Raw genomic sequence first — 138,799 nt, forward strand, 5'->3', positions numbered from 1 at the left:
GGCTCACCCATCCGCCTCCACTCCCTGAGCTGGCCGAGCCCCTCAGGGTGCCCAACCATGGTAGGAGCCCTGAGCCAGAGGCTGGGCAGGGACGGTGGCAACTGGCAACTAGGGTGAGTTGGGGGGGGGTTGCACCAGGGACCAGGGAGACCAAGCCCTAAACAGCCCCAACCCCCCTTCTGCCCAGGGTGCCTACCTTGTGGTTCCACCTTGAGGCCAAGGGGCTGGACACCCAGAGGCCCCTGAAGAGGAGCCTGCCAGTAAAGGGGGGACCAGTGGCTCCCCAGGGCTGCTAGAGGGTCTTGAGGACTGAGCCCAATGACCAGTGGAGCCAGGGGGGCTGTTCAGCCTGAAGGCCGAGGCTGGGAGGGAAGGAAGCAGGGAAGAGAAGATAGAGAGTAGGTGTTGGCGGGGTAGGAAGGAGGCAGGGAGATGCCTGCATGTGATAATGTTGCAGCTTGGAAGACAAGGAGGAAGCCAGTTGGAGGGACCGGAAAGCTCTCAAGTTTCTGAGGTCAACCCCCCACCTCCACTATCCCTACCTCCCCCACCCTGCAGGATGGGCCTGAGGAACTTGCCAGGCTCCACACCCAGGCCTGAATGCCCTCAGATGCTCAGGCCTGGAGCTCCTCCCTCGCTCTCCCCCATGTTCCTGCCTGCACAGCCCGATAGACATGAGGGAAGGGGCCCATGGACTAGGTAGGGCAGGCAGAACAGAGTGGCCACCTCCTGGCTCTTGTCCCATCTCACAGAAGGCGAGGCCCACAGCAGGCCCAGGACTCAAGACTCCTGGGGCCTGGCTGCTGCCCTTCCCCCTCCCCCCCGGGAAAGGAGAGGCACCACTCAGACGCAGGCAGGCCAAAACCCTAGTTTATTTCAGCATCAGCAGTATCTTAGCCATCAAAAAAATAAACTCTACCAAGGGTGACGGAAGTCTCTACAGCAAGGCTAAGGGCTCGCCAGACGGCGAACATCAGGGGTGCATGGTGGGCACTGCCCAGGCAATAAGTTAGGAAGCAGCAGGGCTGGTGTCGGGTGTGGGCCGGGCTTCATTTCTGGGCAGGCATGAGGTCGTCGATGGCCTGGCCCTGCTCCAGCCGCTGCTCCATCTCGATGAGCAGCTTCACTCCGTCCACCACCATCTGCACCAGCTCCACCTCTGAGAAGCCCAGGCGGTCAGCGTTGGAGACGTCGAAGACCCCGCCCACCGCAGCCGTGTCCACACCGCCTGGGGAGACAGCAAGTCAGGGCGGAGGAAACAGGGCTGCCCAAAGGCCAACGGGAAGCCCGCAGCACCTGCCCTGCTCACCTGTGCCTCGCTTCTGAAGTCGCAGCCGCTTAAGCACCTCCGAGAACTTCTCATGCTTGCCCAGGTTGGGCAGCTTGATATGCACACCTGCCCGCAGCCCGGTGCCCAGGTTGGACGGGCAGGTGAGGATGTAGCCCAGGTGAGGGTTCCACATGAACTCATAGTCCTTAGACTTGAAGAGAGTTTCAATCTGCAGACGGAGAAGAGGGTATGAGGGAGAAGGCCTGCCTGAAACCCCTACAGGCCCTGAGACTCCCAAGTCCGGGAAATCCCCCGAGGGGACTGATGGGGCACCCACATCCCTGCTGGGGCCCTGGGGTCTGGGCCTGCCCCGTCCCTGGCACCTGGGTGAGGCCGGTGCAGAAGCGGGTGAACACCTCCTTCATGTTGCCCCCCTTCTGCATGGAGATGACCCGCAGGTGGTCCTCCTCGTTGACCCACACCAGGAAGGTCTTATTGTCATTGTGCCTGCGGGAGGGCTGGTCTCAGGGCATACCCAGAAAAAAGCCCCAGGCCGCCCCCAGACCAAAGGAACTTCCCAAGTCCCTGAGGTGCTGCTCCCTGCCATGCCCAGGAGTGGGGGCTGCTGCCAAGACTCCACCCGCCAACACGGGGCAGGCGGGGGAACCGGGACGCCTCACAGCAGGAGAACCCCAGCTGCCATCATGTGCTGTGGCCTGAGGTGGGGCGGGGCCAGGGACCGCCAGGGCAGCCCGACCCGCCCCCCACAGTGGGGGTAGGAGCCCTGCCCCTGGAGAAGCTTTGGCGTCACCAGCCCCTAGTAGAATCCCAGCGGCGGAGGAGTGAGAAAAGAAAACAAAGAGCTCCAGCTCCCAGGGGCGTCGGGGAGAGGCGCCAGAGAGCCCCGCCCCCACCTCACGTCTCGGGGTGGGGAGGCGTTGCTGAGTCCTGAGCCCCGACGGGCCGGGGCCCAGTCCCTTAACGCACCTGCTCGGCCAAGGTCACCGGCGCAGGAGGAGGCGCGGCCGGCCCCTCCCTCCTCCTCCTCCTCGCCGCGAGGGGCCCCACCCCCGCCAGGGAGGCGAGAAGGAAAGCGGAGGCAGCGGGGAGGGAGGACGCCGCGAGAGGGCGCAGAGGGACACGCACCAGATACCGCGGGCGTCGGGCCAGTCGCGGGCCATGCCCGAGGCCAGCAGCAGGGGCGACACGGGCTTGTCGAAGAGGAAGTGGTCGTCGATGAGCTGCTGCTGCTCTGCCTCCGTCATACTCTTGAGCGCGTAGTACCGGCCCGCCAGGTCGCCGTCCAGGCTGGACAGGGCTGCGGGGGGTGCGCTCAGGACGCTCGGCTCCCGCGCCCGCCCCTCCAGCCCGCAGCGCGGACCCGCCCGCCCCCGTGCCCCACCTCGGGGGACGTCAGAGGGCCCCACCCGCCCGGATTTGTGGGCGTCCAGTCCTCACGGCCCGGGCGACGGTCCCAGGCGGTGACCCCGCGCCAGGACCCGCCCTCCCTGGGCCCCAGGCCGCTGTGGGCGCGGGGCTGGGCCTCCGTCCCTCGGTCCCTCCGGGAAACTGAACCCGGGCGCACGCAGATAAGAGCGCGACGGCGGCTGCCGCTCCCGGGCGACGTAAACAAAAGCGGGCGGGGACCGCGCCGGGAGGGGGACGCGGCCGCCGCCGCCCCTCGGCCCGCCCGGCCCCTACCTTCCACCGCGAGCTTCTCGATGGCGCGGCGCTCCCCGCGGCTGCAGTGCGGGGGGAGGCAGAAGCCACGGATGCTGCGGCCCGTGCGCACCCGCGAGCTCAGCACGTAGTTGGGGTCCAGGTCGTCGCCGCCCTGGGGGGCGAGACGGGAGTGAGCGCCCGAAGACCCCGGCACCGCCCGCCCGGCCCGCCCGCCGCCCCGCACCTGCAGGTTGTCGGGGTTGAGGTCGGTCTTGTGCTCATCGCTGGGCTTGTAGCCGCCGTGCCGGTCCTCGATGATGGGGTCGAAGAGATCCTTGAACACTTCGTAGGACTCCTCGTCGCCCGCCACGCAGCCCACGGTCATGATGTACGGGTGGCCTGGGGGAGGGGGCGCGGGACGGGGACAGTGACGTCACTGCCGGGCCCGAGCGCGCTGCTGAGGACCCTGCGGCTGCGCGCGGGGAGGGGGGGCCGGGACCCTGGCCCCGAGGGGTCGCGTACCCGGGTTGTCCACGCCTGTCTGGATGACGTCGTCCAGCGTGAAGCCGCTCGGCGTGCTCTTGGCGCGCAGCTCCGCGTACAGCTCGGGGGTCAGCACCTTGGCCATGTGGTTGTTGTGGGCGCTCAGGTCGGGGAACTCGTCCTCGGCCGGGAAGCGCAGCTTCAGTGCGTTGTGGCTGTTGGAGAAGGGCATGGCGGCGGCGGGCTGCGGGGAGACGCGGGGTCAGAGGGGACCGGCACGCCGGGGTTCCTGGGCTCCCGCGTACCGCTCAGGCCCCCGCCGCCGGGCCCCCCGGCGCCCCCCGGGACGCGGCCAAGGTCAGCGGGGTCCGCAACGCGCGCGGGGAGCGCCATCATCGCCGGGGACCCCCGGCCGGTCCGGCGCGCGCTCCAGGCGACGCGCCCCCTTTGCACGCAGCGCCCCTAGCCCGGGCGCGGACGCCCCCGGTCCCCGGGCCCACTCACCGGGCGGCCGGGCGGGGGCGGGGGCGCTCCGTCCGTCGGCAGCTCCCGGAGCGACGCAGGCGAACAGCGGCCGCTCCGCGCTCCCGCGGCTCTTAAGGGGCACAACGCGGGCCGCCCATTGGCGGCTATTTATAGCCCATTCATTCCATTGGCCCGCGCCGCGGGGTGGTGCCGCCGCTTTGTCCGCCGCCCGCAGCCCCCAACACCCTGGCCGCCCACCCGAGCTGTCCCCTCGCTGGGACCCCGCGCAGCCTGCCCAGTCCCCCGCCCAAGACCTCGAGGCCGAAACCTCAGGTCCTTGGATATCTGGATCCCCTCGCACGCCCTTGCCTCCGGGCGGGAAACTGAGGCGGAGAGCCTCCGGGCACTCGAGGACGCTTGGGTTCATCCGCATCCTCGAGCCTGCCCGCCTAGTCCAGCCAGCCCCCGCGGCGGCGGCGAGGGGCCGGGCGAAAGCTTTCGGGGCTTCCGCAGCAGGTACGGCCCCCGCCCCACCCCCGGCCAGTGCGAGCTGGCCCGGAGCCGCCGACCTTCCTCAAGGTGCCCGCAGGTATTTCCTGGGCGATCCTGGTGCAAAGCGAAGGCGCGCGGGAGGCGCAGTCTGGCTGCGGCCCAGCCCGGGGGCACCCGCGGTGCCCTGACCTTGGACAAGTCCTGGGTCTCGGGGGGCTGCGAGCCAGAAACCACGGGGACGCTGTGGCCTTAAGAGGCCGCTGGCAAGTGCAGCCTCGGAGTTTCCAGACCCCAACCCTGGGCCCTCTTCGCAGGGGACAAGTTTACCCGACCCCCAAAGGCAGTCCCCGGAGACTTCAGGCAAAGATGGGAGGAAACGCTAATAAACAATAAGCATAAGTGCGATTAAAAAAAAAAAAAAAACTCATCTCACGAATAACCAGAATCATGCAAATTAAGCAGTGACTCCACCTGCCCCTACCCCCAACACTCCCAGATCGACCCCAGCCATTGCTGGCTTTGAGCTGGAATGCGGGAAGACAGGCGTCCACACGCTGCCTGCAACTTAAATTGCGGCATGCTTTTTGCAAGATAATTTGGCAGAATCTATTAACATTAACAATGTTCGAACTCCGTGACCCAGCAATCTCCCCTTCTAGGAATGCAGCCCTTAGAAAGGATGTCTCAGTTCTCTCCACTAATGGACCAAGAGATCTGCGGAGGGAAAAACAAACATAACTGGATACAACCCGATGCCCCATCAGGCGGGAGTGGCCAAGGGTAGGGAGGCATCTGCTTGCTGTGGAATATTATGCAGCTGTTAAGAGGGGGAAGTGGAGGGTGTGGGGTTAATATCCATCAGGGACCCTCATCCGTTGCTCTGTGAATAAAGCAAAGAAGGGGGGAACCCTTATCTGTGGGTATATTTGATACAAATCCCTCCAGCAGTGGCACAATGAGCACCTAACAGGTGCCAGCCGCTGGGGATACAGCAGGCAGCGAGGTACACAGCGCCTGCTGCTGGAGGAAGACTGGCCATGAGCCAGCAGCCCAACAAACCAGATGACATCAGATCAGTGCTGCTGGGGCCAGGGGGACACAGAGCAGTGGCGTTCCAGGTATAAGGGACCCCGAATAGGTGCCTCAGAGGAGAAGGCACCAGAGCCAAGGCCCAAAGGCAGGGGAAGCCTGTTCGCCTCTGCCTATGTGAGCATCGGTGTGGGGGCCTTTTCTCCTGTCTCATCCCCATGGTCACTGCAGAGGAGACACATGCCTCTTTGCTCCTTGGCATGCTTCGTCCTGTTCCAAGCCAGCATTCTTTAGACTTAATAAAACCAACCCACGTAAAAAGGCAAACGGCCCCTCTGGGCTGGCCAGACAGCAGGTGTCCCTTAAGCCTGGAATTCCTGCACTCTGTGCCCCGTGCAGCCTCTTCGCCCAGTTTTAGAAATTTCTGCAGCTGCCCACCTGCTACCCCACAAAACCTGAAGGGCTTAAGTTTCTGTTTCTGGAAGGGATAGCTGCAGCCCCTGGAGGCAGACTTGGGGGGAGGGAGAGACTTGGGGGCCACACTCAGGACTTCCTCTGTCTTCAGCAACTGCAGCTTCTCAGAAGGCCAACCCTCCCCTCTCTCACCCTCCTGGCTGAGAGCCTAACCTGCTTCCCAGGTCCCCCATGGGAAAGGACCCCCTTTCCCCTTTCCTGAAGGGGGCAGCCCTCCCCCCAACACCTGTGATTATTTCTCGTCAGGTGGGATGAGACTGAGAAAAGAAATAAGACACAGAGACAAAGTATAGAGAAAGAACAGTGGGCCCAGGGGACCGGTGCTCAGCATATGGAGGACCTGCGCCGGCACTGGTCTCTGAGTTCCTTCAGTATTTATTGATTACTATTTCTACTATTTCACTGAGGGGGATGTGGCAGGACTATAGGGTAATGCTGGGGAGAGGGTCAGCAGGAAAACATGTGAGCAAAGGTCTCTGTCATAAATAAGTTTAAGGAAAGGTGCTGTGCCTGGATGTGCACGTAGGCCAGATTTATGTCTGACTTTACACAAACATCTCAGTGCAGTAAAGAGCGGTATTGCCGCCAGCATGTCTCACCTCCAGCCATAAGGCAGTTCTCTCGTATCTCAGTAAATAGAATGTACAATCGGGTTTTACACCGAGACATTCCATTCCCAGGGAGGAGCAGGAGATAGATGCTTTCCTCCTATCTCAACTGCAAAGAGGCCTTCCTGTTTCACTAATCCTCCTCAGCACAGACCCTTTACGGGTGTTGGGCTGGGGGATGGTCAGGTTTTTCCCTTGTCACGAGGCCATATCTCAGGCTGTCTCAGTGGGGGGAAACCTTGGACAACACCCAGGCTTTCTTGGGCAGAGGTCCCTGCGGCCTTCCGCAATGCATTGTGTCCCTGGGTACTCGAGACTGGAGAATGGCGATGGCTTTCACCAAGCACACTGCCTGCAAACACATTTTAACACAGCACGTCCTGCACAGCCCTAAACCCATTAAACCTTGAGTCAACACAGCACATGTTTCTGCGAGCACAGGGTTGGGGCTAGGGTTACAGATTAACAGCATCTCAAGGCAGAAAAATTTTTCTTAGTACAGAACAAAATGGAGTTTCTTATGTCCACTTCTTTCTACATAGACACAGCAGCAGTCTGATCTCTTTCTTTCCCCTACACTTTCCCTCCACAGGCAAGGTCAGAACTGCAGATATGAGATCCAGAGGGCAGGGTTGCCTATGGCAAGCAGTGAGCCTGGCACTGGGGCGGCTCCGGCCTGGGGCCGCTGGTAACCCTCAGCTTTCTGAGGTGGGTGTTTTTGTCCCCAGTGTGCAGACAGAAGATCATTTTATTTTTGTTTTTATTCTGTTGAGACAGGGATCTTGCTGTGTTGGCCAGGCTGGTCTTAATGTGCAGATAGATCAGAAGTTGGGTGACAGAGGTGTCCAGTCATGGGCCCAGCAATCCTTCCACCCTCCCAGAGCGCCAGCCCTGTGCGAGCCTGCCTGGGGCAAAACGACAGTGTAGGGGGGCCAGGCAGCTGTGACGGGGACAGCAGCAGCAGATAACAGTGGGGAGGTGGCCCTCAAAGCCTTCAGACCTAAATGTCAGGGTGAGACCCCCCAGGCAGGGGCTGATTGGGAGCCTTAGTGGCCCCCAGAGCAGGTGCACAAGGAGAGGGGCTTGGAAGGTGCCAGCCTCCCCTCCAGCTGACCTCCCCTGTCCACAGCCCCTGCTCTCCCTGGGGCCCACAGGGGCTGCTTTGGCAGCATCCAGGCAGGAGGCTGCATGACGTTACCAGGCCAGTGTTTGGTCCAGGTTCCTCAGAAATCACACCTGGTTACACGTGAACCACTGGGCCTGGAGGGGGCTTCAAAGGAGGCCCAGGTCTTTTATCCACAGAACATGACCCGGCTCAGCAGGTCAGGCACAGGGCAGACTCCAGGCAGGGCACTGGACTCTATCCTTGTAGTCTGCTCCTCTGCAGAGTGCAGCCGGAGGCAGCATTGCTTCCTCCCAGTGCCCTGCATCTGAGTTCTGCAGAGCCCGAAGAGGAAGCGGGCTGAGGTCAGGAGAGGGACAGGGGCTGACTGGGGATCACAGAGCACAGTGGGGTAGGAGGCTGTGCTGCTCAGAGGGGAGGGACTGCAGTCACGTGGTCCCTGCCAGGGATTTGGGCACAGCAGCCTCCCCAGTGGGCATCCTTCCTGCCTGTTCCCACCTTTCTTCACATCAGCCATTGGTTCTCTGAAGCCGGTTTACTTTTAATTCTTAATTAAGAGATAGGGTCTTGCTATGTTGTCCAGGCAGAACTCCAACTCCTGGCCTCAAGCAGTCCTCCCTCTTCAGCCTCCTCAGTGCTGAGCTTTGGGGGTTTATTGGCTTTAAATCCTAATCCCACTTTGACCTCATTGGCTGTGACCTCAGGCAAGTTATTTAACCTCTCTGAGTTTCAGTTTCCCCATCTGTAAAGTGTTCCCTCCCTCCTAGGATCCTGGGGAGAAGTCAATGAGATGGCACAGCTGGGCATATACAGCATCAGCTCTTGTTAGGGGAGCCCCAATACAAACTCTGCACAGGGAATCATCAGCTGAGGTAGGGGGGGTTGGTTCTGCTTGAGGACTCAGGCTGAGGACTGGGGCAGGCTCAGATGGAGCAGGTGGGCAGGGCTGAGGAGGCTGCCTGGAGGAAGGGGCACTGGAGGAGTTGACCAGCCAGTAATAGACAGAGAGGCAAGAGGGAAGTCAGAACCAAGGGAAACCACCGCCGAGTCACCAAGTCCTACCTTAGGCCCTTATAGGCACCCGGCCCTGACTCCACACCAACCACAGCTGAGAGGCTGGGGAAGAGAAACCCAAGAGAAGTGGAAAGTCAGAATCCCCCAGGGCAGAAATTAGGGGGTGACTCAGGCGGGTGCATCATCAAGGGAGAGAAGCATCCGCTGGAACACAGGTTCGGGAGCTGTGGATGGGGCTGTTTCAACGTTGAGAGCAGGAGGCAGGGAGGCCGTAAGGCAGAAGTAGAGGCAGCTGGTGGCCAGCGTGGTGGCCCCACAGGGACAGGAGCCCACAGAGAGTGGGAGGCCATGGAAGGCCTCTCACCAGCTTACTCCTGGGGGCTCCCAGCCGCAGCTAGGGCAGGGACACAGAGGGGCTGAGGTTGGACCCCTAGGTTTCCATGATGGACCCTGAGAAGCCAATGCAAGGGCCACAGACAGCCTGGCCTGGCCTGCCCCAGAGGCGAGAGAGTTGAGAGTGCTCTACAGGCTGCCAGGGCTCCAGAGGGGAGCTCGCTCTGCAGGAGCCTGGCCACCTCATTTTACCAGGCCGGAGTGGCTGAGTGACTGGGGAGGGTGCCCTAGGGTCATTGCTAACTGGCTTGGGTTCGGGCGCAGGCTAAACCCTAGGCTGGGTCGGGGGGTCTCTGTTCCTCTGCAAGCTCTGGTCCTGAGAGCTAAGAGCTGGAGGGAGAAAATCCGTGTCCCCTGCCCCCGCTCCCCTGCACACACACTCCGCAGAGGAGCCAGCTGGGAACGGTGTTGCTGAGACAGAACGCCACTCCCGCTCCCCTGTTCTGCCCATCCTCCAGCAGCACCTCCTCCAGGCTCCTGCCCAGGCTCCTCACCAGACCCAAAAGTGGGCCCAAGTCATCCAGTTCTCATTATGCCTTGGTTCGCAGGAGGGGACACAGGACCCCCACTCCCTCCTAGAAGCAGCTCTGCACTCAGGACAACGTGCCCCCGTCGGGGGAGGCAGGGCCTGGGCGGAAGGCCACTTCTGCAGACTTTTCCAGGCCCCCATCTGCTGCACAGAGCTCTGGCTGACCCTAGCCCAAGCCTTTTAGAACCGCCCCTTGACCTGCGATTCCTTTTCTGGAATTCATTTTAGGGCCCAGTCAGGGGTGTTCCCAGAGCAGTCTGCAATAACAAAATGTCTATGGCAAAGTGTCCTCATAGAGGACTGGGCAGTGAGCCACGGGCCAGCCCTCTGGTGAACCCCCAGGGGCTGTCAAAGGGGTCCGGGACAGCAGTGACAGCCAGGCCTTGGCTCCTGCCGCCCTTCAAATGTGCCTGGGTGCGACGGCAACCCTCGGCCGGCGGGGCGGGGGGACCTTTTGTTTGTTTGTTATTATTTGTAGAGATGGTGGGGGGGTCTCACTACGTTTCCCGGGCTGGTCTCGAACTCTTCAGCTCAGAAGAACCTCCCGCCTCGGCCTCCCAAAGCGCGGGATCAAAGGCGAGAGCCACCGCGCCGGCCGGCCGCCATATGGATTTTGTCCAGTCTTTCGATCTTCCAGTGACCAGCAAATGTAAACAGAGCAGCTCACATGAGGGAAGAAGTCGCCCAGGAAACGTCCTCTGGGAGGGGCGGGAAGGGCAGCCTGGCGCTCCCAGGATCCCGTGCGCGGGGAGGGGGAGGGGGAGGGGGGAGGCGGGGCGCGACGTCATCAGCGGGCGCGGAGCCGGAAGTGTTGTGGCCGCCGCCGCCGCGCGTCGCGGAGGCACGTGTGGAGCCCCGGCAGCAGGAGCGTCGCAGGTGAGACTCCGCGGGGTACAGGGTGGCAGGGCGCGGGTGAGGGTGACCCGGGCCGGGCACGGCGCGCAGGGCCTGTTCCTCCAGCCTCGCATGGGCGGCCCCCGCCGGCCCGGCCTGGCTCCTTGCTGCCTCTGCATCGGCTGGGCGGTGTTTGCGTGGACGGCCAGCTCCGCGTCCCCAGCCCCTTACTGGGGAGCCCTGACTCCTCTGTCATACCCTGCCACCTAGCCCCCGTGGGGGAGACTGGGGCGAGGAATCAAGCCTGGCTTGGAGGTGACCTCATTGACCATTTGCCTCTCCCCCGCCGGTGGACACCTCGCAAAGGCGCTTCCTCATCTCACATCTTGGGAATGGGATTCAAGCTCCTGGAGAAGGGTGATGGGAGGGTCGGGTCCTCACTCCGGGAATCCTTGGGACCGACCTCCGCCATTGCCAAGCCTCAGTCTTTTCATCTCTGATTTAGGCTCATAGTCCCTGTCTCTTGTCCTAGACCAAGAAAGGCTTCAGAGGCCAGGCCAGAGTGCAGCGCTATTGGGCTCCCTGTCAGGCAGTGGCAGAGACTGAGGCTGAGCTAGCCACACCCCGCCCATGCCCACTGCTGGGATGTAGGCCTCGAAGCCTTCTACCTAGACGCCAGGCCCTCATCCTGCCTCCTGACTTGCTCATGCCTACACACACCCCTCCCCAGGTCCTTGGCCCTTGCCAGACATTAGCACCATGAGCTTCGTGGCATACGAGGAGCTGATCAAGGAGGGTGACACAGCCATCCTGTCACTGGGCCATGGTGCAATGGTGGCAGTGCGTGTGCAGCGTGGGGCACAGACCCAGACCCGGCATGGTGTCCTGCGGCACTCAGTTGACCTTATCGGCCGCCCCTTCGGCTCCAAGGTGACGTGCGGCCGAGGTGGCTGGGTGTATGTGCTGCACCCCACGCCCGAGCTCTGGACGCTGAACCTGCCGCACCGCACGCAGATCCTCTACTCCACAGACATCGCCCTCATCACCATGATGTTGGAGCTTCGGCCCGGCTCTGTGGTCTGTGAGTCTGGTGAGTTCCTCAGGCTGCCTCAGTTTAACTCAGAAATTGACACAAAGGTGGAGGTCAGAGCCTCCAGCCTGCCCTTCCTACAGACGGATGTGGCTCCTCAGTTTCTATTTTCACATCTTTCCGGGATGCTGACAGCAGGGAGTGAAGGTGGAGGCAGGGAAGCCCGTTAGGAGGCTGGCGCTGTAACTGGAGTGAGAGGTGGTGGGAAATGGACCAGGAGGAGCTGGGGAGGACTGGTGCTCTAGTGAGGGTCCTGCTTGCCTTGGTGGGGCGTGGCCAGCTTGATGCTTGGCGCTGTCCTAGGTACTGACCGTCAACCTTTAGTCCTCTGTGCTGATGGTGAAGCAGAGAGAGTTGCCCCTTCTGGAAAGAGGCCAGGGCTACCCCGAGGAGCTCACTGTAGGTGGGGAGCCTTCCCCATCCTCATCCATGATCAGATCCTCACCTGCTACCAATGAATGTGAGCACCATTGTTGAGTCCAGGGCCTGGGCTGTGGGAACCCCTGCACACATACAGGTGCTGGGGCCGCCCAGTGTGGCGATTGAAGCCAAGATTGGCCCCAGGCACTGATGCATCTAGGCTGTTGGTGGCATGTTCCTCACGGGCAGGAGAGCTAGGGTCCAGGTTCACGAAGAGTGCTTAGCACTGCCATGCTGGCTTTCTGAGGGCTGCAGGTCACCGTGTCCCTCCCTGGGGTGTCTGGGTGGGAGGGGTGGAGAGCAGGACTTAGCCACCCCCATCAGCTGCTGCTCCTGCGCATCCTGTGGCGGGTGCTGGTCTCTCCGCCCCTGCCCCACCCTCGCGAGAGAGCTCAATCAAGCAGCACCTTCTCCTGGCCTCCTCAGATATGCCAGGTCCCCTCCTAGGAACCGTGAACAAGAGAGACCAGGTTCCTGCCCTCGAGGAGGGGGACACAGCCTAGGTGAGCATCTCAGTGCCGCTGGTTGCTGTGAAGCTTGTGAGACGGGGCTGCGTGTCTGAGGGGGACCCAGAGTGGGGTCTCTCCAGCTAGGCCAGGCAGGGAAGACCTCTCTGAGGAGGGGACATTTGAGTTGAACATGATGAGGAGGGACCTACGAAGAGCCAAGGGACAGCTCTGCACCAAGGAGGAGCTGTGCCGAGGCCCTGCAGTTGGAGCATGCTGCCGAGTCAGGCTCAGTGGGGGAGGCAGAGAGGCTGGGAGTGAGGTTGGAGGGGAAACGAGCTCCACCCCGGAGGCCAACAAGTCTGACTTGCCCCTTAGTGGGAAGGGGGCATGGCCAGGCTTTGCAGAGGGGCGAGGCAGCAGGCTGGGGGCACCCAGGGGAGGGGCTGGACAGGTGGGGAGAGGGGCTGGCCCCTGAAAGGAATGTGGGAGGTGGCAGGACGTGGGACGGGATAGAGGGAGTGGAGGCACCTCCATGGGTCTGGCCCAAGCACTTGCGATGCTCAGCGCTATTTGGGTTCCAGGGATGGGTGGCAAGTGTGCAGTGGCTGCTCTAGCAGGAGTCTCCAGTGGAGGGGCCTGGGGATGGGAGTGGCATCAGGTAGATGGCCCCTGAAGCTGGAGCGGGAGGAGGGATGCAAGCCTTGACCCTCTCCATAAGACAGGAAGTCAAGCAGAGGGGCCATCTTGAGGGAAGCTGGGGAGGGAAGCTGGGGGCAGGTGCGCTGGGGAGGACTGGGGCCGTGTGGCTGGTGGCCAGGCCCTGCGTCCTGAGTCCGGCCAGGCCCTGCGTCCTGAGTCCAACCAGGCCAGGGCAGAGCCCCAGCCCCTGTGTGGTGGGGCCAGGTTTGGGCAGGCTTGTTGGGGGTGGGCTGTCTCAAGGGGACCAAGGAGCTTCTGGGGAGAGGTGGGCATGAGGACCGGCAGGGTGGGCCACTGTTGACGGGGATTGAGGAAGTGATTGGCCATGCATGGAATAAGACAGGGCTGAGTGATGGGATGGCCTCCCTGTCCCCCTTGCACAGATTTCCCTGGAGGCTCCAGGCAGCTGGGCTGCTCTCATTCCCTATACCTGCGCTAGGCAGGATAGGGCAGGGTTGCCACTGGCCTCGCCTGTGCCCACAACAGACAGCACGGCATACACAGCCTGTCAACCCCAGCTCACCCCTAGACGGGGTGCCCAACCCAGGGCTAGCCTGGGGCTTTAGGCAGCCAGGACCACACAGCCCTGGAATGACGCCCACCTGTAGCCTGGGGTCCTCCCAAGCCCTGTGTGGGTCTCCAGGGTGAGGTGGGGGTTGTTTCCTGGGAGGCTGTGGGTCCCGAGCAGTCCCAGCTGATGCCTTGCCCATCCCTTCTTGTCCTGCCAGGCACCGGCAGTGGCTCTGTGTCCCACGCCATCATCCGCACCATCGCACCCACGGGTCACCTGCACACGGTGGAGTTCCACCAGCAGCGGGCAGAGAAGGCCCGGGAGGAGTTCCAGGAGCACCGTGTGGGCCGCTGGGTGACTGTGCGCACCCAGGACGTGTGCCGCAGTGGCTTTGGCGTGAGCCACGTGGCCGACGCCGTCTTCCTGGACATCCCGTCACCCTGGGAGGCCGTGGGCCACGCCTGGGACGCCCTCAAGGTCGAAGGTGCATCAGGGGTTCCGGGAGAGGTACAGCCTGGGTGGGGGTGGGGCAAGGGTGCAGGACTGAGCTCCTGGGATCTCAGAGGGGTCCAGAGACCAAGCCACACCATGGCAGTGGCCAGGCCAGGGCCCCACTTTGGCCTGAGGTGAGGAGTGGGTCAGGCTGGCCAGGGGAGGCAGAGCTGGGGAGGATGGTCCCTGGCTGGGCCCTGCTCCTGGTCTCTGGCCTCTCCCAACCCCCCGATGGAGGAAGGTGGCAGCACCACCCAAGTGCAGGGCAGGCCCTGCCGGAGGGGTCTGGAGTCCCCTCCATGCTGTTTCCCAAAGTCTCTCCTCTCCCAGGCTCTGGAGCCCAGGGAGCTGGCCCCTTTTAGGGAAGATGCTGGGTACGGAGGCGGGGCAGCCCTGGGGAAGGTCGGGCCTCAAGCCAGGGAGGTGGCTGGGAGGCCCAGGGTTTTTCCCTTTTCTGGAGAAGGAGCAGCTCAGGCAGCAGGGGCCCCTTCCTTCTTCCCAGCTGAGAGTTGCATTCTGAGAGGGTTGGAGGGTGGAGGTGCTGGGCGCCCCACCCCACCTCAAAGATGAGCCGAGGCCTGGTGCGAACAGCAAGGCTGTGGCCGGGGGTCCCCTGCTGGCTCCAGCCCAGCCCTGACTCCTGGGTCCTGGTCTCTGCTGAGGCGGGTAGCTGTGGGGATCTCCACACCCTGCCTCCTAGGCTTCCTGCTCTGGGGACACTTCTGGGCCTGGACCATAGTCCCAGGGAGGCTGAACCCGGCAGAGCCTCCCCTGGGGCCCCCCTGCTGCCTTTGTGACTCCTTCCTCCAGCGTGGCTCGGGGAACCCGCGCCTGCCTCTGGGACCTGTCCCTTTCCCTGAGAGCTCTCCCTTCTGGGTCCAAAGGCTCCTGGCTCATTCATGGGCCCGGCATCTCCTGCCGGCCACGGGAGCCCGCTGGGGAGGGTGCAGCATGCTCAGCCTCTGTGCCCTCTCTAGGCTGTTGTCACACAGAAGGTGCCTCCTCTAACCCCGAACCTCCTGGCGGCCCCGTGTTAGGGTACAGCTGAGGAGACCAAGCCTCAGGGACGTTTGAGGACACTTGCCTGGGCCACGTACCTCTACCCGGCCCTGGCTTCCCCAGGTCCTCCCTGCCAGGACAGGGACCCGGGCTGGGTTTTCATTCACTTCGGGCCAGGCCGAGTGAAGCCCGTGGCTGCCCTGGTGGGAGGCGGCAGGGAGGGGCTGTCATGCTCGGGCTCTGCTTCGAGTAGGCGCCTCCTGTTCCCGGGAGCAGCGACAGCCTCTAATTTCCTGTGACAGCAGCGGCCCCCGCACCGCCCCACGCTGCCGTGCTGTCAGAGCTGCTCCGGGCCCAGAGCTCCAGCAGCCCTGTGGAAGGCAGGAGAGCAGTGCCCGCTGTGGGCCAAGTGAGACGATGGCAGCGCGGGCTTGACCCGGTGCCTGGCACATGGGAGGGCCTGGCATGGCTAAGCTGGGTGACATGAACAGTGGCGCCAGGCCCCATGGGGGGCTGTCAGTTGAGGGCCAGGCCCCTCTGCCCTGCAGTCCCAGCTCTCTGGAGAGCTTGCAGTCTGTGTTGGGGCTGTCTTAGGCTGGCCTCAGACCCTAGGGTGGGAGTCCAGGGATGCTAGGGCCAGACGGGCCAGGCTCTGCCACCCCTGCCCTCTGACCCTCGGGTCCTGTTTCCCACAGGCGGGCGCTTCTGCTCCTTCTCGCCGTGCATCGAGCAGGTGCAACGCACATGCCAGGCGCTGGCAGCGCGCGGCTTCTCAGAGCTGAGCACCCTGGAGGTGCTGCCACAGGTCTACAACGTGCGCACTGTCAGCCTGCCACCGCCCGACCTGGGCACAGGCACAGATGGCCCTGCCGGCTCCGACACCAGCCCCTTCCGCAGCGGCACGCCCATGAAGGAGGCCGTGGGCCACACCGGCTACCTGACCTTCGCCACCAAGACCCCAGGCTAGGGGGCCGCCTCCCAGGGCACCAGGGAGCTGGGAGCACCGAAGGGCTGGGCAGGGAGGCCAGAGGCACCTTATATGGTCAGCAATGCCTGCCAGACACAGACGGTGGGGTGGGGCTTGGGGGCCTCCTGGGTGGCCAGAGTGGGACAGCAGGAAGGGCGGCTGTGACGGAGGAGCAGAGCTGGGGCTGGTCCTCAGCCATTCCTGTCCAGCCCTGTGGCCCATCCCAGCTGCTGTTTGTTGCCAATATGAAGTATCCACTGCCACAGGCTCCCCTGGGTGTTGAAGCCAAAGGGTGCAGGTGGGGGAGTCTGACCCCCTCCCAGGTGGGCCTAAGCAGGAAGGGGGTGGAGGAGGGAGGGGGCATTGTCCCTGAGGCCACGCTGCATCTGACCCCTGGGCCCCCACGGCCCTGGCTGCCCCACGGGGCCTGAGACCATCTCGTGCTTCTCCAGTCCCCGGGCCGAGGCTCCAGCCTTGGCCAGAGGCTGGGGTGAGCTGACCCAGAATCCCTGCCCTGCTCTCCCCAGCGCTAGGAGACCAGGCCAGCCCAGGAACCAGGGAGGTGACCCTGCTCTCTGGCCTCCAGGCTGATGTCACAGCACTGAGCTCAGCCCAGGCCTGCGTCCACTCATGTCCAAGAGGCGGGGCATCCCCCACCCAGCCAGAGCCCCTGACACGGGCTGCACGGGCTGAGGCCAGGCAGCGCTGCGGAGAGGAGCGGCAGAGTGGGTTGTCTGCCGCAGGCAACCAGGCAAGTGTGTCGGGGCTGGGGTGTGAATGCCAGCCTGTGAGTCCCGGAACTATGTGGGTACCCCTACCCCTCACAGAAGCCAAGGGCATGGAGGAGGTCCCTCCACGGCGACAACGGTGTGGGGTAGGGGAGGTGCATCCAGGACACCACCCAGGGACAGTGCCTATGTGATCACCTCTTAAAGGCTAAGCTTAGGGGCATTTCCCAAAGTGGGGACAGAGGGCAGGACGCCCAGGCTGGGGGCTCTCCTCGCCCGCCCTGGTGTCTGACAGCCTCAAGGAAGGAGCAGTGCCTATGTCAGCCATGGGGCCCTTGGAGCTGCCGCTGGTGCCTAGGGGGCCTGGGTTTCTGCCCAGGCAGCCAGTGGCTGTTGGGAGCCTCTGTTTCCCCTGTGCTGGGGGCCTTAAGTGCTGTGCTAGCAGGGGCCTGGCCCCAAGTGTGAGTGATGAGCAATAAACGTGCCGTCCCCCTCTGTTCTGAGTGATCCCTAGCAGCCAAGGCCACCCCCAGCTGCTGTCTAGGCCAGGCCTACCTGCGCTCTGCCCCTGGTCCCTGCTCCTCCCTGTCCTGGTTTGGCATGATAGGCACTCCAGTCTCCAGGACAAAGGGGCAAATGTGTGGCCACCCCCATCTGGCTGCAGAAAAGGCCACTCCTTCCTGGGGTTGGGGTGGTCCAGGAGTGCTGGCCCTTCTTCCACAGCCCTGGGCTGGAATTCAGTGTGGCTGCCTGGGTTACTTGTATGCACCCCTGAAGGAAGGGTCCACTCCAGGCCGCCTGGTCCCTGCGAAGTGTCACACTGTGGGTCACCGGGGGCTGTGGCTAATGTGGTCCGGGAGGCCTGTGTCCCTGAGAGTTGCTCAGCCCTGCTCCGAGGGCTTGTCCTCTCCTTCCAGGACCCAGCTTCCCTTCTAACCTTGTTACTCACCTGGGGCACAGAGGAGGGGCCCCCAGTCAGCTTCAACATGGAAGTGGGTGACCCTAATGCCAGGAGCTTTGGGGTCAGGCTGTCCCTGGGGTGTCATGAACTGGGTGACACACACCCCTGAGATCTCAGTTCCCCCAAGCCTGCCCTGCCCCTCCTGGCCACAGCAAAGGCCTGCATGGTGTCTGATGGGTGGACACCGGGAGGTGTTTCTTTGAGGCGCAGCTCCATGGTTTATAGGACACATAGGCCTCAGGCACTGTAGGGTCCAGGTTGTGCCCATTTTCCAGCCGGGGCTGGTTGCCCAGGTGGCAGCCCTGGGTGAGTCACCAGGGTCCGCACATGGAGAGCGGGAGGTCCCAGCCCACCCTTAGTTGTCACATGGGACAGAGTTGCTGTGTCAATCCCCTCGGCCCTGCTGCTCTGCCCTGCACACAGGCCCCCATGATGACCTTGAGCCTCCAGGCATCCACCCCCACCGTATGGCCCTCTAGACCCAGCTGGGCCTCACCCCACTCCCTCAGCTTGGATCTTCACCTGGCCTGGAGCCAGCATTAAACTCCTGTATGTCCTTCAAGATCCCTTCAAATGTCCTTTTCTCAGCATGCTTCCCCAGACATCTAATGCCCAGGCGGGAGAGTCCTGCACGCCATGTCCCGAAGGAGTCCCCATAGCAGAGGAGCAGAAGGCAAGCAGCGCCCCAGTTCTGTGATGGGGAGCCTGACTTTCAGAGGTAGAGCTGGGCCCATGGCCGTGAGTGACCGATGAGCAGGCCCGGATGGTCAGCTCGAGTCAGCAGCACGGGCTCATCATGGGGCAAGGATTCACCAGAAACGCCCTGCCTGGCCCAGTGTGTACTCGCCTGCGGCCCTCAGATTTTCCCTGGAAATTCCTCCCCGCTCACCCTGCTGTCCTGCACTGAGACAGTGGCACATGACTCCCAGCTGCCCAAGCCCTGGAAGGTCCCAGACCCTGGCCCTGACTCAACTGCTTGGAGGGTCCCAGTCCTGGGTACTTCCCTAGAGCCGAAATTAGAGTACCCCTCCCTCAGGAAGCCCCGGGGTGTCAGCTGCTCCTGGGCCTCACTCTGCCCCACCCATGCCTGCCTCAGGGCCCAGCCCCTCACCCAAGAGCCCCAGAGGCCTGGGCCCAACCTGGGCTGCACGGGTGGGGACCAGGGCAGGGTTTCTGGGTGGGTGGAGGGCAGCAGGCCGGTGGGGGCACACCCTGTCTAGTAGAATGTGATGAGGCAGGGTTGCCCCTGAGGGCCCAAGAGGCCCTCACCCCTGCAGTCTAGGTCTGGGGCTGTCCCCTCCACTCCCTCTTCTCTGCCTCCATTGCGGCTTTGCTCTCTCCACCCACCACCTCTGGGCCAGAAGATGGAGGATAGGTGGGCTGCCAGGGGACCCGAGTCCCCCAACAGTCCACTGCACAGGTAGGGAAACTGAGGCACAGAGCTGCAACTCTGGAATCCTGGCCATAAGTGGTTCCCCAATGCATGACCCTAGAGGGCAGAGAGTTTTCAGGCAGAGTCCTGGAAGGTTCCTCAGAAAAGGAGACACCTGTGCAGGTGGACATTGGAGAAGGGTGAGCAAGTCATGCAGGGGGGTGGGAGGTGCCCCAGAAGCAGTGGGTGGAGAGGGTGCACCTCCAGCCTCTGGGCTGGCAAGTGCCATTTCCAAAGCTGCTCTAAGCAGGGTGGACACTGGACTCAGTGCCCCCACAGCCCCGGGGCTGTTGGGCTCACACGCCAGCCTGGAGGGGCCTTGAGCAAGAGGGTCCCCAGAGAGGGGCCTGGCTCCTGATGCCCTCAGGAGGGAGTGAGCAACTGCCGGGCCTTGCGCCCTGTCCTCACCAGCCACAGAGGGTGGGCGCTGTCATCAGTATGCGTGGGTTGAGTGCCTCCCACGTGCCAGCCCCTGCCCATTCAGGACGCCCAGGCCTGCCCTTCGGGCCTCCCAGGAACCAGACCCAGATCTGGGCACACAGTGCAGAGTGAGCTGTGGCTGCAGGAGCGGTGGTGGCCTGGACCCTGTGTGGCAGGTGTGGGTCGGTGTGGAGTGGGGGAGTGGACGGGCCTTTCTGTCTCAGGAGCTCTGCGCACTGCCCGCTCCTGGACACTGGAACTTAGCCTCGAGAGAAGTCGCTTCCCGAGGTGGCCAGCGGGTTGGCAGCAGACAGGCTGGGTGCCGGGTGTGTGGACCCCGGAGCCAGCGGGTTGGGCCCTGCCCCCGGTGGGTCATCAGTGAACAAGGAGGGGCACAGTGGGACCAGCCTGCTGCCCTGCCCCAGCAGTGGCCTTGCCAGCCCATGGGCCCTCCCCACCCGGAGCCTCTGTGCCCAGGGGAGCCTGCGTGGCCCAGCCCGGTAGCCAGGACGAGGGCGTTTCAAAGTCAGGCCGCCTCCAAAGCAGTGGCGTTGGTGGGAGGGAATAACTTGCTCCCACCAGGCTGAGAATAGCTCAGAATTGGGTCACGCTCACCGAGATCTCCGGTCACAGCCTCCAGCCTTTGACAATAATCAGCTTTCTCCCCGACATCTGTCCCTTCAAAGAGGGGGCAGGCCAGTGCAGGCACTTCTAGAAGCAGCAAAGCAGAGGGGACGGGAGTGGGGAGGGGCGTCCTCACCTCCTGGCCCCCCATGGCAGGCCCCCTCCCTCCCTCACACCCACCCCATGCTCCCTTCCGTGCCTCAGGTCCCACCAGCTTCCCGCGCAGGGCCAGGTAGGGGAGCAAAGCACGGCAGTGCCCCCTGACAGATAAGGACACCAGCTAGGGGCTGCGGGGAGGGTGGCGCCTGTGCCTGGCCCTCCGGTGCTCTGCCACCCATGCCCCTCAGCTCCTGAGACTTAGGGGCCTGCATGCCACTGCCCCAAGCCGCCCTCCTCTCGCCCCTCCCGGTCTGTCCTGGGCTCTTCTAACGTGGTTGAAGGGCATGGGTCAGAGCAGGCTGTCCTGCTCCGCCAGGCTTTTGGGGGCTTGTTTCCCCCAGCCCAGGACTTCACCCCGTGTCTTGTTTCCTATCCATTTTCCCGTGTCGGGCCCTCCTCATCCCAGAGCAGCCTTGAGAGGGCTGAGGTGGATGGTGTCACAGGCCCTCAGAGCCTGCATCTGTGCTGTCACCTGCGTATGCTGCCACCAGGTGGGTGCTGAAGCCATCCTCGTAGCAGCATAGTAGGTGCCTCCTGCACAGAGAGATAGATATGCCTACCACATGCCAGGCACGCTGATTTTGGTTCTTTAATCTTTTTTTTGGAGACCGTCTTGCTTTGTCGCCCAGGCTGGAGTGCAGTAGCGCGATCTTGGCTCACTGCAAGCTCCGCCTCACGGGTTCACGCCATTCTCCTGCCTCAGCCTCCCGAGTAGCTGGGACTACAGGTATCCGCCACCTCGCCTGGCTAATTTTTTTTTTTTTTTTTTTTGTATTTTTAGTAGAGACGGGGTTTCACCGTGTTAGCCAGGATGGTCTTGATCTCCTGACCTCAAGATCCACCCACCTCGGCCTCCCAAAGTGCTGGGATTACAGGCATGAGCCACCGCGCCTGGCTGGTTCGTTAATCTTCAAAAACCCACAAGGCAGTTCTTCTCGTGTTCTAGGTGACGACACCATTGCCAAACTTTAGCCACAGGTATGTTCCTGAAGTGCCCGTGACACTAAGCATCTCAAGATGTGGCCCCTGGACCGGCTGGTCAGCGTCGTCCCCACCCCACCCCTGCTGAGCCGAAACTCCAAGGCAGGGCCCAGGGGGCCCCCTTTCCCCAAGCCTCCAGGTGCTCTGGTACTCAAATTTGAGAATCACTGCTGGAAGACCCGGGAGTCTCGCATAAAGACGCGGTATTTATTTCTTAAATAAAAACCCCCTTTATTAACTGAAGCGGCAGCTCTCTGGCAGCTTCCTGCAAGCAGCTGGTTGATCCTCTGAGGCTGCACTGTCAGTTGCAGCTCAGTTTCACCCGGTGTGGCTGGACTGTCTGCTTCTGAGCCCCAGACCGTTTCGCTCCCTGCTGCTCCCCTGTGAATGCCCTCGTGCTCCCAGAGAGAAACTGAGGCAGCAACAGCAGGTAGCTGTGCGCAGACCCCGCTGGGCCCCAGTTTGAATAAACCAAATGTCTTTACAAAATAGGACAGTTGGGAAGTTTGAAGCTTGAGTGGCCGTTTTGTGAGTTTAAGGAGTGGCCACATTTGCGGGCATGCTGACAAAGTGCTGGGGAATGACAGGGTGGCTGAGATCCAACTCTGAATAACAGGGTTGGGGAGGAAGGGGAGTAGACTTCAAACCAGGCTGGCCACAGACTCCTGGGAGCTGCGTACAGGATTCTTCACACGATTCTGCTGGTGCATTTCTTTGACAATTTCCAAAAGTTTTTATTTTTAAAAAAAGGAGACTGGGTGTGGTGGCTCATGCCTGAGGCCAGGATGGGAGGATCGCTTGAGCCCAGCCTGGGCAGCACAGGGAAACCCTGTCTCTACAAATAATTAAAAAATAAAAAAAGGAAAGATGCCCCAGGCCAGTGGCTGGCACTGGTAGCTGGCAGGACCCAGCCTGTCACCCAGGGTGCTGGCATGGCACACGCAGGCTGAATGCGGTCCGGGGCCTGGCCCCTGCCTGGAAGCCCTGGGCCTGCAGAGACACGGGCCCTGCGGAGGAATGCCGGGCCAGCTGTGGGTGGGGGGCTGGCCATGGATGGGGTGGGGACAGTGGGGGCGACAGGCTTGTTGCTAAGCAACAGGCACAATAGACATTCTGGGTGCCAGGCAACAGGGAAGCAGACGCTTCTTGGCGGGGAAACCCTGAGGGGCCCAGGCCACACTCGTCCCTCAGCAATGTGGCGTGCACCCCCACCCTCAGGCCATTGAGGCTCACTGGCTGCCTGGCCCCTCAGGGTGAAGGGCAGCCACCCTCCTGGTGGGGCTTCAACACTCCCTGATGCCAGCCCCCACCCAGCTGAGGACCTGGTCGGAGGGTGCCTCGATGGCTCCTGCAGCCCCGAGCCCTGGCCTGCTCACCTCTTCGTGGCCTCTGTCTCGGGGCCGCCTGCACTCCCCGCCTCTCCTGCCTCTGACTGTGCCTGCCTGGCTGGTGCCCCCAGGTGTAGGCGGGCCCTCATGGGGTTCAGAACAGGGCTTGGAGTTCTGGTGGAGCCTCCATCCCCTGCCACCCCTCTCCTGGCCCCAGACTCAGTAGCCCCCAGCCCTGCCAGCCAGGCTCTGCCAGAGCCACACTGCAGGGCCCCTGGCCCCTGTGGCTGTCCCTGTCCAGTGGCCTCTGGAGGGTGTGTGCCACTCCCTTCAGGCTCCACATCCTCCCCCTCCGTGGATGGCCCTGCTAAGGAGCTCTGGGCCCAGCTGGTGGCCAGGAGGAGGGAGGCTAGGAGGTCGCCGTGCCTGGTGGCCTTCCCCACCTCACAGACAGTTCCTGAGCTTCTGGGCACATGGGCCAGCCCTCGCCCTCCCCCAACGCATGCCCTCCGTCCCTCTGCCTCAGCCCCTGCCTCTTGCCCCAGCCCTGAGGGTAGAGGTCGGACCCCAGCTGCTGTCTGCAGTGGCACCCAGGGTCCTGGCTAAAGCACACATTCCGTGTGGGCCAAGAGTGTACACGGTTCCTTTCCGTCCTGGGTGGGCCAGGCGTACAGTAGGCGCTCCGTGAACACACAGTGGAACCCGCCGGGCAGTGCCGCCACCCTCCCGTGGTCTCGGCCCCCCCGCTGCTCTGTTCGCATGGCTTCTGCCACTCTGGTCTCTGCCACCCGTTCCTCGCTGGCCTCACTGGGCCCTTTGCCCCACACCAGGAGGCATCCAGTGCCCTCCATGGGGAGGGACGCCTCCTTTGTGCTCTGCCTGGGGAAGGCAGGGAGGCCGGGGCAGGGGCGGGTCCCAGCCCTACCACCCTGGGCGGGACTTTGGCCAAAGGCCTTGCCCTCTCTGAGCCTCAGTCCCCTGCCCGTCCCAGGGGTACCCTCAGGAGCTCCCGAACTGGGCTCGTGGGAGTCTCCTTGAGGCTGGCATTGGAAGTGCCCAGGAGTGCCCCAGGCCTGCCAACCCCTCATTCCACCGCGTGCACGCCAGGGAGGCGTGGTTTTAGCGGCTGGTCCGCACGTCTGGATGGTTGCCCCAGAGCCCCCATCCCCAGGGTCACACTGCCCAGGCAGCTCCTAACACCTCAGGTTCCCCACCCCTTCCTGCAGCTGCCGTCCCCACCCCCAGAAGCTTGCCTGCCTCTCCTGGGGACCCAGGCAGACAGCTGGACACAGCCCCTCCCCCTCTGGAGGGGCTGCCCCTCAACAGGTGTTGCCACTTGATCAGGAGCAAAGTCAGGGTTGGGGTTGCTCCTGCTGCTCCCCCGCTCTGTGCCCCCCCTGGGATGGAAGCCCAGGCTCCTCCAAGGCTGAGCTGGGGCCCCTCAGCGTCTCTCCTGGGGACAAAGAGGCAGCTGCCAGCAGGGCGGGGCAGGGAGGGCGGCCTTTGTGTGCGCCAGGCCCCTCCTGGTGACCTCACCACCGGCCAGAGAAGGGCCCTTTCTTCCCAAAGGCAGCCGTTGGGAATCCGCCTGGGGACAAAGCCGCTGCCAGGCAGGGGACCAGCGAGTGTCTGGCTCCCCTCGTAGCATAAATTAGGGGGGGCCAAGGTGGGGGAGGGGACGGCAACTACTCTGACCCTGGGAGAGGGTCACTTGGTGCAAACAGATAACCAAGCCCCCAACTTACACATGGGGTGCATGGGGCCGCCCCTTCATCTTCATTCATTCATTCGGCCCATTCCTTCATTCTGCAGATGGCTGCTGGGCGCTGGCCCAGGCAGGCCCTGTGAGGGCCCTGGGGACACAGAGGGGATGCATCTGATGGATGAGGGAGCAGTGGGTGAGGGGCGGGGGTGCCCAGTCTGGAGGGGGAACTAGGACAGACGAGTCAGAGCTGCCCAGAAGCCCCAGGGCCTGGGTTGGGGCAGGCGGGAAGATCCCTGCTGAGCACGGTCACCTAGCAGGTCACCCAGCAGGGCAGCGGCCACAGCCGCCAAGCCCAAGTGCACGCAGCAGGCCACCCCAGGCCTCCAGGAGAGCTCAGGAAAATATTTGATTTTCAATGCGTGGTGTTGAGTGACACCCACCCCCCATGTGTGGCCAAGGGCTTCCCGTCCCCAGGGTCCAGGTGACCCACAAAGTGTCCTCACAGCCTTGTTGGCCCTCGGCCTGGCTTCCCGGCCCCCCGCAGGACACTGTTCCCCCCCCCACCTCCCTGTACCCTGTCTTGAGACAGGTGGCCCAGGGTGGCCAATGCAGAGAGCAGTGTGGCCAGCACAGAGAGACAGGTGGCCTGAGAGTCCCACAGATGTCCACTGCTACTCAGGCCCAGCTCCCAAGGCCTGTTCCTCTGCCTCCCGGGCACTGGGCACGTGGTCCATCCCCAAGGCACTGAGCACATCAGGCCAGACCAGGTGGGCTTCCTGCAGGAGGAGGCAGCAGGCCCAGGTCAGGCTGGGTCTGGGAGGCAGGCACGGGGTGTGCTGGTCAGCAGGGCTCACTGCCAGGCCCAGAGGTGTCCTGGCCATGCGGATGACAGAAGGCCAAGTGGGTAGGGCAGAGGGTGTGAAGGGCCTCGTCCTGTGAGCAGGGCATGCGAGCAGCTCCTGGCCTGACCTCCAGCCCCGACACCTGAGGCCTGAGCTTGCCTTGCAGTCATCAGCAGAGCCAAGACTCCCAGATTTCCGGGGCTGGGAAACCGTCAATGCCTTACAGAGCCACTAGGTCCACAGCTGCCCAGGGCGGGGGGCACCTGCTGGGTGCTGGACCTCCCTGCACCCCGTCTTTACCTCCGTGTGTGGATGGGCAGGAGTGTCTGCAGGCCTGGCCCAGGCCAGGAGGAGGCCTGAGGCTTCTGGGGCACCGAGCGACCACAGGCCGGGGTGCGTGGCTCCCCCAGGAGCTCCAGAGGCCCTACGCCCCCTCCCCCGGGAGCCCCAGAGGCCCTATGCCCCCTCCCCTGCAGCGAAGCGAGATGGGCGGGGGCGGGTGTAAGTAGGACAGCGCTTTGTGCGCGTTGCTATGGCGCCGCCGCCGCCCGTGCAGGCTTCCTCTGGGCGCGTTCCCAGGACGCAGAGCCTGCCAGTTGGCCCTCCCAGCCCCTGGCCAGGCCCCATCCCAGTCGGGGGGCCTCAGAGCCTTCTCCACCCACAGGCTGCTGGGGGGCAGACTAATTGTACCACTTCGTTACACCCTCAAACCCACAGCACACATGTGCTCACAGCCACGCAGCACACACACACACAGGAATGTGCACATGCTCACACATACATGTACACGTGCCACACACATGCATACACCCCACAGCCACAGGCAGGCGCTCAGTCCTTAGCGTGCCCTGGGGCTGCAGCCTCCAGGTTCACACCCAGGCCCCAGGGGCCCCAGGCCAGTGCGCGGCCTCCGAGCAGAGCACACGTGGTGGTGGGCATGAACGTGCAAGGCCAGGGGCTGCCCCATCTCAGCCACCTGCTGAGACTGAGAGGTCATTGCTGACCTTGAGGAGGAGGCTGGGGGCCTAGAATTCAGGGGACAAGCTAACCTGAACCCTACTCCCCACCGCTGGGCCTGTGGGACAGACTCAAGGCCCTGTGCTGGGAGGACTGGGACTTCTGATGCCAGCGAGCTGAGGCTGGGCCCTTCCTGCTGGGCCAGCGCCTCGCCGGCCACTGGATACCAAGCGTCCCATTGGATGCTCACAGCCCCACAGTGGGGTGGGCACCACCAGCCCTACACGCAGGACAAAGTGGCCTAGAGATGGCACAGAGGGGGCCGGGCGGTGACGCTTTGACGGGGTGTGGCAGGAGGGTATCCGTCTCTTGAGGCACAAGAGGCCTTGGGTGGCCCAGCCTGGCTCCTGTTGTCAGCTGATGTCACAGGGTGGAGAACCTGGGTGTCCGGGGAGACAGATGGCCCCGGGTTCCCTGGCTGCCCTGAAACCTGCTGATGACGACCCCACCAAGGGGCGGGACGGCTTCCTTGCAGTTGGCGTCCTGGAGAGGTGACGGGCTATAGGCTGCAGGGTGGGAACGCAGGGAACACCCAGGCCCTCTCTGAAGGCCACAGCTGGGCCCTCTGACCCATGCCTCAGCCTCCAGCCCAATGGCACAGAGCTGGCCGAGGTCCTTGCCCCACGCATGCCGCCACCGGCTCCTGAGGGGCCAGCTGGTGGACAGGGACGCGGCGGTCCCTTTACCAACAGGAGGCCCATGGCTCTTGGCACTGCCGCAGAGGCTGTGGCTTCCCCAGGAGTGCGTCTGTCCTTTGGGGTAAACGCTGCTGCCTCTTAGAATCTGAGGCCCCTGGGACAGGCTGGAGCTGAGGCTGACAGGCAGGGCCCTCGTCACAAAGCCGCTGAGTCCCCCCGCAGCCCTCCTGAGCGCGGCGCTGTATGAGAGGTGCCCAGAGGTGCTCTCAGAAGGCAGGGCTGGGCTTGGGGCAGGGCAGGAGTGGGTACCGAGAAGCCCCAAACAGCTTCCTGAGGGAGAGGGGGCTTCACAGAGGCAGCTGCCTCAGTGACCCTGTGGCAGGTGTGTCTGCTGGCACCGAGGTCTTTTAGGGCAATGAAGGAGAAAGGGCAAGGCAGGGAGAACTCGGGGGCATAAAGGCCAGGGTGCGGGGGCCTGGCTTGTTCCTGCAGCTGCAGCGACATGCGTCAAGGCTCGCTGTGGGCAGAGGTCTCCACCACCAAGAAGCGAGGCCGGAGGGCAGGCACTGATTCTCCATCACCACACCCAGAGCCCCCACTGGGACCAGCGAAGCACAAGGCAGCCAGTGCCACAGCCCCACACCCCGCCCACCAGCTGCCCTGTGTGGTGTGGAGGCGGCTCCGGGGGCGGCTGTTCACAGCAGTGACCCCTGCCTGCTGCATGGCCACCTGAGCTGTCCTGGCTGCTGCCAATGCCACTGTGCAGTATGGTGACCCCATTGGCTAGGGATGGGGTCAGCACCCACGGACGTGGTCGGGGAGGTCACCAAAGCCTTCTTGCCGGAAGTGGCATTTGGCTTGGGGTGTGGAAGAGGAGCACAAATTACCCAGGAGGGCCGGGCCAGGGTCCAAGGAAGGGCCACCTGTGCAGAGACGCAGGGCTGATGGCACAGGCCTTGCCCACAGGCCTTGCCCACAGGCCCTGCCACGGGGAAGGACAAGCCCCTGCCAGCCGGCTGTGAGCCACCACCATCCTGATGACAGACCCACACCGGCAGGCAGGGCAGGCTGCCTGTGGCAGAGTTAGGGGGGTTGGGGGGGGTAGGTTAGAGACTGCCAGATCTGCTGGGGCTCCATACCAACCCATGATGGTAGCAGGTGGTCACTGGATGCCCCGTGCAAGCGCCATCCATCCCCAGAACAGAAGCGCAGCTCAGGCAATGCCATGGCCACCTGTCCATCATTGGCCAGGGCAGGTGCACCTGGCATGGCCCAGGCAGGACAGCTGCGCCGGCCGGCTGGCCCCAGACCACTTCTGGTGTTCTGGGCTCGGCAAAACCTGGCCTTGGGCGCCACCTGGTGACCACACATGGGAGAACCAAGCAGGCAAGTGGGAGCCTGGAGGGGCAGGCACGTGGCCTTTGGGGTACCTCCAAGGTCAGGGAGCCACGTGCCGTGCAGGTGAGCCACCCTGCAGGCCAGGGGCTGTGCGGAGGGCGGCAGGTAGCAGGGTCTGTCTGGAGTCCTCCCTCCACCCAGCCTGGCCAGTGCGGATGCTGAGCTGTGTGGGGCCCATGTGCACTGGGACTGGATGAGGGAACAGGCCAGCCATGGTCCCCACCGCAGCAGGGACAGGCCTCGCACGTTCAGCTAGAGGCACCCCCTGGGGCAGGCTATCGGGTCTGCCCTGGCACAGACCTACTGCCGGTGTGGGGTCCATGGCAGTCACTGGGCCAGACTTGGTGGACTGCTGTGGGGCAGGCCTTGGGGGGCTCCCCCAAGAGAACCCAGCCCAGGGGAAGCCTGGGACTGGTGCTGTGCTCTCTGTGGGAGCCACTGATCTCCAGGATGCAGTCCTGCCCCTGTAGGGGCCCCCTGCCCCAAGGCTCTGTGGGATCTGGCCCTGCAGACTCTCACCTGCCTGCCCGGCTCCAACCTGGGGGTCCTTGCTCCAGCCGTCCAGCCTGCACACTCTTCCCCAGGCCCCCATGGCCTGCTCCACAGGACCACCTGCATAGCCACATTGGTGCTGGGATGCCTGCTTTTCCTTTCAGGGGCTGGGTCAGGATTAAGGGCTGGAAGATGCCCTTTCCTGGGAGATGAAACCAGGATGCAAGAGGAAGGGGCACACACGCCCAGGAGCCCCAGGCTGCCAAGAGCACCCCGGGCCTGCTGTGGCCATCTGCAGGCAGTGCCCAGACCAGACCACAGCCCAAGAAGGCAGCTGGGTGCCTCGCTGCCCCACGCCTGCACCTTGACATCCCCAGCACGTTTTTTAATTTTTTTTTTCCATTTTTTATTTTTTGCGTGTGATAGTCTTGCTCTGTCGCCCGGGCTGGAGTGCAGCGGCACGATCTCGGCTCACTGCAACCTCTGCCTCCTGAGTTCAAGCGATTCTCGTGCTTCAGCCTCCCGAGCAGCTGGGACTACAGGCGCCCGCCACCACGCCCAGCTAAGTTTTGTACCCCGGCACCTTTAATAAGCAGCTATCGGCGAGCCCAGTGAGTTCTGCTGCCCATGCTTCTGTGACCCTGCCCCCCATGGCTCACCCCTCCTCCTGCCAGCCAGGCCAGAACCCTGGGTGCCCGCATCCCCTGGTGCCGTCCTCACTGCCCCCAAATCCTTTCCCAACCCCCTCCCCCAACCCCACTGCTGCCCCCAGGGGCACTCAGCAAAGCCTCCAAACCTCCCTTGGCTTGTGGGGCCCAGGAAGCCCTGGCAGTCCTGGCGCTGTCCCCTACCCGCTGCCTGAAGTTCTTCCAGGGCCTCCAGTGTGCCTGGCCCTGGCTCTGGGCTCTGCTTTTGAAAAGTCTTCATTTTCCTTTACATCCCCACGTGCAGAGAAATGCCGGCTGCGCCCGAGGAGCAGAGTCGGAGGGGCCCCCGGGAGAATCTGAACATCCCAGTTTCCTGATCTCTTTCTGGGTCTCACTTTCATCTCTGGCCATCAGCAAGGGCGTGCCCCTCCACCCGAAGGCCCTGCCTCTGTGCCAGGCTCTATGTAAAGGGTACACCCAGCGGGGCCCTGACTCCCCCATCACGGGTGATCCTGGTGGCACACGCACAGAGCTCATGCACACCCAGCCACACCTGAGGGCGCCGGTTCCTGCTGACCCCCCGTGCCCCACAAGACAGGTGCCCACAGAGCTTTGCAGCATGTTCCCCGACTCAGGAGGCAAAACCGTCCCCCTCGGCTCTGCTCCTGCCGCCCCCGGGGCCCACGCCACCTGCAGAGTGCACCCACAGGTGTCAGCGTGTTGAGCCAGGTGCTGCTCTAGGTACTGGGGATACAAGCAGGAACGGAACAAGTTTGACGTCTTCAGGGTCTCAGGTGGCGGGGCCCCTGGCATCGTGCTAAGTCCTCTGAGGACGATGAGGCAGGGTGGGGCAGAGCGCAGGCACTGTGGTTGGAGACTGACTGCAGCTGACATCTGGCATGTGGTGCCCGCTGGGGTCCACGTGGCCCACTGGGCTCTCTGGCTTCTCTGAAGCCAGGTGTGGCTGCTGGTGGTCAGAGGATGGCTTGGTCATGCCAGAGCTGGGACACAGCACAGAAGCCAGTCCTTCCTGTGGGAATGGCCATCAGGTGGCCTGGCCATGAGGCTGTTTCTGCCCGTGACCCAGCACCAGACAGCGGCCATTCCACTCTCACCCTCTCTGGGTGACTGGTACACCCAGAGACAGCAGAAGGGAGAGGGACCTCAAGGAACCCGGCTGGCCCTCCGCATCCATTTCTGTCCCTGTCAGCAGGGCCCTGGTGCCTCTCTAGGCCCAGCCTGCCCAACCTAGGAAGGGCTGGCCTGGGACCCAGGGGCGGGAAGATGGCTCTGTCCTGGCTCCCAGCCACACTGAGCCTCGGGCACCATGCCCTTCTGTCAGCCTGCAGACGCTTGCTGGGCACCCTCCCTGCCCCAGGCCTGGCAGGAAAATGAGGTGACAGAGGCGGCCCTGGGGAGCTCCTTCTGCTTCTCACCTGGCCACCCCTCACCTAGGCCAGAGCCAGATCCCGGCCCCGCCCGACCTTGCCCCACAGCGGCCTCTGCAGGCGCAGGGCCTCCGAGCTGCCAGGACACGGCTTCTGGTCTTCCTCCCTCCTGGTCCACGCAGCAGTCCTGGGTGCCCCACCCCACACAGCTGTGGCCCTCTGTGGGTCTGCCCTTCCCAGCCCTCACCAGTCTGTGAAAGCACTGGGGATGCGGCGAGTTCACGTGCCCGTGGGGAAGGGGCCAGCAAAGACACCAAAGTGGTAAACCGCAGGAACATGAAGCTGTGAGGGCTGGTGACGCCGGGCGGGAAGCCAGGTGGGGAGGCAGGATGGTGCGTGGCCTGACCCCACCTCGCAGCCGGGAAACTGAGGCACACAGAGATGTCTTGCACATGTCAGGGCCCCAGGTAGGTGGTGACAGGAGTCTGGGACCTCGGGTGGGTCTCACCAGTCACACAGCCTTGGCTGACCTGTCTGTCCTCCCGTCCAGCCAGAGGGACACAAAGACCTCTTTGTCTCTCCACCCTTCCGCCCAGAGCCTCCCCAGCCAGTGCAGCTCTGAGCGTGTCCCCCAGGGAGGGAGACAGCCCCCGGTGGGGCCTGGCAGTCCTGGAAGCTGCCCTGAGGCACAGACCCTGGGGGACTCGGTGCTTTGAGGGCAGGGCCAGGTGATGGAGGTGGGCTGGGGAAAGGGAGGCCGAGAAGGCAGCAGTGTGGAGCGTGTGAATTTGTTCATGAACTTAGCTACAAAAATGTCTTTTCCAGTGTCACAGCTCTTCTAGAATTTGACTAGCAGGTTTTCCGATTTTTACTGGAAAGCCCTTTAAATAAAGAAAGAAAAAGAAAAAAAAAAGTCTTCCTCAATCAAATCCGAGGTGGTTCCTTCCCCCACCAGGCTGGCTGGGTGGGGAGAGAGGGCTTGAAGCCCAGGCTCCTAGGGAAAGGCTCTGCTCCCCACCCCAGGGCTGGGCTGGGCTGGGACACCGGCCCTTCCTGGCAGGGGTGTCCTACTCCACAGAGGAGCCTTGGGAGGTGGCCACCACTGGGCCACTGCCCCTCACCAGGCCCAGAGGCCCAGTTCTCAGCCTGAAAAGAAAACCTGCCCCGGACCCCTCATGACCAGGGTGAGGCTTGGTGGGCACAGAGGGCGTGTGGGGAGCACTGGAACCCAGCGGCCTGGGAGGGGCCCAGGTCTGACGCCTCATCCTGCCCCAGGCTGGCTGCAGGCCTCCAGCTCCAGAACTGTGTTCTCAAAATCCTGTTGATGCTGCCACAAGTGGGCTGTCTCCTCCCCCATTCCGGGAAGGTTCTGGGTGAGTGGCTTAGCCATCCCTCCCACTGGGAGCTCCAGTATCTGAACTGCCAGCCACCTGCAGCCGCCACCTCACCCCAGGCGGTGCTGCACCCTGGGCTGGCGGGACCAGCCTGGAGGGCCCTCCTGGGGCTCATGGACAGCCTCCCACAGAGTGTCTCTGCTGGTCTCATTTCTGTCTGGGAGGGAGTTGGGTGAGCACCAGGGAGAGGCTGAGTGGATGCCCGCCCACCTGGAACACTGCTAGGTGGGGATGGGGGGGGGCATCACGGGGCACACACAAGCTGTCGGAAGGGCCGATGTCCACGGGGGACGAGAGTCAGGGGCGCGGCTGTGGGGGTGGAGGCGGCCTGGAAGAGCAGGCATGGCACAGCGGCCGCTGGCTCATGTGGACTGGCGGGGCACTGTCCTGCTGGGGCCGTCCCAAAGGGAAGCATGGCCCGTCACTCCCCAGGCTAAAAACCATCCACGGCTGCCCCTCCTCATGGCTGAAGCACAGTTCCTAGGCCCTACCCCGACGCTCTCAGGTCCCCTTCTCTCCCTCGCCCTGTGGAGAGCGGACCTGCCTCCTGTCCCTCGGAGGACTCTCAGGCCCCAGCCCTGCCGCAGCAGCTCGTGGTCCAGCTTGGCTGGCCCTGCCTGGCCCTCCGGGCTCCAGCAGCAGTGGTGGCTGTCAGCACAGCCGGGCTGCCAGCACTCTCACTCTGATGAAGCTCCCAGCCCGCCGACTGGAACGGTGTGTTCACCACTACGGTCTTGCCTGGGAAGGGACGAACTCCTGCACTTCCTGTCACGTTCCACTTCTTGTCCGTGACCAGCTAACCTCCCACCTCCGCCAGGAAGCCTCCCTGGGCTTCTCAACCACCCCATCACATCCGGCCAATGCTCCTTGCGATGGATCCCTCAGAAAGCCAGGTGGCCTCTGCAGGGGCCCTTGCCCCGGGTCCACGCCTTTGCCCCCAGCACCTCACAGGCACTCGGCAGATGCTAGTTAAATGGAGACTCCACTCCAAGGCTCAGCTACCCTCCCTCAGTCCTCCTCACCCCCGCGGGTTAGTGGGTTTCCTTCAAGTACCTCACCCAGCAACCAGGAAGATTCCTCTTCATCTCAAATCGGTCTGAAGGGCACACTAGGCACGCGCTGGCCCTGACACTGCCCCTCCCTGGTCCTTTCCAACAGCACCGAGGACATGGAGGTTGGCCCAGGCTCAGGAATCACAGAGCTAACTGCTCATTTCAGCATCACAAGCACGAGCAGACGAATTTCAGAGACAGAAGCCAACATCCCCACCCCTCATCTTCAGAGGCTCCAGCCTGCCTGGCCTCTGTGGCTGGGTGGCCAGCCAAGGGCTCTGGAATTGGAGAGGCCTTGCTTCTCCACGGCACGGTGTGACCCGCTCTGGCCTGCTGGCCCTCCTGCCCCAGGGACTGAGTGGGAGGCACTTCTGATTCCACCCGGGCTCTCAGGGGGATGAGGTGGCCTCAGGTGAGAGATCCTGATTGGCCACCCCAGAGCCCCGGTGGAAGGTGCAGCAGAGAGGAGGTCCTTTGGATCCGATAAGCAGGAGGATTTTAAACACTCTCTGAAGCCGTCTGCAGATCTGAGATTTTTCCACTCATTTATTCAGCAAGTATTCGCCGAATGCCTATTACATGCCAGGAGCTAAGGACACTATTTCCAAAGAACAGCTCATCCAAAAGGCATGTGAGTGCCCATTACTGCCAGGACCTGAGGCTGCATGGATGAAGAGACAGATCTTGCCTTGAAAGGCACTGTGGCCTGGCATGGGAGAGACAGGTGAGCCACTGTGTTAGAGCTATTAATAGGGTACAGGAACAGAAGATAGGCTCCACGGCCCAAGGGATGGGCAGGGAGGGCTTCGGATGAGAGCACCAGAACCCAGGGCCATGAACAGCAAAGTCATCTGATGACCTTGCTCTCCGCTCAGCACTCAGAACCATCCAGCTCCATGTCCCAATACCCACAGAGGACTGAGGTGGGGCAGACACCAGCGTGAGAGGGAGACAGAAGGTGGGGAACTGGCAAGATTCATCTGAAAATGCGGCCACAGGGAAACAGCTTGAGAACTGAAAGGGTTCTAACACACACTGAAAACCTACCATTCGCTGTGACCGCAGCGGGGACCAGAGATGGAGAGGCAGCATGCCGCACTGAGTCCTTACCAAATGGGGTCACAGACCCCTGGCAGCTCCGGAAAGACCAAAGAATCCTAAGCGGGGAAACAGCTTCACTTCACTTCAACCTTACTGTAGAAAGATACATTTCTGCAGTTGTAATTCACAAGTGGAAGACGTACGGACAGAATAAAGCACTCGTTTAAGACAGTCTTTCCACGATGAGGGATGCCGGTTCACTGACACAGTGACTTTGAGACATAATACTGGAGCTGAATGTTTCACATTAACCAGCTGAATCCTTTAAACCTAAGTGCTAAGTACTGCCCACCTTTCAGAAGAAACTGAGGCTCAGGGGCTCAGCTTTGAAAGTGGCACAGCTCGCTGGGCACGGTGGCTCACACCTGTAATCCTGGCACTTTGGGAGGCTGAGGCGGGCGGATCACGAGGTCAAGAGATGGAGACCCTCCTGGCCAACATGGTGAAACCGTGTCTCCACTAAAAATACAAAAATCAGCTGGGCGTGGTGGCGCATGCCTGTAGTCCCAGCTACTTGGGAGACTGAGGCAGGAGAATCGCTTGAACCCAAGAGGCAGAGGTTGCAGTGAGCCGAGATTGTGCCATTGCACTCCAGCTTGGGCGACAGAAAAAAAAAAAAGAGAGAGAGAGAAAGTGGCACAGCTGAGATGTGAACCTAGCAGTCTGGGCCCCAGCCTGCTTTTAGCCACTTGGCCAGCATTCCCTGAGGTGGGAGCTTTCAGAAATCCTGATGTCCAGACTGTACCCCATCCCGATGAAACCAGAATCCCTGGGGTGGGCCCCAAGCACCAGCCATTTCTTCAACTCTCCAGGTAAGTCCATGACTCATGAACTGTAACCAAATTGTCCTTCCCTCCTTTGCCAAGTGACTCTGGGCAGTTCCCTGGGCAAGGGACCACCTGAATCTCAGAATCACCTATGAAACAGATAGTATGAAAAACCTGCCTCAAGGGGTGCTGAGAGCTTAAAATGTACATAGAACACTTTGCACAGATGGCTGGGCAGTGGAGATGGGGCTGCTGGGGCAGCCTGGACCACACCACTCAGGGCTTCGCAGGTACGTGACCGGGTGAAATAGTGGAGGCCACTGAAGGTTTTCATTCAGAAAAACCATATGAGCAGAGCTGTGCTTTTAGAAAGACCAAGAGGGCAAATAGGTGAAATAGCCTGAAATAGCCTGCTGGTGACTGGCATAAAAAAGGGCACAAGCTGAAGAGACCTAGAACTAGGGACAGAGTCCTAAGGCTGCCTGGTGACCCCCACCCCCACCCCAAAATCTGTGCAATGATAACTACACAAAATGGAAAAGCAAGGCCAAGTGCAGTAGCTCATGTCTGTCATCCCAGCACTTTGGGAGGCTGAGGCAGGAGGATCGCTTGAGCCCAGGAGTTCGAGACCAGCCTGGGCAACATATTAAGACCCTGTTTCAATAAAAAAACAAAAGAACCCAAAACATTTTGTACGATGCCCTCAGACATGTCCTGACCAGCAGGGGCGACCCCAGACCTGTATATAAGAGGCCTTCAATTAGGGCTCAGCTTGTACCCAGAATCAAGAGCCAAGCTTGCCAGGGCACTGCCCCTCAGCCCCTGCCACCTCGTTCCAGCTCAGCCCACTCCAGGGTTTCTTCTTTAAAAATATATATATATATTAATTTTTTTGTAGAGATGGGGTCTGTGTTGCCCAGGCTGGTCTTGAACTCCTGGGCTCAAGCAGTCCTCTCACCTTAGCCTCCCAAAATGCCATGATTACCGGTGCCACACCCACCGTCTCCCGTCCTACTTCTAACCAGCCTTGAAGGGCCAGTGAGGCCCCTCCCTAAGCCACTGGTCTTTTTCCGGCTTGCACTTGACACCTGACCTGACACCAGACATTCACACCTGAGACAGACCAGGCGCAGCCGACTCCCCTCGTCCCTTCTCTGACTAGACTGGAATTTCTCCATGGCCACTGGTGGCATGATGGATTCTTCAATCCTCAGCGCAACACGAGGATACACTAGGAGCCTGGTTAATGCTGTTGCCAGTATAAGTGATAAGAATCCTCACGTGTGGCCAAGGATTTATTCAAAAGCTCACATTTCCCCCAGAGTGTTTCTCTTCAACCTATACACATCGTTGCTCTTGGCTCTGGGCCTATCATGCGTTTGCGAGGCTTGCAAAGGCTGCCCCTGTTTGGATCACCTGGAAGATAAAAGCAGGCAGAGAAGACAACAAAAATACAATGGAAGGCCGGGCGCGGTGGCTCACGCCTGTAATCCCAGCACTTTGGGAAGCTGAGGCAGGTGGATCACGAGGTCAGGAGATCAAGACCACAGTGAAACCCCGTCTCTACTAAAAATACAAAAAATTAGCCGGGCGTGGTGGCGGGCGCCTGTAGTCCCAGCTACTCGGGAGGCTGAGGCAGGAGAATGGCGTGAACCCGGGAGGCAGAGCTTGCAGTGAGCCGAGATCGCGCCACTGCACTCCAGCCTGGGTGACAGAGAGAGACTCCGCCTCAAAAAAACAAACAAACAAACCCCCCCCCAAAAAAAACAAAAAACAAAACAAAACAAAAAATACAATAGGAAAGGGCTAAAAATAGGAAAACTTAGTGCTGTCACATAGCGGACTTAAAATAGACAAACAACTGCCCAAAGTGAGCCAGGCACGTCCGCAGTCCAAGCACACGGGCTTCACTAGACTTAGGGCTGGGAGAGGGCCGGAGGCCGGAGTCAGAACACCTCACACACCCGGGAAGGGCCGAATAGACAGACTCCCACACCTCCGTCACAAAGCAGTGAAGATGGTTTCATAGCACACTATCACAACTCTCCTCTGGAGAGTGGATCTTTCCAGAACTGTCCCAGAGGTTCTTCTTCTTTCTACAAATAAAGTCAGTTCTTATTTGAGACCCGGGCATCCTCCTGAGGGAGCAGAGCATGAGGCCCCCACCCCCATCACACACATACTTCCTAGGCTGTCTCAACAAGAGCACAGTGACCTGGTCACCTGGGCCTGGGTCCCGGCCCACACACAGCCACCCTCACCTCCTTACAGCATGGCCACCAACTGCAGCCACGGAGGCCACCTGCCCCCAGGCCTGCCTGCTCTGGGCTCCATTAAGGAAGGACTCCTCAGCTGGCACGGTGGCTCACACCTGTGTCCCAACACTTTGGGAGGCTGAGGCGGGTGGATCACCTGAGGTCAGGAGTTCGAGACCATCCTGGCCAACATGGTGAAACCCTGTCTCTACTAAAAATACAAAAAATTAACCAGGCGTTGTGGCAGGCACCTGTAATCCCAGCTACTCGGGAGGTTGAGGCAGAATTGCTTGAACCTGGGAGGCGGAGGTTGCAGTGAGCCGAGATCGCGCTATTGCACTCCAGCCTGGGTGACAGAGCCAGACTCCGTCTCAAAAAAAAAAAAAAAAAAGGGCTCCGCACCCAGGTCAGACAGTTCATGAAGGTGATAATATATAGAGAACACACACCTCAGACTCACAGCCTTTCTCCACTGCAAGCTTAAGAGACTGGTTTTATTTCAAGAATAACTAAGGGTATATTAACACGTGTATCTCAAAGTAACATTGAATTATTGAAGACATACTGTTCCAATAGTCAAACAGTTGACAGAGAGGGGACAGGAACCAATGTACTGGAAAAACACACTTGTATTATATGTAAAAATCGATGGCCAATATTTCTCTTATTAAGAGAAAAATACCCAACAAATTAAAAGTTGAAAAGCTGTGCTCAAAAAAAAAAAAAAAAACCCAAAACCTTGCATGCACAAGCTAAGCTCAGACCCTTAAAAACCAGATAGAAATTGACAAAGTCAAACAAAGGAGAAAAACTGGCTGAACTTCTCAAACTAAATTATATCAAATATATGTGCATTTTAGCAAAATAAACCACTAAACTATACTTTGTAGACATATTCATTACATTTATTTTAATAACTACTTCATTATAGGCTGACTGGCTTTCCTGTGTGGATAAAGTGTGATCTGAAAGCAGCGCTGACCGAATGTAAATAAAGCAAACGTTCCCAGCCATTTTCGGCATGAACATGGACTCCAGCGTTTAATGCAGACCCAAAGCCACACATTTTTGGGGAGTAGGTTTTACTTGCAGTAGATTCTTTTCATTAAAGATCACAAAAATACAATACAATGTGACAAGCCCAGTTTAAGAATTACATGCAGTAGCTCATATTAACACAAACAGCTCCCCACGAAGGCCGACGAGCTAAATCCGGTGTCAACAGGGTTCATTGCAGGAGTAGAATAATCCGGTACAAGGAACGAGAACAGATTGAAACCAGAAACAAAGCCATGCCTGACAGTCACTCAAGGTCAATCCGATCATTTCCATGACCAATTTACCCATGTGAACAATTCAAAATGACGGTGGAAGAGCTGAGCACCCTGTACTCACACACGATGCCCACAGCTTGGCAAAAGGTACACAAACACTTGTTTGAAAAGAATGACTGAAACGTCTACTTTCAAACAACAATGGACACTTTTAAAGGGAATGCTGACATTTAACTTTACAAAATGAAATTTAAAATGTTAAGTAGTACTCTGGGGAAGAATATGCCTGAAGCGTAACCATGATTTCCCAGTGGTATAATTAAACAGAGCTCTAATTTAAAAACTCTTCCTGGGCTGGGCGCCGTGGCTCACACCCATTAATTCTAGCACTTTGGGAGGCCGAGGCGGGCGGATCACGAGGTCAGGAGTTCGAGACCAGCCTGACCATCATGGTGAAATCTCAACTCTATTAAAAATACAAAAATTAGCCAGGCATGGTGGCACATGCCTGTAATCCCAGCTACTCAGGTGGCTGAGGCAGGAGAATCGCTTGAACCTGGGAGGTGGAGGTTGCAGTGAGCTGAGATGGCACCACTGCACTGCAGCCTGGGCAACAGAGTGAGACTCCATCTCAAAAATAAATAAAAAATAAAAACTCTTCCTCAAGATTTTAAGAGCATTCTAAAATTATGATACAGAAAAGCAATCCTACAACTACTGTGGCCAAAACGTGGATTCCAATGACCTGCCCTGAGCCCGCGGTTGCCAGGAGTTGGACCTGCAGTAGTACGGGAAGCTCACGGTCTAAATACCGACTGCCCTCTGACCCCACCGTCCAGTGATGCTAGAACATTTCTAGTAGGAAAGACATAGCAAGGGATTTTCATGATTGGGAAATACTGAGAGACAAGCTGAAGATTTGTTAAGGGCTATGCTTCTGTCATCTTTTAGGTATTTAAGGCTACTCCTTTAGCTAGCTACTTTCAGCTGTTTAAAGTGACTATCTCCCTACACAGAGTTACACAATGAGCATCTCTGAAAGAGAATATTACCCTGGATTTCCAAAGATGTACTCTAACAGGACGACCAGGCAAAAGGTGACCCGGGGGAGGAGTCTGTCCTAACACTCGGACCCACATGTTCTCAAGGCACTTCAGAACTTTGGGAAATCATTTTGTACCGGATCCTCAGAAAGCATTTATGGAAATACACATCCTTTAGCAGAAGAGAGATGCTTCATGCACGATTGACTTTAATGGCTCTTTCAGGCAACAGAGAAACCACCACATGCCCGTGACATGAGCTCAGTTGTTCTAGGCACCCAGAGGAAGCCTTTAATTCCGAGCAGGTTTCACTGATTGGTCCTGGAGCAGGTGTAGTTATGATATTTACTAAGTGAGTGGTTAACAGCTGACTGCCTAGGAAAACCTAGGACGGCCTGGTCCCTCTGGCTTACTGACAGCGTCTACCCTCACTTTGTAAAACAGCACCGGGGAGGTGTGACAAGGCTGTCTATTTTACAGCCTGGGACAACAGAAGAGAACCATTACGTGCTACATTCAGACTTTCTGATTTAGTTTTAGTATAACCTGACATTGGTAACCCGTCTCCAGTCTTCATCCTCCAACTACAGGTATGAGTGTTTCCTTTTTTTTTTTTTTTAAAGGCCCATTAACTTAAATGTTCCCATCCTTATGAATTACTCACTAAGGAAAACTATAAGCTCAGATTTTACAAACAAAAGCAACTTACAAGGTATTATTGCTGGTCCTTTATCCCTTCTCTTTAATGCAATCTCAAAGGTTTTTTGGCTATTAGTTTTCATAATTTTCTTATGTTGCACACAAAAACAAGATTCCTCTCTAAAACGTAGAGGATGGGGAAAATGCAGATGCTGTTTTTCCAACTAAAAATGTTTACAAAAGAACAGACTGTCTGAACAAACAAAAAAACCCCACCCCGTTAAGCTGGGCAGGACCAATCAGGCCTTATAAGTGAAAAAAAAAAAGCCTTCTATCGAGCATAATGAAACCGAACATGTACTGCTTGTGTTTGAACCTTACTCTTATTTAACCAAAAATTTCCCCTTTCTCATAATTTTCCTAGTATTATGTAAGGTTATGCCTAGTTCTAGATTCTGAAAGACCTGCATTTTAATGCTTGCACAACCCATTTAAAATTTACAAAAGCTGCCTCTATTTCGTTTTCTGATTAAAAACGCAAAAAAAAGACAAACCAAACAAACCACACCACATCATACAGATAATGATCCGAATGGAAAAGTTAATGTGCTGTAATGATATTTGTCTTGCAACATCAAAAGCAGCAGATACTGAATAGAATTTGCTTCAATCATAAATACTGAGACTGAAATATGCACGTATAAATCAATGAACTGAAAGCTCTCTATACATAGAAGCACATATGAAGTGCAAAACAGTATCAAAAGTGAGATCTCTGGTATTTCAGTACTCCCATTCATCGGATTTCAGGTCGAGATAGCTGAGAATATTCTGGGCAAGCTTCACAGCCTGTTTCCTGGCAGCCTTACACTTCTCTTCTCCCTGCGGATCAACAGCATCCAGGGCTAGCAGCTGCTTGGTGAGCAGCTCTTCCAGCCGGATGTAGTTCTTATCGGTTCGATTTCCATCAAATGAAAGAACTTCTCCCTGGATCTCAGACAAGTTTCCAAGGACGTTCCAGACGGCTTTATGGGATGGGTGCTCCTCACAAGCAAACAGCTTTCTTTTCTCAAGGGCCTCCTTCAAGTCAATATATGTGATCAGAGTTTGCACCTCGATCACTGCTCTTCTCCTGGCTTCCCGGATGCAGGGGTTTTTTTCAAGACTTACCTCATCCAACTGTCCAATTAAACCCTGCAATTCTGTTTTGGAGCTCAGGTACAATTCAGAAGGGTTTTGTGCTTGGAGAAGTTCATTTTTTATTTCTCTCATTCTCTTGAGGACCTTTTCTATTTTTAAAATGGAATGATTCTGTCTCAGGTCAAATGCTTTAGTTGTGTCTGCTTCCTCTTCCAAATCCAGATATTTCAATAATTTGTTGATATCTTCTACTACCTCCCTCCGATAATTTCTGATTTCTGTCCGGCCGCACACATCTAGAGCATCCAGGTCAGCGATCAGCCCCGAGAGCACACAGGATAAGTGCCTGCAGGTCTCATTGTTGTTCACACCCATCAGAAGTGCAATCAGGACCCCTCGGGCCTTGTTCACCTCACACATCACGAAGTTGATTTTGGCAACGGAAGGATGTGCATCCTCGGAAAGCGGCAGGGAAGGCTGCTTTTTCATGCAGTCTTCGATTATCTCTTGCACCGCACAGATTTTGGTTAAAGTGTGATACCTTGCTTTCCGCAAGGAGATTTTTCCTCCAGTTTTAACATGTGTCAGCCTCAGAATGATATCTTGGATGCCTTCTTCAAACTCATCAGTTACGCAGTTGCCTCCATTATAAAATGGCACAATTTTCTCTCTCACGAGGGACTGGGCTTCCTCAAAAATGTTCTGTATTTCAATCCGGTGTGGGTGGTTTGCATTCTGCTCCAACTCTTTGAGAAGACGTTCTGTCTCCTGTGCTGCCCTCTTCCTAGCTTGCTGAATATCTCCTTTTCCTTCAGTATCTACAGAGTCTATTTCAAAAAGCTGTTTTGTTAGAATCCTCTCCAGTTTCTTGTAATTCTTGTCATCTGACAGACCACTGAAGCCGACAACTTGCTGTTCTACACTTTTTACTTCCTTTTGGATTTCCTGAAGCCTACTAATAGAAGGATGTTGGTTTCCCATATCCATACTTTTGTTGTGTTCAGTTTCACAAGCACTAAAAGACGACAAGAATGATAACTTATTACAGCACAAGGCTTCTGCAGAACACTAATGGTATATTAAGTCATTCTAAAATTCTCATTTTAAAAAGGTATACTTCTGGGCAGTCATCCCACCTCAGCCTCCCCAGTAGCTGGGTCTACAGTCGTACACCACTACGCCCAGCTAAGATTATTTTTAGTAGAGACAGGTCTCACTATATTGCCCAGGCTGGTCTCAGACGATCCGCCCGCCTCCGCCTCCCAAAGTGCTGGGATTAAGGTGTGAGTCACCGTACGCGACACAAACTATTTGGAACCAGCAGGGCACCTTTATGAAAGGTGAAACAGTGGCTCTTGTAACCTTCCGAACACTAACAGTACCCCGCCCCGCCACACAGCTATGCCTAGTTTCCAGAAACTCTAAGCAAAAGAAAGAACCAGAACAAAAACCAGGGGCTCTCAGACATCCCCAAGGTCCCCGCTTCTTCGTTTCTCTCCATCCCTTTGTGCACTTCCCCTCCCCACCCTTTTAGCTCCTCACACATCTTCCCTCACAGAAGTCTCCCTGAAGAGATTAAAACCCCACAGGTAGAGAAGAGCGACCGGGACAGCGCTGAAGGGCACCACCTTGGGCTTTCGAGGCCCAACACCTCCTCAGCCCCCAACATGCTCCACTCTCTCAAAAAAAAAACAACCCGCGAAAACGTGATAACTATGAATAATTCATTCACTCGCCTCCCACTGGGAGTCCACAATGGCCTAGTGCACGTTTCAAGCTCTTGGTTTCTATCAAACGGCTCGCTCAAGGTGGGTAACCAATGGAAACGCATAATCTATCCCCGGCGGATGTCCTGGAGGCCACGGAGGGAAGGCGGCCCGAGCTCCTTCCTCCCCGCCTCGCCCTTCCCTCTTGGCCCTTTACCCAAAAGAGGTCTGAATTGGATGCGGTCTTGGCGTCCCGTGGCTGAGGTGGCGAGGTGGAAGATCAGCCCTTTACGGGGTGCGGCACCGGAGCTGGGCCCCCAGCTGCATCCCTCGCACCCCTCCCGACTAGGTCTGAGCGGGGCAGCCGGTGAAGGGGCCGGCGGTGAAGGGACCGCTACTGGCTGCAGCAGCCGCTCCGGGCGTCTCGGCCCGGGTGCCAGGGCGCGCCCGCAGGACCTGACCTCACAATGGGCGCGCGAGGGGCGCTCGGCCCGGCCGGGGGAAGCCGAGGGAGGAGGGGAACCGAGGCCCGGCCGGAGACACCAGAGACCAGGCCCGGCCAGCCCCGGTCAGCGTCCGACCCCAGGGGCGGGGACAGCGCCGAGACCGACTCTGCCCTGCCTGATCCGACAGGCCGCACGGGGGTGGGCGCTGGCGAAGGGGTGGCCCAGCGGGGAGCCCCGCGCGGAGGTGGTGCCCCACTCGTCCCCCCGAGAGAGGGAAAAGGCTACAAGCCACGCTTCGCTCACCTGTCCCGCCCGCGCCATCGCGCGATGCGTCGCCGACGCTTCCACGACTTCCGCAGCTCCGGCCGTCGCCCGGGCCCGGCAGCCCCGCCCCTGGCCGAACAACCCTAAACCCGGGGACACCTCCTCCGGCGTCCGCGCCTGGCCGCCGGCAGCGCCACGCCCACCGCCAGGGGCGCAGCGAGGCAGCCTGGAGTGACCGCGACCAAGGAGCGGCCGCCCGGGTCAGCCCGCGCCGCCCGCCGCCCGCCGCCCCCCGCCCCCCGCCCCCTCACCCCGTCGCACCGCTGGGAAAGCGCACGGTCGGCCGCGCCGCCGCGCTCCCTCGGGCTTCGCGACCCTGCCGTAAAGCGGCCCCTCGCGCCGTCGCAATGCTGCCGTGCGCCGCGGGGGCCAGGGGGCGTGGGGCCATGGTGGCCTTGCGGGCGGGGAAGAAGACCCTTCTCCCCCCTCTCTGCCGCGCCTTCGCCTGCCGCGGCTGTCAACTCGCTCCGGAGCGCGGCGCCGAGCGCAGGGATACGGCGCCCAGCGGGGTAAGCAGGCGCCTGGGGACATTGGGCCGGGAGGGGTGACCGGAAGGGAAGACAAACCCGGGCCTCGGGGCCACTCCCTGTTCTGCACAGCCGCCTCAGGCCTTTCTCCAGGTGCTCTCGCGTCCTGTCCCGAACAGTCCCGCAGCCCCGAGGCTCCCGCATCAACGCCCTCGGTCGGATGGGACTGAGGGTGCCGCCGCCACCACGCCGGGGACTGTTGACAGCCAGAACCTTTAAGCGTAACAGAGTCACCTGGCAAGTTTGTACCTACCTTATTTGTTCCCGAGAGTGATTATTTTTTATATTTAAAGAGCTCTTGGCTTACCGTGCATTTTTTTTCGTTGTGTGTGTGTGTGTTTTGGCTTTGTTAAAATTATTAGTGCTTTTCTTCAAGCGACGAGCACTTTATCATCGTACTTTTGTAGCACTTCACGTTGAATAGTTGTTATTTGCAAACTATGTGTGGGTATATGCATGTTACTGGCCAAAGATCCGCAAAGAATGTCTGTAGCAAGAATGTCTGTGGCAAGCAATTTTTATAAGTGGTACTTTTGGGAGGGATGTTTTGTTTAAGGGAGGCCTAGGCCTTGATTCCGTCTGTCAGATGAAAATGTTGACTAACGGTGTGGAATGGGCTGGAGATAAAATATTCAAGCAAAGCATACAAATACCAAACAGGCTAATGAAGGAGGCTGGAAAACTTGGTTTAAACAATAATTAAAGAAGTATTTAAAAAGTGCTAATTAAAAATTGGACGGGCTCCGTGGCTCACGCTTGTAATCCCAGCACTTTGGGAGGCCGAGGCAAGCGGATCACGAAATCAAGAGGTGAGACCATCCTGCCCAACATGGTGAAACGTCTCTACTAAAAATACAGAAATTAGCTGGGCATAGTGGCGCGCGCCTGTGGACCCAGCTACTCGGGAGGATGAGGCAGGAAAATCGCTTGAACCCGGGAGACGGAGGTTGCTGTGAGTCGAGATCGCGCCACTGCACTCCAGCCTGGCGACAGAGGGAGACTTCATCTCAAAAAAAAAAAAAAAAAGCTAATTAAAAATTGCAAATGTACTTGCTTGTACATTTTCATTTCTGTTGGGCTGTGGCTGTTAGTACACTTTTATAATTGTAGCTTTGAAGGTCTGTCTAGTTTACAATTTAAACAAGGAGTTACCAGGGCAACTTGTCAACCAGACACCCAAGTGGCTAGCTCAGTTCTGTGTTACAGTGGCCAAGCCCTTGCCTTCTATTCCTAGAACATAGAAACCCACCCAGCATCTCTGTCTTTGGGCAGAAAGATAGAGCAGGTGTCTGAAAATGCTCTAAGAGAGCAAACGGGAAATCAACCAAGACATTTCCCGGGGGTGGGGGAGGGGATTTTCCCTAGCTTATTTTGTGAACTTGTGCTGGAAAGAAACAACAGCACCCAAATAAGGATTTCTCTATTGTCATATACACTTCTTTTTTTTTTTTTTTTTTTTTGAGTTGGAGTCTCCCTCTGTCGCCCAGGTGGGAGTACAGTGGCGTGATCTCAGCTCTGCCTCCCGGGCTCAAGCGATTCTCGTGCCTCAGCCTTCCGAGTAGCTGGGACTACAGGGGCCCACCACCATGCCCGGCTAATTTTTTTGTATTTTTAGTAGAGACAGGGTTTCACCTGTTGGCCAGGCTGGTTTCAAACTCCTGACCTCAAGTGATGCGCCTGCCTGGGCCTCCCAAAGTGCTAGGATTACAAGTGTGAGCCACCACTCTCAGCCTTAGACTTCTTGTTAAAGTAAAATAAATCTTACCATGGGTCTCTTCTCAAGATGAGAGACCTCTCTGCCTTGTTCGTTTTTTCTTTTTTCGAGATGGAGTTTTTGCTCTGTTGCCCAGGCTGGAGTGCAATGGCGCAGTCTCGGCTCACTGCAACCTTCGCCTACTGGGTTCAAGCAATTCTCCTGCCGCAGCCTCCTGAGTATAGCTGGGATCACAGGCGCATGCTGCCACGCCTGGTTAATTTTTTTTTCTTTTTTTAGTAGAGATGGGGTTTCACTATGCTGGCCAGGCAGGTCTCGAACTCCTGACTTCAGGTGATCCACCCGCCTTGGCCTCCCAAAGTGCTGAGATTATAAGTGTGAGCCACCATGCCCAGCCAGCACCAGCTTTTAATTGAAAAACATTATAGAACTTAAGAGTCAGGCACCATTCTTCCTTCCAAATCCATCTTTAAAACTCAGCTTTTCAGAAATATAACTGCTTTTGGTAAAGAAAAAAAAAATTAAGACTTTTAAATTCTGTTCCCTAGCCACTTCATGCCTGCTTATGTCTTACCTGTGTAGTTTGCATCATTGGTTCCTAAACTTGTTTGCACGTAAGAATTAGTCTGACTCTTTTAGTTCTTTTTTTTCTTTAATCCGGAAGTTCCCGAACCAGAATAGGTTCAGAGATACTCCCTTTTAGTTCTTTTTAATCCATAGGTTCTGCCTCCATCACCTCCCCACCTTTTTTTAAAATTTTTTTTTTTTGAGATGGAGTCTTGCTCTGTCACCCAGGCTGGAGTGCAGTGGCATGATCTCAGCTCACTGCAACCTCCACCGCCCAGGTTCAAGCAATTCTCCTGCCTCAGCCTCCTGAGTAGCTGGGATTACAGGTGCCTACCACCACGCCCGGCTAATTTTTGTATTTTTTGTAGAGACGGGTTTCACCATGTTGGCCAGGGTGGTCTTGAACTCCTGACCTCAGGTGATCTGCTCACCTCAGCCTCCCAAAGTGCTGGGATTACAGGTATGAGCCACTGTGCCTGGCCCAAAGTCACTTTTAGCTTCAAAAATGAGCTGTAGGGTATGCCTTCTTTTCCTGTTTCCGTGGATTGTTTACTAAGGTTTGAATTTTTCTGTGACTGGTAGAACCTACAAGTCATTTGAACCTGAGTTTTCATAAGAACAAGCCATTTTAACCCCATCTTCTTTTTGGTTAGAGTTTAACCCCATCTTCTTTCTGGTTAGAGTTACTAAACTGGTAAATAAGAGTGATCCGGCCAGGCATGGTGGCTCACACCTTGCCAGCACTTTGGGAGACTGAGGCAGGCAGATCACCTGAGGTCAGGAGTTCAAGACCAGCCCGGCCAACATGGTGAAATCCTGTCTCTACAAAAATACAAAAATTAGCCGGGCATGATGGGGTACCTGTAATCCCAGCTAGTTGGGAGGCTGAGGCGGGAGAATCGCTTGAACCCAGGAGGCAGAGGTTGCAGTGAGCCGAGATCACGCCATTGCACTCCAGCCTGGGCGATGGACCAAGACTCATTCTCAAAAAGAAAAAAAAGAGTGAGCCATTGCATATTGATTTAAACAAGACATCTGATAAAGTCTCTTATGTATTTTTGAAAACCGTGTCCTGTATTGTGGTGCTTAAAACACCAATGGAAACATTTGTCTCAGGGTGGTTGGCATTTCCTGCACAGGTTCTTCATGAGGTGCCAGAGATACAGAAATGAATGTGTGTGCCTCTTTTCACACATGCACAGATGGCTCTCCAGGCAGGAGCTCTGCATGCTAACACATGCCTCCCTGGTGCCTAGAGCAGTGCTTGGCCTTTGCATGGTGGCGCAGGGGCAGGCGGGTTGATGCTTATGGAGAATGGCTGAATCCACCATGTCCATCTTTGGAATCTATCGGAAGTTTATTGTTTGCAGCTCCAGGCAGGGTCTCCTGAGGATGCAAGGGAGCACCACCCTGGGCCTGCCTGTTGGGCACCTAACTTCTGAGAGGAGGAGGGTTGGAACAAGTCCACAAATAACCATCTTTTTCCCTTTTTTGGAGATAGGATCTTGCTCTGTTGCCCAGGCTGGAGTGCAGTGGCACAAACATAGCTCACCACAGCCTCAACCTCACTGGCTCAAGTAATCTTCCTGCCTCAGCCTCTTTAGTAGCTGGGGCTACAGGCATGTGCCACCGCACCTGGCTGATTTTTAAAAATTTTTTGGCAGGGCGCGGTGGCTCGTGCCTGTAATCTCAGCACGTTGGAAGGCCGAGGCAGGTGGATCATCTGAGGTCAGGAATTCAAGACCAGCCTGGCCAACGTGGTGAAACACCGTCTCTACTAAAAATACAAAAATTAGCCGGGCGTGGTGGCGCATGCCTGTAATCCCAGCTACTCGGGAGGCTGAGGCAGGAGAATTGCTTGAACCTGGTAGGCGGAGGCTGCAGTGAGCCGAGATCGCGCCACTGCACTCCAGCCTGGGCAACAGTGCAAGACTCTTTTTCAAAAAAAAAAAAAAAAAAATTTTTTTTGTAGCTTTGCACAGCAGCAGTATTGTAGCCAATGAGATTTATCTGAGGTGTGATTATTGATAATTGAAAACTTTTCCCAATACCCTGCCATGATGACTTGCAATATAGTCAGCACTGGCAATTTTTGACAGTCTCTACAGAGACTGAAAAAAACATTTTTTTTATAGAGATGGGGTCTCACTTTGTTGCCCAGGCTGGCCTCAAACTCCTGAGCTCAAGCAGTCCACCTACCTCGGCTTCCCAAGGTGCTGGGATTACAAGTGTAAACCACCAAGCCCAGCCCACAAATCATCTTTAGACAAATTGTCTAATCATCTTTAGACAATACTGAGGTGCAGGCCTTGTGTCTGTTGGTGGTGGGAAAGAGATGGTTGACTAGGGCCTTAAAGATAATAAAAATAATTAACGTGTGTATACAGCAGGGGTGGCTTCCTGCTGTGATCACTCCAGCATTGGGTGAAAGTGTTCCAGCCTGGATAGCTCTCCCATGTCATTGGCATTCCTGAAATTAGGAGACTGTTTTCATTGACTTTCTAGTGTTTGCCCTTCTGGTGGATTATCCTTCTTTTATATTGCTGGATCGGGTTTGCGGATTTGTCTAGCATCCATGTAGAATAGGGGGCTGGGGACCCTAACCCTCAGTAAATATGAAGTTCCTGACTCCTTCTCAGATGGGAACTCAAAGCCTTTATAGAACTGAGAGTTAGAACAGGAAGCAAGAACGCTAAGAGCTTGCTAACATTTTTCTCTTCATTATTCCCTGGTGGTTTCCCCATGGTAGCTTTGTGTCATGTACGGGCACTTCCAGGAATAGGGTGCAGGAGAAACATCCCAGTGTCTCCCCTTCCGAATCTTGGCTTCTGGAGGGAGAGATGCTGGGGTGGGAGTGCTCCTTGGTGGAGTACTCAGGAGCTTAGTAAAAGCAGAGGGGGCTGGAGAGGCAGGCCTGGCCTGCAGAGCCAGCATGGAGAAGCCTGGTGTAGGGCTCTCCAGCCTGCCAATTTACAGTTAAGAAGAAAGGAGATATGTATATATATATACACACATACATACATACATACATACACACACATATATACACACATATATATACACACATGTATACACATATATACACATATACACACACGTACACATATATATACACACATATATACGTGTATATATATGTATACGTATATATGTGTGTGTGTGTGTATATATAGTGACAGGGTCTCACTCTGTCACCCAGGCTGGAGTGCAGTGACACGATCTTGGTTCACTGCAACCTCCGCCTCCCGGGTTCAAGCAATTCTTGTGCCTCAGCCTCCCAAGTAGCTGGGATTACAGGTGCACACCACCACGCCCAGCTTATTTTTTGGTATTTTAAGTAGAGACGGGGTTTCACCATGTTGGCCAGGCTGGTCTCGAACTCCTGACCTCAAATGATCCACCTGCCTCGGCTTCCCAAAGTGCTGGGATGACAGGCGTGAGCCACCGCGCCCGGCTGAAAAAAGATTTTCACAAGAACCGGAAGGTTAACTCCCCTCCCAGACCCAAAGATGCAGATTCGGCCTGACCAGTAGGAATGCACATGTGCCTCTCTGTGACAAGGGCAGAACTGAGGCTGCTTCTCAGGAGACTGTGAGGGTCTAGCATGCCCTCCCCGCAGACACGAGGGCCGGATGGAAGAGCCTTCTGTCCCCAGCATAGCCAATGGGACACCATGAATCATAGGCTTGTACCATGGAAACTAGCAATTATGGTAATTATTCGCACTACAAAGGGCTCTTCCTCTTACCAAAGGACATTTTCCTCCCCAAGCTGCTTGTCCTTGCTTTTAAATAGTAGCTCCTCCGTGAATAAAGGCAGAAACATGTGGTTATAGGGAAGAACAAAGGAAGACAACATCTCTCACATTAGAATGGCAAACAGTGATTTGAAAATATCGGTACACCAGCTTTATCCGTAAAGCAGTTCATGTGAGTGATAACTGGTAGATAAATATGGAAAAGTAGCCGAACACACCTGACACCTCTCTGAGCTTGCTTTGTGATATGTGGGCAGCTAGAAAAAGCAGCTAATTATTAGGTGGCTCCTTTAACATTTCCTGACGGGGAGCCTGTGAGCAGAAAAGAGCAGGTGCAGCCCTGGACAGTGGTCATGCACGGTTAGCGCAAAACCCACTGAGCTGCAGACACCCGGGTCAGCTCGGAGGAGGGAAGGAGTCGCCGTCCTGGGCCACAGTCTAGGGGGGTGGACCCTGGTGCCGTCCCTTTGGTGGGACTCACCTTAGTTTCTACCAACAGCTAAATATCACAGATGCAAAGACTTGGGGGAGAAGCCCATGAACATTTTCTGAGTCCTTTAATGTATGATAAAGAAAAAAATAATAAAAGTCAACATTTGTAGAAATGTAGGTTTTGGGTTTTTTTTTGTTTGTTTGTTTTTGAGACGGAGTCTCGCTCTGTCGCCCAGGCTGGAATGCAGTGGTGCGCTCTCGGCTCACTGCAACCTCTGCCTCCCAGGTTCAAGCAATTCTCCTGGCTCAGCCTCCCATATAGCTGGGACTACAGGTGCCGGCCACCACGCATGGCTAATTTTTGTATTTTTAGTAGAGATGGGGTTTCACCATGTTGGTCAGACTGGTCTCGAACTCCCGACCTTAGGTGATCCACCCACCTCAGCCTCCCAAAGTGCTGGGATTACAGGCGTGAGCCACCGCGCCTGGCTAGAAATGTAGGTTTTATTTTTTTAATGGGATATTTGGTGATTGTATATAGTTTTTAGACTGATGGGTAAAATGTTGAAGGTCTGTATTGCAATCCTGCCTTTACTTTCTAAAAAGGATTCCTAAATTGATCCAGCATCAAATCAGTGTATTTTAACCCTGACGATGAGCAGTATAGTTTCAGGTCTTGAATAGCAGGGTCCCCCCACTATAACTCCCTGACAGTTCTTCCTGCCCATTGCACAAACAAAACCAGTTCATGGAGACCATGGCATTGCAGTAAAGAAAGAGTTTAGGGCCAGGCACGGTGGCTCACGCCTGTAATCCCAGCACTTTGGGAGGCTGAGGCAGGCAGATCACCTGAGGTCAGGAGTTCAAGATCAGCCTGGTCAACATGGTGAAACCCCATCTCTACTAAAAATGCAAAAATTAGCCGGGCGTGGTGGCATATGCCTATAATCCCAGCTACTCAGGAGGCTGAGGCAAGAGAATCGCTTGAACCCGGGAGGCGGAGGTTGCAGTGAGCCAAGATCACACCACTGCACTCTAGCCTGGGCGATAGAGCGAGACTCCATCTCAAAAAAAAGAAAGTTTAATTGATGTGAGGCCGGCCATGCTACATGGAAGAGTTATTACTCAAATCAGTCTCTCCTCGCATCTGGGGGCTAGAGTTTTTCAAAAATAGTTTGGAGTAAGGGGTGGAGGTGGCTAGGCAATGGGTGCTTGCTGCCGATTGGTCTGGGTGCAATCACAGGGGTGTGGGACTCATCCTCCTGCCTGCCGAGTGGCTTCTGGGTGGGTCCAGGAGGAGCCATCACGTTGGACTTGCAAAAAACCTGAAAAGATATCTCAAAAAGCCAATCTTAAGTTCTGCAATAGAGATGCAGGAGTAATTGGAGAAGTTGCAGATCTTGTGACCTCTGGAATGATGGCTGGCACCTTACCAGAATTCAGACTCCTCACCTCCTCCTAGCCTGGTAGGGTCTCTCATTAGCTTAAGAAAGCTTAGCTCCATCCTGGCTAACAGGGTGAAACCCCATCTCCACTAAAAAATACAAAAAAATTAGCCGGGCGTGGTGATGGGCGCCTGTAGTCCCAGCTACTTGGGAGGCTGAGGCAGGAGAATGGCGTGAACCTGGGAGGCGGAGCTTGCAGTGAGCCGCGATCTCGCCACTGCCCTCCAGCCTGAGCGACAGAGTGAGACTCTGTCTCAAAAAAAAAAAAAAGAAAAGAAAGCTTAGCAAAGGTGGTTGAGTTTCGGGAAAGGGCTGTTATTATTTAAACCAGAAAGTAGGCCCTGTGTGCTGGCTCCTACTTGTAATCCCAGCACTTTGGCTGAGATCACGCCACTGCACTCCAGTCTGGCAACAGAGCGAGCCTCCGTCTCTAAGTAAATAAATAAATCCAGATTGTACATTTTATAATACTAGAGATTCATTTTGTCATATGTTAATCCAATTTACTTTGTTAAAGGTCTCAAGATTCTGCCCTCCAAGAAAGTCTTGCCATGATTGGATAGGACCCCCAGATAAATATTCAAACCTTCGACCTGTTCACTTTTACATACCTGAAAATGAATCTCCATTGGAACAAAAGCTTAGAAAATTAAGACAAGAAACACAAGAATGGAATCAACAGTTCTGGGCAAACCAGAATTTGACTTTTAGTAAGGTAAGTTTAAGTTTTAGATCAGAACGGAAGGGCGCGGTGGCTCACACCTGTAATCCCAGCACTTTGGGATGCCGAGGTGGGCAGATCACGAGGTCAGGAGATCGAGACCATCCTGGCTAACACGGTGAAACCCCGTCTCCACTAAAAATACAAAAAATTAGCCGGGCGTGGTGGCGGGCGCCTGTAGTTCCAGCTACTCGGGAGGCTGAGGCAGGAGAATGGCGTGAACCCGGGAGGCGGAGCTTGCAGTGAGCAGAGATTGCGCCACTGCACTCCAGCCTGGGCGACAGAGCCAGACTCGTCTCAAAAAAAAAAAAAGAAAAAAAAGTTTTAGATCAGAATGACAAATAACACAGTTGGCCACTTGAGGGTGCTAGGTGTTTAGTATATTGCTTTGCTATTTGTTACGTGGTAGTACTGGGTCTCAGTCCATCCCCCCGCACTGTATGTGCATATATGCATATAGTTTTAAAAACTAATATGTAACTGTATATAAGAAACGGTCATTCGTAGAACCACAGATCTTGAGACTTTGAAGGATGCAATGTGTGAGCAGCAGAGCCGGAACTAGAAGTGCATGTTTTACACACATAGGTGTGTGTGTTTATCTTTATGAGAATACCGGTTTTTTTAGGTGGGGCATAATGGCTCTGCAATCCCAGCACTTTGGGAGGCTGAGAGGGGTGGATCACTTGAAGCCAGGAGTTTGAGAGCAGCCTGGCCAACGTAGCGAAACCTTATCTCTACTAAAAATATAAAAATGAGCCAGGTGTGGTGGCATATGCCTGTGATCCCCGTGACTTGGGAGGCTGAGGCACAAGAATTGCTTGAACCCAGGAGGCGGAGGTTGCAATGAGCCGAGAGCGCGCCATTGCACTCCAGTCTGGGTGACAGGAGTGAGACCCTCAAAAAGAAACCCGTTTTTGTGATGTGTTGTCATTCTTCCTGAGAATTCAAAAAAAAAAAATTTTTTTTTTTTTTTTTGAGACGGAGTCTCGCTCTGTCACCAAGCTGGAGTGCAGTGGTGCGATCTCAGCTTACTGCACCCTCCACCTCCCAGGTTCAGGTGATTCTCTTGCCTCACCCTCCCGAGTAGCTGGGATTACAGGCACACACCTCCGTGCCCAGCTAATTTTTGTATTTTTAGTGGAGATGGGATTTCACTATGTTGGCCAGGATGGTCTTGATCTCCTGACCTCGTGATCCGCCCACCTCGGCCTCCCAAAGTGTTGGGATTACAAGCATAAGCCACCATGCCCAGCAGAGAATTCAAAATTCTTAACAGGATACTTATAAATAAACTGTGTAAGAAAGAAGTATAAATAGTCTAAACCAGAAGAAAAACATTTAACTTTTTTTTTTTCTTCTTCTGAGATGGAGTTTCACTCCTGTTGCCCAGGCTGGAGTGCAGTGACATGATCTCAGCTCACTGCAACCTCCACCTCCCTGGTTCAAGCGATTCTCCTGCCTCAGCCTCCCAAGTAGCTGGGATTACAGGCGCCCGCCACCACACCCGGCTAATTTTTGTATGTTTAGAAGAGATGGGATTTCACCACATTGGCCAGGCTGGTCTTGAACCCCTGACCTTCAGGTGATTTGCCTGCCTTGGCCTCCCAAAGTGCTGGGATTACAGGCATGAGCCATCGTGCCCGGCAACATTTAAACTTTGACTTTCCATTTGAGTGGGCTATGTCAGGTGGGGTATATTTATCATATTCTGTGGAGGGTTTTTGTTGTTGTTGTTGTTTTTGTTTTGAGACAGAGTCTCACTCTGTTGTCCAGGCTGGAGTGCAGTGGCGTGATCTCGGCTCACTGCAACCTCCGCCTCCTGGGTTCAAGCAGTTCTCCCGCCTCAGCCTCCTAAGTAGGTGGGATTACAGGTGCCCACCATCACATCGGGCTAATTTTTGTACTTTTAGTAGAGACGGGGTTTCTCCATGTTGGCCAGGCTGGTCTGGAACTCCTGACCTCAGGTGATCCACCCACCTCGTCCTCCCAAAGTGCTGGCATTATGGGTATGAGCCACTGTACCTGACCTATTCTGTGGATTTATAAACAAACAGTGTCTCCCAAAGTTTATTGAACATCTTTTCAAATCCTGTTTCAAGCACAAAACTTTTAACCACATTCAGAGGGTTTTAAATGAGCTTTGAGATGGGTCACTAGCTTCTCAGAAAATCCACATCTAAACTTCTCCAGTACACCGTGAGCTGTGCTCTAGCCAAAGAAAAATGGAAAGACAGAGAAAGGAGTTCTGAGAGCCTTTTTTTTTTTTTTTTTTTTTTTTTTAAGGAAAAAGAAGAATTTATTCACTCAAGACTAAAAACTAAAGGCCTGGGCCTGAGAACTGAATCAGGTTAGTGTGTTTGTTTGATTTTTTTTTTTGCTTTCTTTGGGTTTGAGCTAGTCCATGAAAAGGGAAAGGAAGGGCAGTGAGAGAGGTGGGGAAGTTCAGGGCAGTCCTTGGCCTGCTTTGGGGCAGTGCTCGGCACACCCCTGTCCAAGTTCTCTTGCACACCCAGTTCCCAGGCATGGCTCTCCAATCTCCAGCTCCCTTTTTTCTCTCAGGATTTTAGGTGGTTATGATGGATGACCAACCTCTGACCTTTGACTTTCGTCCTGAGGTCTCAGCCTTTGCAGCTTCTCCCTCCAAACCAGCTTTTCTTCTGATTCCTGATCTCAGTTCAGTGCTCAAAATAGCCTCTCCTTATTTTCTCTTGGTGTCAGTGTTAGGCCTGAATAACATCTCATGCTGTTCGTTAAACAGATGTCTGCTGCCAAAAAGTTGTTCTGATAGAAAATCCAAAATCATCGACCCCAAAAGCCAAGTCTGTCATTGGGCTAAAGTGCCATTCCTACTAATCCTTTGCCTCACCTGATTCATTTGGAATAAAGGGCCAGGAGCTTGAGTCACCCCCGTGCCAGGACCTCTGTTGCTATTTGCTGGCTGCTGGAGAGGTGGGGTCTTGCGGGCCCTGGAGAGGTGGGGTCTTGCGGGCCCTGGAGAGGTGGGGTCTTGCGGAGCAGAGCTGGAGCAGATGCTGCATCCAGCAGTAAGCATGAGAATGAGCACTCACAGTTTTGGGTCCTGTGCTGGACACTGTGCAAGTCCTGTGCAGATATCACCTGTTGCATTTCCCACAGTGACCCAATGAAGTAGACACTGTTATCTTTACCATTTTATAGATGAGCAACCTGAGGCTTCACCAGAATTGCACAATGAGAATGTGGCGTGGCCTGGATTCTCACATCGGGAGTCGGATTGCAAAGCCTTACTGGGCCTCGCCGCGCCCCATGGCTGTCAGCGCATTCCATGCTGACCTGGCCGTGTATGCGTGCGTGTGCACGCATGTGTGTGCACGCATGTGTGTGCATACGTGCACGTGTGTACATGTGTGTGCTTGTGTGCACACCACATGTGCCGTGTCCATAGGTCTGTCATCATATCAGGTAGGACTAGGTCGGCTCATAGCTTGGAAGTGCTTTGGAGACAGCCACTCTCCTAACAGATGGGAGAAGTTGTTTTGATTCTTACTAAGGTCCCAGAATCCTATTGATGGCTTTGCTGAGTGTTGAAAGGCTGGCCTTAAATTAGGTTTGAAACTGAATTTGGTAATAGGACAGGATGTGTTAAGGAAGGGAAACATACAGGGAGCTGCCTGCTCTGGCAGCTGTTGAAAGTGAGCAGGCCACGGTGCCTGCAGTGGGAGTGGGGCAGCAGGCGTGTCACCTTGGGCCAGAGCACATGTCTTGTACACGGTTGCATGAGGATGTAGGTCCCCAAGAGCCAAGAGAAGGGGAGCTTTGTTGAATACGTGATATTGGAGAAACCTTTGGCCCAAAAGAACAAATTTAGATTCGTTCTCTCTGCAATACAAATGTATTCCAGTGGGTCAAAATGTTAATTATTATTAATTTCTTTTTTTGTTTTTTGAGTCAGGGTCTCACTCTGTCTCCCAGGCTGGAATGCAGTGACACCATCTAGGCTTACTGCAGCCTTGACCTCCTGGGCTCAAGTGATCCTCCCACTTCAGCCTCCCAAGTAGCTAGGACTGCAGGTGCACGCCAGCACCACACCTGGCTAAGTTTTGTGTTTTTTGTAGAGACGGAGTTTTGCCGTGTTGCCCAGGCTGGTCTCAAACTCCTGAGCTCAAGCAGTCCACTCGCCTCAGCCTCCCAAAGTGCTGGGATTACAGGCGTGAGCCACCGTGCCTGGCCAAAAAGTTAATTATTAAAAGTCAGGCCGGGCGCGGTGGTTCACGCCTGTAATCCCAGCACTTTGGGAGGCTGAGGCAGGGGAATCACAAGGTCAGGAGTTCGAGACCAGCCTGATCAACATGGTGAAACCCCGTCTCTACTAAAAATACAAAAATTAGCTGGTCGTGGTGGCACTCGCCTATAATCCCAGCTACTCAGGAGACTGAGGCAGGAGAATCACTTGAACCCAGGAGGCGGAGGTTGCGGTGAGCCGAGATTGCGCCACTGCACTCCAGCCTGGGTGACAGAGCGAGACTCTGTCTCAAAAAAATAAAAAAAGAAAGTCGATTGTTTATGGATTAAAGAGTTAGATACATAGTTCGCAGCTGTAGAGCATCTAATAGGATATAACAGACTCACCATTATCTGGAGGAATGATACCGTCCTGAGCTTGAGGGTGAAGACAGAGATATTCAAGAACATAAAAGCTGAAAACGTCTGTGTTAAGACTCCTTTTGATCCAGGTTTCTGGACAGGAGAGTTTGCTGAGCATATGTGGAGGTGGCTCAGTACCCAGAGGCGGGTGGAGCTGGCCCCAGTCATGGCCTGTGCTCAGATGCTAGGACCAGAGCAATTTCTTCCTCATGTTTAAACTTTTCTCCTAGGCCACTGCCTTACCTTTCTCATGCTATAAACTGGCTTTCTCTGCCTCCTTGTTTATCCCTCCTAAGTTCAAAGAAGCAGTCAGCTGAGGAGGCTGCCTTTCCTCAGGCTGGCTCCAGCCTGGTTGGGACGTGCCCGGATTAGCTGAGGCAGAGGTGGGGCTTGTGCAGAGAGCCTGGCTGCTGCCATGGAGACGGGAGGAAGCAGGCAAAAGAGCAGGCCTGCTGGCAAAGGATCAGAGGGCTGGGTAGGCGCAGGGATCGGTGTCCCGGAAATGTGAGGAAGGGCAAGTGCTGGCAGCAAAACAACACGGGCAATTTGGACTTCAGGAAAAGCTGCCACAAATACGCAGAAATAACACACATTTATAGACAAATAACGTGACTACAAGAAGAAAAAATTGTTCAAACTCTAAATTTTACAAGGCATATTTGTTTATTTTTTTGAGATGGAGTCTCACTCTGTCACCAGGCTGGAGTGCAGTGGCGTGATCTCGGCTCACTGCAGTCTCCACCTCCGGGTTCAAGCAATTCTCCTGTCTCAGCCTCCCAAGTGGCTGGGATTATAGGCACCCGCCCCCACACCTGGCTAATTTGTGTGTGTGTGTGTGTGTTTCGTAGACGGAGTTTCACCATGTTGACCAGGCTGGTCTCAAACTCCTGACCTCAAGTGATCTTCTCATCTCAGTCTCCCAAAGTAGTGGGATTACAGGCATGAGCCACCGCGCCCAGCCTACAGTGCATATGCAACAAGAAGTCATCATTTCATGCTTACTCAGTTCATAGGGGAATGTTTTCAGTCTTGAGACTCAGTGCTGGCGGAGTTACATCAAAGGTGGATGGCAGCAGAAAATCCTCAGCCCCTTTTCCAGAAGGATTTAGCTACACATATTTACATATACCCCAGGAAGCAGGCAAATGATGCTCATGAATCATCTCTAAGAATTCATGTGAGAGCCAGGCTTGGTGGCTCATACCTGTAATCCCACCACTTTGCGAGGCTGAGGTGGGTGGATCACTTGAGCCCAGGAGTTTGAGACCAGCCTGGGCAACATGGTAAAACCCTTTGTCTACAAAAAATTTAAAAATAAAAATAATTAAGGCCGGGTGCAGTGGCTCATGCCTGTAATCCCAGCACTTTGGGAGGCTGAGGCAGGCGGATCACCTGAGGTCAGGAGTTTGAGACCAGCCTGACCAACATGAAGAAACTCCATCTCTACTAAAAATACAAAATTAGCCAGTCGTGGTGATGCATGCCTGTAATCCCAGCTACTCAGGAGGCTGAGGCAGAAGAATCGCTTGAACCCCGGAGGCGGAAGTTGCACTGAGCCGAGATTGCACCATTGCACTCCAGCCTGGGCAGCAAGAGTGAAACTCCATCTCAAAAAAAAAAAAAAAAAAAAAAGCCAAGTTTGGCAGTATGTGTCTGTAGTCCCAACTACTCGGGAGGCTGAGGTGGGAGGATCACTTGAGCCCAGGGGGTGGAGGCTGCAGTGAGCCGAGATTGTGTCACTGCACTCCAGCCTGAGTGACAGAGCCAGACTGTCTCCAAAAAAAAAATTCATGTGGGGAAACATGGGAAGAGTTCAGCTGTGTGTTCCTTGCAGCACGATCTTTCATTGCAGAAGAATGGGAAGAATGGAAATGCCCAGTACTAGAAGAACGGATAAGGCTGTGGTGGCCTACCCACTTACTGGCCTTCACTGGAATATTCTGCAGCAGTGCAGAAAAATGAGTGATTGAATTTGAAGTGCAAGCAGCAGAATACTGTGATTTCAGTTCTGCCAGTCTCAAAATTAAATCTCATTTGTAAGGCAGGCAGTATTGTGGGAGAATTCCTCTAATGTATTTCATTCCCAGAGTGTTTATACAGTGGCAGGAAGCGTACCATCAAGATGGGTTTAGTTTAAGTCAGTCTCCTAAGTATTTATGAAACACCCACTCGGTTTTCAGTAAGTGTGGTGAACTCGGTGTTTTGCCTCTTTCCCTGAACTTAGCGGTAGGTTTGGTATTAAGCTGCAGTGCTGCAGTGTGGATGGTGCCCTGCTTAGCAAATATTACAGTGCTTCTGCTGCCTGTTGAGCCTTGGCCTGGGGGTGTTCGAGCCAAATGCAAGGAGACCTGTCCTGAGGGACGCCCGTGTCAATGGAGTCAGGTGGCAGCAGCTGGTACCCCTGCCTTCGGGCTACTCCTGTGGTCACCCTAACAGCAGTGACCACAAGCAAGCACTTCTGTGCCAGCCGCGCCCCTCCTGCCACACTGACGGAGTGTAGCTTCATGAGGTGCGCGGTTGCTGTCACACACTAGAGAGGAAGAAACTGAGATGGAGGTAAGTCACAGCTCTGGGGCCACACAGCCAGGTGGGGACAGTCTTGGCCTCTGTCCATCCCAGATGACGTCTCGCTATGTTGACCAGGCTGGCCTCAAGCAGTCTTCCTGCCTCAACCTCTGAGTACGGACACAGTTTTGAGTGCCCTATATGTGTATTAACAGTAACACATGAGACAGAGTAGGCCCTCTTTATCCGAGGGATACATTCCAAGACCCCCAGTGAATGCCTAAGACTGAGGCTAGTACCAAGCCCTGTATGTACACTAGGTTTTTCCCTACACGGTTGTCCCTCCCCTATGTCCTCAGTTCAACCAACCACAGATTGAAAAATATTGAAAACAATAAACATATAAACAATAAAATATTGAAAATAAAAAATACAAATTTTTCTTTTTAGATGGAGTCTCACTCTATCACCCAGGCTGGAGTGCAGTGGCATGATCTCGGCTCACTGCAAACTCTGCCTCCTGGTTCAAGCGATTCTCCTGCCTCAGCCTTCTGAGTAGCTGGGACTACAGGTACACACCACCACACCTGACTAATTTTTGTATTTTTAGTAGAGGCAGGGTTTCACCATGTTGGCCAGGCTGGTCTCAAACTCCTGACCTCAGATGATCCACCCACCTCGGCCTCCCAAAGTTCTGGGATTCCAGGCATGAGCCACCGCGCCCGGCCAAAAATAGAAAAATTTAGAAGTACAGCATAACGGCCGGGCACGGTGGCTCACGCCTGTAATCCTAGCACTTTGGGAGGCTGAGGCGGGCAGATCATCTGAGGTCAGGAGTTCGAGACCAGCCTGGCCAACAATGTGAAATCCCGTCTATACTAAAGACACAAAACTTAGCTGGACGTGGTGGCATATGCCTGTAATCCCAGCTACTTGGGAGGCTGAGGCAGGAGAATCATTTGAACTTGGGAGATGGAGGCTGCAGTGAGCCGAGATCATGCCACTGCACTCTAGCCTGGGCAACAAAGCAAGACTCTGTCTCAAAAAAAAAAAAAAAGTACAGCATGACAACTGTTCATACAGCATTTACATTGTATTAAGTATCATAAGTAATCCAGAGATGACTTAAAGCATATGGGAGGATGCAAGTAGGTTATTTGCAAATATTTGGAGACAAAGCCTTGCTCTGCTACTCAGGCTGGAGTGCAGTGGCGTGATCGTGGCTCCCTGGAGCTTCAACCTCCCAGGCTCAAGCCATCCTCCTGCCTCAGCCTCCCAAGTTGCTGGGATTACAGGCACATGCCACCATGCCTCGCTAATTTAAAAAAAATTTTTTTGTAGAATTTTTTTCTATGTTGCCTAGGTTTATTACAACATTATATTTTATTTCATTTATTTTTCGAGATGGAGTATCAATCTGTCACCCAGGCTGGAGTGCAGTGGTGCAGTCTCTGCTCACTGCAGCTTCCGCCTCTGGGTTCAAGCAATTCTCCTGCCTCAGCCTCCCAAATAGTGAGGACTACAGGCATCTGCCACCACACCCAGCTAATTTTTGTTTTTTGTTTTTTGTGGGTTTTTTTGTTTTTTGAAGCAGAGTCTCGCTCTGTCGCCAGGCTGGAGTGCAGTGGCCCTATCTTGGCTCACTGCAACCTCCACCTCCCGGGTTCAAGCAATTCTCCTGCCTCAGCCTCCTGAGTAGCTGGGACTACAGGTGTGTGCTACCACACCAAGCTAATTTTTTTTGTATTTTTAGTAGAGATGAGGTTTCCCATGTTGGCCAGGATGGTCTCAATCTCTTCACCTCAGATCCACCCACCTCAGCCTCCCAAAGTGCTGGGATTACAGGCGTGAGCCACTATCCCTGGCCTGTTGTGTTTTTTTTTTTTTTTTTTGAGACGGAGTTTCATTCTTGTTGCCCAGGCTGGAGTGCAGTGGCGCAATCTCAGCTCACCGCAACCTCTGCCTCCTTGGTTCAAGGAATTCTCCTGCCTCAGCCTCCTGAGTAGCTGGGATTACAGGCATGTGCCACCACGCCCGGCTAATTTTTTTTGTATTTTTAGTAGGGATGGAGTTTCTCCATTTCGGTCAGGCTGTTCTGGAACTCCCAACCTCAGGTGATCTGCCCGTCTTGGCCTCCCAAAGTGCTGGGATTACAGGCGTGAGCCACCGCGCCCAGCCTATTACACCATTTTATATAAAGGATTTGAGCATCCTGAAATGTTGGTATCTGTAGGAGTCCTGGAACCAACCTCCTATCGATACCAAGGGACAACTTTTTCATTTTTAGCTATGATAAAGTTTATAAATTAGGCATGAGAGACTAGCAATGATAACTAATAAAATAGAACAAGTGTAACAATATGCCAGCATCTCTAATCTTGTATTTTGCGACCATTACCAAGTAAATAAGGGTTACTCAGACACAAGCACTGCCGTATGACGACAGTGGATCTGATCACCGAGACAGCTGCTGAGTGAGTAACGAGTGGGGCGCGTCTACACTGTGGAGGTGCTGGACAGAGGGAGGAGTCGCCTCCTGGGCTGGTCGGAGCAGGACCTTGGGAGGTTTCATCATGCTACTCAGAACAGCATGCAGTTCAAAACTTATGACTTGTTCATTTCTGGAATTTTCCATTTAATATTTTCAGACCCCACTTTACCTCGGGTAACTGAAACCATGGAAAGAAAAACCATGGTTGGAGGGGACGGCTGTGCTGCCGCCATCTCCCTTACACAGTTGAGTAAACCGAGGCACAGAAGAAAATGAAGTAGCCCCAGATGACGTAGGAAACGGCAGAACTGAAGGGAAAAGCAGAGCAGGGGGCTGTAGAGTTAAACTGTTCTTCATTCCGGTGGCACCAGACCTGCCCGGGCGGCCAGAGGACACGTGGCTCCTGTCCTGTCTGCCGTGTGGCTAGGGGACAGCCGTGCTTGTGCCGTGCCGTCTGAGTGTTTGTTTCTGTCTGTGGGAATAAAGGGGTTGCCAGACACCCTCCCTGCTCTGTGGAGGGAGGGTGGAATCATGCCTTTGGCCACTTTGCCCACTTCCCCTTGGGCCGGAGCATCAGCATTAGCTGTGCCACAGGGTGGTATGCGCTCTGCTGGAGGTGGCACCTTCAGGGAAAAGCAGTCTGCCGGGGAGGCTAGCGAGCACCCTGGGTAGGAGCTGAGCGTGGCCTCCGCGCCTCCGCATGGGAAATGCTGGAGATGCAGGAGCCCCTGAGCCAGAGCCCAGCGCTCTTACAAGAGACCTCACTTCCTGTTCGGGGACTGGGGCTTCTAAGTCAGAGTGCGCCTCCTGCGCCCGCCACCCTGGATGTGGTTTCATTCCCTGGTCCCTGAACCATAGCTGGGGGGCATGAGACTGTCCCCTGGGCTGTTTTGGGGACCCTACTTCAGGGCAGCCCTGCCACTCCCTGTAACGGGCTGTGGGTCCTGCCGCGTGGCCTTCCTACCTCTCTTGCGTGTGGGTGAGCCTGAGCGTGGCCACCGCCCTGGGAGTGCCACAGAGGCAAGCGGCACTGGTCCTCATGTGTAAACAGCCCCACCAGCACGCGGGGATGGAGTAGTCAGGCCGGGACCTGTCCCAGGAATGGGCAGGCTGTTAACCTAGGACGCGTTCAAGTTAGGACACATTTCATTCCCGTGTAGCGGTGGCTCCCAGTTCCTCCGCAGAACCTGCAGGAGTGTGCGTGATGAAACCCGTCACTCATTGTGTATGGTAGACATACCCGCCTGGGTCGTAATCACTTGTGAAGAAAATGAATTATGCTGTGACCTTTAGATACGATTCACATACCATAAAATTCACCCTGCCCTTTTTTTTTTTTTTTTTTTTTTTGAGATGGAGTCTCCTTGTCGTGCCCTGCCTAAATTCACCCTTTTAAACTGTATAATTCCATGGCTTTTAGTAGTCACAAGATTGTACAACTGGCCGGGCGCGGTGGCTCACGCCTGTAATCCCAGCACTTTGGGAGGCCGAGGCGGGCGGATCACGAGGTCAGGAGATCGAGACCATCCTGGCTAACACAATGAAACCCCGTCTCTAATAAAAATACAAAAAATTAGCCGGGCGTGGTAGCGGGCGCCTGTGGTCCCAGCTACTCGGGAGGCTGAGGCAGGAGAATGGCGTGAACCCGGGAGGTGGAGCTTGCAGTGAGCCGAGATCGCACCACTGCACTCCAGCCTGGGCGACAGAGCGAGACTCCGTCTCAAAAAAAAAAAAAAAAAGATTGTACAACTACATCACTAATTCTGAACATTTTCATCACCTCAAGAAGAAACCCCACACCCATTAGCCAGACTCAATTCCTGCCTCACCTAACCCTGGCAGCCCACTTTATATCTCTGGATTTGCCTATTCTGAACATTTCCAGATAAATGGAATCATACAATATGTGGTCTTTTGTGTCTGCCTTTTTTTCACTTAGGTTCATAACGTTTTCAAGACTTATTTATATTGTCTCATGTATTAGCACTTTGGAGATTTTTTTAATGGCTGTATAATATTCTATACGGATATACCATGTTTTGTTTATCCACTTACTAGTTGATGAACATTTGGATTATTTCTACCCTTTGGCTATTACGAATTATGCTACTGTGAATAATCCTGTGTATACCTACAGGTGAACTGCTGAGTTAAGAGTCTTTTTGGCCTGGCGCGGTGGCTCACGTCTGTAATCCCAGCTCTTTGGGAGGCCAAGGTGGACGGATCACTTGAGGTCAGGAGTTCATGACCAGCCTGGCCAACATGGTGAAACCCGATCTCTACTAAAAATACAAAAAATTAGCTGGGTGTGGTGGCGGGCGCCTGTAATCCCAGCTACTCAGGAGGCTGAAGCAGGAGAATTCACTGGAACCCGGGAGGTGGAGGTTGCAGTGAGCCGAGATTGTGCCATTGCACTTCAGCCTGGGCGACAGAGCAAGACTCCATCTCAAAAAAAAAAAAAGAGTCTTTTTTCCTCCTGAGACCAAATACCTGGTGTCTTCTCTAATTCCACTTCTCCAACTCCTCGACACCAGCTATAGGTGTCCAGCAATTCAGTTCAATTCTGACACTGTCTACTTGGAGTTCATGTCTGATGCCACAGGTTAAAGACCCAGTCCCACAAGATTGCCTCCACTGAGGCAGTCTTTCTCTTTGGATAAATTCCTGTTTAAATCCTTTGCCGGTTGCCAGTCCTGGGCCACTTGTCCCTCTGCCTGACAGGCTATAAATCAGACTATGACCCCCTCCACAGGATTGATAATTTGCTAGAATGGATCACAACATTCAGAATGGTGTTTTACTTACTCTTAGCGGTTTATTATTAAGGATACAACTCAGGGACAGCCAGATAGCAGAGATGCACATGGCGAGATATGGGGGCATGCGGAGCCCCTGCGCCCTCTCTGGGCATGCCATCCTCCCAGCACCTTTTGTTTGTTTGTTTGTTTTTTTGAGCAGGTCTCACTCTGTCGCCCAGGCTGAGTGCAGTGGCATGATCATGGCTCACTGCAGCGTCAGCCTCCTGGGCTCAAGCGACCCTCCCTCGGCCCCACAAAGCACTGGGATAACAGGCGTGAGCCACCGTGCCTGGCCTCCCAGCACCTCGATATGTTCAGTAGCCCGGATGCTCTCTGAACCCCATGGTTTAGGGATTTTTATGGAGGTCTCATGAGGTAGGCATGGTTGATTAAATCATTGGCCGTTGGTAATTAGCTCAATCTCTACTCCCTCTCCTTTCCCCGAAACTGAAAGTTTTGAGCTTCCAATCAAGGCTTGGTCTTTCCGGCCCCCATCCCAAAGCTGTACAGGAGCCCTCCAGAGCTGCCCCATTCGAACAGGAGCAGCTGCTATCACCCTTCATCACTCAGGAGGTTCTGAGGTTTTAGGAGCTCTGTGCCAGGAACAGGGGACAAAGGCCAAATACCTCTCTATAATGCCACGTGGGTCTTATGATCACGAAGTCTGTGTTTAACTTTCTCAGGAATTACAAAGCTGTTTTTCAGAGTGGCCTGACCTATTTTTTTATTTCCACCAGCAATGTATGAGAGTTCTAGTTTCTCTACATCCTTGTCAACACTTGTTATTGTCTGTGTTTAATAATAGCTATCCTAGCGGGCGTGACGTGGCATGCCTTTGTCTTTCTGATTTCCCATGGTGTTGAGCATCTTGTCATGTGCTTATTGGTTATTCGTGTATCTTTTTTGGAGAAATTCCTGTTTAAATCCTTTGCCCATTTTAAAAGTGGATGATTTGGCCAGGTGCGGTGGCTCACTCCTGTAATCCCAGCACTCTGGGAGGCCAAGGTGGGCGGATCACGAAGTCAGGAGTTCAAGACCAGTCTGACCGATGTGGTGAAACCCCGTCTCTACTAGAAATACAAAAATTAGCCAGGCATGGTGGTGTGTGCCTGTAATCCCAGCTACTCAGGAGGCTGAGGCAGGAGAATCGCTTGAACCCAGAAGGCAGAGGTTGCAGTGAGCTGAGATTGCGCCACTGCACTCCAGCGTGGGTGACAGAGCAAGACTCTGTCTCTAAATAAATAAATAAATAGGATGATTTGTCTTTTTGTTGCTGAGATAAAAGAGTTATTGGCCAGGCGCGGTGGCTCACGCCTGTAATACCAGCACTTTAGGAGGCCAAGGCGGGTGGATCACCTGAGGTTGGGAGTTCGAGACCAGCCTGACCAACATGGAGAAACCTGTCTCTACTAAAACTACAAAAAATTAGCTGGGCGTGGTGGCGCATACCTGTAATCCCAGCTACTCGGGAGGCTGAGGCAGGAGAATTGCTTGAACCTGGCAGGTGGAGGTTGTGGTGAGCCGAGATCGTGCCATTGCACTACAGCCTGGGCAACAAAAGCGAAACTCCGTCTTAAAAAAAAAAAAAGTTATTTACATATTCTCGATACTCGACCCTTATTAGATGGATGATTAGCAAATGTTTTTCTCCCGTTCTATAGGTTTTTTTCTCTTTTTTTTTTTTTTGGAAACAGAGTCTCGCTCTGTCGCCAGGCTGGAGTGCAATGGTATGATCTCGGCTCACTGCAACCTCCACCTCCCGGGTTCAAGCAATTCTCCTGCCTCAGCCTCCCGAGTAACTGGGACTACAGACGCACGCCACTACACCCGGCTAATTTTTGTACTTTTAGTAGAGACGGGGTTCCACCATGTTGGCCAGGATGGTCTCGATCTCCTCACCTTGTGATCCACTTGCCTCGGCCTCCCAAAGTGCTGGGATTACAGGCGTGAGCCACCATGCCCGGCCCTTTTTTGTTGTTTTTTGTTTGTTTGTTTTTTGTTTTTGGAGACGGAGTTTCGCTGTTGTTGCCCAGGCTGGAGTGCAATGGCACGATCTCGGCTCATTGCAACCTCCACCTCCTGAGTTCAAGCAATTCTCCTGCCTCAGCCTCCTGAGTAGCTGGGATTACAGGTGCCTGCTACCATGCCCGGCCAATTTTTGTATTTTTAGTAGAGACGGTGTTTCAGCACGTTGGCCAGGCTGGTCTCGAACTCCTGACCTCAGGTGATCCACCCACCTCAGCCTCCCAAAGTGCTGAGATTATAGGCGTGAGCCACTGCACCTGGCCTTTTTTTTTTTTTTTTTTAACGAGACAGGGTCTGGCTCTGTTGCCCAGGCTGGAGTGCAGTGGTATGATCATGGCTCACTGCAACCTTGAACTCCTGGGCTCAGGTGACCCTCCTTCCCCGGCCTCTTGAGTAGCTAAGACTACAGGCATGTACCACCATACCTAGCTATTTTTTTTATTTTTTGGAGATTATTTTTTATTTTTTGGAGTCTTATTATGTTGCCCAGGCTGGTCTTGAACTCCTAGTCCCCAGTGATCCTCCTGCCTCAGCTTCCCAAGTAGCTGGGACTACAGACGTGCACCACCACGCCCAGCTAATTTTTGTATTTTTAGTAGAGATGAGGTTTTACCATGTTGGCCAGAATGGTCTCTATCTCTTGATCTTCTGATCGGCCCAGCCCGGCCTCCCAAAGTGCTGGGATTACAGGCATGAGCTACCACGCCTGGACTTTTTTTTTTTTTTTTTTTTTTTGGAGTTTTACTCTTATGCCCAGGCTGGAGTGAAGTGGCATGATCTGGGCTCATTGTAACCTCTGCCACCCCCACCGGCCCCGGTATTTTTAGTAGAGACAGGGTTTCACCATGTTGGCCCAGCTGGTCTCAAACTCCTGACCTCAGGTGATCCACCTGCCTCGGCCTCCCAAAGTGCTAGGATTACAGGCGTGAGTCACCACATCTGGCTAATATTTGTATTTTTAGTAGAGATGGGGTTTCACCATGTTGGCCACGCTGGTCATGAACTCCTGACCTCAAGTGATCCTCCCACCTTGGCCTCCCAAAGTGCTGGGATTATAGGCGTGACCCACTGCACCTAGCCTATTTTGTATTTTTCAGTGTACACATCTTACACGTCTCCTCTCAAATTTATTCCTAAGTCTTTTATTATTTTTGATGCTATCATAAGTAGAATTGTTTTCTTGATTTCATTTTCAGACTGTTCATTGCTAGTGTATAGAAATACAATTGATGTTTGTATATTGGTCTTGTATATATCCTGCAAGCTTGCTGAACTCATTTATTAGCTCTAATAGTTTTTTGTTTATCCTTTCTCCTTAAGTCTTAATGTTTAAGCTGAAATTACCTTTCAGGTCAGAAAGCAACATTGAATGCAGAAGAAATGGCGGACTTCTACAAGGAATTTTTAAGTAAAAATTTTCAGAAGCACATGTATTATAACAGGTAGGTGTTTGCTCTTTTCCTGAAAATTTGAATAGCACATCCAGATTAGGTAGGAGTGTTTTCTTACCTGAATTTAACAACATTCATGTTTATATCAGAGGTAAAAGTTGCAAGACTTTATCAACTTTTTTTTTTCTTTTTCTTCTTTTTTTTTTTTTTTGAGACGGAGTTTCGCTCTCTCGCCCAGGCTGGAGTGCAGTGGCGCAATCTCCGCTCACTGCAAGTTCCACCTCCCAGGTTCACGCCATTCTCCTGCCTCAGCCTCCCGAGTAGCTGGGACTACAGGCACCCGCCAGCACGCCTGGCTAATTTTTTGTATTTTTAGTAGAGACAGGGTTTCACTGTGTTAGCCAGGATGGTCTCAATCTCCTGACCTCGTGATCCGCCTGCCTTGGCCTCCCAAAGTGCTGGGATTACAGGCGTGAGCCACTGCACCTGGCCTATCAACTTCATTTTTTAAGTGACTACAGTGGCTTAAAAAGATACCAATTTTTTTAGGTTGGGTGCGGTGGTTCACACCTGTAATCCTAGCACTTTAGGAGGCCAAGGTGGGCAGATCACCTGAGGTCAGGAGTTCAAGACCAGCCTGACCAACATGAAGAAACCCTGTCTCTACTAAAAATATAAAATTAGCCGGGCGTGGTGGCACATGCCTGTAATCCCAGCTGCTCGGGAGGCTGAGTCAGGAGAATCGCTTGAACGTGGAAGGTGGAGGTTGCGGTGAGCTGAGATCGTGCCATTGCACTCCAGCCTGGGCAATGAGAACAAAACTCCATCTCAAAAAAAAAAAAAAGGGGGGTTTTAGCTGGTTACAGATAATAATGACCTGTATTTACAGGTGAAATTAATAGGACATGATATCTGAGATTTGCTTTAAAATATTTGTAGGTTGGATACGGTGGCTCACACCTGGAATCCCATGACTTTGGGAGGCCAAGGTGGGTATATCACTTGAGTCCAGGAGTTCAAGACCAGTCTGGGCAACATAGTGAAAGGCTTGAGCTAGGAGGACCACTTGAGCCTGGGAGGTTAAGGCTACAGTGAGCCGAGATCCGGCCACTGCATTCCAGCCTGGATGGCAGACAGAGTAAGACCCTGTCTCAATAAATAAATAAATAAATAAGTAATTAAAAAAAATATATATATATATATAAAACAGTTACAGAGTTACAAAGCCTGATGGGCAGGTGAAGCCAGACTTCAAGAATGTCGACATGGGCCAGGCACGGTAGCTCACACCTGTACTCCCAGCACTTTGGGAGGCCAAGGCAGATGGATTGCTTGAGCCCAGGAGTTTGAGACCAGCCTGGACAACATGACAAAACCCTGTCTCTACAAAAAATACAAAAATTAGCTTGGTGTGGTAGTGTGCACCTGTAATCCCAGCTACAGGAGGCTGAGGCAGGAGGATCCCATGAGCCCAGGAGGTGGAGGTTGCAGTGAGCCGAGATCCCACTACTGCACTCCAGCCTGGGCTACAGAGTGAGGCCCTAATAAAAAAAGAGAATATAGATACAGTCAAAGGCTGGATGGACTCAGTGAGGGACAGTCTGACCTAAAGATTAGTCCTGAAATATCTGGATTCCATTTCTAAGGTTGTCATGTATTACTCTGAATTAGTTAAGTCATTCAAACAAGCGAGTATAATCTTTCCCTGGTCTTTGGACACGTAGCTTGTTTGCACTGGGCACAGTCTCTGATGGGCTTCATGTTTTCTCTGTGGCACTCGGGTGAAGAGGACCAGCCTTACCCAAGATCAGGCCTTAGAGGAGCCTGGCCCCCACCACCACCTCCTGCCCCTGCCTTCCCTGTGGCAACAGCAGAAGTGTAGCTTGCTTTTACATGTCATAGAATCAGGTCGTTTGTATTAGTGAAATGGAATATGGCTTTTCCTTGAAGAACTGTAATCCCCATGGGCTACCGGTTTTCTTCTCCTGGAAGCGCTTATTTACTTTGGGCACTGCTCCTCATGACAGCATTGCTTAAGTAGGTGGAGATGTAAAGGTGGTTTGCAGGTGGAGAGGAACTTTCTGTCCTGCCATGCAAAGCCTCCAGAGTGGTCGTGGCCCATCACATCCCTAAAATGCTGCCAGCTCGGGAGGCCTGGGGTTTCCAAGGGCTTTCTTGGATCTTTTAGCAAAAATCAAAGGAGTACTTAAGAGGCTGAGGCAGAAGAATTACTTGAACCCAGGAGGCAGAGGTTGCAATGAGCCAAGATTGTGCCACTGTACTCCAGCCTGGACAACTAAGCAAGATGAAAAAACAAAACAAAAAAAAACTCCAAAGGAGGGGCCGGGCGCGGTGCCTCACACCTGTAATCCCAGAACTTTGGGAGGTTGAGGCAGGTGGGTCACGAGGTCAGGAGATCGAAACCATCCTGGCTAACACAGTGAAACCCTGTCTCTACTAAAAAAAAAATACAAAAAATTAGCCGGGTGTGGTGGCGGGCGCCTGTAGTCCCAGCTACTCGGGAGGCTGAGGCAGGAGAATGGCGCGAACCCGGGAGGCGGAGCGTGCAGTCAGCCGAGATCGCGCCACTGCACTCCAGCCTGGGTGACAGACCGAGACTCCATCTCAAAAAAAAAAAAACACCAAAGGAGGATGGTGGTGGCCTCCAGAAACAAGGCTGGAGAGGACTCCAGGCATCGCCAGTGGGCCTCACTCTCAGCCGAGGAGAGGCAGGCCTCTATGAATAGTTTAGCTTTAACAAGGGCGGGGAAAGGGCAAAGCAGTTGAGGCCTGGTCAGTTGAACTCATCCTCAACTGAGAGCCACTTCTGGGCCAGGGCACCAAGCCTCAGTCCCTGCCACCGTGTCACCTGTGCATCCTCTGTTTCTCTACAGAGATTGGTACAAGCGCAATTTTGCCATCACCTTCTTCATGGGAAAAGTGGCCCTGGAAAGGATTTGGAACAAGCTTAAACAGAAACAAAAGAAGAGGAGCAACTAGGAGTCCACTCTGACCCAGCCAGAGTCCAGGTTTCCACAGGAAGCAGATGGAGCTCCTTTCACAGGGGCTCTGAGAAAAACTGGAGCTGATCTCAAGAAGCCCCACATCTTCCTAAGGGGCCCCATGGCCTGTTTGGGGGCAGGGTAGGTCCTGGGGCACTGTGGGCCGCCTGCCTGCTGATGTGGGCTCTAGGCCAGCTTGTTGTCACGGACATGGTGTCAAATAAAGCCCAAGCACTGGGTGCCCGTTTCCTGTGTTTCGAATTATACCAATTCAAAACAGAACTATTTAAAAATATTGGCCAGGCACGGTGGCTCACACCTGTAATCCCAGCACTTTGGGAGGCCGAGGCGGGTGGATCACTTGAGATCAGGAGTTCAAGATCAGTCTGGACAACATGGCAAAACCCTGTCTCTACAAAAAATTAGCTGGGTGTGGTGGCACGCACCTGTAATCCCAGCTGCTCTGGAGGCTGAGGCATGCGACGCTTGAACCCAGGAGGCGGAGGTTGCAGTGATCCAAGATCGCACTACTGCACTCCAGCCTGGAAGACCAAACGAGACTCTGTATCGAAAAATAATAATAATTAATAAAGTTTTACTGGAAAAAAAAAGTCTGCTGACGGGAATGATGTGGAAGCTGACTGCCAAGCGATCGGTGTGCTGGCCGTGGGGTCAGCACCACCCTCACTGTGAGTCGTCAGCTGGTGGGTCCTCACAGGCTGCGTCCTGAATGCAGTGCGGTGTGAGGACATGAAAGCAAATGCAATTTTATTGCATGCCAAAAAGTTTAACTTGATTCTTGGTGTTAACTATGTTAGTAGATTCTTCAATGCTATAAGCAAATTAACAAGAAACAGCAGCACTATTTTCCTCTTTTCTTAAACACGAAGGTTAAATGGCCAGGCATGGTGACTCATACCTGTAATCCCAACAATTTGGGAGGCCAAGGCAAGCAAATCACTTGAGCTCAGGAGTTCGAACCAGTTTGGGCAACATGGCGAAACCCTGCCTCTACAAAACATGCAAAAATTAGCTGGGCATGCTAGCATGCGCCTGTAGTCCCAGCTACTCGGGAGGCTGAGCTTCGAGGATTGATTGAGCCAGTGAGGTCCAGGCTGCACTAAGCCAAGATCCTACCACTAGGCAACAGAGCCAGACCCTGTCTCAAATAAAAATTTAAAAAAATAATAAAAAAGGCCAGGCGCACTGGCTCATGCCTGTAATCTCAGCACTTTGGGTGGCCAAGGTGGGCGGATCACCTGAGGTCAGTTCAAGACCAGCCTGGCCAAACATGGTGAAACCCTGTCTACAAAAATTAGCCAGGCATGATGGAGGGTGCCTGTAGTCCCAGCTCCTTGGGAAGCTGAGGCGGGAGAATAGCATGAACCCGGTAGGTGGAGGTTGCAGTGAGCTGAGATCGCGCCACTGCACTCCAGCCTGGGCGACAGAGCAATACTCCCATCTCAAAAAAAAAAAAAAAAAATTAAATGATTGTGATATGTGTTACTTTTGGTCACAAATAAATTGTAATTAAGATTATTCTGGCCGGGTGCGGTGGCTCACGCCTATAATCCCAGCACTTTGGGAGGCCGAGGTGGGCAGATCATGAGGTCAGGAGATCGAGACCATCCTGCCCAACATGGTGAAACCCCGTTTCTACTAAAAATGCAAAAATTAGCTGGGTGTGGTGGCACGTGCCTGTAATCCCAGCTACTCGGGAGGCTGAGGCATGAGAATCACTTGAACCCAGCAGGCAGAGGTTGCAGTGAGCCAAGATTGTGCCACTGCACTCCAGCCTGACGACAAAGCGAGACTCCGTCTCAAAAAAAAAAAAAAAAGATTATTCTAGGCCTGGCATGGTGGCTCACGCCTATAATCCTAGCACTTTGGGAGGCCGAGTGGGTGGATCACTTGAGGTCAGGAGTTTGAGACCAGCCTGGCCAACATGGTGAAACTTCGTCTCTACTAAAAATATAAAAATTAGCCAGGCATGGTGGCACATGCCTATAGTCCCAGCTACTTGGGAGGCTGAGGCAGGAGAATTGCTTGAACCTGGGAGGCAGAGGTTGCAGTGAGCTGAGATAGTACCACTGCACTCCAGCTTGGGTGGCAAAGCAAGACTCCATCTCAAGAAAAAAAAAAAGATTGGCCTGGCGCAGTGGCTCACGCCTGTAATCTCAGCACTTTGGGAGGCCGAGGTTGGCGGATCACGAGGTGGAGAGATCAAAACCATCCTGGCCAACATGGTGTAACCCCAGCTCTACTAAAAATACAAATATTAGCTGGGCATGTTGGCGCACGCCTGTAGTCTCAGCTACTTGGGAGGCTGAGGCAGGAGAATCACTTGAACCCGGGAGGCAGAGGTTTCAGTGAGCCGAGATCGCACCACTGCACTCCAGCCTGGGTGACAGAGCAAGACTCCATCTTAAAAAAAAAAAAAAAAAAAAAAAAAAAAAAAGATTATCCAGCTGGGTGTGGTGGCTCATGCCTGTAATCCCAGCACTTTAGGAGGGCGGATCACCTGAGGTCAGGAGTTCGAGACCAGCCTGGCCAACATGGTGAAACCCCGTCTCTACTAAAAATACAAAAATTAGCCGGGTGTTGTGGCAGGCGCCTGTCATCCCAGCTACTCAGGAGGCTGAGGCAGGAGAATTGCTTGAACCTGGGAGGCAGAGGTTGCAGTGAGCCGAGATCGTGCCACTCACTCCAGCCTGGGTGACAAGTAAAACTCTCTCTCCAAAAAAAAAAAAAAAAAAAAGATTAACCCAAAAATTTGTATGCTCAAGTTTTTTTTTAATTAGGTTAATATAATTGTGACAGCCATATTCAAATAAAGTATTTCTGTGGGCTTTTAAATAGTTACAAAATAAAGCTTATCTCAGTGATGTGGGTTTTTGGTTTTTTTGTTGTTGTTTTTTGAGACGGTGTCTTGCTCGTTCGCCCAGGCTGGAGTGCAGTGGCGCGATCTCAGCTCACTGCAACCTCTGCCTCCCAGGTGCAAGCGATTCTCCTGTCTCAGCCTCCCAAGTAGCTGGGACTACAGGTACGTGCCAACACACCCAGCCAATTTTTGTATTTTTAGAAGCGACAGGGTTTCACCATGTTGGCCAGGATGGTCTTGATCGCTTGACCTCACGACCTGCCCACCTCAGCCTCCCAAAGTGTTGTGATTACAGGCGTGAGCCACCGCGACCAGCCCAGTGATGTGTTTTATACCACTTTTCCCACAAAATGCATGTTTGTTAAAATTCCAAATATTTTAAATATTTTAATTTGGAGTTTAAAAGCAAAATAATATTGAGTCTCTTTCTCCCACTTTGTGTGTTGGGTGGTCTTTGTAGAAACTGATTTTTTACCTGCTCATATTCACCCAAAAAAAGGAGCTGGATGTGGCTATCAGAAGTTCAGCAGGACTCACGAGGGCTATCTCAGGTCAGTGAAAACAGGATATCTAATGCCTTTTCCTCTTTCTGTTTTGTTTTGACACGGAGTCTCGGTCTGTCACTCAGGCTGGAGTGCAGTGGCATGATCTCTGCTCACTGCAGGCTTCACCTCCCGGGTTCAAGCAATTCTCCTGCCTCAACCTCCAGAGTAGCTGGGATTACAGGTGTGTACCACCACGCCTGGCTAATTTTTGTATTTTTAGTAGAGGTGGGGTTTCACCATGTTGGCCAGGCTGGTCTCAAACTCCTGACCTCAGGTGATCTGCCCGCTTCAGCCTCCCAAAGTGCTGGGATTACAGGTGTGAGCCACCGAGCCCGGCCTTCCTTGTTTTTATTTAATCCTAATAATGTACCGGAAGCTGCACCTGCCTGCAAGCCTCAGCTCCCTTGATGCCATCCCGTAGCTCTGGCAGAGCCCCCAGCAGGGCTCCAGTTGGCGTCAGGTACAGCATTTGCTCTGCGCAAATGCTGGAGTTATAATGATTAATAGAAGCATCTTCAAAAAAAACCTCCCCAGGGAAAGGCCGCCGTGTGGGGAGCATCTTTAGGAGCTGCAGCTGGAGGACCCGGGCCTGCCCACACACATGCTGCTCTTTAAAGGAAGCGGAATTGCATCAGGGCTACAGAGAAGCCTTGCCTTGGGGCAGCAGTGCTACCCTGCTTCGATCTTTTGCGCCTAAGAGGACAAAGCTTGAGAGCTGTTTTCTGACAAGCCCTTTAGTCTGCTTCCAGCATGGGGAAGTGGCTGCTTCCAAGCCTTTGTGCCTCAGGCACACGCTGAGCCTTCCGCCCCCAGCAGAGGAGTGAGCCACAGAAGGCCCTTTGTTCTGTACATTTGCAAGGAGTATTTTAGACTTCTGATTAATGGAGAAACCATGCAACTCCTGGCAGATTGTATGACAGTTTTCTGTTTGCTGATTATTTTTATTTTTGCTACCAGCATTATTATTTTTATTTTTTTATTTTTTTAAGAAAAACAGCAACAAGGCCGGGTGCAGTGGCTCACGCCTGTAATCCCAGCACTTTGGCGTGACCCCCGCACGAGGTCAGGAGTTCGAGACCAGCCTGGCCAGTGTGGTGAAACCCCGTCTCTACTAAAAATACAAAAATTAGCTGGGCCATGGTGGCGCGTGCCTGTAACCCCATCTACTCAGGAGACTGAGGTAGGAGAATCGCTTGACCCCAGGAGGCAGAGGTTGCAGTAAGCCGAGATCGCACCACTGCACTCCTGCCTGGGCGTCAGAGCGAGCCTCCGTCTCAAAACACAATCAAACAAACAAACAAAAAACAGAAACAAAAATAGCTCTATTCTGCTGAGATTTTTAAAGTTAAAATTGTAACAGTGTGTCTGGTTAGGAAATCGGAGCAGCATAGGAAGGAGTAGATGACAAAGGAATAGGCTTCCTTTCTAAATCCATAATTAATTTTCCTGAAGGTGAGGCTGGAGGTTCCTGTTCTGAAAGCCCCCTTATTGGGAGGCAGCCAGTAGAGTTTGGGGTCTGGGTGCTGCTGGCATTTTCCTCCCCGTGGCCCACTGGGTTCGCCTTCCCAGAGTCTTATTAGATTCCCTCTCAGGCTCCCCCATGCTTGCATTATTTTTTTGCCTTTTAACGTAGATCCCTTCTGAACGGTGTGCTACAGCACCTTCATTCCTTTCCAGAGTATTTTCCTCTGTGATGCATGCTCTGCAGTGGGTCAGCTTTTGTCGTGGATGGCTGAGCGCGAGGCTGAGCCACCCCTGCCTCCTGGTGGATGTGGGCCGCACCCCTCCAGCCGGTCCCACCTGCCGACCAGCTGTTCTGGTGGCTCCCTCATCTATAGGCTGCAAGTGTTTGAAGGGAGGAGATGTGGGGAATGGTTAAAATCTGTCAACGTATATTCAGCCGAGAAATACTGAGCACCTGCTCTGCTGGGCACAAGGGCCCCAATGTTGGGAGTTCATTGTTGCTCCCCCTGCACAGACTAGCAGGATTTAAAGTAAGAGAAAAAAGCCAGCCACATAATGTAGACCCCACCAGAATGTTTTACAGAATCAGCTGATCTGACTCATGTTTACATTCCCAGTTAATCATAGATTTCAATTATATTCTTTTTTTTTTTTTTTTTGAGACCGAGTCTCGCTCTGTCCCCAGGCTGGAGTGCAGTGGCGCGATCTTGGCTCACTGCAACCTCCACCTGCTGGGTTCAAGCGATTCTTCTACCTCAGCCTCCCGAGTAGCTGGGACTACAGGTGCGCGCTACCACCACCAGCTAATTTTTGTGTTTTTAGTAGAGACAGTGTTTCACCATATGGGCCAGGCTGGTCTCAAACTCCTGACCTCATGATCCGCCTGCCTCGGCCTCCCAAAGTGCTGGGATTACAGGCTTGAGCCACCGTGCCCAGCCTATTCTTAACTTTCAATTGCAAAAGCCTCTCTGCTCACAAGGTCCAGCAATTACATCTGAGTGCTCATTAATAAAAATGATTTCTTGCTATGTCACAATGAAAGCACTGTGAAATTAATAGCCAAGTTTTAAGACATGAAATTTTTTTTGAGACAGGGTCTCACTCTCTCCCCCAAGCTGGAGTACAGTGGTGCACTCTCCGCTCACTGCAACCTCTGCCTCCCAGGTTCAAGCGATCCTCCTGCCTCAGCCTCCTGAGTAACTGGAAGTACAGGCACTGGCCACCACACCAAGCTAATTTTTATACTTTTTGTAGAGACGGTTTCACTATGTTGGCCAGGCTGGTCTCGAATTCCTGGGCTTAAGCGATCTTCCCACCTCATCCTCTCAAAATTCTGGGATTACAGGCATGAGCCACTGCTCCCGGCCAAGACATGAAATTTCAAGTAGGGATGTACATACCATTACAGGAGCCCTTCAAGTCACCTGTCATACTCCCTACCCGGCCTCATCTATCTGGAGCCTCAGGTGTAGCCTAGAATGCCCTCACAACCACTCCCCACTGCACAAAGACACGGCTCCCCTATGAAACCGCAGTCTCCCCTGGCTGGACAGGTGCTCCTGCTCTGTGCCCCTCAGTGCTCTGGACAAGCCTCAGTGATTTACAGAACTCTGGCCAGGCAAGGTGGCTCATGCCTGTAATCCCAGCACTTTTAGGAGTCTGAGGCAGGTGGATCACCTGAGGTCAGGAGTTGGAGACCAGCCTGGCCAACATGGTGAAACCCCATCTCTACGAAAAATACAAAAATTAGCCAGGCGTGGTGGTGGGTACCTGTAATCCCAGCTACTTGGGTGGCTGAGGCAGGAGAATCACTTGAACCTGGGAGCCAGAGGTGGTAGTGATCTGAGATTGTGCCACTGCACTCCAGCCTGGGAAACAGAGAGAGACTCTGTCTCAAAAAAAAAAAAAAAAAAAAAGCCTGGCACAGTGGCTTATGCCTGTAATCCCAATATTTTGGGAGGCCACTGCAGGCAGATCACGAGGTCAAGAGATCAAGACCATCCTGGCCAACATGGTGAAACCCTGTCTCTACTAAAAATACAAAAATTAGCTGGGTGTGGTGGCGCACATCTGTAGTCACAGCTACTCGGGAGGCTGAGGCAGAAGAATCGCTGGAATCCGGGAGGCGGAGTTTGCAGTGAACCTTGATCGAGCCACTGCACTCCAGCCTGGCAACGAGCGAGACTCCATCTCAAAAAAAAAAAAAAGAGTCTGGATGCAGTGGCTCACGCCCGTTATCCCAGCCCTTTGGGAGGCCAAGGTGGTCGGATCACCTGAGGGCGGGAGTTCGAGACTAGCCTGACCAACATGGAGAAACCCCATCTCTACTAAAAATACAAAAAATTAGCCGGGCGTGGTGGTGCATTCTTGTAATCCCAGCTACTCAGAGGCTGAGGTAGGAGAATTGTTTGAACCCGAGAGGCGGAGGTTGCGGTGAGCCAAGATCACGCCATTGCACTCTAGCCTGCGCAACAAGAGCAAAAGTCCATCTCAGGAAAAAAAAAAAAGAAAAGAAAAATTCTAGATTTACAGAACCCACTCGGCCGTCCTGTCATTGGTGATGTGTCAGCCTCTCCACACACACCAGCATCTGCCTGGGGGGGCGTGAGTCATACTCATCTCGGGTATCCAGGAGCCTCCCACTCGGAGCACTTGCTCCATGAATGAATGCAGAGGCTCATGGGAAGAGGAGTGTAGTGAGGATAGATTGTGCTTGCCTGGCATTTCTGGGGCCCAGGCCTCCCCATTCTGTGCCCATGTGGCTCTAGAAAGGCCAAAGCCACCTCCTCTACAGAGCTGGGCACACTAGCCAGCATAGCTGGCCAAAGCTAGCCCAGGCCTTCCCAGAGCAATGAGGAAAAAAGACCCAGCACTTTCTTCCCAGGGGGTTCTGAAGTCAAGGGTGTGAGTCTGGTAGTGATCCTGCCCAAGGATGAAGTCAACTCTGCAGAGCAGTGCTGAGAAATGGAAAGAGGAAGATTCCAGACAGGAAGGGTGGAGTGCCTGGATCCAGCCATGCCTGGGGCCTCAGATCACCCTCCAACTTTGAGGTATTTGCTTGAAATTTGATTCAAGTTTCTTTACCTGCACCCCAGAAGCCTGACTGACCCAGATTACCTCAAATAGCACGTGCCTAGAGCGGACTCTGAGGTCTCAGTTCTTGGGGTGGGGGTAGTAAAGGGGGTGGTGTGATCTGAGTACATTTCAATCAACATCCAGTTGGCTCTGAGTCCCGGGGTCCACCTGAAACCAAGCCAGGCTGGCAGAGGCCATGAGCCCATCTCTGGGCCTGACCATCAGAGGCATCCCCAGTTGATTTCGAACAGCCTGAGACACCCTCTGGGAAGGGAGTGTGGGTGCCAGGAGTCTGTAATGAGATAATCATCACACAGTGAGAAGGAGAGGTCATCCCAGTAAGCATCTGGGAGGCTTGGGATGCTGGCACAGTGCAAGAGGCCTGTCCCTCGGGGATTCTTAGCGAATGAGCCTTGTCACTTGAAAATGAATGTGCCATTGTAAAGAACTCAGGCAGGGGCGGTGGTTCATGCCTGTAACCCCAGCACTTTGAGAGGCCGAGGCAAGCAGATCACTTGAGGTCAGGAGTTCCAGACAATCCTGGCCAACATGGTGAAACCCCTTCTCTACTAAAACTACACAAAAATGGCTGGGTGCGGTGGCTCACGCCTGTAATCCCAGCACTTTGGGAGGTCGAGGCAGGTGGATCACCTGAGGTCAGGAGTTCGAGACCATCCTGGCCAACATGATGAAACTCCGTCTCTACCAATAATACAAAAAATTAGCTGGGCATGATGGCAGGCGCCTGTAATCCCAGCTACTCGGGAGGCTGAGGCAGGAGAATCACTGAAACCCGGGAGGCAGAGGTTGCGGTGAGCCGAGATCGTGCTGTTGCACTCCAGCCTGGGCGATGAGTGAAACTCCATTTCAAAAAACAAAAAAATTAACTGGGTGTGGTGGCTCGTGCCCATAATCCCGGCTACTTGGGAGGCTGGGACGGGAGAATCTCTTGAACCCCGAGATGGTGGTTTCCATGAGCTGAGATCACGCCACTCCAGTCCAGCCTGGGCGGCTGAGCGAGACTCCATCTCAAAACAAAAACAAACAAACAAAAAATTAGCCAGACATGGTAGTGGACACCTGTGGTCCCAGCTCCTGGGGAGGCTGAGGCATGAGAATCACTTGAACCCAGGAGGCAGAGGTTGCAGTGAGCCGAGATCTCACCACTGCACTCCAGTCTGGGCAACAGAGCGATACCCTGTCTCAAAAAAAAAAACAAAAAACAAACAAAAAACAAAAAACTGATGCCACTACACACCTGTTAGAATGGCTGCTGACATACAAAACATTGACTGCTGGGTGAGGTATCAAAGCTCCAGCATCAGAAAGTGGTCCACTCGAGGGTTGGTAAGAAAAATTTACTTGCGACAGTATAGGTTTGAAAAAGGAACGTTTGGCCTGATGTGGTGGTTCAGGCCCGTATGTAATTCCAACATTATGGCAGGCCGAGGCAGGCGGATCACTTGAGATCAGGAGTTCCAGACCAGTCTGGCCAACGTGGCAAAACTCTGTCTCTACTAAAAATACAAAAATTAGCTAGGCGTGGTGGTGGGCACCTGTAATCCCAGCTACTCGGGGGGCTGAGGCAGGAGAATCACTTGAACCCAGGAGGTGGAGGTTGCAGTAAATGGAGATCGCACCACTGCACTCCAGCCTGGGTGACAGCAAGACTCTGTCTCAAAAAAAAAAAAAAGAAAAGAAAAGAAAAAGGAACGTTTTATTGGAAAGAAAGAACACTGAAGAAGAGGGCATCAAGGTGCCTCAGTAACAGAGGACCGAGTGAGCTTCGGTGGATTTTTCCTTAGGGGCATTTATGGACCTTAAGGTGGGAGCTTAAGGGTAATTTGAACCATATTAGCGATGCAGGTCATGATAAATAATTACATTTGTAGACATTTGGTGCCTTAATGTCAGCAAGGGTTTCACAGTGAGTTCTGACGTGCATGCATTCTGGAGAGCTACAGAAATTGTAGTTACTTAGATATTTTGGGGAAAGGACCGGGCACAGTGGCTCATGCCTATAATCCCAGCACTTTGGGAGGCCTAGGCAGGTGGATCACCTGAGGTCAGGAATTCGAGACCAGCCTGGCCAACATGATGAAACCCTATCTCTACTAAAAATACAAAAAATTAGCTGGGCATGGTGGTGAGTGCCTGTAATCCCAGCTACTCAGGAGGCTGAGGCAGGACAATCACTTGAACCCGGGAGATGGAGGTTGCAGTGAGTCGAGATTGTGCCATTGCACTCCAGCCTGTCTCAAAAAAATAAAAAAAAAATTTTAAAAGAAATTTTTGGGAAAGAAACCTAGGACCAGATCCCTGCTTTAGATAATAGGGAAGCCTAATTACTTTTGAATTCCTCAGATAAGAAGTTTTGTTTCTGGATGGCCTTCCTGATGATCACCACCAGGTGAACTTTGCTCTCCAAACAACACCAAATGCAGGTGAGGGTGGAGCAACAGGAACGCTCGTTCATTGCTGGTGGGAACGCAAAATGGCACAGCCACTGTAGAAGAGTTTGGCAGTTTCTTACAAAATTAAACATACTCTTATCATGCATTCTAGCAATCATGCTCCTAGGTATTTATGCAAATGAATCGAAAACTTACTATTATTATTATTTTTTTCTTGAGACGGAGTCTAGCTCTGTCGCCCAGGCTGGAGTGCAGTGGTGGAATCTCGGCTCACTGCAAGCTCCGCCTCCCAGGTTCACACCATTCTCCTGCCTCAGCCTCCTGAGCAGCTGGGACTACAGGCGCCCGCCACCGCGCCCGGCTAATTTTTTTGTATTTTTAGTAGAGACGGGGTTTCACCGTGTTAGCCAGGATGGTCTTGATCTCCTGACCTCGTGATCTGCACGTCTCCGCCTCCCAAAGTGCTGGGGTTACAGGTGTGAGCCACTGTGCCCAGCCAAACTGAAAACTTATATCCACACAAAACCCTGTACCCGGATGTTTATTGCAGCCTAATTCATAATTGCCAACATTTAGAAGCTATCAAGACAGCCTTCAGTTGGTGGTACATCCAGATAATGGAATATTATTCAATACTAAAAGGAAACAAGACATGGAGTAATTTTTTTTGAAACAGGGTCTCACTCTGTTGCCCAGGTTGGAGTGCAGTGGTGCCATCTCGGCTCACTGCAACCTCTGGCTCCCGGGTTCAAGCAATTCTCCTGCCTCAGCCTCCTGAGTAGCTGAGACTACAGGCGCATGTCACCATGCCCTGCTAATTTTTTGTATTTTTAGTAGAGACATGGTTTCACCATGCTGGCCAGGCTGGTCTAAAACCCCTGACCTCATGATCCACCCGCCTCAGCCTCCCAAAGTGCTGGTATTACAGGCGTGAGCCACCACACCCGGCCAGGGGAATCTTAAATGCATATTACTAAGTGAAATATGCATTTAGCCAATCTGAAAAGGCTACATACTGTACAATTCCAACTGTATAACATTGTGGAAAAGGCAAAACTATGAAGACAGTAAAAAAATGAGTGGTTGCCAGGGGTTAGGAGGGAGCAGGATGAACAGGCAGAGCACAGAGACTTTTTAGGGCAATGAAAATATTCTGGCCAGGTGCAGTGGCTCACCCATGTAACCCCAGCACTTTGGGAGGCCGAGGCGGGCAGATCACCTGAGGTCAGGAGTTCGAGACCAGCCTGGCCAACATGGCGAAACCCCATCTCTACTAATAATACAAAAATTAGCCGGGCATGGTGGTGCACACCTGTAGACCCGCTACTAGGGAGGCTGAGGCAGGAGAACTGCTTGAACCCAGGAGGGGGAGGTTGCAGTGAGTGAGATTGTACCACTGCACTCCAGCCTGGGCAACAAGAGCGAAACTCCATCTCAAAAAAGAAAAACAATTGCCTGGCATGATGGCATCTGCCTGTAGTCCCAGCTACTTGGGAGGTTGAGGTGGGAGAATCAGTTGAGCCCAGGGAGATTGAGGCTGCAGTGAGCCAAAATCATGTCACTGCACTCCAGCCTGGGAGACAGAGTGAGACCCTGTCTCACAAAATAAATAAAATTGGCCGGGCATGGTGGCTCATGCCTGTAATCCCAGCACTTTGGGAGGCCGAGGTGGGTGCATCACCTGAGGTCAGCAGTTCAAGACCAGCCTGGCCAACATGGTGAAACCTTGTCTCTACTAAAAATACAAAAAATTAGTTGGGCATGGTGGAGGCTGCCTGTAATCCCAGCTACTCGGGAGGCTGAGGCAGGACAATCGCTTGAACCCAGGAGGTGGAGGTTGCAGTGAGCCAAGATTTTGCCATTGCACTCCAGCCTGGGCAACGAGCGAAACTCTGTCTGAAATAAAATAAAATAAAATAAATAAAATAAATTTTGGCTAGGCACAGTGGTTCACGCCTGTAATCCCAGCACTTTGGGAGGCCAAGGTGGGCGGATCATTTGAGGTCAGCCAGACCAGCCTGGCCAACATGGTGAGACCCCGTTTCTACTAAAAACACAAAAATCGGCTGGGCATGCTGAGGTAAGAGAATCGACTGAATCCAGGAGGCAGAGATTCCATTGAGCCAAGAGCACACCACTGCACTCCAGCCTGGGTAACAGAGTGATACTCTGTCTCAAAACAAAACAAAACAAAACAGCAGCTGGGCACCATCGCTCACACCTGTAATCCCAGCACTTTGGGAGGCCGAGGCAGGCAGATCACTTGAGGTCAGGAGTTTGAGAATAGCCTGGCCAACGTGGTGAAACCCCATCTCTATTAAAAATACAAAAATTAGGCCAGGCACAGTAGCTCACGCCTGTAATCCCAGCACTCTGGGAGGCCGAGGCGGGCAGATCACGAGATCAGGAGATCAAGACCATCCTGGCTAACACGGTGAAACCCCATCTCTACTAAAAAATACAAAAAATTAGCTGGGCATGGTGGCAGGCGCCTATAGTCCCAGCTATTCAGGAAGCTGAGGTAGGAGAATAGCGTGAACCCAGGAGGCGGAGCTTGCCGTGAGTCGAGATTGCACCACTGCACTCCAGCCTGGGCGACAGAGTGAGACTCCGTCTCAAAACAAAACAAAACAAAGCAAATACAAAAATTAGCTGGGCATGGTGGTGGGCGCCTGTAATCCCAGCTACTGGGGATGCTGAGGCAGGAGAATGGCTTGAACCCAGGAGACCCAGGAGGCGAAGGTGCAGTGAGCCGAGATCATGCCACTGCACTCCAGCCTGGGTGACAGAGCAAGACTCCATCTCAAAAAAAAAAAAAAAAAACCTGGGCACGGTGGCTCATGCCTATAATCCTAGCACTTTGGGAGGCCGAGGCGGGCAGACCACCTGAGGTTGGGAGTTCAAGACCAGCCTGACCAACATGGAGAAACCCCATCTCTACTAAAAATACATAATTAGCCGGGCTTGGTGGCGCATGCCTGTAATCCCACCTACTTGGGAACTTGGGAGGCTGAAGCAAGAGAACCGCTTGAACCCGGGAGGCAGAGTTTGCAGTGAGCTGAGATCACCCCACTGCACTCCAGCCTGGGTGACAAGAGTGAAACTCTGCCTCAAAATAATAATAAATAGGCTGGGTTTCGTGGCTTACACCTGTAATCCCAGCACTTTGGGAGGCTGTGGGTGTGGATCACTTGAGGCCAGGAGTTCAAGACCAGCCTGGCCAACATGGCAAAACCCCATCTCTATTAAAAATAGAAAAATTAGCCGGGCATGGTGGCACACTCCTGTAGTTCCAGCTACTTGAGAGGCTGAGGTGGAAGAATTGCTTGAGCCCAGGAGGTGGAGGTTGCAGTGAGCCGAGATCGAGCCAGTGCATCCAGCCTGGGGGACACAGTGAGACTCTGTCTCAGAAAATAATAAATAAATAAATAAATATGACAGTGCGTGTGTACAGTTTTCCATTCTAACCACTTTCTTTTTTTTTTTCTTTTTTTTTTTTTTTTTTGAGACGGAGTCTCGCTCTATCGCCCAGGCTGGAGTGCAGTGGCGCAATCACGGCTCACTGCAAGCTCCGCCTCCCGGGTTCACGCCATTCTCCCGCCTCAGCCTCTGGAGTAGCTGGGACTACAGGCGCCCGCCACCGCGCCCAGCTAACTTTTTGTATCTTTAGTAGAGACGGGGTTTCACTGTGTTAGCCAGGATGGTCTCCATCTCCTGACCTCATGATCCACCCGCCTCGGCCTCCCAAAGTGCTAGGATTACAGGCGTGAGCCACCGCGCCCGGTCCATTCTAACCACTTTCAGGTGCACAGGCCAGTGTCGCTGAGCACACTCACACTGTTGTACAAGCACCGTCCATCTCCAGAAATCTTTCATCCTCCCAGACTGAAACTCTGTCTCCCTTAAACAACTCCCCAACTCCCACTCCCAGTCCCTGGCAACCACCATGCCACTTCCTGTGTCTATGAATTTGCCTGCTTTGGGGACCTCAAGCCTAGTGTTTGCCTTTTTGTGGCTGGCTTATTTCACTAGCTTATTTCAGCACAGGTCCTCCAGGTCCATCTGTGGTGTAGCAGGTAGACACCTGTTGCAGACAGATAAGCCAAGTCCCAGTCTCGGCTATGCCACTTGAGCCCTCTGAGCCTCAGACGCTGCTGTAGACTGGGAATAGTGACCCTTCACCACAAAAGGTACATGAGGGGTCCACTTAACGTTCCTGGGAGGACAGCAGGGTCCTTGGTGACTTATTCTCTGGATACTTCCGAATACTTCCTGCGTGCCAGGCCCTGCTGTACCCCTAGGAATAGAGCCGTAAAGAAGAGGGCCACCACCCCCCCTCTCCACCCACTTTCCTTCTGCCCAGCAGTACCCCAGCTCAGACACTCCGCTCACCTCACTGGTCTGCCAGGAAAGTCATCTCTTTCCTTTTATGCTGTTGAAAATGGGTTGGTCAATATCCCAGAAGTGTTCAGGGTGCTTCAAGTTGCATTTTGAGCTCCTCAGCTATTGATTGGGAAGAATAATTGTCTTCACTTTATCCTGAGTCAGCCCTTTGGTGGAAAAGTGCAGGAAAGGCTATAGGAGGAGGTGGCCAGGGGGCCTTCTGTCCAGGTATTTAGGGGTTATGAGCTCCTCTGGGCCCACCCCCGCTGACAACATCACACCTCCAGCCAAGCACACACTTGACCCAAAGACTTGAGTTTGCCATCAAAGCAGATCCAGGGTTTGGTTCGGAGTGGAAAGATTAACATGAAAAAAGCTGGAGTGGTAGGCAGAAAGGCCTAGAGAAGATCTGTCTGTCTGTCTGTCTGTTTTATTCCCCCAACCCCTCCCTACCAGCCACACCCAGATTGAGGAGCACCAGCAGCCATGGGCTGGCATGTGACAGGCTGGTCAGTGTGCTGGGAACACAGTTCTGGGCAGAGGATCTGATGCTGAAAAGAGCCTCAGTGTATCTTCAGTGCCTCCTCCCCTGTCCCTGGTGGTCTGGGTGTCCAGTGCAGCCCTGGTCTGGCCCAGCAATCTCTCTGATAGGGTCATGGCAGGATGCCTGTCAGGGTGTGGTGGCACGTGCCTGTAGTCCTAGCTACTTGGGAGGCTAAGACAGGAGAATTGCTTGAACCCGGGAGGCAGAGGTTGCAGTGAGCCAAGATTGCGCCATTGCACTCCCACCTGGGTGACAGAGTGAGAATCCATCTCAAAAAACAAAAACAAAAACAAAACAAAACAAAACAAAAACCCAGCCTGGGCAACACAGGGAGACCCCATCTCTACAAAAAATTAGAAAATTGGCCGGGTGCGGTGGCTCACACCTCTAATCCCAGCACTTTGGGAGGCCGAGGCAGGCAGATCACGAGGTCTGGAGATGGAGACCATCCTGGATAACATGGTGAAACCCCGTCTGTACTAAAAATACAAAAAATTAGCTGGGTGTGGTGGCGGGCGCCTGTAGTCCTAGCTGCTGGGGAGGCTGAAGCAGGAGAATGGCATGAACCCGGGAGGCGGAGCTTGTAGTGAGCCGAGATTGTGCCACTGCACTCCAGCCTGGGCGACAGAGCAAGATTCCATCTCAAAACAAAACAACAACAAACAAACCAGCCTGGGCAAGACAGGGAGACCCCATCTCTACAAAAAATTAAAAAATTGCTGGGCAGGGTGGCACGTGCCTGTGGTCCCAGCTACTCAGAAGGCTGAGGCGGGAGGATCACTTGAGCTTAAGGGGTCGAGGCCGCAGTGAACCCTGATCATGCCGCTGCGCTCCAACCTGGGTGCCAGGAGCCAGAGATTGCAGTGAGACGAGGTCGCACCACTGCACTCCAGCCTGGGCAACAGAATGCAACTCCGTCTCAAAATAAATAAATAAAAATAAATAAACAAAGTGTGCAGTTCAGTGGCACCAAGGACATTCATGGCAGCCTCGCCACCGTCCATCTTCAGAACTTTGTCATCTCCCCAAACAAGCGCTGTACCCATTAGGCAGGCACTCCCCATCCCACCCACCATTCACTTACTTTTCTCTCTTTCTTTCTTTCTCTTTCTTTTCTTTTTCTTTCTTTCTTTCCTTCCTTCTCTTTCTTTTTCTTTTTTTTTCTTTTAGATAGGGTCTCATTCCGTCACCCAAGCTGGAGTGCAGTGGCACTATCTTGGCTCACCACCACAGCCTCAGCCTCCCCACGTAGCTGGGACTACAGGTGTGTACCACCACACCTTGCTAATTTTGAAATTTTCATTTGTTTTAGAGACAAAGTCTCACTGTGTTGCCCAGGCTAGTCTAGGGATGAGAGCCTCCTGGATTTGGGGTGCGGCCCTGAAAGACACAGAGACACACAGCAGGGAAGAGCAGATGAGGTGGAGGCAGAGGCTGGAGGGACGTAGCTGCAAGCGCAGGAGCACCAAGGGCCGGTGGAACCGCAGAAACCGCAGCGAGGGAGCCAGCCCTGCGGACACTTTGATTCCGGACTTCCATCGCAGAACTGAGAGACAGAATCAATCCCTGTCGTCCTGAGCCCCCAGCGTGGGGTGCTGTGGTGCAGCCACAGGAAACACGTGCTTTCCAGAATGACAGCTGGTGTCCGCAGAACAGCAGGAACTCATCAGCATTTGGAAGTGAGACTGGGTGGATGTGCAGTCCCGGAAAAGGAGGCGGAGATTTATGTCTGGTGGCGGGGAGCCCGTGTGTTCAGCAGCTTCTGGAAGGAATCGATAGATGGAAGCTGCTAGAGGCGTTGCTGACAGCCTCTCCTTGAGGCCAGACTCCAGAGCTGGAACCTGGTAGAAGCCTTAGTCTCCTCATTTACCGCAGCGGTGACGGGTGGGGCAGTGTGAGATCTGAGCCGAGGACCCGCATCAAAGTCCCCTTTCGGCTTCTCCATCTGTGACGTGGGTTGCACCTGCCCTGACTGCCGCTTACGAGAGATGGTGAGCAGTGCTCTGTGCTGCGTGGCCGTGACTGCCGAGGTTCTGTGAAGATGGGAACCACGGGCTGAAAGCAATAGAGCCCCCAGACCACCAGGGTCAGCTCGCCCCCGCCCCCACCCATCTTCTTTCTGAAGGCTGCGCTTTTCCTTTTCAATATGACCTAAGCCCTTTGCAGGATATCTCCATTCGCACATTTCCTTACTCAGGGTCTGGGTCTGCCCTGCAGAGCTGAGCTGAACGGCACGATCAGGACTTTCTATTGGGACAATTGGATGCGACCACCCCCCCACCGCCGGCTCTGCCCTCCTCCTGTTTCCACAGGTCTGGAGACGTTCCCTCTGCCCAGGTGGGGGCCGTGGCTAGAAGTCCACCTCTGCTGGAGGTGCCCAAACCCCATGCCTCTTGCCCCCAGATTGCCTTTCCCTTGGACATTGCCCGAGGCATGTGGTCCCAGTTGGCCAACATGGAGCTTAGTTGGGAGGATGTGAGTGGCCTTCTCCTCCCAAAGATGATCGTGAATCCTCGGGGGCTGAGAAACCTGCTGAGAGAGAAAGAAAACAGTGGGAACAGTGCCTACAGCTGCGCTTCCTCGGTAGACAGGAGGCAGGGCTGCTGGGGGAGGGAAAAGGGAAGCCGGCCGGGGTGGGGGTGGAGAAGGTGGGGTCCCTGGAGGAGAACTCACCCTGGAGGAGTTTAACAATAGGAGAGGTGGGTGGGAGCATGGAGGTGTCTCCCATACACCACCCGTGCCTCTGGGGGTAGAGGTGCCACCCCAAGGAACAGGGCTTGTGAACTCAAAGAATGCGAGAGGATTGGGCCGCCCCAACCTGCATGCCCATCCCCAGCCTGCTGCAGTGTGTTCCTGGGGGGGCCTGTGGGCCTAAGCCAAGCAGTGCCTGGCATTCTCCTGGCCACAGACAAGGGTCCAAGGTGGGCTGGTAACCTTGGGAGGTGGAATCCAAGTGAAGCCTGGGGCATTATGGGTGCTTTGGGGGACAAGCTTCTCCTGCTGGACAGTGGGGGCCGCAGATACAACGTCTGGAACTGCTCTGGCCATTTCTGCTTCTACAGAGGAGCCAGACTGACCTCCAGCCACACAGCCATGCAGACACTGGGAGGCAGAGCCAAGAAAGCCGTAGGGACCCCCAGTGTAGGGTCCGGGAGCTCAAGGGCAACCACAGCCTGCTCATCTGGGTGCCTACATGAGCCAACAGCCCTTCTGTAGTTTAACCAGTTGAATCATCTAGGATTCCAGCAAGAAATAGGATTCCTGGGCCAGGCGCGATGGCTCCCACCTGTAATCCCAGCACTTTGGGAGGCTGAGGAGGGTGAGGGTGGATCACCTGAGGTCAGGAGTTTGAGACCAGCCTGGCCAACATGGTGAAACCCCATCTCTACTAAAAATACAAAAATTAGCCAGGTGTAGTGGCGGGTGCCTGTAATCCTAGCTACTTGGGAGGCTGAGGCAGGAGAATCACTTGAACCTGGGAGGCAGAGGTTGCAGTGAGCTGAGACTGCGCCACTATACTCCAGCCTGGGCGACAGAGTGAGACTTTGTCTCAAAAAAAAAAAAAAAGAAAAGAAAAGAAATAGGATTCCCCCCAGAGGGATTGAAGGAGACTTGACTGAAAGGGCAAGATGGGTGAATAGGGATTTGGAAACAAACCAAGGATGTCAGGGTGCCCAGAGACTAGGAACAGAGAGAAGCCAAAGGGACAAGGGGAAGGGACGGCACCTGATGGGAGCTGCCTGGTGAGAGAAACAGTCGGGAACGACTACAGGAGCTAGGACACCAGGGGATCACATCCTTCCCTAGCACCTTCACGGGGAGTATGGTCCTGCCAACACCGTGATCTAGAACTTCTGGCCTCCAGAACGGTGGAACAATACATTTCTATTGTTTATGCCACTCTGTTTGTGGTACTTTGCTACAGCAACCTTACAAATTAATACCCCCCTCTTGGGGCAAACCCAATCAGAAGCCAGGCATTGAAGGAGCCTGGGAGAGCAGTCTGCAGGGAAGGCCTCCCAAGGCATAAAAAGCAGGATTGAGGAGGGGCAGTGTGGCAAAAGGAGAACAGCCAGAATGCCAGATGCCCCTTCGGCTGGAAATGAGGAGAGGGGAGGGGACTGAATACATGGACTGCTGTCTCCTCCCGCCCAGGCCTCCTCCTGGGCTTCCCTGTTATGGGTTGAATTGTGTGCCCCCAAAATTCATATGTTGAAGTCCTAACCCCAGTTAGGACCTTATTTGGAACTAGGGTCATTGCAGATGTGATTAAAGTGGGGTCCTACTAGAGTAGGGGAGGCCCCTAATCCAACATGACTGGTGTCCTTATAAAAGGGAAAATGTGGGCCGGGCATGGTGGCTCACATCTGTAATCCCAGCACTTTGGGAGGCCGAGGCGGGCGGATCATGAGGTCAGGAGATCGAGACCATCCTGGCTAACACGGTGAAACCCCGTCTCTACTAAAAATACAAAAAATTAGCTGGGCGTGGTAGCGGGCGCCTGTAGTCCCAGCTACTCGGGAGGCTGAGGCAGGAGAATGGCGTGAACCCCGGAGGCGGAGCTTGCAGTGAGCCGAGATTGCGCCACTGCACTCCAGCCTGGGTGACAGAGCGAGACTCCGTCTCAAAAAAAAAAAAAAAAAAAAAAATTAGCTGGGCGTGGTGGCATGCTCCTCTAGTCCCAGCTACTCGGGAGGCTGAGGCAGGAGAATTGCTTCAACCTGGAAAGCAGAGATTGCAGTGAGCCGAGATGCGCCACTGCACTCCAGCCTGGGCAACAGAGCCAGACTCCGTCTCAAAAAAAAAAAAAAGAGGCAGGGGGTGACGTGAGCTGGGCATAGTAGCTCACATCTATAATCCCAGCACTTTGGGAGGCCGAGGCAGGTGGATCATTTGAGGTCAGGAGTTCAATACTAACCTGGCAAACATGGTGAAACCCCATCTCTATTAAAAATACAAAAATTAGTGGGGCGTGGTGTCAGGCACCTGTAATCCCAGCTATTCGGGAGGCTGAGGCAGGAGAATTGCTTGAACCTGGGAGGTAGAGGTTGCAGTGAGCAGAGATTGCGCCATTGCACTCTAGCCTGGGTGACAAGAGTGAAACTCGGCCGGGCACAATGTCTCATGCCTGTAATCCCAGCACTTTGGGAGGCTGAGGCAGGCAGATCACTTGAGGTCAGGAGTTCAAGACCAGCCTGACCAAACTGGTGAAACCCCATCTCTACTAAAAATACAAAAATTAGCCGGGCGTGGTGGCGGGTGCCTGTAATCCCAGCTACTTGGGAGGTTGAGACAGGAGAATTGCTTGAACCCAGCAGGCGGAGGTTGCAGTGAGCTGAGACCAGGCAATTGCACTCCAGCCTGGACAATAAGAGTGAAACTCTGTCTCGAAAAAAAGAAAGAAAGAAAAAAAAAAAGGGAAGTGTGGACAGAGCCATGAACACAGAGAAAATGCCATGTGAAAATTTTGAGTTATGCTGTCACAAGCCAAGGAACTACAGGAGCTAGGACACCAGGGGATCACATCCTTCCCTAGCACCTTCACGGGGAGTATGGTCCTGCCAACACCATGATCTAGAACTTCTGGCCTCCACAACAGTAGAACAATACATTTCTATTGTTTATGCCACTCTGTTTGTGGTACTTTGCTACAGCAACCCTACAAATTAATACCCCCTTCTTGGGGCAAACCCAGTCAGAAGCCAGGCATTGAAGGAGCCTGGGAGAGCAGTCTGCAGGGAAGGCCTCCCAAGGCATAAAAAGCAGGATTGAGGAGGGGCAGTGTGGCAAAAGGAGAACAGCCAGAATGCCAGTTTGGTGGGTTGTCTGTTGACTGCAACCAGAAGTCTCCAAACCTCAACACAGAATTTGGTACCAGGAGTGGGGTGTTACAAGTGAAGAGACTAAAACATGGAGTGGTCTCAGCTAAGGGGGTAAAAATGGAAGATGGTAAGGACCCCACTCTACCGAGTTGGGAAATGGCCATGGGGTAGCACAACAGCTGGTTGTAGCTAAGGTGGGAGGATCACTTGAGCCCAGGTGTTTGAAACTAGCCTGGGCAACATAGTGAGACGTCTCTAAAACAAATAAAAACTAAAAAATTAGCTAGGTGTGGTGGTGCACACCTGTAGTCCTAGCTACCTGGGGAGGCAGAGGCTGCGGTGAGCCAAGATAGTGCCACTGCACTCCAGCTTGGGCGATGGAATAAGACCCTACCTGAAAAAAAGAAAAAGAAAGAAAGGAAAAAGAAAGTGAATGGTGGGTGCCAGGGACTGAGGGGGATGGGGAGTGCCTGCTTAATAGGTAATGGGTACAGGGCTTGTTTGGGGAGATGAGAAATTTCTGGAGATGGATGGTGGCAGGGCTGCCCAACAACATGAATGTACTTGGTGCCACTGAACTGCACACTTTATTTATTTACTTATTTATTTTTTAATTTTTATTTATTTATTTTTTTTTTAGACAAAGTCCTTGCTCTGTCACCCAGGCTGGAGTGCAGTGGCACGATCTCGGCTCTCTGAAAGCTCTGCCTCCCGGGTTCACGCCATTCTCCTGCCTCAGCCTCCCGAGTAGCTGGGACTACAGGCACCCGCCACTGCGCCTGGCTATTTTTTGTGTGTTTTTAGTAGAGCCGGGGTTTCACCGTGTTAGCCAGGATGGTCTCGATCTCCTGAGCTCGTGATCCGCCCGCCTCGGCCTCCCGAAGTGCTGAGATTACAGGTGTGAGCCACCATGCCTGGCTCTATTTTTATTTTTTTGAGACAGAGTCATGCTCTGTCACCCAGGCTGGAGTGCAGTGGTGAAATCTCGGCTCACTGAAACCTCCACCTTTCGGGTTCAGGTGATTCTCCCACCTCAGCGTCCTGAGTAGCTGGGATTACAGGTCCCAACACTACGCCCGGCTAATTGTTGAATCTTTAGTAGAGGCGGGGTTTCGCCATGTTGTCCAGGCTGGTCTTGAACTCCTGACCTCAAGTGATCTGCTTGCCTCGGCCTCCCAAAGTGCTGGGATTATAAGCATGAGCCACAGCGCTCAGCCTAAACTGCACACTTTAAAGTAGTTAAGATGGCACATTCCATGTTGTGGGTATTTTACCACAATGTTAAAAAAAAAAAAGGAAGGCCAGGCGCAGTGGCTCACACCTGTAACCCCAGCAGTTTGGGAGGCCGAGGCAGGCAGATCACCTGAGGTCAAGAGTTGAGACCAGCCTGACCAACATGGAGAAACCCGTCTCTATTAAAAACACAAAATTAGCCGGGCATGGTGGTGCACGCCTGTAATCTCAGCTACTCGAGAGGCTGAGGCAGGAGAATCGCTTGAACCTGGGAGGCGGAGGTTGCAGTAAGCTGAGATCACGCCATTGTACTCCAGCCTGGGCAACAAGAGCGAAACTCAATCTCAAAAGAAAAAAAAAAGGAAAGGAAAAGAAAAGAAGCAAGACACTTGTCACCTAAGATCCTATCAGCTAAACATGGTTTCTTTGTACAAATCTGTGTTTTCTGGCTTTTCCACAATAGAGATATATTATCTGTGTAATAAGATAAACACGTGGCCGGGTGCAGTGGCTCATTCATGCCTATAATCCCAGCATTTTGGGAGGCCAAGGTGGGAGGATCACTTGAGCCCAGGAGTTCAAGACCAGCCTGGGCAACAAGGTGAAACCTCGTCTCTACAAAAAGACACAAAAGTTAGCTGGGTTCCATGGCGTGTGCCTGTAATTCCAGCACTTTGGGAGGCTGAGGTGGGAGGATTGCTTGCATCCAGGAGTTGGGGACCATCCTTAGCAACATAGCAAGACTGCATCTCATTAAAAAAAAATTTGGCTGGGCGTAGTGTCTCACATCTGTAATCCCAGCACTTTGGGAGGCTGAGGCAGGCGAATCATCTGAGGTCAGGAGTTTGAGACCAGTCTGGCCAACATGGTGAAACCCCGTCTCTACTAAAAAGACAAACATTAGCTGGGCGTGGTGGCACACGCCTGTAGTCCCAGCTACTTGGGAGGCTGAGGCAAGAGAATTGTTTGAACATGGGAGGTGGAGGTTGCAGAGCTGAGACTGCACCACTGCACTCCTGCCTGGACGACAGAGACTCTGTCTCAGAAAAAAAAAATGTAAATAAAAAATAAAGGAAAACGTTTAATAAAACATGATTTTGTATCTGTATATATCATGTCTCTACTCTTCAGGAACATCAATGTCCTGGTAGACACACTGGGGGCGCTGTTCTACAATAAAAGAAGTGAAAAAACATGACAAGTAAATGCCATTGGATCCAGACTTAAGGAAAATTGTTCTCCAGGACATTACTGGGACACTTGGTGACATTGAATCAAGGACTGACTGTAGACAGTACTGTGGTCTCAGTGCTGTGTCTGCTGGGTTTGATGATACGCCGTCGTTCTTAGCAGAGGTAGGCTGAAGCATTTAGGAGTGAAGGGTCATTATATTTGCAACTTATTCCCAAATGGCTCAATCAAATCATAATGGCCCCTTCTAGCTCTTAAAAGTTATGAGGCGGCCAGGCCTGGTGGCTCCCGTCTGTAATCCCAGCACTTTGGGAGGCTGAAACAGACGGAGACCACAGAGTGAGGAACCGGACTGGAGTCATCAGCTCCTGTTTCCCAGCCCAGGGTGGCTCCTCATGGGCCATGATTCAGGACTGAATTCAGTTCCTTTCTTTTTCCTTCCCTTCCCTCCCTCCTTCCTTTAATGCCACCCACCCTGTGTATCATCACAGGGGCCACAGAGATGAGCCTGACCTCGGCTGTGTGGGAGGAGGCAACACTCACCTAAGCAGGGACGTGAGGCAGAAGTGCTAGTGCTTCTAGAGATAACGATACCTCTCCATGCCCAGGAAGGAGGGCTCACGGCAGGCCATGCGTGCTCCAACGAACAGGATCATGCCGGGAACTGAGAAGACCCCAGGGGATGTGCAGGCCACCACTGCAGCTTGATGAACCACCCCAAGATGTAGCGGCATTTAAAACACTATTTTATTTGTAATCCCAGCACGTTGGGAGGCCGAGGTGCGCAGATCATGAGGTCAAGAGATCGAGACCATCCTGGCCAACATGGTGAAACCCCGTCTCTACTAAAAATACAAAAATCAGCTGGGCGTGGTGGTGCGTGCCTGTAGTCCCATACACTCGGGAGGCTGAGGCAGGAGAATTGCTTGAACCTGGAAGGCGGAGGTTACAGTGAGCTGAGATTGCGCCACTGCACTCCAGCCTGGGCAACAGAGCGAGACTCCATCTCAAAAAAAAAAAAAAAAAAAATATTAGCCAGGCGGCTGGGCGCAGGGGCTCACTCCTGTAATCCCAGCACTTTGGGAGGCCGAGGCGGGCAGATCACTTGAGGTTAGGAGTTCAAGATTAGCCTGGGCAACATGGTGATACCCTGTCTCTGCTAAAAATACAAAAATTACCTGGGCATGGTGGCACAGCACCTGTAATCCCAGCTACTTGGGGGGCTGAAGCAGGAGAATCACTTGAACCTGTGAGGCAGAGGTTGCAGTGAGCCAAGATCGTGCCACTGCACTCCAGCCTGGGCGACAGAGTGAGACTGTCTCACAAAAAAATAAAAATTACCCAGGCATGGTGGCATGCACCTGTAGTCCCAGCTACTCAGGCGGCAGAGGCAGGAGGATTGCCTGAGCTCAGGAGATTGAGGCTGCAGTGAGCCATGATTGTGCCACTGCATTCCAGCCTGGGCAACAGAGCGAGACCCTGTTCAAAATAAATAAATAAATAAATAACAATTTCATTATGCTCAGATTCTGTGGGTCAAAGATTTGGACAAGGCACATCAAGGATGGCTTGTCTGCTCCTCAATGTCTTAAAGACTGACACAGTGGCTAGGGTTTGGAGTGCTCCAAGGACATGTTCACTCACAGCTCAGCCGGTGATGCTGGCTGTCACGACTGGGCTTCTCTATGAGGTGTTGTCGTGTCCCCCACCCCAGCCCCCAGTGGCTGTTTGGGCTTCCTCACAGCATGGCAGCTGAGATCCAAGTGTGAGCTTCCCAAGAGAGCCAGGTGGAGGCTGTATCACCTCTTTGTTTTTTTTGGAGACAGAGTCTTGCTCTGTCACCCAGGCTGGAGTGCAATGATGTGATCTCGGCTCACTGAAACCTCCGCCTCCTGGGTTCAAGTGATTCTCCTGCCTCAGCCTCCCGAGTAGCTGGGATTACAAGCATCTGCCACCACACCTGGCTAATTTTTGTATTTTTAGTAGAGTTGGGGTTTCACCATGTTGGCCAGACTGGTCTTTAAACTCCTGACCTCAGGTAATCCACCTGCCTCGTCTTCCCAAAGTGCTGGGATTACAGGCATGAGCCACCGCACCCGGCCTGTATCACCTTTTAAAACCTGGCTTACGAGATTGCACCATTGTACTCCAGCCTGGGCAAAAAAGAGAAACTCCGTCTAAAACAAACAAACAAACAAAACCTGGTTTAGGGCCGGGTGTGGTGGCTCACGCCTGTAATCCCAGCACTTTGGGAGGCCAAGGTGGGTAGATCACCTGAGGTCAGGAGTTCAAGACCAGGCTGGCCAACATGGCGAAATGGTGAAACCCCATCTCTACTAAAAATACAAAAAAAAAAAAAAAAAAAAATTAGCTGGGCTTGGTGGTGGGTGCCTATAATCCCACCACTTTGGGAGGCTCAGGAGGGTGGATCACCTGAGGTCAGGAGTTCGAGACCAGCTGGCCAACATGGTAAAATGGCAAAATCCTGTCTCTACTAAAAATACAAAAAAAAAAAAAAAAAAAAAGAGCTGGGAGTGGTGGCCCACACCTGTAATCCCAGCTACTTGGGAGGCTGAGGCAGGAGAATCGCTTGAACCTGGGGGGTGGAGGTTGCAATGAGTCGAGATCATGCCATTGTACACCAGCCTGGGCAATGGAGTGAGACTCTGTTCCATAAATAAATAAATAAACCTGGGCCTGGTGCGGTGGCTCACGCCTGTAATCCCAGCATTTTGGGAGGCCGAGGCAGGCAGATCACGAGGTCAGGAGTCCGAGACCAGCCTGGCCAACATGGTGAAACCCTGTCTCTACTAAGAATACAAAAAATTAGGCAGGCGTGGTGGTGGGTGCCTGTAATCCCAGCTACTCAGGAGGCTGAGGCAGGAAAATCGCTTGAACCCGGGAGGCGGAGGTTGCAGTGAGCCGAGATGGCGCCATTGCACTGCAGCCCGGGCAACAGGGCGAGACTCCATCTCAAAAACAAAAAAAACAAAAAAACAAAAAAACATAAACCTGGCTTAGTCCTAGAGTGTTACTTCCACTGTAGTCACAGGCCTGTCCAGACTCCAGGGGAAGGCATATTGATTCCAAGTCTTACTGTGAGAAGAACCGTGTGAGGGGAGATGGTGAGGCAGCCTGAAGGAGGGCTGATTATTTTCTCCCAAGACGGCAGCTGCACGACACCTGCTGTACCCTTCCTGCTTGCCACCCCCATCTCCAGTCCCTCCACATTTTGGGCACATATTCCAATATTCTTTTTTGGTGGCAGAATCATTGGTTTACGGGGTGGCTTCTGAAGGGACTCTGCACCTTGTGGCCGGGGCTGTGGCCGAGCAGCCAGCCTTTCTTCCCTGCAGGAGCCTGGATACCTCCCGGCCCTCTCTAATCACCCAGACCCCTGGCCACTGAATCCAAGCAAAGCCCCCTCCCTGCCGGGACCCTGGGGCTGTTCTGCAGGGAAACGTGAGTCTCTCACGTTTCCGTGCGTGTATGATCAGCGGCACTGACTCCTTTGTTCCAGCCCATCCTCTCAAGCATGTTGGTGTAGCAAATTACCTTCAACAAAACATAGCGTAGCCTTCCTGAGTGGAATACGGGCGGGCTTTCCAGCCAGCTCCTGGGCACAGGGATCCTCTCCTGGAATGTACACGAGTGTGTGTGCAGGTGTCATCCGGCCCTCTTCACATTGCCCTGTGGGAACTGTGGGAACCGAGCTCAGGGACCAGCACCACAGTGCTGAGACTCAGGCCACTGTAGACCTGTGAGTAAAAATCTGTCCTGTCTCACATCCAGGCGTTGGTGTCCTTTGTCAGCATCCGTGAACCAGTGTCAGGCCACCTTGTTAGCTTGCAGCTAAGGTAAAATCTCAGAAATTTCAGGCCGGGCTCGGTGGCTCACGCCTGTAATCCCAGCACTTTGGGAGGCCAAGGCGGGCAGATCACCTGAGGTCAGGAGTTCGAGACTAGCCTAGCCAACATGGTGAAGCCCTGTCTCCACTTAAAAAAAACACAAAAATTAGCTGGGCATGGTGGCAGTCGCCTATAATTCCAGCCCCCGAGGCTGAGGCAGGAGAATCACTTGAACCTGGGAGGCGGAGATTACAGTGAGCTGAGATCGCGCCACCGCACTCCAGCTTGGGTGACAGAGCAAGACTCCCTCTCAAAAAAAAAAGCAAAAGAGTTGAACAAACATTTCACAAAGATAGATATATAAATGGCCAATAAGTACAGGAAAAGATGTTCAGCATCTTACGAGGCAAATGCAAATTAAAACCACAAAGAGGCCGGGCGCAGTGGCTCACGCCTGTAATCCCAGCACTTTGGGAGGCCGAGGCAGGTGGATCATGAGGTCAGGAGATCAAGACCATCCTGGCTAACATGGTGAAACCCTGTCTCTACTAAAAAATACAAAAAAAAAAAAATTAGCCGGGCGTGGTGGCGGGTGCCTGTAGTCCCAGCTACTTGGGAGGCTGAGGCAGGAGAATGGCATGAACCCGGAAGGCAGAGCTTGCAGTGAGCCGAGATTGAGCCACTGCACTCCAGCCTGGGCGACACAGCAAGACTCCGTCTCAAAAAAAATAAATAAATAAAAATAAAAAATAAAAAAATAAAACCACAAAGAGGCCAGGCACGGTGGCTCAAGCCTGTAATCCCAGCACTTTGGGAAGCCGAGTCGGGACGATCACTTGAGTCCAGGAGTTTGAGATGAGCCTGACTATCATGGTGAATCCCCGTCTCTACTAAAAATACAAAAATTAGGGGCCGGGTGCGGTGGCTCACACCTGTAATCCCAACACTTTGGGAGGCCAAGGTGGGTGGATCACTTGAGGTCAAAAGTTGGAGATCATCCTGGCCAACATAGTGAAAGAAACCCCGTCTCTACTAAAAATACAAAAATTAGCCAGACGTGGTGGCAGGCCCCTGTAATCCCAGCTCCTAGGGAGGCTGAAGCAGGAGAATCGCTTGAACCTGGGAGGCGAAGGTTGCAGTGAGCTGAGATCGCACCATTGCACTCCAGCCTGGGGGACAAGAGCGAAACTCCATCTCAAAAAAAAAAAAAAAAAATTAGCCGGTCGTGGTGGCATGTACCTCTAATCCCAGCTACTAGGGAGGCTGAGGCAGGAGAATCGCTTGAACCTGGGAGGCAGAGGTTACAATGAGTCGAGATCGTGCCATTGTACTCCAGCCTGGGCAACAGAGCAAGACTCAGTCTCAAAAAAAAAAAATTAGCCGGGCTTAGTGGTATGCACCTGTAATCCCAGCTACTCAGGAGGCTGAGATGGAAGAATTGCTTGAACCCAGGAGGCAGAGGTTGCAATGAGCCAAGATAGTGCCACTGCACTTCAGCCTGGGTGACAGAGTGAGACTCTGTCTCAAAAGAAAAAAAAAAACCACCCACAGAGAGAACTACACGTTCACCAGAATGACTCAGATTCAAAAGACTGATGCCACCAGACGCTGGGGAAGACGTGGAACAACTGGAATGCCCATAGCTCACTGATGGGAGGGTTAGATGGGCAGTCACCTAGGAGAAAGGCCTGGAAGTTTCTTTCTTTCTTTCTTTTGAAAATAGAGTCTCTGTTGCCCAGGCTGGAGTGTGGTGGCATGATCTTGGCTCAGTGAAGTCTCCGCCTCCCAGGCTCAAGCGATCCTCCCACCTCAGCCTCCTGAGTAGCTGAGACTACAGGTGCATGCCATCACACTCAGCTCACTGTTATATTTTTAGTAGAGACGGGGATTTGCCATGTTGCCCAGGCTGGCCTTGAACTCCTCGGCTCAAGCAATCCTCCTGCCTCAGCCTCACAACATGCTGGGATTACAGGTGTGAGCCACTGTGCCCAACCAGAAGTTTCTTTTTTTTTTTTTTCCTGAGATGGAGTCTTGCTCTGTTGCCCAGAGCTGGAGTGCAGTGGCGTGATCTCTGCTCACTGCAACCTCTGCCTCCCAGGCTCAAGCAATTCTGCCTCAGCCTCCTGAGTAGCTGGGATTACAGGCACGTGCCACCATGCTGGGCTAATTTTCTTTTTCTTTTTCTTTTTGAGACAGAGTTTTGCTCTTGTTGCCCTGGCTGGAGTACAATGGCACGATCTCGGCTCACTGCCATCTCCACCTCCTGGGTTCAAGTGATTCTCCTGCTTCAGCCTCCCGAGTAGCTGGGATTACTGGTATGTGCCACCATGCCCAGCTAATTTTGTATTTTTAGTAGAGATGGGGTTTCTCCATATTGATCAGGCTGGTCTCTAACTCCTGACCTCAGATGATCTGCCTGCCTCGGCCTCCCAAAGTGCTGGGATTACAGGCGTGTACCACCGTGCCTGGCCTAATTTTTGTATTTTTAGTAGAGACAGGGTTTCACCATGTTGGCAAGGCTGGTCTTGAACTCCTGACCTTGTGATCCGCCCACCTCAGCCCCTTAAAGTGCTGGGATTAACAGGCGTGAGCCACCATGTCCAGCCCAGAAGTTTCTTATAGAACTAAACATATGCCTGGCTGGGCATGATGGCTCACACCTGTAATCCCAGCACTATGGGAGTCTGAGGTGGGTGGATCATGAGGACAGGAGATTGAGACTGTCCTGGCTAACACAGTGAAACCCCCGTCTCTACTAAAAATACAAAAAATTACCTGTGCGTGGTTGCACGCACCTGTAGTCCCAGCTACTCAGGAGTACTCAGGAGGCTGAGGCAGGAGAATCACTTGAACCTGGGAGGCAGAGGTTGCAGTGAGCTGAGATTACACCACTGCACTCCACCCTGGGCAACAGAGGGAGACTCCGTCTCAAAAAAAAAAACAAAAAACAAAAAAAACAAGCAAACAAACATATGCCTACCTGATGACCCAGCAATTTCATTCCTAGGTTTTGTTGTTGTTGTTGTTTATCATCTGAAATAGAGTCTTGCTCTGTTGCCCAGGCTGGAATGCAGTCATGCCATCTCGGCTCACTGCAACCTCCACCTTTTGGGTTCAAACGATTCTCGTACCTCAGCCCCTTGAGTAGCTGGGGTTACAGGCATGTGCCACCACGTCCAGCTAATTTTTTTTGTAGTTTTAGTAGGGACAGGGTTTTGACATGTTGTCCAGGCTAGTCTCAAATGACCTGCCCTCCTTGGCCTCCCAGAGTGCTGGGACTACAGGCATGAGGCACTGTACGTGGCTTTCCTAGGTATTTACCTAAGAGAAATGAAAATACATGTTCACCAACAGGCTTGTATAAGAAAGCTGAGATTAGCTTTACTCATATCAACCAAAATGGAAGCATCCCAGCTTCTGTCAGCAGGAGAATGGCAAACAAATGTGGGACCATGTGGATGAATGTCAAAACCAGGAGGTGAGTGAAAGACGCTAGACACAGAAGCAGATGCTATGGGACTTCATGTAAAATGCTAGAACAGGCAAGATAGGTCTACATTTAAAAAATAAAAACTGGGGTGGGGCGCGATGGCTCATGCCTGTAATCCCAGCACTTTGGGAAGTGAGCAGATCACCTGAGATCAGGAGTTCGAGATCAGCCTGACCAAAATGGTGAAACCCCAGCTCTACTAAAATTAGTAGGGCGTGGTAGTGCGTGCCTGTAATCCCAGCTACTTGGGAGGCTAAGGCAGGAGAACTGCTTGAACCTGGGAGGCGGAGGTTGCAGTGAACTGAGATTGCGCCATCGTACTCTAGCCTGGGTGACAGAGTGAGACTCCGTCTAAAAAAACAAAAAAACAAAAAAACAAAAGAAAAAACAGCCCAGGCATGGTAGCTCACGCCTGTAATCCCAGCACTTTGGGAGGCTGAGGCAGGAGGATTACTTGAGGTCAGGAGTTCAAGACCAGCCTGGGCAACATAGTGAGACCTCCTCGCTACAAAATAAATAAAAAATAAATAAACAGCCGGGCGTGGTGGCTCATGCCTGTAATCCTAGCACTTTGGGAGGCTGAGGTGGGCGGATCACTTGAGGTCAGGAGTTCGAAACCAGGCTGGCCAACATGGTGAAACCCCATCTCTACTAAAAATACAAAAAAATAGCCAGGAGTGGTGGTGGGCGCCTATAATCCCAGCTACTTGGGAGGCTGAGGCAGGAGAATTGCTTGAACCTGGGAGGTGGAGGTTGCAGTGAGCCGAGATTGTGCCACTGCACTCCAGCCTGGGCAAAAAAAGTGAGACTCTCTCTCAAAAATAAATAAATAAATAAACAAACAAACAAACCCAACAGTGGTTGCCTGGGGTCAGATGGGAAGGGGCATGAGGCAACCCTGCAATGTGATGGAAACGTTCCATTTCCTGGTAGGGACTTCAGTTACACAGGTGAAAGGTTTCTCACAACTCATCATATCATTATACTTACATGTGTCAAAACCCATAGAATATCCAATACTGTGTACAATACAGACAGTGAGCCCTTATGTAAACTCTAGACTTAGTTAATATATGAATATCGGTCCATTGGTTGTAACAAATGTACCACACTAGTGCAGGATGTTAGTGGTAGGGGAACTGGGTACAGGACATACATGGCAGTTCTTTGTACTTTTTGCTCAAATTTTCTGTGAGCCTAAAACTGCTTTAACGAAACACAATTAAAAATGAAACAAAACTGGCCGGGCACGGTGGCTCATGCCTGTAATCTCAGCACTTTGGGAGGCTGAGGCAGGTGGATCATTTGAGGACAGAAGTTTGAGACCAGCCTGGCCAACATGGTGAAACCCCCAAAATACAAAAATTAGCTGGGCGGTAGTGGCGCGTGCCTGTAATCCCAGTTACTTGGAAGGCTGAGGCATGAGAACTGCTTGAGCCTGGGAGGTGGAGGTTGCAGTGAACTGAGATTGCACCACTGCATTCCAGTCTGGGCAGCAGAGTCAGACCCTGTCTCAAAACAAAACAAAACAAAACCACTGTTTAGTCTCTGAAATAAAGGTCAATATCATGTAAAACAAAACTCTTCAAATGCTGTCCTTAAGATTTATGCATTTTACCACGTGTAAATGTTTCCTAAAACAAACAAGCAAAGAATATCAGATTCCATTAATGCTATGAATGCTGAAGCGTTTAGAGGTGGTGTGTACTGATCTTTGCAATTTACTTTGAAATGCATTAAAAATGTATTGATAGATAGAAGAATGGGGAGAAGAGATGTGATAAAGGAAATAAAGCTAAATATATATATATATATATATATATGTATTTTTTTTTTTTTTTGTAGACGGGGTCTTGTTCTGTTGCCCAGGCTGGAGTGCAGTGGCGTGATCTCGGCTCCCTGCAACCTCTGTCTCCCAGGTCCAGGCAATTCTCCTGCCTCAGCCTCCCAAGTAGCTGGGACTACAGGTGCGCCACCACACCCAGCGAATTATTTGTATTTTTAGTAGAGATGGGGTTTCGCCATGTTGGCCAGGCTGGTCTTGAACTCCTGGCCTCAAGTGATCCACCTGCCTCGACCTCCCAAACTGCTGGGATTACAGGCACAAGCCACTGCGCCCAGCCCAGGCAAAATATTAATGGTAGAATCCTGGTGGTGGGTATGTGAACGTTCACTGTACAGTTTGTTATTTTTTTTTTTTTTGAGACACACGGTCTTGCTCTGTGGTCCAGGCAAGAGTGCAGTGGCATGATCATAGTTCACTGTAACCTTGAACTTCTGGGCTCAAGGGAGCCTCCCATCTCAGCCTCCAGAGTAGCTGAGACTACAGGCATACACCACCAGGCGTAGTTAATTTTTTTCTTTAAATTTTGTGTACAGTTGGTGTCTCACTATGTTGCCCAGGTTGGTCTCGAACTCCTGGCCTCAAGCAATCCTCTTCCCTTGGCCTCCCAAAGTACTGGGATTACAGGTGTAAGCCACTGCATCCAGCCTTCACTGTACATGTTTTTCAACTCTTCTGTAAATGTATTTTCATAATAAAATGTTGGGAGAAAATCTCCAATATGGAATCTGTTTTCCATGGCAAATCCCTAATCGCAGGTACCACAGCCCCACTGTTTCCCTCTATCAGTGTTCTTCAAACCATTTTGAAATTATCTGGAGGACATAGATGTCTTCCCTTCTCCCAGTTTCTGGCATAACCTTTTGGATAACCACATAAAACACGTCCAGTCTCCATGCCACATATTGTGGGAAGTCCAGCACTTTCCTCAAGATATCTCATGATTCCTTGAGAGGAAGTGAAGTGGGGTAAATATTCTCCTGGTCACTTGGAGTGCTGTCGCCCTGGCACCTGGCTCAAGTCCAGAGACACAGGTGGGGCTCAGTCGGCATAGGACGAACTCAGTGTACCCAGCCAGGCTGAGCTTGGTCGGTGATGTCTTCCTCCCTGCTGCCATTTGAGCCTCAGTCCTCATCTGCAGAAATTCTGGTCCCAGGGGACCGCCCAGATGGCTTCCCTCGCTGCCTGGCGCCTCCAGCTGTCTTAAAGCTTCGGCCGGCACTGGCGCAGCCTCCCTCCAGCTGTACCAGGAAACAGGACACAAATGCTGGGGGTCTGGGTCACCAGGCCACGTGAGGAAACCAGCTACCACAACCAGGGCTTGCTGAGACAGGATCCCAGGTGTGGGGGACAGTGCTGCTGAGCCGTCACGGTGGCCTGCTGGCCCTGGGAGAACCCAGGGCTCTGTTCTCTCAGGGGCCCCTGGGCTGTCCTGCGGGAGTGGAGTGGGTGTGAAGGACAGAAAGACAGACAGAGGGGTGGCTTCCTGGCAGGGTGTCCACCACACCTTCTTCCGATCTTGAGCGCGCCTTTCCCTGCAGTTCTGAAGGAAGTGGTCCCTGGAGCTCTGTGCTGAGCGGCCCCAGCTCTTTAAAGAAAAAACACCCTGGCTGGGTGTGGTGGCTCACGCCTGTAATCCCAGCACTTTGGGAGGCCGAGGTGGGTGGATCACGAGGTCAGGAGTTCAAGACCAGCCTGGCCAAGATGGTGAAACCTCGTCTCTATTAAAAATACAAAAATTAGCCAGGCATGGTGGCAGGCACCTGTAATCCCAGCTACTCGGGAGGCTGAGGCAGGAGAATTGCTTGAACTCTGCGGGGCGGAGGTTGCAGTGAGCCGAGATTGCACCACTGCACTCCAGCCTGGGCAACAGAGTGAGACTCCGTTTCAATAAAAAAAAAAAAAAAAAAAAAGAAGAAAGGAAAAAATACCCTGGAAATCAGAGGAATTCCATTTTCAGAATTGAAGCCTGAGACCAGAGAGGGTGTGACCTGCGGCTGAGAGCTAGGCAGGCCAGATCCCAGATTAGCCAGGTCCGGATGCCAGGCAGCCCCTCCCTGGACCAGCACGCCCGTCCGGTGACTCGTCCCTAAGCCTCGTGCTGACAAGGAGGGTGAGCAGGCTGCGGGGAGGGGTCAGGGCTGTGTGGAGTCAACCAGCCTGCTCTTCCCATGGCCTGTGCTTCCCCCGCCCCAGCCCCTCCAGCCAGGTCACCTCTCCCAGCCAGAGGATGGGCACCTGAGTACAGCTGCCAGCCAGGGACAGGCTTCAGGCTGCCTCCACCCTGCCCTTCTTCTTCTCTCCCTCTTTCCTCCCCACCCCCTTCCTCCCTCCTTTCTTCAGGCATTCACAGACAGGGCTGCCCACAAGGCTGCAGATCCTCAAGAACCAAAGACAAATTCCTACCTGCTTGTCTCTTCCAAAAAGCCGCTCGCAAAGACAGACATCTACAAACATCTACAGTAAAAAGATGAATAGTGTAAAAAATAACAACTTCCTGTTCCATTCTCCACTTGAGACAAACAGGACTGCACGGTTTGTTGCATGTGGGCACTGCACTTCCTTCCTGTGGCCCCCCCCACCTGCCACGTGAGTGTCCCTCTCCCTCATCTCCTGGATCCCCGAGGGACGCAGGGCTCCCCTCTGCACTTCCTCAGGCCTCTCATCTTAGTTCCTGCTGGCCGTCAGCTCACTTGTCCAGGGCACCTGGTTCTGTTGCCCAGCCTGGCAACTGATACTAGCAGTTCTCAATAAATACTGAGAATGACATGAATATGAAAAATTGTAGGCTCTATGCTTGCCTGCGATGTCGCAGGGGCCTGGCAAATGGCAGAAGGTGGGTAGTTCCCCCCCTCCTTTTTTTTTTTTTTTTGAGACAGGGTCTCACTCTGTTGCCCAGGCTGGAGTGCAGTGACACAGTCATAGCTCACTACAGCCTTGACCTCCTGGGCTCAAGTGATCCTTCCACCTCAGTTCAGCCTTCTGAGTAGCTGAGACTATAAGGGTGCATCACCATGCCTGGATAATTTTTAAATTTTTTTTGTAGAGTCAGGGTCTTACTATGTTGCCCGGGTTGTCCATGCCTTTTAACCCCAGGCAGTACCTTAGCAGCCCAACCTAGGAGCTGCTAACGGCTCCAAGGACTACAGGATCTCCTGAGGATCATGGCAGAAGTCAGGGACTTAAAGGGACCCGAACAGTCTGCTCCCCTTGAAAGGGGAGCAAGAGCAGCATCTCTGTGCAAAGGAAGCCTGGAGAAGCAGCAGCCCAGCCCTCCTCTCATGCTTGCTTGAGGGTTGCCCTTGCAGCTGCGTCAGGTGCTGAGCAGGCTGTGGGGACAAGGACACCAGCCCCTCCTGTTCTCTGCTTACAGGCTGAGGAGAAGGCAGCTGTGTAAACTGAACACATAGTACACATTGGGGAAGGGACAGGTGGGTGGTCAGAGGAGGCCTTGACCCAGGCAGGTGCTGTCAGAAGTGGCTTCCCCCAGGAAGTGACTATCATTTGAATCCTGGAGCACTGGGGGGAATGGGAGAGGGAGAACATTCTAGGCACAGTGAATACTATGTACAGGGGCATGGCTATGTGAGAGACCAGGGTGAACTCAGGAACAGATAAGGGTGTTCAGAGCACAGGAGACCAGGAGGTTGGCAGCACCAGGCCCTGGGGGCCTTGTTGACCAACCCAAGGAATTTGAAGTTGCTGCAGACAGTGATGCGTGGCAGCACTGGTGGATGAATTGGCCTTTTCTCCTTTCCCCCAACACTCCAGGGTCATTCCTGCCTGAGGACTCCTGCCCTCAGAGCTCTCCTGGGGCTTTTATTTATTTTGTTTTGAGACAGAATCTGGCTCTGTTGCCCAGGCTTGAGTGCAGTGGCGTGATCTTGGCTCACTGCAACCTCTGCCTCCCAGGTTCAAGCGATTCTCCTGCCTCAGCCTCCCGAGTAGCTGGGACTACAGACGTGAGCCACCACACCTGGCTAATTTGTTGTATTTTAGTAGAGATGTGGTTTCACTGTGTTGCCCAGGCTGGTCTTGAACTCCTGAAGGCAATCCACCTGCCTTGGCCTCCTGAAGTGTTGGGATTACAGGCATGAGCCACCTTGCCGGCCTCTCCTGGGGCTTTGAACGCCTGCCTCCCTCCTCTCATTTGGGTCTCAGGTCACCCGCCTGCCTCTGAGTTCACCCCTGACCACCTAGACTCTGCCTGTTCCATCATCTTTGTTCCATCTCTGCCTGTTCCATCATCTCGGCAAGATCCGGTATTTCCTTATGTGTTTATGGCCTACTTCTCCTCACTGGAATGTAAACTCTTAGAAAGCAGAGATCTTATCTATCTTGTTCACCTATGCATCCTTGGCTGTTATGAGGATCACGGGAGAGCAACAAATATTTGTTGAGGAAATAAAAGAACAAGGTAATAAAGCCAGAACAAAGTGGTGGCAGTGGAGATGGATTCAAGAAATACTGAGAGGCCAGGCATGGTGGCTCACACCTGTAATCTCAGCACTTTGGGAGGCCAGCTGGGAGGATCACTTGTGGCCAGGAGTTCGAGATCAGTCTGGGCAACATAGCAAGATCTCCTCTCTGCAAAAAATTTAAAAAACATTAGCTGGGAGTGGTGGTGCACACCTGTAGTCCCTAGCTACTTGGGAGGCTGAGGCAAGAGGATCTCTTGAGCCCAGGAGTTCGAGGTTACAGTGAGCTATGATTGCCACTGCCCTCCAGTCAGGGTGACAAAGATACCCTAACTCAAAGAAAGAAATATTGAGGAAGTAGAATCTTTTCCACCTGTTGTAGTAAGGCATAAGGGAGTGGTGCAGGCATCCCAGGTTTCTGGCTAGGGTTGTGGGTGAGCAGAGGGGACAGTTACTGGGCCCAGCGGCACAGAAAGAATGAGCAGTCGATGCTTGGCGGTGCCCAGCCCAGTGGCTGAACTTAGTGACATCCAAGCTGCAGTCTGGCTGAAATCACTAACCTGAAAGTGGTATGGAGAAAGTTTGTTTGACCCTGACTCAGTGCCTCTCCCCGGGCCAACCCTACCGTGTTACCTAGGAGCTCCCCCTTTGTCTTTATAAATGAGATAAAAGTAACCAGACCTCCCTGGAAAAACCGAGGAGCACTTGCTTCTCTGGTGACTGCGGGGCGTAACTGCAGGGTTCACACAGGGCTGCTGGTGCTGGGTGATAACATCGGAAAGGAACAGCAGTTCACAAGATGGGGTTGGGGGACTGGCCCAGGAACACCTCCAGGTTAAATGATGCCTCCGGGCCCCGCACTTGGGACGTCTGCAGGCACTGGGAGGGTTTTTCCCAAGCCGCTGGCAGCAGCGAGCGGAGCCTCGCCCATTGAATCAGCGTGCCCTCCCGGCTGGCTGCTGAGTCAGGCCTGCGGAGCCGGCGAAGCCGCAGGACTTGACCCAGGCGCGCTCCGCTGCCCTTCAGGCCGGGCTGGAGGTCGAGGCCCTGCAGCCAGGGAGATGCGCCGGTGGCTGCGTGGGGACAGAGGGGGGTTGTCTCCCACCCTCACAGCCTACACCCCGGCCCTTCCCCTTTGCCCGTCTGAGGCGCAGTTTGTGTCGAGGGGGAGCGCCTGGAAAGTTTCCTCGTACAGATACGAGGGTCCAAAAGCCCCGAGGAGAGGGAATAATGAGAAGGGGAGGGCGGAGGGTTAGAGGTCAGGGTCTCGACCAAAGGCTGTCGGTTTTCCTGGAGGAGAGAGAAAGGCCTGGCCGGGATCCTCTGATTCCGGGGCCTCCCGAAGGCCTCCTAGCTGCGTTCTGGGGGACCGAAATGAGCGCATGAAGCTCGCGGGCCTGGGAGTGGGGTGGGGCGGGAGCCCAGTGGTGGCGGCTGCGGCCGGGCCTGCACCTTCCCCAGCAGCATTCCGGTAGGGCCCACAGCCCGGCTGGAAGGGAAGCTGCCGAAGCGCTCGGTCATCGCGGGTGCGGAGTCGGAGAGGCCAGGGCCTGGCCGCCCAGCCCCCGAGCCGCGCCCTGCCCCGAGCGCCCCACCCCCGTCCGCGTTACAACCGGGAGGCCCGCTGGGTCCTGCACCGTCACCCTCCTCCCTGTGACCGCCCACCTGATACCCAAACGACTTTCTCGCCCCTCCAGTCCCCAGCTCGCCGAGCGCTTGCGGGGAGCCACCCAGCCTCAGTTTCCCCAGCCCCGGGCGGGGCGAGGGGCGATGACGTCATGCCGGCGCGCGGCATTGTGGGGCGGGGCGAGGCGGGGCGCCGGGGGGAGCAACACTGAGACGCCATTTTCGGCGGCGGGAGCGGCGCAGGCGGCCGAGCGGTACTGGCTGGGTCGGCTGGGCTGCTGGTGCGAGGAGCCGCGGGGCTGTGCTCGGCGGCCAAGGGGATAGCGCGTGGGTGGCCGAGGATGCTGCGGGGCGGCCACTCCGGCGCCCCTCGCTGGTGACTGCTGCGCGGTGCCTCACACAGCCGAGGCGGGCTCGGCGCACAGTCGCTGCTCCGCGCGCGCGCCCGGCGGCGCTCCAGGTGCTGACAGCGCGAGAGAGCGCGGCCCTCAGGAGCAAGGCGGTGAGTCCCCGGCGTGCGCCCCGGACCGCGGCCCCCCACTCATCCTCCGCCCCATCCCTGTCCCGCTCCTCTTCGGGCCCGCCCCGGCCGCAACTCTGTCCCCATCCAGGTCTCCTTCCCGGTTTGGGTCCCGGCCCCTCTCCGTTCCCACCCCGGTACCCGCCCCAGTTCACCGCCCCGGCCGGTCCGCGACCCCTTCCAGGTTCAGGTCGGGTTCTTGTCCCCGGCCCTTTTGCCAGCCCCGGCTCCCGGCGCCGCGCGTCCTCCCCATCCGCGTCCCACTGCAGGTTCCGGTCCCCGGCCCTGCCCAGGGTCCCGCCCTGGCCCCGCATCCCCGGCTTGGCCCTGCTGCGGGCGGCGGCGGCCGTTCCCGGGGACAGCTGTGGACCCCGGGAACCCGCGACAGGGGAGGTGGCTGACCCCGGGATCGCGGCGGGCGGGGAGGCCGGAGGCCCGGCGGGGCTGGCTTTGTCCGATTCCTCCTCTTCCTTCCACCCCCGCCTCTCCCGGCACCGCCCTGAGCGGACGCGCCTGTCATTCTCGCGGGCGGTGGGGGGCCGGGTCCCTCCCGAGAGCTGGCTCCGCTTTGCCTCCTTGGCGACCCCTTTTTTTCAGTAACCAGATGCGAAACGTTTCAGGCGACCCTGTTCACCTAGGCTGGCGTTGCTCCAACTAAACTTGAAGCAGCCCCCGTCCTGGAATGCTTTTTCCATGTAAAATTGGGTGCACCCTTTTCCTTAAGAAAATTAAAATAAAGCGTTAAAATAGTGAAATTAATGCGTGATGGAGTGGATGGTTTTATAACTTAACATTTGTAGGTCATTTCTAGGTATATCTGTATTAGAATTGTTGCTACCTGTTACTGTTTTATTATTTAAATGAATTAAGAATTTACATATTAAGCGTTTGAAAAGGAATACTTACAAAAATGATGTTTTTTAAAAATGTGAGAACAAAAAATTTGAGATATACTATTTCAGGTGTTCTGTAAAAGGGCAGTTAGAGCTTTGATTCTTTGCATTAGTTAAATCCCAAGGCCTTTTTTTTTTGGTACGGCATGACTAAGCCATTGATCAGAATCAGCTCGGAATACATTGCACTAGTTTAGTGAAAAACACTTTAGAAAACTGGAAGAACCTCCTTAAGTTATATTACCATGGCCTTGCTTCTTTCAGGGATTGTCAGCAAGCCTGTTATGGTGAGAAATTTGACCTATTGCTCTGTTTCCTAAATATTTGTAGGAATACGATGATACTAAGTGTGAAGTATATTTCAACTTGTATGGAATTCTGTGTGGGAGGGTAGGCACTCTAAAGAGCCAGTGTCTCCAAGTCATCAAAGAATGCAGCATCATGTTGCAGTTGAGCCTGGCAGCCCTGTGTGGCACTGAGTGCTGTGGAGGACCCAGGTGGTAACCTCTAACCCTACTGCAGCCTTGGCGCACCTCACCTTGCCTAGCGTTGTCTTAGAGAAAAGCATCCAGACATGCACAGGACTCTGGACAGCGTTTATCTCCAGCAAGGGGGGAGGGAATGACACTGGGGAGAGGCACACAGTATCTTAAATATTTCATAGCAAATAACTGCAGTCGTTTAAACTTACACTTTTTTTTTTTTTTTTTTGAGATGGAGTCTCGCTCTGTCGCCCGGGCTGGAGTGCAGTGGCGCGATCTCGGCTCACTGCAAGCTCCGCCTCCCGGGTTCACGCCATTCTCCTGCCTCAACCTACTGAGTAGCTGGGACCACAGGCGCCCGCCACCACGCCCGGTTAATTTTTTGTATTTTTAGTAGAGATGGGGTTTCAACATGTTAGCCAGGTTGGTCTTGATCTCCTGACCTCGTGATCCGCCCACCTCGGCCTCCCAAAGTGCTGGGATTACAGGCGTGAGCCACCGCGCCTGGCCCAAATTTATACATTTTTAAAATTTATACATTCTTAGGCATGTTTCTCAATGTTGGAAAAAAGTCAATGTGTAACTTTCTGTATAGGGCCATAAATTATCTTAAAACATACTTGTATAAAAAGAAACCTAGGATAGAAAAATCAAAAGTTGAGTGAAATGTATGATTAGTATCACCTGAAAACATTCTTTGTAGATAAGTGGAATGTTAGAAACCAGTATTTTATTTTTATTTATTTAGAGATGAGTCTCACTGTGTGGCTCAGGCTAGAGTGCAGTGGTGTGATCTCGGCTCACTGCAACCTCCGCCTCCCAGGTTCCAGTGATTCTCCTGCCTCAGCCTCCCTAGTAGCTGGGATTACAGGTGCCCGCTGCCACACCAGGCTGATTTTTTGTATTTTTAGTAGAGACGGGGTTTCACCATGTTGGCCAGGCTGGTCTCGAACTCCTGACCTCAGGCGATCCACCCGCCTCAGCCTCCCAAAGTGCTAGGGTTACAGGTGTGAGCCATTGCACCTGGGCTGAAACCAGTATTTTATGTAGCAAAGAAATGATCAGTAATATACTCAAGACGAGAGTATTTGGGAAGATTTAAGTGTCAAATTTCAGGGCATAGAATAAAAGTGACAAGCACATTAAGATTGCAAATACTGGTCTTAAATGTCTGTTGGGAACCAACTGAATGGCAGGTACTGTGCTGAGTAGTCAGCGATACGTTGATAAAAGAGCCACTGTTGGCCGGGCGTGGTCATGCCTGTAATCTTAACTCTTTGGGAGGCTGAGGCTGCAGATCGCCCCTAGCTCTTTGGGAGGCTGAGGCAGGTGGATCACCTGAGGTCAGGAGTTTAAGACCAGCCTGGCCAACATGGTGAAACCCCGTCCCTACCAAAAATACAAAAATTAGCCAGGTGTGGTGGTGCACACCTGTAATTCCAGCTACTCATGAGGCTGAGGAAAGAGAATCGCTTGAACCGGGAAGTGGAGGTTGTAGTGAGCCGAGATCACGTCACTGCAGTCCAGCCAGACTCCGTCTCAAAACAAACAAAAAGAGCCGCTGTCAGCCGTGCAGTGGCTCACTCCTGTAATCCCAGCACTTTGGGAGGCCAAGATGGACCGATCACCTGAGGTCAGGAGTTTGAGACCCGCCTGGACAACATGGTGAAACCCTGTCTCTACTAAAAATACAAAAAAAAACCCGGGTGTGGTGGCGGGTGCCTCTAATCGCAGCTACTCAGAAGGCTGAGGCTGGAGAATCGCTTGAACCGGGGAGGCAGAGGTTGCAGTGAGCCGAGATCACGCCATTGCACTCCAGCCTGGGCAACAAGAGCAAAACTCTGCCTCAAAAAAAATAAAACCAAAAAACAAAAAAACTCTGTCCTCTAGGAGCTCACAGGCTGGCATGGGCAGGTACCACAGACCAGGTTAAAGGCTGTGGAGTGCACTGAGGAGGCGATTCTTCACAAAAGAAAAGTACCAATCAGCCAGTGTCAGGGGGTCAGGGGTGGGATTGGGATTGGGGTTCCTGCTTGGAGGAAATAAATCCTGAGGTTGTGCTGCTGTAAAGGGGCATGTTGGGAAGGGGACATGGGAGTGAGTGTGGAAAGACGAGGTTAGGAAAGGCCTTGAATGACTTCTTAGAAGTCTACTTTCATTCTGAGGTTTACAAAGGAGGGTTGGAAGATTTTTTTTTTTTTTTTTGAGATGGAGTCTCGCTCTGTCACCCAGGCTGGAACGCAGTGGCACGACCTCTGCTCACTGCAGCCTCTACCTCCCAAGTTCAAGTGATTCTCCTGCCTCAGCCTCCCGAGTAGCTGGGACTACAGGTGCATGCCACCACACCCGGCTAATTTTTTGTATTTTTAGTAGAGTCGGGGTTTCGCCACGTTAGCCAGGATGGTCTCCATCTCCTGACCTCGTGATCCGCCCACCTTGGCCTCTCAAAGTGCTGGGATTACAGGCGTGAGCCACCGCGCCTGGCCGGAGGGTTGGAAGATTCTGAGGAGCCAGTTGCCACTTCAGAAAGAGCATAGGCAGTGGTGGGGCAGGTGCTGTGAACTGGGATGAGGTTAATTAGGAAGCCATTAACCCCAACTCCGCAAGCCTCAGGATTAGGGCAGTGACAGAAGGAACAGAGAAGCTAGGTGGGGGCAGGGGCTGGGCTGTAAGGGTTATAGTGGACCTGATTTGGGGCTGATTGGATTGGGGTAAATGAGGAGCTGCAGGGAGGACTCCCCAGAATGATCCTGTGAAAACCTGAGTCACTCCTCTGTTAAAGCTTTTGTCAGTGTCCTCTGAGCACCCCACCCTGTCTCTTTTCATCTTCCTGCTCTGGCCCTACTCAAGCACTTCCAGGTGCATCTGGAGTTCTGAACCAAACCCATTCTTGTAGTGATTAGCATTTCTTCACTTCCCCACATACTCCTTAGCCTCTGCCTTGATTTTTCTCCTTAGCACACCTCACTATCTTAAATGCTGTATTATTATTATTATTATTATTATTTTTTATTATTACTTTTTGAGACGGAGTCTCGCTCTGTCACCCAGGATGGAGTGCAGTGGCATGATCTCAGCTCACTGCATCCTCTGCCTCCCGGGTTCAAGCCATTCTCCTGCCTCAGCCTCCCAAGTAGTTGGGACTACAGGCATGTGCCACCACACCTAGCTAATTTTTGTATTTTTAGTAGAGACAGGATTTCACCATGTTGGCCAGGCTGGTCTCGAACTCCTGACCTTAAGCGATCCACCTGCCTCAGCCTCCCAAAGTGCTGGGATTACAGGCCTGAGCCACCGTGCCTGGCCAATACTGTATTATTTTAATCATTTTAAAATTTTTATTGTTTGTCTCCACTTAACGTTCATAACCTCCACAAGGATGGGGAGTTTTGTCTCTTGTATTCAGTGTCAGTGCTTGGCGTGTAATAGGAACTTAGTAAATGTTTGTTGAAGGAATGCATCTAGAATGATCCTCATCTCTAATTTGGGTGACTCACTGGCTGGTGACACTCATCCAAGGAGGGAAAATGGGAGAAGGATGAGATTACGAGTTTGTTTTTGGACATGTTAAATCTGAAGTGTTTGTGGGGCAGCCAAGTGGACTAGTGGGCAGTTAGAGATACATCTTTGGAGCTCAAGACAGAGGCTGAGGCTGGAGGTAAAGATTCCAGAGACTGCATCCTATCGTTGAGCCAGTCGGGTGTGATGTCCATCTGGTAGAGATGGGGAGTGGGTCTAAGAGGAGAGGGTCCTGGGAAACCAAGAGAAGAGGAGGGAGGAGATCAGTAGCAAATTGGCTAAGAAGTCAGTGATGGGTTGGACTGAGAAGTCTCTATGGATTTTGCTTCTAGGATTACTAATGACCTTTAACTTTTTTTTTTTTTTAATATAGTTTATGTAGAGACGGGGGTCTCGCTGTGTTTCCCAGGCTGGTCTCGAATTCCTGGGCTCAAGCCATCTGCCTGCAGTGGCCTCCCAAAGTGTCGGGATTACAGGTTTGAGCCACTGCACCCGGCCTGTTGCCTGTTTCCTGAGAATATTACCTCTTAAGGATGGAGGCTATTTCGAGATGATCTTCATTCGTTCTCCCAAGGCATCCTTTGTGGCGTTGTACTCTGTAGCCTCCTAGTTAGTATACTCATGGATCAGAAATGAATTATGATTTTTTTTAGTTTTAACTAATTTTTGGAGGCAGATGAAAGCAGTTTGCATATATGCTTTTTGAATTTGAAAAGTGCTATCTGAACTTAAAGCAGCGGATATGGAGCAAACATGTTAAGCTGAGTTACGTGCATACGTGAACTGAGTTACTTCCTTGGTTCTAAAATATCTCAGTTACCTTCATTTAAACCATGGATTGTTCCCTGACTTCAGTTGCATAACATAAATTTATGTTCAGGCTTCTCTGAAGTTCACTATACTGCTACTAAAACTGATCAGAGTGATGTTTGCACTGTTCCAGAGAAAATAGGTACTGTAAACCCTGCGGATGTCATATGTGTCTGTAGTTTCATTTACTCCGTAGGCTGAGGTGGGAGAATCAGTTGAGCCCAGGAGTTCAAACTAGCTTGGGCAATATAGTGAGACCTTGTTTCTTAAAAAAATAAAAGGCTGCGCTTGGTGGCTAATGTCTGTAATCCCAGCACTTTGGGAGGCTGAGGAGGGCGGATCACCTGAGGTCAGGAGTTTGAGACCAGCCTGGCCAACATGGGTGAAACCTTGTCTCTACTAAAAATATAAAATTAGCCGCGTGTGGTAGCATGCTTCTGTAGTCCCGGGTATTTGGGAGGCTGAGGTAGGAGAATCACTTGAACCCGGGAGGCGGAGGTTGCAGTGAGCCAGATCGAGCCACGGCACTCCAGCCTGGGCGACAGAGTGAGACTCCCATCTCAAAAAGAAAAAAAAAAGAAAAGTAAAATAGGTACTGTTACTGAGATTCTACTGTTGAGGAATTTGAGGGTGAGAGAGGGGAAGTTTCAGAAACCAAAGTTACACAGCTGTGAAGTCAAGATTATAACTCAGTTTTTTTGCTTCGCGGTATAAGCTTTGAATCACCTTGCAGTACTTAAAGCTGCAGCTTCAAGTGAATCATGATAATGCTGTTTAATCCTATCATTACTTTTTCTTGGGGAAACCTCGCGCCACTTCAATTTTTTTCAAAGATGTACCATTTTAACCATTTAAAAGTTCACAATTCAGTAGTGTTAAGGATATGCACATCGTTGTTCCACATTTCTGGAACTCTTTCATCTGGCAGCGCTGAGACTGTAGCCCCCAAATACTGATATCTCCTCCTCCCTCGCCCTCCCCCGGTAACCGTCTTTTCTACTTTGTTTCTATGATTTTGACTACTTTCAATACTTTATTTTTTATTTTTTTTGAGATGGAGTTTCACTCTTGTTGCCCAGGCTGGAGTGCAGTGGCACGATCTCAGCTCACTGCAACCTCTGCCTCCCGGGTTCAAACAATTCTCCTGCTTTAACTTCCTGAGTATCTGGGATTACAGTCATGGGCCACCATGCCGGGCTAATTTTGTATTTTTAGTAGAGGTGGGTTTCTCCATGTTGGTCAGGCTGGTCTTGAACTCCTGACGTCAGGTGATCACCCCCCATCGGCCTCCCAAAGTGTTGGGATTACAGGCGTGAGCCACCGTGCCCGGCCTTGCCTGTCTTTTTCATCTGAGCCATTCTAGCGGGGTATAGTGGCATCTTGTTTTAATGTGCATTTCACTGATGACTCATAATGGTGAGCGCTTACATGCTTGTCGGTCTTTGTATGCCTGGATTTGTAAAGTGTCTGTTCACGACTTTTGCCCATTTAAAAAATTGGATTGTTTGTATTTTTAAGTTCCTTACATATTTATTTATTTATTTATTTTTGAGATGGAGTCTCCTCTGTTGCCCAGGCTTGAGTGCAGTGGCGCGATCTCGGCTCACTGCAAGCTCTGCCTCCCGGGTTCACGCCATTCCCCTGCCTCAGCCTCTGGAGTAGCTGGGACTACAGGCGCCTGCCACCACGCCCAGCTAATTTTTTTTTTTTTTTGTATTTTTAGTAGATATGGGTTTCACCATGTTAGCCAGGATGGTCTCGATCTCCTGACCTCGTGATCCGCCTGTCTTGGCCTCCCAAAGTGCTGGTATTACAGGCGTGAGCCACTACGCCCAGCAGTTCCTTACATGTTTTTTTTTTTTTGAGATGGAGTCTTGCTCTTGCTCTATTGCCCAGGCTGACATATTTTTTATACAAGCCGTTTGCCGGATATATATGTGTCGCAAATATTTTTTCCTAATCTATGGCTTAACTTTATTTTTTGGTAGTGCCTTTTAATAAGTCAATACTTTTAATTTTTCTTAACCATGCTCTGGCAAGTTTTATTAAAGAAATTTTCGACTGGGTGTGGTGGCTCACACCTATAATCCCAGCACTTTTGGAGGCCGAGGCGGGTGGATCATGAAGTCAGGAGTTTGAGACTACCCTGGCCAGTATGGTGAAACCCCGTCTCTACTAAAATTACAAAAATTCGCCAGGCGTGGTGGTGTGCCCCTGTAGTCCCAGCTACTTGGGAGGCTGAGGCAGAAGAATCGCTTGATCCCGGGAGGCAGAGGTTGCAGTGAGTTGAGATTGCGCCACTGCACTCCAGCCTGGGCAACAGAGTGAGACTCTGTTTCAAAAAAAAAAAAAGAAATTTTCGCAGGGTTTATTTTTATCTTTTATTTTTTGTTGTTGCCTAAGCAACATCCGCTTTCCTTAATTCTGAAAGCATATCTACAAATAAGTCACCCAAAGGCCAAATAGATGCATTTGTTTTGTCTGGTTGTTAATGTTTTCTTTTTAAAAAATTATTTATGTATTTATTTAATTTTTGAGACAGGATCTTGCTCTGTTGCCTAGGTTGGAGTGCAGTGGCACAGTCGTGGCTCAGTGCAGCCTCGTGTTCAAGTGATCGTCCCACCTCAGCCCCTGAAGTAGCTGGGACTACATGTGCGCACCACCATGACCGGCTTGTTTTTTGTAGAGACAGGGTTTCATGGCATTGCCCTGGCTAGTCTTTAACTTCTGGGCTCATGTGATCTGCTCTCCTTGGCCTCCCAAAGTGCTGGGATTACAGACGTAAGCCACTATGCTGGGCCACCAAGATACTATTTATTTCCCTGAATATGACGTGGACTGTTCCTGTAGGCTGGTCCCTTCACCTCAGGACCCTCTTTGCTGGTATTGTTTGGGGCTTCTGCGCCTGTATATGGGGATGGGACCTGACCTTGCTGATCTGGCCAGCACTGCCAGGGTTTCCTGTTGCCCATCTCTCGGTAAAACATCCCTTATAAACCTTTGCAAGGCAAAAACCTCTGTTTTCTTCCCTCCATCCCATTTTTCCTTAATGTGCTACCCTCGTCTGTATTCATAGGAACTTTATTTAACATTTGAGAACTGAGAGTAATTGACATTTCTTTCTTGGCTGTCCTTCATTCTGTGCACCCAGACCTGTTGCTTTTTCTACCACATTCTTTTTCTCTTTTAGAAAATTGAAATGTAAGTCACATCACATCAAATGCCCCATTTTAAAGTGTGCAGTGCAGTGATTTTTAATGTATTCTCTGTTTTGTGCAACTACCATCTATCTAATTCCACACATTCCTTTTCCCTTTTTAGTGCTTGGTGTTTTTTTTTTTTCTTAACTTTCTTCATCACTGTAAGCTTTCCCCACCTGGCTGAATTTCACATGAAAAAACCAGGGGAGGTAAAGTGACCAAAGATGATGCCCTTTGCTTCTCTGGCCTTTGCTTTCATTTCATTAATTTTTTTTTTTTTTTTTTTTTTTTGAGTCAGAGTCTCGCTCTGTCACCCAGGCTGGAGTCTGGGTGTATATGTATGAACACAGTGGGGTGTGTGGGTGTGTGTGAACATAGTGGTGTGTATGTATGAACACAGTGGGGGTGTGTGTGCGTGAGCACAGTGGTGTGTGTATGTATGAACATGGGGGTGTGTGTGAGCACAGTGGTGCATATGTATGAACATAGGGTGTATGTGTGTGAGCACAAGGGTGTGTGTGTGTGTGTGTGTGTGTGCGTGCAGAGTGGTAGGGTTCCTGAAGCAGAGGGACACTTGGGGCAAAGAGACCTTGGATTGTGTTCCTCTTGTTGGTAGAATAAGCTTAAATCACTTCATCTATCCCAGTTTCCTCAGCTGTAAATGGGAATTATAATGATAGGTCATCAAACTACCTGCAGACTTTTTTTGTTGTTGTTTCGATAAAATATTACACATTTGAAAATGCTCCTAAAACTAACATATTGGACAGATGCGAATTCTTCTTTCTTTTTTTTTGAGATGGAGTCTTGCTCTGTTGTCCAGGCTGGAGTACAGTTGCATGATCTTGGCTCATTGCAGCCTCAGCCTCCCAAGTAGCTGGAACTACAGGCATGTGCCACCACGCCTAGCTAATTTTTATATTTTTAGTAGAGAGGGGATTTCACCATGTTGGCCAGGCTGGTCTTGAACTCCTGACCTCAAGTGATCTGCCTGCCTCAGCCTCCCAAAGTGTTGGGATTACAGGTGTGAGCCACCACGCCTGGCTCTTTCTTGTCTTTTACTTATTTATTTTTTTGTGACAGAGTTTTGCTGTGTCACCTAGGCTGGAGTATAGTGGTACAGCCAAAGCTTACTGTAGCCTTGAGTTCCCAGGCTCAAACAATCCTCCCACCTTAGCCTCCTGAGTAGCTGGGACCACAGGCGTGTGCCACCACACCCAACTAATTTTTATTTTTGTAGAGACAGGGTCTCACTGTATTCCCCAGGCTGGTCTTGAACTCCTGGGCTCAAGCAGTGCTCCTGTCTTGGCCTCCCAAAGTGCTGGGATTACTGGTATGAGCCACCACACCCGGCCCAGATGTGAATTCTTTATTTTTATTTTATTATTTTTGAGACAGGGTCTCAACTCTGTCACCCAGGCTAGAGCACAATGGTGCAATCATGTTTCACTGCAGCCTTGATTTCCTGGACTCCAGTGATACACCTCAGCCTCCTGAGTAGCTGGGACCACAGGTGCATGTCACCACACCCAGCTAATTTTGGTATTTTTTTTTAGGATGGGGTTTTGCCATGTTTCCCTGTCTGGCTTTGAAATGCTGAGCTCAAGAGATCCACCCGCCTTGGCCTCCCAAAGTGCTGGGATTACAGGCGTGAGCCACTGAGTCAGGCTGTGAATTCTTTATTTTATTTTCTTTATTTTTGAGACAGAGTTTCGCTCTGTTGTGGAGTGCAGTGGCACGATCTTGGCTCACTGCAAACTCCACTTTCCAGGTTCATGCGATTCTACTGCCTCACCCTCCCGAGTAGCTGGGATTACAGGCGTGCACCACTATGCCTGGCTAATTTTGTATTTTTAATAGAGACAGGGTTTCACCATGTTGACCAGGCTGGTCTCGATCTCCTGACTTCAGGTGATCGACCCACCTTGGCCTCCCAAAATTCTGGGATTACAGGCATGAGCCACTGCCCCTGGCCTGTGAATTCTTTTTTTTTTTTGAGACGGAGTCTCGCGCTGTCGCCCAGGCTGGAGTGCAGTGGCGCGATCTCTGCTCACTGCAAGCTCCACCTCCCGGGTTCACGCCATTCTCCTGCCTCAGCCTCCTGAGTAGCTGGGACCACAGGCGCCCGCCACCACGCCTGGCTAATTTTTTGTATTTTTGGTAGAGATGGGGTTTCGCCGTGTTAGCCAGGATGGTCTCGATCTCCTGACCTCGTGATCCGCCAGCCTTGGCCTCCCAAAGTGCTGGGATTACAGGCATGAGCCACTGCTCAGCTCCTGGGTTCCCTTTTTTAAAGGCACTAATCCCACCGTGAGGGGTCCCCTCATGGCCTAATCACCTCCCAAAGGCCCCACCTCCTAAAAGCATTACTCTAGGCATTAGAATTTTAACATGTGAATTGGGGTGGGGGGCACAGATTGATTCCATTGCAATAACCTTGATAGTTTTGAGACGTACAGGCAAGGTATTTTGTACAATGTCCTTAAATTTGGGTTTGTCTTGATATTTTTCCCATGGTTAAGTCAGGGTTATGAGTTTTTAGGAGAAAGACTACTGGCTCCCAGTTTTGGATTCTGATTCCATTGTACCAAAACAAATCAGAACTCTTTGGAGTAATGGGTGATTCTAGGGCTGGGGCAGGGAAAATATAAGATGAGCCTGAAGCTTCTTCTAGTGTTTGAATGTAAGGATATGCTAAAAAACAAAGGGATGGGAACATGAAGAAGGGACACAGGAACCAACTGAAAGAGCTCCCATTGACAAAAGCTGAAACAACTTGAACAATAAAATAAATAATGTAGTTTTTTTTTTGTTTGTTTTGTTTTTTTTGAGACGGAGTCTCACTCTGTTGCCCAGGCTGGAGTGCAGTGGCGTGATCTCGGCTCACTGCAACCTCCACCTCCCAGGTTCAAGGCAATTCTCCTGTCTCAGCCTCCTGAGTTGCTGGGACAACAGGCGCACACCACCATGCCCGGCTAATTTTTTTGTATTTTTAGTAGAGACGGGGTTTCACCATTTTGGTCAGGTTGGTCTCCAACTCCTGACCTCAGGTAATCCACCCACCATGGCCTCCCAAAGTGTTGGGATTATAGGCATGAGCCTCCATGCCCAGCCAAGAATGTATTTTTAACAATTAGTATTTTACTTATCACCTAAAGTATAAAACAAATATCTGTAAGTCCATATTGATATAAATAATCACATTAATAAATGAGGAAAGAGACAAAGAATAGACTGATCTCCCTTAGAGAAGAATTCCAAATAATGGTAGATTCTTCCGTCTTCCAGAGGGTCCTCTATAACTTTCCCCATCTCCTTGGAGTGTGGGCTGCACTTAGTGACTTGCTTCCTAAGAGTATGGAATGGGATGAGTGTGTGTGGAGGTGGTGGTGATAATCTTACAGTGGCTAAACCTGCAAATGCTACCTGAGCCAGGTGGTCGAGGCTGATGTATTAGGTGTAAATCATGTTGGCACGTGCCCTTGATAGAATTGTTATGAAAAGATTCAAACCCTGTAAAATATTTGAAAAGATTTATTCTGAGCCAAATATGAGTGACCATGGCCCGTGACACAGCCCTCAGGAAGTCCTGAGAACATGTGCCCAAGGTGGTCGGGGCACAGCTTGGTTTTATACATTTTAGAGAGGCATGAGACATCAATCAGATACATTTAAGAAATACATTGGTTGACCGGGCATGGTGGCTCACGCCTGTAATCCCAACACTTTGGAAGGCCAAGGCAGGCAGATCACTTGAGGTCAAGAGTTCCAGACCAGCCTGGCCAATATGGTGAAACTCCGTCTCTACTAAAAATACAAAAATTAGCTGGGCGTGGTGGTGCATGCCTGTAATCCCAGCTACTCGGGAGGCTGAGTCAGGAGAATCACTTGAGCGCAGGAGGTGGAGGTTGCCTGGCCCGAAGGCATTTGTTTAATTTCCTTTTGCTTCCAATGTGGCTGTTAAGAAACCTAAAGTTGGCTGGGCACGGTGGCTCACGCCTGTAATCCCAGCACTTTGAGAGGCCGAGGCAGGCAGATCACGAGGTCAGGAGATCGAGACCATCCTGGCTAACATGGTGAAACCCCGTCTCTACCAAAAATACAAAAAATTAGCTGGGTGTGGTTGCGGGCGCCTGTGGTCTCAGCTACCAGGGAGGATGAGGCAGGAGAATGGCCTGAACCTGGGAGGCGGAGCTTGCAGTGAGCCGTGATTGCACCACTGCACATCAGCCTGGGCAACAGAGCGAGACTCTGTCTCAAAAAAAAAAAAAAAAAGCCTAAAGTTATTCTCTATTCTTTCTACGTGACTTTTTTTTTTTTGAGATGGAATCTCGCTTTGTCGCCCAGGCTGGAGTGCAGTGGCGTGATCTCGGCTCACTGCAACCTCCGCCTCCCGAGTTCAAGCAATTCTCTGCCTCAGCTTCCCGAGTAGCTGGGGTTACAGGCTCCCGCCACCACACCCGGCTAATTTTTTTGTGTTTTTAGTAGAGATGGGCTTTCATCATGTTGGCCAGACTGGTCTTGAACTCCTGACCTCCTGATCCACCCGCTTCGGCCTCCCGAAGTGCTTGGACTAAGGCGTGAGGCACCGCGCCCGGCCTGCATGACCTGTTTTTTTTCCTCCCTCTCTGGAACTATAGAGAATATTCTTTGGGACTGGGTGTGGTAGCTCACGCCTATAATCCCAGTACTTTGGGAGGCCAAGGTAGGAGGATCACTTGAGCCCAGGACTTTGAGACCATTCTGGGCAACATAGTGAGACCCTGTCTCTACTTAAAAAGAAAAGAGAAGAGAAGAAAAAGAATATTCTCTTGTCACCAAAATATTTTAATTTTCTTAGGACAATTTTTTTTTGGGGGTCAAGTTCTACCTTTAGAACAGTGCCTTGAATAAAGTAGAGGCTCAGTAAACGTTTGAGGAATGGATGGATGTTACTCTTTTGGGGCTGGCCAGATTTCTTTCTTTAGTTCTGTTCTTTTCTGTTCTATTCTGTTCTTTTCCTTTTCTTTTCTTTCTCTCTCTCTCTCTTTCTTTTTCTTTGAGTTTCTTTCTTGTTGCCCAGGCTGGAGTGCAATGGGGTGATCTTGGCTCACTGCAACCTCCGCCTCCTGGGTTCAAGTGATTCTCCTGCCTCAGCCTCTCAAGTAACTGGGGTTACAGGCATGTGCCACCACACCTGGCTAATTTTGTATTTGTAGTAGAGTCGGGGTTTCTCCATGTTTGCTAGGCTGGTCTCGAACTCCCGACCTCAGGTGATCCGCCCGCCTCGGCCTCCCAAAGTGCTGGGACTACAGGCGGGAGCCACTGCGCCTGGCCTGGGGCTGGCCAGATTTCTCGGGAAAATTTGCCTGTCTTTTTTTTGGAGGCGAAGACCTAGCTGCCCTACCAGGTCTACAAACCAAGTGGTGGCTGAGAGTTGGTCATCTCCCAGGTTCCCCCGGTGCTGCCTAGCTCAGTTCTTCTGCAGCTCCCTGCCATGCTTGTAGTGGACATCGCAGTCGCACTTCTTAGTTTAAAGCATCCACCTAATGCAGTTGTGTGTGTGTTATGCTGAACGTTGGGGATGTGTTTTGAGGAATGCATCGTTAAGTGATTTCGTTGTGGGGGCATCAGGGAGTACATTTACACAAACCTAGGAAGTATAACCTACTGCACACCTAGGCCGTATGGTGTAGCCCATTGCTCCTAGGCTAAAAACCCATACAGTATGTGGCTGTAGTAGGCAGCTGTAACAGTGGTAAATATTTGTGCAACTAAACATATCTAAACATAGAAAAGATATAGTCAAAATAGGTGTTACAATCCTTTTTTTTTTTTTTTTTGAGACAGAGTCTCGCTCTGTTGCCCAGGCTGGAGTGCAGTGGCACAATCTCAGCTCACTGCAAGTTCTGCCTTCTGGGTTCATGCCGTTCTTCTGTCTCAGCCTCCCGAGTAGCTGGGACTGCAGGCACCCGCCACCATGCCCAGCTAATTTTTTTGTATTTTTAGTAGAGACAGGGTTTCATCGTGTTAGCCAGGATGGTCTTGATCTCCTGACATCGTGATCCACCAGCCTCAGCCTCCCAAAGTGCTAGGATTACGGGCATGAGCCACCGTGCCTGGCCTGGTGTTATAATCTTATGGGACCACTGTCAAATATGAGGTCCCTCATTGACCAAAATGTCATTATACTGCACATGACTGTATTGTACAGAATTTGTCTATTGTAAATTTGTTAGTTTGCGTCATATCTATCAGGGAGTTAGTTAAAATTCCCAAGGCCTTCTCTTTTAGTCATTAGTGTGACAGAGTAAGTAAAATATCACTCCTGTCATAAAGGACGAATTAAAAGGACAGTTTTAGTGTGTAATGAGAACTATTTTCTGAGACAGTCTTGCTTGCTCTGTCACCTAGGCTGGAGTGCAGTGGCATGATCATAGCTCACGCAGCCTTGAACTCCTGGGCTCAAGCCATCTTCCCACTTCAGCCTCTCAAGTAGTTGGGAGTACAGGCACATACTACCATGCCCATCTAATTTTTAATTTTTTAATTAAAATATTATATGTATGCATATATATGTGTATATATACATATTTCAGACAAGGTCTCACTCTGTCACCCAGGCTGAAGTGCAGTGGCACAGTCGTGGCTCACTGCAGCCGTGAACTGCAGACATGCATCTTTATGGCTAGCTAATTTTTTTTGTTTCTTTTTTTTCTTTTTGAAGAGATGGGACCCCTCTATGTTGCCCAGTCTGGTCTTGAACTCCTGGGCTCAAACGATGTTTCTGCTTCAGCCTCCCAAGTAGCTGGGAGTACAAGCATGTGCCACCATGCCTAGCTAATTTTTTTTGTTTTTTTGTAGAGATGGGGTCTTGCTATCTTGCCTAGGCTGGTCTTGAATTCCTGGGTTCAAGGGATCCTCCCACCTCATCCTCCCAAAGTGCTGGGGTTACACACATCAGCCACAGTGTCCAGCATAAGAACTATTTCTATTTTTCATATTACCTCTGCTTGGATTACTTTAGAGGTAAAGCAACTGAATATACAAATTCATATTTATGTCTGGTGTTTTTGTCAGAGCTGAGTGGTAGAACTTTCGTTGTAGTCTGTATATTAGGTTTTATTGCGTGCCATCTCTTTTCAGTTACACAGGTACAAATCCTTACCTGTCAAGTAGGATGTTGAATAATGCAAACATGCTACAGTTACCTTGTCTATCCGAACTGTTAAGCCTTATTTCAAGTTTGAGCATGGGTTTTTTATTTACTTTCTTTATCCAGAAACTTTTTTTTTATTTTTATTTTTTTTAGACGGAGTGTTGCTCTGTCACCCAGGCTGGAGTGCAGTGGCAGGATCTCGGCTTACTGCAACCTCCACTTTCCAGGTTCAAGCAATTCTCCTGCCTCAGCCTCCTGAGTAGCTGAGACTACAGGTGTGTGCCACCACACCCAGCTAATTTTTGTATTTTTTTTTTTTACTAGAGGTGGGGTTTTGCCATGTTGACCAGGCTGGTCTTGAACTCCTGACCTCAAGTAATCCGCCTGCCTGGGCCTCCCAAAGTGGTGGGATTACAGGGAGAGCCACTGTGCCTTACCCAGAAACTTTTTTGTTATTGTTTGTTATATTTCCAAAAGGCAGGTAAGCCTTTTGAAAGGATGGCATGGCCAGGCATGGTGGCTCACGCCTGTAATCCCAACACTTTGGGAAGCCAAGGTGGGCAGATCCCAAGGTCAAGAGATCAAGACCATCCTGGCATACATGGTGAAACCCCATCTCTACTAAAAATACAAAAATTAGCTGAGCATGGTGGTGTGTTCCTGTAGTTCTAGCTACTTGGGAGGCTGAGGCAGGAGAATCGCTTGAACCTGGGAGGTGGAGGTTGCAGTGAGCCGAGATTGTGCCACTGCACTCCAGCCTGGCGACAGAGCAAGACTCCATCTCAAAAAAAAAAAAAAAAAAAAATAGCATTTCCTAATTTCTGTCCCAGTGGGTAGTTTGTAAAAGACCAGGTCTATTTGTATTGGGTTTTTTTTTTTCTTTTGAGACGGAGTCTCGCTCTTTTGGCAGGCTGGAGTGCAGTGGCGTGATCTCGGCTCACTGCAACCTCTGCCTCCCAGATTCAAGCAATTCTTCTGCCTCAGGCTCCCGAGTAGCTGGGACTACAGGTGCACGCCACCACGCCCGGCTAATTTTTGTATTTTTATTAGAGACGGGGTTTCACCATGTTGGCCAGGATGGTCTCAATCTCTTGACCTCGTGATTTGCCTGCCTTGGCCTCCCAAAGTGCTGGGATTACAGGCGTGAGCCACCGCGCCCAGCCTGTATTGTTTTTCAAATGACATTTTAAAAAGAGTAAAAATTGTTTTATTTCTAGGTTACAAAATGCTACAGACAGGATTTTAACATTTATTTTGATTTATTTTTTACTCCTGGCAAGTTGCGATACAGGTATTTAATCAGAGGTCCCAATGTGGAGCCTGACAGGATAGGTTCTTAACATTCTCAATTTATGTCCTCAGAATGTGGTAGTACGAAAGAATGATTGAAGTAAATCTTTGGACGTGAGACTTGTGGCCAGGCATGGTGGCTCATGCCTGTAATCGCAGCACTTTCGGAGGGTGAGGTGGACAGGTCACTTGAGCCTAGGAGTTGAAGGCCAGCCTCGGCAACATGGCAAGACCCTCTCTACAGAAAAAAAAAAAGAAAATAAAAAAGAAAGAAAAATTAGCCAGGCTTGGCGGCACGCACCTGTAGTCCCAACTACATGGGAGACTGAGGTGGGAGGATCACTTGAGCCCAGGAGGTGGAGGTTGTAATGAGCCAAGATCATGCCACTGCACTTCAGCCTGGGTGACAGAGTGAGACCCTGTCTCAGAAAAAAAAGGAGAATCATGTATGTTAAAAATACATGTCAAAACGGCACAGTGGGCCGGGTGCAGTGGCTCATGCCTGTAATCCCAGTTCTTTGGGAGGCCGAGGCGGGCGGATCACCTGAGCTCAGGAGTTTGAGACCAGCCTGGGCAACATGGCGAAACTGTGTCTCTACTAAAAATACAAAAGTTAGCTGGGTATGGTGGTGCATGCCTGTAGTCCCAGCTACTTGGGAGGCTGATGTGGGAGGATCGCTTGAGCCCGGGATGCGGAAGTTGCAGTGAGCCAAAATAGTGCCATTGCACCCCACCCTGGGTGATAGAATGAGAGCCTGTCTTAAAAAAAAACAAAGAAACAGTACAGTGACAATTGCCTATACTCCTAGCTCCTTGGGAGACTGAAGGTGGGGAATTGCTTGAGTCTAGGAGTGCAAGTCCAGCCTGGGCAACATAGCAAGACCCCATCTCTAAAAGAAAGAGAAAAACATGAAAACCACAATACTATATAATTGCGAAAGTTGAGTCACTATCTAAAATAATGTAAACAAAATGAGTTCTAAAATAAAAATAACAATTATAGGGTTTTTTTGGTTTTCATTATGTTAGGTAGTGACTTACAGTCTGTAGACACAGTACATAATTTGTTAGGGGCCTGGTGTGATAGCTCATACCCATATCTCCAGCACTTTGGGAGGCCAATGTGGGAGGATCACTGGAGCCCAAGAGTTTTAGACCAGCCTGGGCAACATGGTGAGACCTCATCTCAAAAAAAAAAAAAAAAAAAAAAAAAAAAGAATTTGTTAGGTTTACTTGAATCCTGAGACTTTAAATTTAGTAGACTGTAATAGCTTTGCCTGTTGAACAATAGCCTTAAAGAGGTTTGACCCTAAAAAGGGCTTCTTGTGTGTTTTTTTTTTTTTCGAGACAGAGTCTCGCTCTGTCGCCCAGGCTGGAGTGCAGCGGTGTGATCTCGGCTCACTGCAAGCTTCGTCTCCCGGGTTCACGCCATTCTCCTGCCTCAGCCTCCGGAGTAGCTGGGACTACAGGCGCCCACCACCGCGCCCGGCTAATTTTTTGTATTTTTAGTAGAGACGGGGTTTCACCGTGTTAGCCAGGGTGGTCTCGATCTCCTGACCTTGTGATCCGCCCGCCTCCGCCTCCCAAAGTGCTGGGATTACAGGCGTGAGCCACCGTGCCCGGCAGCTTCTTGTGTTTTGGGAGCTTAATTCAGATGTTAGATTTATCAGGTTTTACACTGGAGATTTTGCATTGAGTTCTTTTGGTCTCACAGAGTAAATAATGGAACTTTAAATAGGACTTTTTTTTTTTTTTAAGGAATAAAAGCATAATAAAAAAAAGTTTGTAGTTAGAATAACCTGGGGCCAGATAGCTTGTGTGTCAGTCAGAGGGAAAGAGGGAAGGGAGTATTTCTGAGCCTGTACTATGTTCCAGGTCAGGTGGGTATCAATTTCACTTGATGTACAGGGAGATTGAGCCTCCACCACACCCCAGGGTAGGTGAGAAGAAGATGCAGTAGCTCCAAAGCTGCTTCATTCATTCATTGCACGCATCTTTATTGCATGCCCGTGGGTTGCTAGGCATTGTTTTGGCTGATTCCTTGTTCCATTGAATCATCTCCAGGCATACACGGCATGAGAGTTGGAAGATGGTCCAGTGATGGTGTAATTTATAGGCTGGCAAAATGTTTGAGTCAACTTAGATACTGAGTAATTTTTACCTTGCAGAAATCAGTAAATCAGTGTTACCTGTTACTTAGCGGTAGCCTGTATACTTTTTTTTTTTTTTTTGAGATGGAGTCTCACTCTTGCTGAGGCTGGAGTGCAGTGGTGCGATCTCAGCTCACTGCAACCTCTGCCTACCGGGTTCAAGCGATTCTTCTACCTCAACCTCCCGAGTAGCTGGGATTGCAGGCACCTGCCACCACGCCTGGCTAATTTTTTGTATTTTTAGTAGAGACGGGGTTTCACCATGTTGGTCAGGCTTGTCTGGAACTCCTGACCTAAGTGATCTGCTTACCTGGGCCTCCCAAAGTGCTGGGATTACAGGCGTGAACCACCAAGCCCAGCCGCCTGTATACTTTTGAATTCTTCATCTTGAGGAGCTGCAAGATAGTGTTCCCTCAGAAACGCATTTTGTTTCTGCATCAAACTTGAAAAATGTCCTAAGTAGACTTGTCAGTCGTTTACAGTTTTATACCTTATTTATTTATTTATTTAGTGATGGAATCTTGCTCTGTCGCCCAGGCTGGAGTGCAGTGGTGAGATCTCCGCTCACTGCAACCTCCACCTCCTGAGTTCAAGCGATTCTCCTGCCTCAGCCTCCATAATAGCTGGGATTACAGGTGTGCACCACCACGCCCGGCTAATTTTTTGTATTTTTAGTAGAAACGGGTTTCACCATGTTGGCCAGGCTGGTCTTGAACTCTTGACCTCGTGATCCGCCAGCCTCAGCCTCCCAGAGTGCTGGGATTACAGGCGTCGGCCACCGCGCCCAGCTTGCCATTACTTTTATTCATAGAATGATCTTTAGTTTGACCTACGTGCATATAGACTTTTGCCTGTATTTCCTTCTAGTTTCTTGTTTTTTTTTTTTTAATTTAGTTATTAATCTGGAATTCATGTTAGTATATAGTGAGTGTAGGAGTTTAACTTTATTTTATTTTTCCTAAATAGCCAGTTGCCTTGGCACCGTTTATTATATAAGCTGTCTTTGGTTATCATGGCTTAGCCTAGAAATGGTGAGAGGTATCGAGTCTAAATATACATGCCGCTGTCTGTTTCCCTCTGAAGAAGTGGCGCGTGTACTTAACGTCTATACCATGGTCACTTGGGGGGCAGGTTTCTTGTGCTCTCACTCCGTGCTGCTCCTCTAGCCTTGGTACTGGGTCTGGCTTTGCAGTGATGAGCAGCTGCTCGCCAGCAGTGGGTGCCGTCACACCTCTGCCTCAGCTCCCCTTTGCTGCTGGGCTGGCAGTGCCCTTAGCAATCTTAGTAGCCCTTACTAGCCTTGAGAGGTGCCACTTGATAACACTGGCTTCCCTTGGGAGTGGTTTCTTCTGTCTGGCCTTCGTCTCTCAGTTGGCCATTGCCCTCTACCACTGTGTTCCGCCACACAGCCACTGTCCCTGAGCCTTCAGGTCTTTGTGCACCTGCTTGTGTAGCTTGTCTTCTGCTAGCTTGCATGTCCCCAAGGGCGAGGCCCTTATTAATCTGTACATTCCAGGGCTTAGCTCAGAGTAAGTTTTAGTAAAACACTTGCATCTGCTAGTTTGGGAAACATAAAAGAATATATGTTGCATCATTTGGATATAATACGTAAATACTTTGCTGTCAGGGTGGAAAAACAGGCCTTAAGTTTTATTTTCCTCCTCCTGAAGACCCTTCCCTTCAGTCATAGGAACCTCAAAGATGTTCAGATCAACACTTTAACCTAGTACATTTTAATCTTGTTTGTTGAAAACTGGTCCTTAAGTGTTTTCTTTCACTCATTTTACAAATGTGTATTGAGTGCCAGGCCGGGGATATATGGATGAGGTCCCTAATGGAGCAGCAGTATCGTTCAGCAATATATTCCCAGCCTGGCACACCATGGATTTGCTACAGTGAAGCTGGAGAGCCCTGTGTTAAATAAATACTAACAGTTAACGTACTGTCAGGTAGAGGAGTGTGGCCTTTGTTCTTTGTTTTTTTTGAGACAGAATCTTCCTCTGTTGCCCAGGCTGGAGTGCAGTGGCGTGATCTCGGCTCACTGCAACTCCTGCCTCCTGGCTTCAAGCGATTCTCCTGCCTCAGCCTCCTGAGTAGCTGGAGTACAGGTGAGCGCCATCAGGCTCGGCTGATTTTTGTATTTTTAGTAGAGACGGGGGTTTCACCATATTGGCCAGGCTGGTCTCGAACTCTTGACCTCGTGATCTGCCCGCCTTCGCCTCCCAAAGTGCTGGGATTACAGGCATGAGCCACCGTGCCCGGTCGGCGTTTGTTGTTTTGTTGTTTTCTGGGCTCTTTGTTAGTGGAGTGGAGGTGGATTTCTGAAGTCTTACAGACAACTTCCAAATTTTAAAAGGAATTCAGTCTTCATATGTATGGAAAAAGAAAATCCAGTGTGTGATGCAGAGACTAACGTGACCCTATTCTCAAGCACTCATAGCTTCACCCCAAAATCCTGGAATATATAGTCTGTATCTGCTGATTCAGCTTTTCTTCCCTTCATCCAGCGTCTGTCAGTCCATCCATTCACCACATGGACTTTCTGGGCCAGGAGCTGCCCCTAGAAGCTGTGGAGTCCTACAAGATCAAGTCCCTGCCTTTTTTCTTTTTTTGGGAATTTTTTAAAGAGACAGGGTCTTGCTCCGTCACCCAGGCTAGAGTGCAGAGGTACCATCATAGCTGACTGTCACCTCAAATTCCTGGACTCAAGTGATCCTTGTGCCTCACTGAGCCTCCTGGGTAGCAAGGAATACCTGCACATACCACCCAGCTAATTTTACTTTGTTTATTTTTATTTATTTATTTAGGCAGAGTCTCGCTCTGTCACCCAGGCTGGAGTGCAGTAGTGAGATCTTGGCTCACTGCAACCTCTGCCTCCCGGGCTCAAGTGGTTCTCGTGCCTCAGCCCCCTGAGTAGCTGGGACCACAGGCGTGTGCCAGCACACCCACCTAATTTTTGTATTTTTAGTTGAGACAGGGTTTCGCTGTGTTGGCCAGGCTGGTTTTGAACTCCTGCCATCAAGTGATCCATCTGCCTTGGCCTCCCAAAGTGCTGGAATTATAGGAATGAGCCACCATGCCTGACTGTCCTGCCTTTTTAAATAAGAGCTTATATTCAAGGTGATATTAGACACTTAATGAATCGTGAGATTTTAGACAGTGGCAGTGCTATGAAGGAAATAACTCTGACATGTAATCTTGCATCCATCCCTGTCACTCTGCCGAAAAAGATCACTGCTCACTATCTTTCTGTTTTTTAAACTTAACTATGGGTTTTTAAGACTTAGAAAAAAGGAGAGAGGCTAGCAGAGGGAACCATTGCTCAGTGGCAGCGGCTGTCAGGCACAACAGCACAAATGATGCTGTTTTTATATTCCCCTTTCCTCCCCCTTTTCTTTCTCACTTTGGTGTTTGAAAGCCCCTTCCAGACATTGCATCACATCACCCTGGGCCTGGCCCTGGTGGTGCTTCGCTGTGCCCTCCTCATCTGTGAGCCTGCCTAGTGACTGTGCTGCACCTGTCCTTGATGCCCTGTGTCTTCCAGGTCTGCTCCTCCCCTGCTGCTCTTCCTGTTCCATGTTATTTGGTTGGTTTTTCTTTCTTCTTCCAGCTGTGTGACTCCTTTTCAAGCCTTTGTCCGGTTAAACATGTTACCAAGAATGTAGTGTTCTTCCTGCATTTCATTAGGAAGAGAAGAAGGCTTGCAAACATTCTGAGAAAAAATGTTGTTCACCGAGGCTATGTGTTTTGGAAATGCCATTTAGATGTTTTGCTGCTTTTAATCTTTGGCATTAATTTCAGTTGCTGTCATAAAAAAGAATTGAGACATAAACCAGAAAAGTAATTAAATGTGTCTGCAAAGGAAAAACAAACTGCAGAATATGGTATTTCAAGGTCATAAATTGCAAATGTGCATATTTATTATTCCCCTATAAAATGTTAATTAAAAAATTTTCATATTTACTTGATGTAACAGAAATGAAACCTGTAGTGAGGGGTCTAATTTCTTTTTCTTTTTTCATTCCAGAATGTATGACAACATGTCCACAATGGTGTACATAAAGGAAGACAAGTTGGAGAAGCTTACACAGGATGAAATTATTTCTAAGACAAAGCAAGTAATTCAGGGGCTGGAAGCTTTGAAGAATGAGCACAATTCCATTTTACAAAGTTTGCTGGAGACACTGAAGTGTTTGAAGAAAGATGATGAAAGTAACTTGGTGGAGGAGAAATCAAACATGATCCGGAAGTCACTGGAGATGTTGGAGCTCGGCCTGAGTGAGGCACAGGTACGAGTGAGAATGACTCAGACGTTATCAGGAACTTTTGATGGTAAAATGGAGACTTGTTTGAAATAAGCAGTTTCACTGAAGAAGCGGAAAGATGGTTATAGAATAACAGATCCAGGCCGAGTGCGGTGTGGCTCAGGCCTGTAATCCAAGCACTTTGGGAGGCTGAGGCAGGTGGATCACTTGAGGTCAGGAGTTTGAGACCAGCCTGGCCAACATAGCGAAACCCTGACTCTACTAAAAATACAAAAATTAGCCGGGCCTGGTGGCTGGCGTGTGTAATCCAGCTACTAGGCAGGCTTGAGGCAGGAGAATCACTTGAACCTGGGAGGCAGAGGTTGCAGGGAGCCAAAATTGCATCACTGCACTCCAGCCTGGGTGACAGAGCGAGACTTTTTCTCAAAGAAAAAACAAAACAAAACAGATCATGTGTTCTGTATGTTAATAAATTACTATTGATTTGGGCCTATCAGAATTGTATTGATTGATTGATTGATTGAGATGGAGTTTTGCTCTTGCTGCCCAGGCTGGAGTGCAGTGATGCAATCTCGGCTCACTGCATCCTCTGCCTCCTGGGCTCAAATGATTCTCCTGCCTCAGCCTCCCAAGTAGCTGGGATTACAGGCATGGGCCACCACACCTGGCTAATTTTGTATTTTTAGTAGAGACAGGGTTTCTCCATGTTGGTTAGGCTGGTCTTGAACTCCCAACCTCACGTGATCCGCCTGCCTCAGCAAAGTGTTGGGATTACAGGCGCAAGCCACCATGCCCGGCCTCTGAATTTTATTTTTATTTTTATTTTTTTGAGACGGTGTTTGCTCTCGTCGCCCAGGCTGGAGTGCAATGGCTCAATCTCGGATCACTGCAACCTCTGTCCCCCGGGTTCAAGTGATTCTCCTGCCTCAGCCTCCCAAGTAGCTGGGATTACAGGCACATACCACCATTCCTGGCTAATTTTTTGTATTTTTAGTAGAAACTAAAATGTTGGCCAGGCTGGTCTTGAACTCCTGACCTCAGGGCCTCTCTGAATTTTGAAAAGCGGATCCAAAATAGTGGATACTGCTGTGTATCATTTAGGATTTGATTTGGCTGCCAGTATCAAAAAAACAAAAACAGTGGCTTAAACCACAAGATGTTTGTCAAATAAGTACCGAGGTACACTCTCCTGGACTGGTTCTGTAGCTACACAGTCATTGGGGATACTCAGGCTCCTAACATCTGCCACACTACACCTTGGCAGCCTGTCTTGGGGACTGAGAGTGAGCTCCATGTGGCCCTGTTCTAGCATAGGGGAAGGGAAAGGAAGGACGTGCCTCCTTCCTTGAAGGCTGCTACTTTGATGATGTGTACAGCAGTGCTTACATTGCATTGGCCAGACCTTATGGCTGTACCTGGGTGAGTGGGAGACTGGGGAATGTTGTCTTCCCACTTACAGTGGCAGGTCCTTAAGCCTAAGGAAGGAGAATGGACACTGGCCAGTGGGTGATGGTCTCTGCAATCCCAGGGCCAGATTGCTTCATATCTTTGACTAACCTTTGTTTCTATAATATCATGCTTGACATAGAGATGAAAACACTGGAAACATCTAGGTTTTTAAATACTCTCTCCTGATAACTTCTGGCTCTGTCAGCATATCTTAGGTAAAATTAAATATACCAAAGCTTGGCTTCTTTCTTAGCATTCTCTAGTTTAGTGAGTGAACAGAGCAGAAGAGGGGCTGCTGGCCAGCGATTTCTGCTTTCATAGAGGAAGTGACTGCCCACACCCTGATTTTAGAATCTTCATCCTAACCATGTTACAGCCTTGAGTTGCAGAACTGTAGCTCTGTTCGGATATTGTGAACGTATTATTTCTCAAGTTCTGTTACCTTGAGAACAGGTGACATGAATTTAAACTTGCTTTTTTGGTGTCGCAGATAAGAGTTTTAAAAAAAGAAGGAAGAAAAGGTCCCACCTTCTGGAGTTTCAGGTTTTAAACCTAGGAGGATAATAACCTGGTTATTATGTTATGAGAGGGATGGGCAGATGTATGTTCTAAAGAGAGAACAGATTGCTGCCAGCCAGCTCCTAGCTCTTTGTGCTCTTATGCTCCTAGGAACTTGCCACAGCCTCACGCTGGTCTGTTCCAGAAACCAGTGAGCACTCTGTAGGCAGAGCCCTGGAGTGGCCCCTGGATTTTATGACATAAACATAAGCTTATGAGTGCACCAGTGCATTCTTACTCTTGGTGGTAGCTACAGAGATGTCTTCTCTCACCTTGGAACATCAAGGAAGATTTGTATGTGCACTGTTCTCTGACCCCCACTTGCAGCCCTTCACCAGCATGCACTCTGTGCGCAGACATGCATGTGTGTACACGAGGTCTCACACATGGGAAGGGGTCTATAAAAAATTATGTTGGGCCCATCTTGATAGAAAGTAAAATAATACAGTTTCATCAGAAGGGTAGGTGTGTTTTCATTGCTAGTTCATTTGACATGCTCTTCAAAAAAATAAGTATTTTTTTGTAGGCATTCTGAGCGTGTGATATTCTTTATCATACCCTGCTTTGTAGTCTGTGGCTGAAGGGGAAAAGAGAAGTAAATGGCAGATTGTACTTATATGTACTTTGGAGAAAATATCTGCGAGTGTAAGCTACAGCCCCAGCCACAGAATGTTCGCACGGGTGGGAGGGACTCTTGCTGGACAACGTGCCACAGTGCTGCACACGTTTCTGTCTGCTCAGGTTATGATGGCTTTGTCAAATCACCTGAATGCTGTGGAGTCCGAGAAGCAGAAACTGCGTGCGCAGGTTCGTCGTCTGTGCCAGGAGAATCAGTGGCTACGGGATGAACTGGCCAACACACAGCAGAAACTGCAGAAGAGTGAGCAGTCTGTGGCTCAACTGGAGGAGGAGAAGAAGCATCTGGAGTTTATGAATCAGCTAAAAAAATATGATGACGACATTTCCCCATCCGTGAGTGGCTCTGGAGCAAATGTGGTGCTCATGTTTAAAATGGAGTCCCTGGGAAAGTCATAGAGGTTCTGTTTGCCATATTCTTTTCATATTAGAACATTAGAACATGCAAAAATGTTTTGTAAATATAAGCCACAATCCAGAGAGACACCATTACCTTCAACAAGGTCTGCCCCGAGGTCTGCCCCAGCTTAGGCTCTGGAGCTTCCTTGCCCCTCTGTAGCTTGGCTTCCATGCCATCAGCTGCTGGTCTAGCAGTGGTCCAATCTGGCCGTCTGAATCTGGACTCTGGGCAACCTCTCTGCCCCTTATGGTGGGTGCTCTTGGCATTGCCATTCTCTTTGAAACTCCCCTGGCCCTCTGGACACCACCTGGCTCTCCTGCCACCTCTCTCATCCTCCCCTTGGCTTCCCTTGCCAGCTTATCTTTCTGTATCTGCAGGGGAAGAAAGGATCTTGGTTTTCTTCTTTTTCTTTTTTTTACAAGGAGTCTCGCTCTGTCACTCAGGCTGGAGTGCAATGGCACAATCTTGGCTTACTGCAACCTCCACCTCCCGGGTTCATGTGATTCTCCTGCCTCAGCCTCTGGAGTAGCTGGGATTACAGGTGCGTGACACCATGCCCAGCTAAGTTTTTTTTTTTTTTTAATAGAGATGAGGTTTCACTGTTTTGGCCAGGCTGGTCTTGAACTCCTGGCCTCAAGTGATCTGCCCACCTCAGCCTCCCAAAGTGCTGGTATTCCAGGTGGGAGCCACCATGCCCAGCCTTCTTTCTCTGTTGGCTCTATTTGGATGTTTATCCTAGTCTCAGCTATTTTTCATTCAACATTTATTTCTGATTCAGTTAACTTTTTTTTTTTTTTTTTTTTTTTT

The 138,799-nt window shown here is 52.5% G+C and overlaps 5 protein-coding genes and 2 non-coding genes across 46 annotated transcripts in view; 5 read left to right on the forward strand and 2 right to left on the reverse strand.

Annotated features, from left to right (window-relative positions):
• Positions 1 to 852: 852 nt before the first annotated feature.
• On the reverse strand, positions 853 to 4,058 carry CKB (creatine kinase B). 2 transcript variants are annotated; one of them, XM_034938228.3, is made up of 8 exons: positions 3,920 to 4,058; positions 3,455 to 3,659; positions 3,177 to 3,331; positions 2,972 to 3,104; positions 2,417 to 2,588; positions 1,654 to 1,777; positions 1,310 to 1,499; positions 853 to 1,228 (listed from the first exon to the last, which is right to left on the reverse strand). In XM_034938228.3, the coding sequence occupies exons 2-8, from the start codon at positions 3,645 to 3,647 to the stop codon at positions 1,050 to 1,052; spliced, it is 1,146 nt and encodes a 381-aa protein (XP_034794119.1). In that variant the 5' UTR covers positions 3,648 to 3,659; positions 3,920 to 4,058; the 3' UTR covers positions 853 to 1,049. The 2 variants fall into 2 exon arrangements, with proteins under 2 accessions (XP_034794119.1, XP_034794118.1); XM_034938227.3 differs by having other exon boundaries at positions 2,972 to 3,331.
• A 1,126-nt stretch (positions 4,059 to 5,184) lies between these two features.
• On the forward strand, positions 5,185 to 25,668 carry TRMT61A (tRNA methyltransferase 61A). 5 transcript variants are annotated; one of them, XM_063596411.1, is made up of 5 exons: positions 5,185 to 10,418; positions 11,307 to 11,466; positions 13,763 to 14,029; positions 15,732 to 16,078; positions 21,274 to 25,668. In XM_063596411.1, exons 1-4 carry the CDS (start codon positions 9,813 to 9,815, stop codon positions 16,001 to 16,003), a joined length of 1,305 nt encoding a protein of 434 aa, XP_063452481.1. In that variant the 5' UTR covers positions 5,185 to 9,812; the 3' UTR covers positions 16,004 to 16,078; positions 21,274 to 25,668. The 5 variants fall into 5 exon arrangements, with proteins under 5 accessions (XP_063452481.1, XP_034794117.1, XP_003807066.1 ...); XM_063596412.1 differs by having other exon boundaries at positions 10,319 to 10,418; positions 11,107 to 11,466; XM_034938226.3 differs by lacking the exon at positions 21,274 to 25,668 and having other exon boundaries at positions 15,732 to 17,226.
• A 5,917-nt stretch (positions 25,669 to 31,585) lies between these two features.
• LOC112437039 (U7 small nuclear RNA) lies at positions 31,586 to 31,647 on the forward strand. The gene has a single exon (XR_003025710.1). It is a non-coding gene; the product is annotated as a U7 small nuclear RNA (small nuclear RNA).
• Positions 31,648 to 38,345: 6,698 nt separating this feature from the next.
• BAG5 (BAG cochaperone 5) lies at positions 38,346 to 44,021 on the reverse strand. 3 transcript variants are annotated; one of them, XM_034938230.3, is made up of 2 exons: positions 43,884 to 44,021; positions 38,346 to 42,443 (listed from the first exon to the last, which is right to left on the reverse strand). In XM_034938230.3, the coding sequence occupies exon 2, from the start codon at positions 42,413 to 42,415 to the stop codon at positions 41,072 to 41,074; it is 1,344 nt and encodes a 447-aa protein (XP_034794121.1). In that variant the 5' UTR covers positions 42,416 to 42,443; positions 43,884 to 44,021; the 3' UTR covers positions 38,346 to 41,071. The 3 variants fall into 3 exon arrangements, with proteins under 3 accessions (XP_034794121.1, XP_034794120.1, XP_034794122.1); XM_034938229.4 differs by lacking the exon at positions 43,884 to 44,021 and adding an exon at positions 43,165 to 43,574; XM_034938231.3 differs by lacking the exon at positions 43,884 to 44,021 and adding an exon at positions 43,352 to 43,487.
• A 117-nt stretch (positions 44,022 to 44,138) lies between these two features.
• On the forward strand, positions 44,139 to 72,516 carry LOC100994669 (cytochrome c oxidase assembly factor 8). Of its 2 annotated transcripts, none has more exons than XR_008620993.2 (5): positions 44,139 to 44,413; positions 52,864 to 53,061; positions 55,354 to 55,417; positions 60,649 to 60,769; positions 68,864 to 68,954. XR_008620993.2 is itself a non-coding variant. In XM_003807063.6 (5 exons), the coding sequence occupies exons 1-5, from the start codon at positions 44,252 to 44,254 to the stop codon at positions 71,901 to 71,903; spliced, it is 621 nt and encodes a 206-aa protein (XP_003807111.3). In that variant the 5' UTR covers positions 44,139 to 44,251; the 3' UTR covers positions 71,904 to 72,516. The 2 variants fall into 2 exon arrangements, 1 of the variants encoding a protein (XP_003807111.3); XM_003807063.6 differs by lacking the exon at positions 60,649 to 60,769 and adding an exon at positions 71,798 to 72,516.
• On the forward strand, positions 48,683 to 48,823 carry LOC112437137 (U4 spliceosomal RNA). The gene has a single exon (XR_003025787.1). It is a non-coding gene; the product is annotated as a U4 spliceosomal RNA (small nuclear RNA).
• A 38,210-nt stretch (positions 72,517 to 110,726) lies between the features above and the next one.
• Positions 110,727 to 138,799, forward strand: part of KLC1 (kinesin light chain 1) — a 70,959-nt gene continuing 42,886 nt past the window's right edge. For 31 of the 32 annotated variants that reach the window (XM_008959055.5, XM_008959058.5, XM_008959066.5 and 28 more), the window contains exons 1-3: positions 111,043 to 111,184; positions 134,712 to 134,973; positions 137,698 to 137,928. In XM_008959055.5, coding sequence (XP_008957303.1) covers positions 134,713 to 134,973; positions 137,698 to 137,928 — 492 coding nt within the window. In that variant the 5' untranslated portion in view covers positions 111,043 to 111,184; position 134,712. Of the gene's footprint in view, positions 111,185 to 134,711; positions 134,974 to 137,697; positions 137,929 to 138,799 lie in introns of all 32 variants that reach the window. The other variant, XM_055098058.2, reaches the window with a different exon arrangement.

This window comes from Pan paniscus, chromosome 15 (assembly GCF_029289425.2).
Source record: "Pan paniscus chromosome 15, NHGRI_mPanPan1-v2.0_pri, whole genome shotgun sequence".
Classification (NCBI taxonomy): domain Eukaryota; kingdom Metazoa; phylum Chordata; class Mammalia; order Primates; family Hominidae; genus Pan; species Pan paniscus.

Coding starts and splice junctions, on each gene's coding strand:
- LOC100994669 (XM_003807063.6), top strand. CDS start 44,252: ATGCTGCCGTGCGCCGCGGGGGCCAGGGGGCGTGGGGCCATGGTGGCC. Junction 44,414..52,863: donor GGGATACGGCGCCCAGCGGG/GTAAGCAGGCGC, acceptor ACTTTGTTAAAG/GTCTCAAGATTCTGCCCTCC. Junction 55,418..68,863: donor GGGCCTGAGAACTGAATCAG/GTTAGTGTGTTT, acceptor ATTACCTTTCAG/GTCAGAAAGCAACATTGAAT.
- TRMT61A (XM_063596411.1), top strand. CDS start 9,813: ATGTCTATGGCAAAGTGTCCTCATAGAGGACTGGGCAGTGAGCCACGG. Junction 10,419..11,306: donor CGGCAGCAGGAGCGTCGCAG/GTGAGACTCCGC, acceptor TTCGGCTCCAAG/GTGACGTGCGGCCGAGGTGG. Junction 14,030..15,731: donor GGACGCCCTCAAGGTCGAAG/GTGCATCAGGGG, acceptor TGTTTCCCACAG/GCGGGCGCTTCTGCTCCTTC.
- BAG5 (XM_034938229.4), bottom strand. CDS start 43,259: ATGCGTTTCCATTGGTTACCCACCTTGAGCGAGCCGTTTGATAGAAAC. Junction 42,444..43,164: donor TTGTGGACTCCCAGTGGGAG/GCGAGTGAATGA, acceptor GTCGTCTTTTAG/TGCTTGTGAAACTGAACACA.
- CKB (XM_034938227.3), bottom strand. CDS start 3,647: ATGCCCTTCTCCAACAGCCACAACGCACTGAAGCTGCGCTTCCCGGCC. Junction 2,589..2,971: donor CGAGAAGCTCGCGGTGGAAG/GTAGGGGCCGGG, acceptor CACCCCCCGCAG/CCCTGTCCAGCCTGGACGGC. Junction 1,778..2,416: donor CCCGACGCCCGCGGTATCTG/GTGCGTGTCCCT, acceptor GCCCTCCCGCAG/GCACAATGACAATAAGACCT.